This window comes from Excalfactoria chinensis, chromosome 1, assembly GCF_039878825.1.
Source record: "Excalfactoria chinensis isolate bCotChi1 chromosome 1, bCotChi1.hap2, whole genome shotgun sequence".
Classification (NCBI taxonomy): Eukaryota; Metazoa; Chordata; class Aves; order Galliformes; family Phasianidae; genus Excalfactoria; species Excalfactoria chinensis.
Window position 1 is genome coordinate 104,581,239 of NC_092825.1, and position 142,801 is coordinate 104,724,039.

General features: G+C 40.6%; 5 protein-coding genes across 5 annotated transcripts; 3 read left to right on the forward strand and 2 right to left on the reverse strand.

Moving 5' to 3' along the window:
• Positions 1–8,564: 8,564 nt before the first annotated feature.
• On the forward strand, positions 8,565–47,478 carry TRAPPC10 (trafficking protein particle complex subunit 10). Its single transcript, XM_072356254.1, has 23 exons — positions 8,565–8,781; positions 16,246–16,327; positions 16,976–17,111; positions 18,488–18,684; positions 20,537–20,732; positions 21,791–21,902; positions 22,915–23,162; positions 25,391–25,537; positions 27,485–27,599; positions 28,865–28,941; positions 31,123–31,214; positions 31,945–32,085; positions 33,440–33,552; positions 34,543–35,057; positions 36,751–36,892; positions 37,924–38,082; positions 39,762–39,991; positions 40,917–41,017; positions 41,878–42,004; positions 42,370–42,540; positions 43,832–44,009; positions 44,861–45,055; positions 45,871–47,478. Exons 1-23 carry the CDS (start codon positions 8,691–8,693, stop codon positions 46,107–46,109), a joined length of 3,804 nt encoding a protein of 1,267 aa, XP_072212355.1. The 5' UTR covers positions 8,565–8,690; the 3' UTR covers positions 46,110–47,478.
• An 842-nt stretch (positions 47,479–48,320) lies between these two features.
• Positions 48,321–66,798, forward strand: PWP2 (PWP2 small subunit processome component). The gene is made up of 21 exons (XM_072335868.1): positions 48,321–48,458; positions 48,534–48,646; positions 49,428–49,522; positions 49,823–49,922; positions 50,859–51,002; positions 51,475–51,610; positions 52,031–52,248; positions 53,369–53,512; positions 54,755–54,825; positions 55,761–55,897; positions 56,626–56,774; positions 57,421–57,568; positions 58,468–58,618; positions 58,946–59,126; positions 60,405–60,552; positions 62,047–62,155; positions 62,570–62,635; positions 63,023–63,241; positions 64,561–64,711; positions 65,477–65,551; positions 65,723–66,798. Exons 1-21 carry the CDS (start codon positions 48,441–48,443, stop codon positions 65,877–65,879), a joined length of 2,730 nt encoding a protein of 909 aa, XP_072191969.1. The 5' UTR covers positions 48,321–48,440; the 3' UTR covers positions 65,880–66,798.
• A 1,080-nt stretch (positions 66,799–67,878) lies between these two features.
• GATD3 (glutamine amidotransferase class 1 domain containing 3) lies at positions 67,879–74,192 on the forward strand. The gene is made up of 7 exons (XM_072360381.1): positions 67,879–68,079; positions 70,070–70,122; positions 70,803–70,916; positions 71,259–71,378; positions 72,132–72,224; positions 72,556–72,712; positions 73,171–74,192. The coding sequence occupies exons 1-7, from the start codon at positions 67,966–67,968 to the stop codon at positions 73,297–73,299; spliced, it is 780 nt and encodes a 259-aa protein (XP_072216482.1). The 5' UTR covers positions 67,879–67,965; the 3' UTR covers positions 73,300–74,192.
• Positions 74,193–78,111: 3,919 nt separating this feature from the next.
• Positions 78,112–108,209, reverse strand: LOC140260514 (V-set domain-containing T-cell activation inhibitor 1-like). The gene is made up of 6 exons (XM_072352944.1): positions 108,100–108,209; positions 88,645–88,718; positions 88,204–88,253; positions 83,633–83,968; positions 82,448–82,483; positions 78,112–79,759 (listed from the first exon to the last, which is right to left on the reverse strand). The coding sequence occupies exons 2-6, from the start codon at positions 88,650–88,652 to the stop codon at positions 79,581–79,583; spliced, it is 609 nt and encodes a 202-aa protein (XP_072209045.1). The 5' UTR covers positions 88,653–88,718; positions 108,100–108,209; the 3' UTR covers positions 78,112–79,580.
• A 10,646-nt stretch (positions 108,210–118,855) lies between these two features.
• On the reverse strand, positions 118,856–130,371 carry ICOSLG (inducible T cell costimulator ligand). Its single transcript, XM_072343971.1, has 6 exons — positions 130,139–130,371; positions 128,081–128,121; positions 126,334–126,696; positions 125,466–125,750; positions 124,265–124,441; positions 118,856–121,369 (listed from the first exon to the last, which is right to left on the reverse strand). Exons 1-6 carry the CDS (start codon positions 130,150–130,152, stop codon positions 121,359–121,361), a joined length of 891 nt encoding a protein of 296 aa, XP_072200072.1. The 5' UTR covers positions 130,153–130,371; the 3' UTR covers positions 118,856–121,358.
• Positions 130,372–142,801: the final 12,430 nt, after the last annotated feature.

The following is a 142,801-nucleotide window of genomic DNA, read 5'->3' on the forward strand; positions in this document are numbered from 1 at the left end:
CGAAAAAGGAAACTAAGGGAATACATTCAGAGGCAAGTGATGCAGAGAAATGGCATCCACAAAATGCTGGTGAGAGTAACAGGTGCAAATGGTTTGGATCTCTGTTTAAGACCAGCTAATTGGCCTTGGTGCCTCCCTGGTAACAATAGAAATGTTTCTGTTATGCAGTCTGGGCCCAAGAAGGACATCACAGTATCACAGTATCGTGCGAGTTGGAAGGGACCTTAGAGATCATCAAGTCCAACTCCAGGGATTCGAGCCTTTCTGTGTAGCAAAGCAGTATTTCTGCCACTTGCGCCACAGGGGGGATTTGAACCCTGGGCCTCTGGTGTTGCAAGCAGCACCTTATACCACTGCGCCACCGGAGGCAGTGAAATCAGTCCACACCAGTAGAAACTGGTGAGATTTGAGGGTATTTGTACTGGTAGGTGACTTGATTTCTGTGTGTGGAGGAAGATTGCTGACTGAAATGCTTGGACTTCAAAAGAGCTGCAAAAGGCTGTAAGATCACTGCAGTGTTGCTAGTTAGTTTCTAAACGGTGAGAAATGCACAAACACCCCAGTGAGGTGATGAAAAGGAGGCAAGTACAATGATGGCTCAACTGCAAAAGTGATTGGGCCGAATTCCTCTGATCTTCAGAATTAGTTTAGAGCAAAAGGTGTCCTGTCTCCCCTTTTCTTTCATCTCATGGGATACAGAGAGAGAGGTACAGCTGTTTGGATCACTGGGCGCCTGTCACTACCATCCTGAACATACTTAAAGTTTGTTCTTCTTTACTAAGGTGGATAGAAGGACTTACAACATCTTCAGCATTTGGTCTGTGAACTTAAATGTTGTTCTTTTTGTGCTTGCAAGGGGAAACTGCCTCTGACAACTCAGGTAAGCTGCTTAATTGTAGTATCTTCTGCTGACTAAACTGAGAGCTATTGAATGCAAATGGCTTGGGAGAGGGGGAAGGTTTGTCATAGAATTCCTCAAGTTGGAAAAGACCTTAAAGGTCATTGAGTCCAACTACAGCTCTAACCATACTACCCTAACTCCAACAACCCTCCACTAAATCATGTCCCTGAGCACCACACCCAAATGGTTTTTAAACACATCCAGGGATGGTGACTCAACCACTTCCCTGGGGAGCCTATTCCAGAGCGTAACAACCCTTTCTGTAAAGAAGTTTTTCCTGATATCCAACCTAAACTTACCCTGGCACAACTTGAGGCTGTTTTCCCTCATCCTGTCACCTATGAGAAGAGACCAACCCTGCTCTCACTGTAAGAACCTTTCAGATACTGGAAGAGAGTAACGAGGTCTCCCCTCAGCCTCCCCTTCCCCAGACTAAACAGCCCCAGATCCCTCAGTCTCTTCTCATAGGGCTGATTCTCCAAGCCTTTCGCAAGCCTTGTTGCCTTCTTTGGACCTGCTCCAGTACCTCCATGTCCTTTCTGTACTGAGGTGCCCAAAACTGAACGCAGTACTTGAGGTGAGGCCTCACTAAAGCCAAGTACAGGGGCAGGATGACTTCCTTAGTCCTGTTCCCCACGCCATTCCTGACATAAGCCAGGATGCCACTGACCTTCTTGGCCACCTGGGAACACTGCTGGCTCATATTCAGCCAACTGTCCACCAGTACTCTCAAGTCCCTTTCCATCAGGCAGATTTCCAGTCATACGGAGTGCTAGAGAGAGACACTGCCAGGAAAGATCCACTTTTTTTTTTTTCCCCTTCCTCCCTCCCCTCCCCCCCCCCTTTCTAAGTCCCACAAGGTAATACTAATATTGACAAATGGCAATGATTACAGCAGAGAAATAGTATGCTACTGATCCTCCTTTCCGAGTTAGACAGCATTTCCTTTTCCTTGCTCCAGGTGTTCTGCCCCAGCTTGCTGGCCATTTTATAGAACTCCATACATACACTTTCTCTTTCCTTTTCTCTTGACTATTCCTGAACCTTCTCAGAAGTCTGTCATCTCACACTTTGGTCCCACCTTGTCCCTCTGATTTGTCTTGGAGGCCATTTAGGAGCTCAACAAGGACAGATGCGGCTATTGGCTAGTTGTTACTGCATCACCGTGTGTTTGTTGCTCTCTGGTGAAGTACAGACAGTTTGCACAACATGTTTTTTGCCATTGAAACTCAGACATCCAATGAATGAAATGAAAATGCTCTCAAATTAAGCTGGTACAGAAATGAAGTCCTCATACTGTTTTGTTGCTGGTACATTTCAGTCAACATCTCCTTCCTCATAACGTGAAATAAAAAGCTGATGTTTTGATTCTTGTGTATCGCTACTGTTCTGTGGCTAACACGCCAATGGAAAACAATGAGGTGCTTTTGAAACTGCTCATTTTGAGAATAATAATTCACTTGATGATATTACAACAGGATTTTCCCAAGTGCCAACATCTTTTCTGCTCCTGTGGGTGGCAGTGAATTGGTGAAATTAGTTAATTTGAAACAGAATTTTCTATGGCAAATTTGTTCGTCAACCTGCTGACTGCATGTGGGAAAGCTTTATCGGTTATGGCCCAGAGATGAAAAAAGTTAATCACAGAATGACCTGGGTTGGAAGGGACCTCAAGGATCATGAAGTTCCAACCCCCCTGCCTAACAGGGCCACCAAACTTACACATTTACTAGATCAGGTTGCCCAGGGCCCCATCCAACCTGGCCTTGAACACCTCCAGGGACGGGGCATCCGCAACCTCCCTGGGCAGCCTGTTCCAGGACCTCACCGCTCTCCTAGTGAAGAACTTCCCCCTAACATCCAACCGAAATCTTCCCTCTTTCAACTTAAATCCATTTCCCCTTGTCCTGCTATTATCAGCCCTCTCGAAGAGTTTACTCCCCTCCTGGATATAGGATGCTTCCAGTGTTAATTCTTAATTGAATTCTTTATACTGAAAGAAAAAGCATTAGTATAGAGTGAGCCCAGCGTATTTTTTTTTCCTCTTGTGGTACAGTAATAGGAAAAAAAAAAAGTTGTTACTAAACTAATATCAAATGGATTTATCAGCAATTTCTGCTTTCAATAAAATCTCAAAGTCTTGGCAAAGAAACGGAACTATATCAAGTGTAGAAGTATGACATCTATTTTATGGGGCAAATGCATTTTGTCTAATTTTTACAGTAGTAACAGCAGGAATTATGAAAAACTGCATCTAAATATGATGCCTGTTGACAGGGTTTGTGTCTTGTGTCTTGCAAGAGATGTTCACAGATGGGCTACAACAGGTGGCACCAGACTAGGTGCTATATTGCCAGTGCTTTGACTGCTGCCCACAAGCTGAAGTGATAGCATAAAACTAGACATTTGCTTTTATGTCTGACTCTTTGACTAGCTCTTCAAGATGGGGCTTCCTTTAGTATTCATTTAAAACTTATTTACATTTAATAGATAGGTCTTCTAATTCATTCTGCACAATATTTGGGATTAGAAGAGCAAGTATGTAGAAGTGGATGCTCAACTTGAAGCTTTTTATCAGAACACCTTGTTCTTTTCTTTCTGAACATTATTATTGTCCCAGACAATGACAAATTTGGACTTGGGCACATTCTGCCTATGAGATGTTTCTTCTGTAACCAGTTTCAGGCCAGAAAGCTTTTGAAATTGTGGTGCATACCAGATGGATAAGCATCTCCTCCTCCTACTTCATGGATATTCTAGAACACTGCAATGCCTACAAGCTTTTAAACAACAGTGATAGGTAAAAGCCAAGGTATCCTTATTATGAATATCCCTGCTATAATCTTACACTAAGAAGTCCCAGGAAAACCAGTACAACCTGTTAAATGGCTAGCTGTTGTAAAAACAAGAGAAGTTGGACACAGTTTAACTGGTACAAATTCTTGTGCCTACAGTGAAAAACTCTGAGTAGACACTTTCAAGACCTTCCATGCAATTTAAAGTTGGCATCACAATAATCTGAACTACTCAGATACTATTTTGGGTCTTGCTGGGATGGAGTTGACTTCATAGCAGCTGTAGGGTTACCATGTTTTGGATTTATTGACTAAAATGGTGTTGCTAACATGCTAATATTTTGATTACTTCTGTGTTTGTACAGCATCAAGACCACTTCTGTTTCTTGCTCATCTCTTGTAGGGAACAGGCTGGTGATGGGCAAGAGACTGAGGAGGGGGACACAGGTGGGACAACTTAAACTGAACCAAGGGGCTATTTCACACCATACAACATTGTGATCAGCAGTGAAAGCCTGGGCAGAGAAATAGGATGGGGGAGGAAAGAAGGTGTTTTTGACTGCCACAGTGGTTGCTGAGACAGGCTCAGCATTGCGTTGCCAGTAGGAGGTGGTGAGTGATTCCCTTTGCTTTGTTCCTTTTCTCTTTCCTTAATCTACTAAACTTATTTTTGATCCATGATTTTTCTCAGCTTTATTAATCTTATTTTCTTCTTCCATCCTGCTGTGGGTGGAGCTGTGAGATAGCAGATGAATGGCTGCTTTGCTGCTGGCCAGGGTCAACCCACCACAAGAAATGGAAAGAAGTGTTAGGTTCTGATAAATGCAGAGAATAAAGGTATATTTACTTGGAAGTGATCAAATGGGAGCAGTTAGATATGTGGATTTCACATCTGTAGATCACCGCTAGAAAATCCTGTATCTACCATGGTACTCCTGGACCTTCATGACCTTAAAGGCAAACTGACAGAACTAGAGAACAGGAATCTAATTACACTACTGCTTTGTCTCCAGCCTGGCCAAATTCCAGCAAAATTTCACTTCCTCTTGTCACACTCTTGTCAGCTGTGGATCATTTCCCTTCCTCAACACCATTCTCTTTCTATTTGTCTCCTTCCCTTTCTCTGCTCCTCCCAGATAGGACAGTTGGTATAATCTCCACACACACAGCAGGAAGATTATCAAATGCGGATTTCCTCCTGTAATGGATTTTTGTCCTTGTTTCAGGTGAGACAAAGTTGATCTTTTCCCTTCTTAGTGTCTGGTATAATGCTGTGTTTTGGCTTCAGGAGAAAAAACGATGTTAATAACACACTCATGTCTTAGCTGTTGCTCAGCAGTGCTGTATGGAGCCAAGGACCTCTCTGGTTTTCAGTTTTTTGAACTATACTGCCAGCAAGGAGGGCTGAGGGGACACAAGGGACCAGGAGGGGGCAGAATCCAAACAGCTGACCTAACCTGGCCAAATAGGTATTCTATATCATATGACATGGGGGAGAACCAAAAGAAACACCCTTGAAAAACAGCAGAGAGTTGGCTGCATGACCTGCTGCTGCCTGGGGACTAGCTGCGCATTGGTCAACAGGTGGTGAGGAGCTCCTTATGTACCACTTGTTCTGTGTATATATCATTATCTCTTTTTCATCTTCCTTTTCTATCTTAGTCAGTAGTTTTGATCTCGACACATGAGTTTTAAGCTTTCTTATTCGCTTTGTTTTTTTTCCTGACTCCTTTTCCCATCCCACCAGGGCAGTGGGGTTTGAGCAAACAACTGTGTGGCGCCTAGCTACCTGCTGGGTTAAACCACAACTACACATTAAAACAGAAGGTGATTAGGGATACAAATTAACTGCTTTCCTTCCTTATTTTTTCTTTCCTTTTTTCCTCTCCTGTGTCTTAAGTATTTGAAGAACATCCAACAAGAATTGTCCCAGTAGAGACACAAAGATTGACATCATACGTTAGGATTTAGTGCTATAACAATGAGCCAGGGCTTAATTAACCTTCTAGCCCTTTGGGAGACCTGAGTCAGAGGATCCAGTTCCTCGCAAAACTACTGCTGCTTCTCTTGCAGTTATTGAGCTCATTAATCTCTCTGGTACTGTACTTGGGCCTAAAGCTATGTCTTATTTTCGACAACTTAAAAGTGCTAAATATTTTACAGAGATAATGAAATTCTTTGTCCTGCCTTGCAAAGAACATCACTTAAACAAACCAGCAAGAGAAAAAGAGCTGAGGGGAGAAAAAGGAAATGGAAATTCAGGAGCAGGAAGGGGGGAGGTTAGATATGCAGGCTTCCTGTGTTTGACACCTGTGCCATGTGGGTATGCACTTAAAAGCATATGGGACAGAAGGGGATGAGGAAATTTAACTCTTTAATTGCTTACATTAATCACTGTGCAACATATATATATATACATATACATATATATATACAGAAAATATTAAGCTAGCTCCTTTCTCTGATACAGTCCTCACCTTTCAAGTCAGCCTTCATTCCTCCTCCTGGAGAAAGTGTTTCCAAAAGCCATAGAAATGACTCAAAACACACCTAACTAGAAATTAGCCACATAGCATGACTCATCTTATACTGGTGGGACTGTCTGATGGCTGTGAGTACTGGACGCATAAGTCTTTGAGTCATCAATAAGAGCAAATACTAACAGGACTAACACTAGCAATTACAGCCATATGAAATTTTTATGAAGACAACTTTAAATTCTGTTTGATGCTACTGCAGAGAGAAGTGAAATCAGTGGAAAGTGAGCTGGCTTGAAAGCTCAGTGTAGAGAAACAACGTGAAATTAGGAAGAATAAACATCAGCCATTGCTACTAATAACAGTTAACGCTTGAAGCACAGTTAGAAAGTTAGCGGCAAGAGCACGGCCTACATTTTCAACTGAAAAGTGAGTTTGTGTCCCTTGTTTTCAGAGAGAGTTCATTTTTTCCAATGTTTTTTTCCTTGCTGCTAGTAGATTCACATGCACCCAGAGCCCTGTTTGTGTAAACATCCATCTCAAGAGTCAGTAGAGCATGCTGTGGCTCCTGTTCACAACACAGCTGCCTATGTGGAGAAACCAGACAGCTTAGTAAGGAGGAAAGGCTTGTGCATGTTTCTGTTTCAGCAGTCTCAACTTCAGAAGCTGAGATGCACACAGGCTCAGAAACCAGAAGTCTCTTCTTGGTCAGGTAGCATATAGGGCTTTCCATTCACTCATACAGATGCCTCCTAGGTTAATCTATTCCATTACAGTGCACCTCAAAGTCAATATCCATCACAGGGGTGACCTACTTGGGTACTGAGCTCATTGCTGTAATAAAAATGATAATGCTGATGCTTAGGAGAAGTGCTTAGAAGCGCTTGCACAAGCAGCAGCTCGCTACAAGTAGCCCCAAGTTCAGCTCCTAGCATGATTCTGCTCTGCTAACGTGATTAGGAAGAAGTTTTATGCCCAAAATCTGGCTAGGGCTGTTGTTTTAGTTTCAGGGAAATACCTACTAAATCCAAAGAGACTCAAATTCTGTAGTGACTAAAACCTTAATCCCCCTGAACTACTGACCTTAGCTCTAATCTCTGAGAAAAGGGGACAAGCACTGTATGCTAACAGGAGATTTGCTATAAGAGATTGACACGTATTTAACCCACATTTGCCTGCTTTCACACCTGTGTTGGTTCGGTCTTTGCAGGATGGCCAATTTGATGAATGTATGGAATATATTCACGTTGGATCTGACAAGAAGCAATTCACTATTTTCCACACGTGTAACTATTTTTTTTTTGTTTGTTTGTTTCAGGAAACCATGTATATGCCATAAACTTATTAGTGATACTGCAAACAGCGGCTGCAGTAAGATGAGCCAATTTTATGACTACTTTAGTCTAATGCAAGATATTCAGATATAAAAGAAGTGCAATACTGTATTATATCTATGTATTAAAAGACATTATAAATCATGAAGCTTTGTGGGCCGTATTTGCTGGTACGTTCCAGCTGCTCTTTGTGGCTCTGAAACCAAGATGTACCTGCGCGTAGGCTGGCTTTGCCCCAGCACCTCACTCACCTCCCTGTGCTCACCAGCCCGTGCCACGTGCTCTGCTGCCTGCAATCCTCACGCTGGCCTCACGCACTGCACAAGCTACCTTTCTTCCAGCCGAATTATAAACCAGCCATCTGCCACCTTACTGGCTGCGACCTGTAAAGCCCATCTTCCAGATGGCTTGCAACAGTGCTGACCGGCGTGCCTGAGGTCAGTGGAAAGACAATGCAGGTGCACATGCTCCCACCCGAGCGCCTCGGAGCACTGTGGGAATGTTTTAGGCTCCTCAGCATTATTATTCTGTGCTTCAGAGCCCTATAGTTATTACTGAACCAAGGATGGCTTGGGCTCGATGGGGCCTTAAAGATTATTCAGCCCCAACCCTTGCCGTGGGCAGGGCTGCCCCGGGCCCCATCCAACCTGGCCTTGAGCGCCTCCAGGGATGGGGCACCACAGCTTCTCTGGGCAGCTGTGCCAGCGCCTCACCGCCCTCTGAGGAAAGAATTTTCCCCTGTCGCCTCACCTACATCAGGCCCCCGCCACGAGAGGCTCCGAGCTCTCACTCCGGTACCCCGCAGCGCCCTGCCCCGACCTGCCTTCCCTCAACGTCCGGTCCGCCCCGCGCAGGCGCACCGCTCTCCGGCCCTCCGCTGCCCTGCCCCGCTCCCCTTTCCCTCCGCCCGTCGGTAGCCGCGCCCGGCCCGGACGGCGTCGCCTCTCGCTGGCCGTTCGCTGCGCTCCCCGGAAGCGGTAATGCTCCGCCGGTGATCCAGGAAGCGGATGAGCCCGCACGCCTTCCCCTCCGGAGCGGAGCGGCGCGGCGGGGAAGGGGCGCGGGGGCCGCGAGCAGGCCCGGCGGAGGCGCGGCCCGTGGCAGCCCCCCCGGCGGCGGCGGCAGCGGCGTTTCCATGGCGCCGGGCGGGCGGGGGAGTCGGGGCTGAGGGCCCCGCCCGCTCATGGACCCCGCCGCGGCGGCGGCCGGCGAGGAGGAGGGCGGGGAGAAGCCGCCGGTGATCTACACCATGGAGAACAAGCCCATCGTCACCTGTGAGTGCGGCCGGGCGGGGAGGGCAGAGGGGCGGCGGCCTCCCGACGGAGGCACCCCGCAGCTTTGTGTGCGGAAAACGGCACTGGGGAGCGGGTCGGTGGCCGCTCTGCCGCCCCTCGTCGTGGCCCTGCGTTCCTTGGGTGTGTTATGGGGTAGCGGTGAATAAGGAACGTGGCTCGAGGGGCAGCAGGTGCTTAGGGTGCAAACGTGGCAATAAAACTTATGCCCCGAACTTCTTGTCGGTGTAGTGCTGCTGAGGGTGAGGCGGAAGGCGTGCCTCTGTGGTGAGGAGGGGTCGCTGCTGGTGGGTTCCCGCTGACGTTATAATTGAATCCCTAACTATTGTGCTTTAGCTCTGTCTCTAAAAGGCAGTGTGTGTGTTTAACGAGCCACGTCCTGCGGTTCCAGTGATGGATTAGTTCCCTCAGGTGTAAGGCGTGACGTGTGGACGCTGGCCCTGATGGCAAACAGGAGCTCTTGTGTTCTTGCAGGTGTAGAGCATGGCACACAGAGTTTGCTTAAACACGTGAACTATAGCTGTAGTGCTGCTTATGGGTGGGGGTCAGCCACAGAGTTCTGTGTGCTTTAACACACAGATTCATCTGTGATATCAAAAAACAACAATTAGAGTCACAGAATATCCTGAGTTGGAAGGGACCTATAAGGACCATCAAGTCCAACTCAGGGTTCCATATGGGGCCACCCCAAATCCAAACCCTATGCCTGATAGCACTGTCCAAATGCTCCCAGAACTCCAGCACTGGGGGCCGTGCCCACAGCCCTGTGCATCCCGTTCCATGCCCACCGCCCTGTGGTGCAGCCCCTTTCCCTGCCCCCCAGCTGCCCCTCCCCTGGCACAGCTCCATGCCGTTCCCTCGGGCCCTGTCGCTGTCACACAGAGCAGAGCTCAGCGCTGCCCCTCCGCTCCCTGTGAGGAGCTGCAGCCACCATCAGGCCTCCCCTCAGCTCCTCTGCTCTGGGCTGAGCACACCGAGGGGCCCCAGCTGCTTTGCATGTGACTATTTGCACTTTATCAGTAAAGCCGTGGTCATACTTTATGTGCTTGCAGAATAAAAACTGTTCCACGTTTGTGTATTGTCTTAGTACAGAGTCAGCATCTGTTGTATTTCCTGACTAATGATTTATGTCTTAGACTGATATTGATATTCAAATGTAAACTCCTAACTACATAATTACAGAATAATGTTTGTAAATATATATATAATTATCTCCAGACTCTTTTATAACTATACTCTTCTTAAACTTTTTAATTGATCTCAGATGCAGCTCCTAAACAGAAATCAGTGATATCTTTATTGAATATTCTATCCTTGCCTATTTCAAGACACCTTTGAAATCCATTTTGGGTCTAAAGACAGAAAAATGAACATACTAGAAACACATGAGGGATATCATTGACTGTGCAGTCTACTGTAGGGCTTCTGTTTTTGCAGGGGTTGTTGTAGTCAGTCTCCAGAGGCCCCTTCCAACCCATATGGTTCTGTGATCCCCATTGGTGTCACAGTACTATTCAGGATGAGGTGAAGCGTTCTTTAGGTTTGCTGGTTTTGTATTGTATCCAGAACTGGCGTGTGTATATATGAGGGAGAGGAGGTGGGATACGTATCAGTCTTTACTGTTCGTGTATGATTGGGATATGTAAAGTAGCTTTCAGTTTGCTTAAGTACGTGCAGCTTTACCTCAGGCTCTCTGGTCTCTTTGTACAAGGAAACTCAAAATTCCAAATGATAGTTTGGAATCAGTTTTCAATCAATCCCAGGTACCTGATTTTAAAAATAATTACTTCATATAGCGAGTGTATTTTGTATTTGCAAAATGTTTTAGACTCATCACCATGCAGCATGATGGCAGCATATCTACAAGTGAGATACAAGGTAAACACTAAGCATCATTTGTGTGCTTTGCTGCTGGACTACAGGAGCTGTGAGCAACCACGACAGCAGTATGGCACTAAAACTTTTCTGATGTGAATTGGAATTGGCTATCCGAGAAAACTGAATTCAAAAGATAAAGCTAGTTGAGTAAAAGCACTTAGAGATGACGTCTCTGGTGAAGTTGTCTGGGATAAATGTCCTACCCAGCAGATGTATGTGAAGGGGAACGGAACTGCAAGGAGATACAAGGACAGGCGGTGGAGTCTCCTCTGGAGACTATTCAAGGTCTTCCTGGATGCTGTCCCATGTGGCATACTGTAGGGAACCTACTTTCAGAGAGGAGTGGACCTGATGGTCTCCAGAGGTCCCTTCCAACCCCTTTGATTCGGTGATTCTGTGACCAGCTTTTGTTTATGTGAAGATAATAGAGGCTGCGTGTCAGAACCTAAATATTTATTTCCCTTTGCTACAAGATTGTGAAATGCTCCTGTTGACTTTCAGAGTTTATTTCTGGTAATTAAGAACGGAGGAGAAAAGTTTGGTTCTTTTGGTACGAACCCTGTTTTCCCAACGCAGTACATGTAGTATTTTGCAAACAAGCGTTTTTACCTACTTGAAATACATTTGAGCATATTTTCAAAGGAGTGCTTCTGTGGAGAAAAGAAATGGGAGAGTTGTTCTTCCAAAGCTATGTGTTTGTCTCTGTTGTGCAAGTAATCAGTTTCCAATTTGATCCAATCCTGAATGTAGCACTGTGGTTATGTACGCTTCGGCCTATCGAATAAAAATGGCAGCTCCTATGTGGCTTGTATAATTGCTGTCTATGGCAAATGCAGTTTTTAACACTGCTCTTGTCATGTAGCTAACTACAACTCTGAAGAGAGTTTCTGTAGGCGAGCAGATAACCGTATTATGTAAGAATGGAAAAGGTAGTATATTCACAGACTGATGCTGGTCCTCTCTTGTTTGTTTGGTTTATTCCACCTTTCCTCAAAATGGCAGCATCCCATGTAGTATGAAGTCATTCTCCTCAGTTAGGCCTGAGTGCCATGATGATTCCTTTCCGGAGTAGTTTGAAGCATGTTTGTGTACTGTCAGTCTTAAACCCAGTGGGGACTTTCGCATATCCAGCTGTGGATATTCTCACTGTGATACGTCACATTGCAAGCCCTCACCAGTCAGCCTCTAGCTTTTCCTCACTGCTGAGATACTATTTTTAGCATTGTCAATTGTTTTTTATTCGAAGAGGCAGGTTGAGCCTCAGACATCTTGGACTTCGGTATCTTCCTCGCAGTGCTGACTTGGCATAATCTTTAAGCAAAGTAGATTGCTTTCTTAGCAAACCTGAACAATGCTGCTTGCGTTTCTTGGGTCGTATTTTAAATTTAATTTGAGAAGGTCTTTGGAACAGTAATATAATGTTCATTCAAATGCATGCCAAGTGTTCTGATTAAAGAACTTGTCCTTATGTAGCTGGTTTATACTTTGTGTTGTTATCCACATAAAGAGCAAGTTGAAGGCTGTAGACCATCTTGCTGAATGAAGTAATGTAATAGTTTTCTCAGAGCTTTTCTGCCAAGCTGTTCTTTTGCAGCTATTGTCAAGTAGTTGTTGAATGCTCCTTATCAACGTGTAGTATCTGTTTATGTATAAAACTGTGTATAATTTGTTCTCGCTGTCACTGCTTGTAATAGAAAGAACTTCCTATCTCTCTTGGGAGAATAGGTTGCATCGCTTTCATCTGATCTGTGTTCAGTATGTGCTGTGGTACAGCAAGAGGAAGAGTATTGTAGGCCTGAGAATGGGAAATGTCTGCAAATATCTACTGGAACAGCAAAAATAGAAAGGAATAATGAAAGCAAAAGGGATGTTTGGAGGGTTGTAATTCTTTTATGTGTGAGAAGGAGTGTTTGCAGTTAAGGATACTATCGTGGAATTGGAAGAGCTTGATTCAAACGATCTTGTATCACTAGTAGGTAGAGGTCTTAAAATGTGCCAAACAAGAAGTGGCATGTAGCCTAATTGATCAGTGATTTGCTGCTGGGGAGACCCTTTAAACAATTACATCCTGCAGAAGCGTGTTCTGTCTGTTTGCAAACAGGCTTCCTGTCTGCTCTGTAAGTTGTTACCATTGAGGAGGTGGTCTGATATTATTCTGTACTTATATCTAATGACCTTTATAATGAGAAGAGGCAGCATTTTCTTGTTAGTGTTAACTCCTATCTTATAAACATAGCGGTGCAGCACTAAGATGGAAAAACTTACTACAAGAGATTTCTTCTACGAGTTACAAGTGAATTAGGTTCGGTTTTTATATAGCAAATAAGATGTCTTGTGTTTTAGCTTTCAGTTCTCTTTGGGAAATGAATCCAGGTTGGGAGCAGGAGGACCTTCTTAAAAACAAAAGCAAAACAACAAAACCCCCAAACAAACAACAGACAGAACCTTCCACGACTTTAGATTGATACGTTTATAACAGGCCGGTGAACTGTGGAAAAAAAAAAACCATAGCAGGACATTTTACCAATTTAATAATAAATGAGATCAGAAAGATTAGTGTGGAACAATATTGGAGAATAAAAGCTAAACAAACCCACTAAAGCATAGTCCTGACCCTAATAGAATGTTTTGGGTTGGAAGGGACCTTTAAGACCATCCAGTTCCAACCCCCTGCTGTAGGCAGGGACACCTCCCTCTAGATCCAAAGCCCCATTCAGCCTTGCCTTGAGTGCTTCCAGGGAGGGGGCATCTACAACTCATCTGATGTTCGTCCTGTGTCAGTTTTGTGCTAGTGTTGCCTGCTGATAGCTTCATTTTCAGTGTTTGATGAAATGGCTCAAACTTGCTGATGACAGTAGATATAGGGTCTAGTTGAGCAGGACCTGAAATGCTGCAATCCTTTGGGTGTTTGTAATACTCAGTGGTTGTGTTTGGTCCGTGTTCAAAAGATAAGCTGATGTGGCTTGCATTGGAGATCTGTTCTCCTTTTTCCTCTGATCATTGAGGATAGTCTTGCATGGATCACAAATAAGGTCTTTCTTCAGCTGACAATGCGATGTGGTTGTCTGTAATAGGAGGGCACTTCAATACATATTACCATTTAGTACCTTTTCTGCATTATGGAAATGATCTTTTTACTCAAGATGTTGCATTCTCAGACATTCTGGGGTGCAAACTGGATTTTTAGGTGCAGTTCAGAAGAGCACTTTGCTGTGCTCCAGAGGCAATATCTGTCGTTCTCCTTTCTTTGTGTCAGGCTCCAAGCTTCCCAGGCTATCACTTTGATGTGGTCAGTGTGCTGTTGCTAAATCACTGAGCCGTATTTCACTTTCTATGGGCAGTAATGAGTTGCAAATCAATAAACAGTTTTTTATGGCCCTTCTTATGGTGATGTTGTAACTTAGTATGAGATAGCATTAAGCAGTATAGCCAACGCTTGTTTCAGTATTCATTTCACAATTTGTTTATAGTATTAAAGATTTCGTGTGCTACACTTAACTCAAACAGAGCAGGAGAAAGTGCAGAGTCAAGAGTGAAGTGCTTGTTCTGTAACTTTCTGGAGACTTCAGGCTAAAGCAGTAATCACAGAGTGACTATTGGTTTATTTTTAAGCAATTTTAGGTAATGGTGTCACTGAACACCAGCTGTTTTGGTCAGATGTTAGAGCACCTGGGTTTACTTGTTCTGGTGTTTAATCAAACTTGTTTGTTTAGTGTGTGATTATTGCACCATGCTGGTGGCTGATGGTCAAAGTGGTATATTTGAGAAAACTATGAAAAGATGGGTGGACTGTAAAAGGATTCCCAACCTAATTCCCAACCAAAGGAGGGCCACAAAGATGTTCAGAGGGCTGGAACATTTCCCCTGTCAAGACAGGCTGAGGGAGCTGGGCTTGTTCAGCTTGGAGAAGGCTGCAAGGTGACCTCATTGCAGCCTTCCAGTATTTAAAAGGGTATTAAAATGAAGAGGAATCAACTTTTTACAAAGGTAGGCAATGATAGGACAAGGGGCAGTGGTTTTAAGCTCAGAGAGCTAAGGTTTAGGTTGGATGCCAGGGGGAGGCTCGTTACTTTAATTGTGGTGAGATGCTGGTACAGGCTGCCCAGAGAGACTGTACGTGTCCCATCCCTGGAGGTGTTCAGGGCCATGTTGGATGGGACCATGGGCAACCTAGTCTAGTACCAGATCTGAAGGTTGGTGGCCCTGCCTGTGGCAGGGGGGTTGGAACTTGATCCTTGGGGTCCCCTCCAGCCCAAGCCATTCTTTGATTCTGTGATTCTAATTGAAGTTTAATAAGCTCCTATTAGAAGCAATTCCTTGTTACGTGCTTAATGGGAGGGAAAAGAGAGCATGTCAGGTTCTTCTCCAGCTTCAGCTCTCTCTTCTGCAGAAAGGCAAGAAAATCCTTTGTTCAGGTTGGTCTGTACAACAGCATGTGATTATAAAGAGGAAACAAGTGGAAAACTGCCAGGAAAGAGCCAACTTGCTGTATGCCTGTTTAACGTGGTAATTGGAAAGCATAACTCTTCAGCTCCAGGGATCCTGGGTAGGGCGTGGGGGAAGGAGAGTGAGAACGTGGAGCTTTTGGAGGAAGGAAAAAAGATTTTAAGAAAAAATTAATTTGCAGTCTCAAAAAAGGGAAGATAAAGCCAAAAGGAGCAGAAGAGAAGAGAAGCCACAGAGAAGAGAGCAATAGCTGAGATAAGTTCAGGGCAGGATGCATATGAGAGATAGCATAAACGATATCACAGCTAGTATGGGCCAGCTCATTTTCCCAACATCAGAATGCACGTGTGTCATAATAGGTAACTCTTATCAAATGCTATGAAATATATATTTATGGCCTTACTCCTTTTCTCATTGGAATGTGTTTATTTGACAGAAGTGACGTGTACTATTTTCTCTTTCATCGTGATGGACTGTTGAGGCATTATACCATGTCTAGTACGGTTGACTGCTCAGTTTGGTTTCAGGCATGTCTGACAAAGTACCCTGTTCCAGAGTTCACCATCTCTTTGCTCAAAAGTGCTGATGAGAGTCAGAATTTAAGAGAACTTAACATTAAAGCTGTTTCCTCCTTGTATCATCCCTGCAATTGAAGGAAATGAGCAGAATTTTAAAATCAGTGTTGGGTTGCTGATAGTATTTTTTCTTGCACAGTGGCCCTGTGTAGACTTACTTTGTATGTAAGCAGCTGCTCTAGTGGTGTTGGCAGTTAATGCAGTTGTTACAGCCAAAGTGATTCAAACATAACCTCAGGCCTGGGTATCCTTACAGGCCCAGCTCCAGGGGCCTGGCACTTGATCTTTCTGAAGTGGCAGTAAGTTGCCTTGTACTAGCAGTAGCCATGTGAAAAACTGCAGAAGGAAGGAAGTTATAATAGCGTACGCATTATGTGCCTTGTTGGGATGTTGTATTAGGTTGTTGTGCTAGACTCAAGTGTCCACACAGCAAATAAAAATACAACTTTTTAATTGAAGCAAACTGGAGTGTAGTTTCTTAATACGATTATTTATTTATTTACTTATTGTGATTTGCACATAATGAAGTATTTTCTTTCATGTTTAGGTGCTGGAGATCAGAACTTATTTACTTCCCTCTATCCTATACTTTCTCAGCAGCTTCCAAGAGAACCCATGGAATGGAGGAGGTAAATTTGCATTCGGTTCTGTAGTACTTTTTCAGTATGTTACTAAACTTGCACATAGTGCTGTGGGAAGCTTTTACCGTAAAGTGAGTCATATGTGGCACCTGCCTTAATTAATCAAGGTAAATGCTCAGAATGCTCATTTCTGCACTTCAGCTGTGTTGAAATTTACCTGGAGGAAAATAATAGTAGTGCTGTGTTTCTTATTGTTGTTACTGTTGCTTTGGTACGTGCCTTGATGTGCTTTGGCAGTTTTGAAAGGGATGTGCTTCTCTTATTCATGACAATATAGGTAGCATTTTAGATGAATCTTCCTGCAGAATCCTTGGTATGGCCCACTGTGTGTTCTGGTGGAGGAAAATATTTTGGGAATTTTCTTATTTAGAATTTTCTACTTTTGGAGGTCTTGGAAGTATAGAAAATCTTTTAACGAAAGCTGAAGAGCTTCTAGCTGCTGTTCTTGCAAAAAGGAGCATCTATAATAACACTTCAAGTGATACCATATTTTAGCTAACTGTATGTAAACTACTGCAAGCCTAGTTCTTGAGTTTCCAGTACCCAGAGCTTTTCAGTTTATTCAACAAAATCCATTTTCATTTTTGGGTTCTGCTACATGTCTCGGTTGCTAATTTCGGTTTTTGAATTTTTCAGGTCTTATGGCCGTGCTCCAAAGATGATTCATCTAGAATCAAACTTTGTTCAGTTTAAAGAGGAGCTGCTACCCAAAGAGGGGAATAAGGCTCTTCTGACTTTTCCCTTTCTTCATATTTATTGGACAGAATGTTGTGTAAGTATTAGGAAAACAAAATTGAATTGCTTTGACTTTCAACTTGCCTTCTCTGTTGTTGGTTTTTTTTTCCTTGCTTTTTGTGTTTGTTTGCTTGAACAGTTAAATTTGCAATGCATAAACATGTGTACCCAGTAAGTCAGAAACTTGTCAACTTAAGTATTATTATTGTTATAAGTGGTGTTTGTAATGTTGCTTGACACTAAGGACAGGCTTTTGAATAGATGCTTTTTAAGCATTCTGTCATTAAAAAACCCAAAGTCTAAAAGTGTTATTGCAGTAGCACAGTGCATTTGCTACATGATACAGAAATGTGACCAGATTATTTTGGTTATGATCTATTCATGAGGTTAAATCTTAAAAAGAATGCATATTTTTATTTCATCCTCTGCATATGTCAGCTGTTAGTATGCATCAGTGGTCTAAACTGGTGTATTGGGTTCAGATGGAAAAGTTTTAGTAGCAGTGGGCTGAAGTGAGCAGAGCCCAGCAGCTGCCCAGTGTCAGAGCAGAGCTAGCTCCAGCTGCTCTAAAAGGGAACATTGCTGGGTAGAGCTGAGCTGTGAGCATCACTGGGTGTGCTCTGGGAGAGTAGATGTAAGGAAGGGAAGAACTGCCCAACAGCAGCTGGGAGAGAGGGGTGAGAATTGTGAGAGCAGAGCCCTGCAGGCACCAAGTTCAGTGCAGAATGAGGGCAGGAGGTGCTCCAGGCATGAAGCAGAAGCTCCCTGCAGCCCAGGAGAGACCCATGGAGGAGCAGGCTGTAAAACCACCACAACTGGATAACATTTGGAAGGTCTTAATTCTGTTTCTCTGAAGTTCATTGCTTAGAGACTGCATTTCTAATTCATAATAGAGACCAATTGGAGGACAGAGGTAACTTCTGCTTTTTGACCTAACAGGTATAAGAGCTATCTAATGCATCTGTTTGGAAACAACCAAAAAAATGCCAAACAAGCTTCAGTGGTTTTGTTTAAGATTTGAGCAATGTTAGAAGGTGCAAATGCCACGCTTCTGTTATTATGCAAGAATATAACAGTTCAGCTTTTTGGTGTCAAGCATACTAATGTTGTAAAGTTTAAGAATATAATCTAGAGGATTAACTGAGGTCTGATTGGTACAGTGATTAGTACAAGGTTGCCAAGAATTATACCAAGTACTCTCGATCAATTACTAGAAACAAATGAAATTCAAAGACCAGAAGTCTTACCATTCCTTGGCTCATTTGGATTCTCCCAATGAGTAAATTTATTGTCACTAATTCTTTTTGTTAAGCCTTTATATTTTAGTTCTGTTGGAACAAAAGTACAAAAGTTGCCTTTTGAAATTGTTTAGAATGACTGTTTGCTTTGGTGATTCACCACTTCTCGCCTCAGGACACGGAAGTGTACAAAACTACAGTCAAGGATGACATCACCAAGTGGCAGAACGTTCTCAAGGCTCACAACTCGGTGGACTGGCTAATTGTGGTAGTTGAGAGTGATGCCAAGAAAAAGAATAAAACAAATATCCTTCCCCGAACTTCTATAGTAGATAAAATAAGAAATGACTTCTGTAATAAACAAAGCGACAGGTATGGTATCTTTTACTTGCAAACTTCTAAACCCTTGGCTAGTGCGTGCGGACTTATCTTACCTTCCCTATGTAACAGGTTCCTTGCTTTATATAGGATCTTCTCTGACATCCAGCATCCAAAACTATAAAAGGAGGAGTTTATTTTCAATTCCTCGTGGATTAGTGGTGTCTTTGAAATGTCTTGAGAGTATTTCAAGTACACCTAAATCTTGATTGAAGGGGAAAATTGCATGCTAATATCAGTTTTCTGAACTTAGGTGCAGAAATGTTATCAGAACTACAAGTGGTGCTAGTGTGGTGTGAGGGGAAGATGAAGCTGGTGTTTTTAACTTTTTTTTTTCCCCATTGAACTCTACTTTTCACTTAATAAATCACCTTTCCAGTATGAAATAATTGACGTAAAAACAGCTGAAGAAACTGAAGTTATTCCAAGGAAAATAACAATGAAAAAAGTTATGAAACTGTTTCTGCTGTCATTAAAGCCAACAAAATACAGGGATCTTAATTTGAAAGTAACTTCAAAAGTCTTCTTCCTTATTCTGCAGCATTGCATAGAATATATAATATATTTGCATTTTGTTTTAATCTCAAGAGTTAACTTTACATAGGAGATTACCCCCTAATGGGTGATAGTTTAAAGGCATAGATGAAAGCACTCATTGTACCTTAATGTGAGCTGCCAGTGACCAACTGACATGTCAGCATGTTATGACATTGGCAGCAATTTATTTGTACCCACTTAATGTTAGGGATATTGCAGGACTGTTTGGGCAAATAGTCTGGGCAACTCTTAAACATTTTGCTTTTATTATCTCATGGCAAACTGATTAAACTAGGAAGTTAGGAAACATTACTTTTCTAATAAGAAATGGTGTTCAGTTTAAATAAGAGATTTTTCTGCCTTTAAAGATGTCTGTACTTTTTTGACTCTTGTTAGATTATGGTATAAAAACTGAAGAAGTAAATAAGTAAGGCTTATTTATTTGTGAATTACTGTGATTTGCTAAATAGTTACTAAAAAACCACCACAACAACAACACAACAACCCCTTCCCCCCAAAAAAAAAACACAGCAGTGACAGTTCTAGAACATGACATTTGTAAAACAAATTGACATCGTGCAAGAACATACTTTTATGTCTAACAAATCTCTGTCCTGCAGAATATTTGTCAGGAGTTACTGTAATTGTTCTATCAATCATATTTGTAGGCAGGCTTTTTTCTTGGTTTGCTATAACATTATTACTCATCACAGAATCGTAGGGGTTGGAAGGGACCTCCAGAGATCAAGTCCAACTCCCCTGCCAAAGCAGGTTCCTTACACCAGGTTGCGCAGGTAGGCGTCCAGGCAGGTCTTGAATATCCCCAGAGAAGGACACTCCACCACCTCCCTGGGCAGCCTGTTCCAGTGCTCCGTCACCCTCACCGTCAAAAAGCTCTTGCGCACATTCGTGTGGAACTTCCTATGCTCCAGTTTCTGGATGCTCTAGTTTCTCATGTACAAGTAGTTGGAATAATGTACCCATTATTTGATTTTTATTGAAAAGAAAACAAAAAAACTAAAGCTTCAAATACGACTCGCTTTGTAAAAAACTCTTAAGCGTTTTCTGTAAACTATATAGCAGCCTTAAACATACATGGGAAAGTTTAAGAGACAAAGAAAAGACCAAACCATACTGCCCCCTTTCCTTCTCTCCCCCCAGACTTTTTTTCTTTGATGAGTGTTAAATTAAAAGCTAAATTTTATTCACTGTGAACATGTCAGATGTGCACTCTATTACAGCTATGCATGTATATGTGAAATATTTATTTTAATTTCCCCCAAAATAATTTTTATCTATCTTTTTGCAGATGTGTGGTACTTTCAGACCCTTTGAAAGACTCTTCCCGTTCTCAGGAATCTTGGAATGCCTTCCTGACCAAACTCAGGACATTGCTTCTCATGTCATTTACCAAGAACTTAGGCAAGTTTGAAGATGACATGAGAACATTGAGAGAAAAAAGGACTGAACCAGGATGGAGCTTTTGCGAGTATTTCATGGTCCAGGTAAGAATCTTTGTCCTTTTTTCTCCTTTTCTTTAATAGAAAAAAATTACTTTGAGTTTTAGTTCTAATAATGACTTGTCTTTCTGGTATTTTTAATCCTCTGTGTGTTCTTTGAGGCAGGAGGGGAAAGGGTAGATGAAGATTGATATAAAAGCAGTATTTTCACATTGGCAAGCCTGAAGAGGTTGTGCACGCAAGCCTACTGCAAAGTGTATGAATGTCAAGTGTAACAAACACCAAATCCATCTAGAAAATATTGTGAATTTTGGATAAATGTCCTATTACTGTGGTTGTACAAAGACATTCAAACTTGTAATTGGCATTTAATGCCAATATCACTATGATTGCTTTGCTTTGTTTATTAACAGTATGTGTGGAGAAGCATCTGTTTTGAGTAAGGCCCATTAGAGAATGCTCAATTCCAGTTTTTGTATTTCTAAGTATGTCTGCTTTAGCTGATATAGAGAAAAACAAAAATATCTTATTCAGTAGAACTAACGTCTTTATTCTTTTTAGTTCTCCAGTCATTGTATAATTCCCTTTTCTACATTAATTTCACATCATCCTCATGTCTCCTCTGAGTTTGTCTGCTACCACTTTGTTGTGATATATCTACTTCTCCGACTCTTTCTAACTATAGTTTTTGGTCTCTTCTATGTGTACTGAAGAACCGTTACTGATACTACGGTAGTGTTTTCATGGTGTAAATATGAGACATTATTACTGTTATGGGAGATGACTATTTAGTAGATTTTCTTTGAAACTTGAGCTTTCAGTAGATGGATGAACAGTATGTTACAGTGAATCAGAATTTGGATGCACAGTAGGATGAACTGGTGTAGCTGTATGTTTCTGGTTTTATTGTTAGCATCATTGTGCTATAAGGAAAGGGTGCAACCACTACAGTGGCAGATTTTCCTTCTGTATGTGATTACTGGAAGGAGAAAAATGTTGGAATTAGTACTTCCTGGAGCTCTGTGTGTGTGTAGAGGCAACTTATAATACCAAACATAAATAGTATCCATAATGTGCTCATTGTCTTGCTTGTGTGTCAAAAGGAAGAACTGGCCTTCGTCTTTGAGATGCTGCAGCAGTTTGAGGATGCACTAGTGCAGTATGATGAACTGGATGCCTTGTTTTCTCAGTATGTTGTGAACTTTGGGGCTGGTGGTAAGTGTCTTCAAATGGTAAATATTATCCTTATTCATTTATATGCTATGCTTCACCAAAAGACAATGATGCCTTGGGTACTATACGTGTACTTGGAAGAAAGAGATGGTACGTTGCAGTGGAGGTCTGCTAGGCAGTTGTGCCCTTGTCACAATCTCAGTGTATCCTCTTAGTTCTTGCCTTTAAGACTCAGAAATGAAAAACAGTTTTTAATGAAAACCTGCATTTTGCTTTTATCCAGTGATTGTTATAAACAGTGCTCCGAGCCTCTGTGATTACCTAAGTTTCAGTCTGGCTGGGATGCAGCTGCTGTTTTCACAGCTCATTTCTGAGTTAGTTATTAAAGAGCTTCTAGAACAATCGCATCCAGTTTTGTTTCAAATTACACAAGATATTTCCATTCACTTTTGTGGTGATTACCAAATATGCAGTTAACCTGCACTGCAGAAGATAAAACCTTCTTTTCAAAAACAATTACTGTAGAGGAAGTACCAGATAACTTGAAACTGTTCTATTGTGCTGAGTATGTGGTGTTACATAAGATCTTGCATTAGGTGCATGCTATGATTCTAGTGAAAATACAGGATAGTGAAATATATTTATCCTGACTGAACTTGATGCTAAACCTGAAACTATTACAGTCATACCTCTTAATATGGCTTGATGCCAGTGAACACACGCATCTGTGGTGGCTGAGTAAGAAATACGTAAGTGGATAAAACTGGTTTGTCTGGAACTCCATTTAGGAAGAATTACTCAGAAATACATTACAAACTCTACTTACTGATAGTAAGAAACATGCAATTAAGTCTAAATGCATGTGGCATTTGAATGTTCTGAAACTGTTGTTGTCTTAGTTATGGATTTTCTGCTGTTTAGTTTTTAAAGTTAAGACGTTAAGTTTATCAAGTAACATAAGAAGGAATAAGCAAGTTTGCAACCTAGAGGTGGGGAGGGCAGAAAAAGATGCTTTAAATAACAGTGATTGATTCTTGAATATTTATTTATTTAGATGGTGCAAACTGGCTGACTTTTTTTTGTCAGCCAGTGAGGAGCTGGAATGGTTTAATTCTTCGAAAGCCAATAGACATGGAGAAAAGAGAGCTAATTCAGAATCAAGAAGCTACTCTCCTGGACTTGCGTAGTTATTTATTTTCTCGCCAGTGCACGTTGTTAATCTTCCTGCAGAGGCCATGGGAGGTTTCCCAGCGAGCATTGGAACTTCTTCACAACTGTGTGCAAGAACTCAAGCTATTAGAAGTGAGTTTGTGTAATATATAATTTGATAATGCAAATGATTTTATCCAATAGTGACCACACAAGAATTCTGAAGTCTAGGTATTGGCCACCAAAATAAAGTAAGCACAGTCTGTTTAGTATTAACATGATGCAGTAATACCTGATGGTAACAGTGCTAGAATTGAGTGTTTCATCATGAGATGTTTTTGGAAAGAAATTGGAGATATCACATCTGATAAACCTGTGTTTAGGTGACTTTCTCGGTGAAGACTAGAATATATTAACTTGTTAAGCTGGTAGGTGTTTTCTCTTATTTGCTGGATTTATTACTGAGCTCTTGAACTACAGTTCCAGTAGACTGAAATCTTTGAACAGTGCTATGCTGAAGAAAATAGGGTGAGGTGGTTAATGTGCTGATAAGTTTTGCAACAAAGTACTGTTCTGAACGTTAATCTACAGTAGGGCTTCCTATTGCTGTGCAAGTAGATGTTATTCTAATCACGTTTTGTGGTTCTTGCTCTGTAATTCCTTCTGGTGCCCAGTAATGCTCTTTCTTGTTTTGCACGTCCCTGTTGCTATCACATCTAATGACAGAAGGAACAGACAAACGTTTGACTTCACTCAGAACTTTTTGTCATGCTGCATGCCTCAATGTTACCCCCCTGGCATTCACACAGCAGTTTGCACTAGTGTTTTTAATCCTCTAAAGGGACCGGATCAGGGATGTTCTACAACCAATCATACATAGTCTATCATCAAAGGTATTTTTAATTGACATGTATTGTCAAGAATAGTGTAGTGTGCATTAGGAGACTTGTAGACTACACTTTGTGACTCATGCATCAATTTAATCCCATAAGTATTAGGTTCTCTGCAAATTCTGTCTGTGCTTTTAAAACAGAACTGCTAAGTTTTGCCTACCTGACACTGGTTAGTAAGTTCCTTAAGATACTGTGCTGCATTTAAGAACAGAAAGTCTACTTCAGATGTGTTGCCCTTTTAAAAAGCTGCCTTCACATACTTAAAACTTGCTTAAAATTTCCATGTGAAGCATATTTTGCTTGTGTGTTTTGTGACATGGTTTGTTGTTCTTGATTTTTTTACTTGATCTTTCCAAAATAAATACAACCAGTGTTCTAAATCTCTTCTGAAGGAAGAGATTCCCCTCTTCCTTCTACAGCCCAAATCTGCCACTCTGGTGTCTGGGGTTCTTCTCTGCACCTTTTCTATGTGTGATGTTTCTCCCTTAATACATGGAGATCCAAACCAAACAAAGGTATTGAGGCTTTGAGATAGAAGTGTGTATTTGCAAGTGTAGTGCAGCTGTCCCTGTTGTCATACCTTTTACTATTACAGTCATACCTCTTAATATGGCTTGATGCCAGTGAACACACAGGTGAAATCTGAGCTGCTGAGCTGTTTTTATGGTCTTTCACTTTCTGAAGTTTCTTTCAGAATTCAATTATTGTTTCTAATGTGTTGTGCTTCTATGTTGAACTTTTCCTGTCACAGTCTGGAAATCCATAGTAGTCTTTCTGAAAGTGATGTTTTTGCATTGGTTATTAATAAGATTCCGAAATACCATTACCATGACTTTTATTCCAGTTGTGCTAATCTTTATCTTGATTGTTCTGTTATCAAACTCTCTTTCCCCATCACGTTATGACTGATAAATCCTTCCTGGTTTTGTTTTTTGGTTCTGTGTTGTGATTTTTATTTAATTAGTAGTCCAGGACAGATATCATTTGATTAACAAACTTACTTTGGCGAAGGAAATGTAGACTCACCTTTTTTTTTTCCTTCAGTTTTTTAGTCTACTTCTTTGTATACTTTTAACTTTAGTATTAGTTAGGTCTGATGTCTACTACGCAGCTACAGAAATAGTGGCATATCTATGGAACTTTCCTCCTAACTCTGTTTTCCTTAGACTTAAATTTTCAAGAAGCTGGAAACTTGTAAGTACTAGTACCTGTTCGGCTTCTTTTGCTTTTCTTTCATCCTGATGACTACATCAAATCTAATTCACATAATCATTATGAATTAATAGTTTAGTTAGTCATTATGGCTTTGGGATTTGGTTTTGCGTGTGTTATTTAGGAACTAGTAAAGAACTGGCCTCTTTGTGTGTTTTATGAGTTAGTTCTTCCAAGAGGTTTTGTTATGTGGTATCAAGAAAAGTAATTTTCTGAAGTATTGTGGCTTCCGACTAATGTTTATTTCCCAGTTAATTTTTTTCTGTTTATCTTCAGGTCTCTGTTCCTCCTGGAGCTTTGGATTGTTGGGTATTTTTGAGTTGTTTGGAGGTCTTACAAAGAATAGAAGGCTGCTGTGATAGGGCTCAAATAGATGCGAATGTTTCCCACACAGTTGGTTTATGGAGCTATGCTACTGAGAAGGTGAGTAAACAAAGTGTTGCACTTGTGGCATTACAGTTTTGGAGTAGGCTATTTGTTTTCTATGGAGCAGATTTTTTACGTTTTCTTGTGAAACTTATGACATTGTTCTGTCTGTCCTGAGTGAGATATGCAGGGTTGTTATCCAGTTGCTCCACAGATGTTTGAGACCTGGGGATTACCAGAATTATGTTCACTTCTGTGGAGGAGGGATGGAAACAAGGAAACACTTCATGTCATAACATTTTGTCTAACACTAACTCTTCCACCAACCTTTCCATTCCCCCCCCTGCCAGTAGTTTGATAATGATTGGCTAATTGAACTCCAAAATGAATTCAGTCTTTCTAAGAGAAGGAATGTTTATTTCAATTATAGCTGATGTTGACCAGATTTAGATGCCTGTAATATTCTTAATAGAGATTACAGCAGTCTGTTTACATAGTTCATTATTTCTGCAGCATGTTAGTATGCTAATAATACACCTTAAACTGTACTGAAGGTATTATCCTTGGAGGCTTGTGAAAAAGGCAAACAGTAACTTGGAACTTTTCAGTTGAGAAGCCCTTCCTCCCTTGTTCCTTGGGAGGAAGTCTGAAAGTTATCGAGTGTCCTTTTCAGTGTGGTTAAGCCCCTTTCCTAATTACATTAATGCCTTTTCAAGTTTCATGTTTTCAATTTCTCTATAAGAGTTAGTGTCTAAAGCTGCTGTAGTTTTTCACTGTTGAAAAACAGCATTGAAAGTTGACAAGGAGCTTCAGAAGCGAATGGAATACCATACTGTGATCTTGGTGGATGTTCTTGAGGATCACTGCAAGCTTATCCTCTTCTTTCTGTAGCCTGTAGAATATTTTCCATTTCTGTGACTGTAGTTTGTGTGTATTTCAGTAAAGCTAAGAATCTTTTGCTGATTGTAGGTCATCTTTGTCTGTAGTATTACAAAAGCAGAGAGAGACAATTTTGCCTTAGAAGACTTAGTGCTTGAAAAAAGAAAGTGGAGGGGAAGTTCAGAATAAAGAAAACAATTATTTAAACTGCTTCTGGTTGCATCAGATTTCATGTGTTGCTTATGTATTTCTAAAGAAGCTTTGTACCTGTATTGGAGATGTTCATGCCATTTGTAATTCTTCTGACCCAAGGAGTTAAAAAGGAGAAAAGATAGGATAATGAGTAGGGGTAAGGTGAAATAAAATGAATGAAATCTACCAACTAGTGAGAAATGTGGGATTTAATGTTTTTTTTGCGGATTTTTTTCCCTTTTATTGGCTACCCATGTTTCATATGGCTTGGAGCAAACAAGCTAAGACCTGACTTTCTTGGAGGAGTTACCGTTGGCAGTTGATTGAATTATGCTAAATGAGATAACATATGGCCAACAGTAAACTTGAAGGCAGGATCCTCTAGCGGCTTCTGGATATCAGGCATACCAGCTGCTGTCTAGAAGGAATTTTTATAGTAGTTGTGTGATGCTGTTTTAACACTGATTAGCGATGCTAATAATGTGAAAACATCTAATCATTGTGTGCATTTGTGTAGCTTTCAAACTTCTGTGCTGAAATACAGGTGCAGACAGAAATTGTTTTGCAGTTAGTGCCGAAAGACAGCTTTAGCTTTTTTCCCATTTATTGGGAAAAATAGAAGGGTTTATTTTAGTTTGGTTCTCTGCATGCATGGATTTGTGTGTATGCATGCTTGAGTCTTTAACTAACGTTATATGCGATTTAGAAATTACTTTTATTAAGAACTACGTGAAGTAAGAATCATGTAATTATATTTTGGAGTGTTCTCTATCCTCTTCCCACAAAGCAACTTTGAGACAGATTTTATAAGCAGTGTAACATGGCAGCAGTATTTTCCGTAGAAATATCTTGTGGTTTTAGAACAGTGTGATAAAATAAAAGCTTTGTTGTTGTTTTTGTAGCCTGTTGAAAACAAGCATCTTTTTCTTACAGTTAAAATCTCTGGGTTACCTGTGTGGGCTTGTGTCAGAGAATGGACCCAATTCAGAAGACCTTAACAGAACTGTTGATCTGTTGGCAGGGCTGGGGGCAGAACGTCCTGAAACAGGTAATACCAGGAATGTACACATGCTTTGTAATAACTGACTTTGTCTTAAATACATGGCATATAAATACAACAATAAGAATATTTTCCAGATAGCCACATGCATGTATAACCATTAGTACAACTATTATATCTTAAGAGGATTTTAACTTAGTCTCTCTAGAACTTGAAATGATCAGTGTATCTCCTTGCTTTCACAAGGATAAGGTTTTTCCATTAAAAGTGCATTTACCAGCATTTAGGTAAATATTCTTAAACAGTACTGGTTTGGAATGAAGTTTTTAATACTTTCAGATAAGTACTGAAAATAAAATTCATTGAAAATAAAATGGAGGCTCTTTGATGTCATTCAAAAAGATAATTGCAACAGGAGCTACAGAATGATATTATTCAATTGGCTGATTCAACCACCAAGGGATGGCGATTCAACCACCTCCCTGGGGAGCCCATTCCAGTACCTAACTACCCTTTCTGTAAAGAAGTTCTTCCTAATATCCAACCTAAACTTGCCCTGGCGCAACTTGAGGCCATTTCCCCTCGTCCTGTCACTTGTCAAATTCACTTCACAAAAGCCAATTCACTTGGTTGTGAATTTCTTGTCATTCACAAAACTATTTATGAAGAAAAGAAACTTTCAGTTCTTGAAAGTGTAAGAACAGTTAGTATTTGATAAGTATTTCTGACAGAGTGACAACTTGCTCCTGCAGTTATGATGATGTATAATTCTCAGTTCAGCGCTGTAGTACCCATTGTATTTCTTGAAAATGGGGCTTTTTTCTCTTCTGGGGATATTGGCACATATTTAGTCTGGCAAGAACTTTTCAGATGAGCAGGTTACCTCAAGAAAAAAAAATCGGTACTCTTTCCTTCGGTGTATGTTGTTTAAGGTGTAAAAATGTTTTTAGATTGCAGTATACTTCTGACATGCTGTTTCATAAATCCTACAGTAGGAAGTTGTGAAATATTTCTGGTGGGATAATGCAGTGGTATTTAAGTACAACTTCGGGTGTTGCTAGGTTGAATAAATGTCTTGAAGCGCTGTATGGAGTAGTTAGTATACTTAACTATATTGCTGCTTGTTTTTATCCTCCTCTGAATATGTCTCAGGTATGGGTGCATACACACAGTCACATTTGTTAAATAGGCTTTCTTGATTTTATTTTAGAGTTTGGGAAAGAAATGCATGATCTATTTTAAGTGTTTGAGGGGATGTATTAAAATAGGAATTTGTATTTGTAAGTGACGTTTCCTATTCTTTTTTTCTACAGCCAATGCATTACAGAGCCCATACAAGAAACTTAAAGAGGCCTTATCATCTGTAGAAGCTTTTGAAAAACACTACTTAGTAAGTATAGTCTTCTGTTATTTATATTAGTTTTGGGTGTTTACATTATAGATTGAACAGTGTCAAAATTTTCACACCTGATAAGATGACTGGGAACTTCAATCTGTATTTCTATATTTTGGTATTGAAAATCATTACTCTCATACTGGACACACCAAGGCTGATTGGTTTTACAACCAGAGGCTCTGTACTGGTCCTGGGTTTCAGGGATGGGATAAATGTTAACATTTATGGCTACAGTGCTGAAGCTTATCGGTAAGTAAATATACTTAAATATCCACAGAGCCTGTGTCGTGGCTATTTACTCAGCTGTCTAAAATTGAGTCTTCTTCAGAAGACTGTTAATGTGAATGCCTCCTTCTTTCAAATGATTTAGACTTGAATCTTGCAATGCTTATTACATGAATTAAGTTAGATTGTATAATTTCTTATATGAAGTGTGGGACGTGTGAATGTTGCAGCTAGAGCTGGCAGAGTCTGAAACATTACAGTTCTCATTGCATGTTAATTTATCTGTTTATTTCCTGGCAGCTCCCTTATTGAGGAGCTGTAGTAATGATATTGTGGTTATTTTTACGATAAATTGTTAAGTAAAACCCTTGTCACAAACATGATTTGTTCTATTTTTGCTTGTTTTCTTTGAATAATTTTCTGATAGTTCTTATAGTTGTAGAACTGCCTTTAAAGTTTTCTGGGGAAAAGTTAAATAAAAATTGAGCACTCTTGATATGTGAAAACTAAGTGGTTTCTTGTATTTACGAGATAGTTATTGAAGAAAGTCTCGAAAGATATGTTACGAAGATAGCAGATTTCACTTCCATGCTTTGCTTCTTATGAGAAGAGTTGGATAGCAGGCCAGAACTAAGATTTTTCAGAACGTCAAGTTATGCTTATATCTTCAGTTCTAAGTTGGCCCCTGAGACCTCCACAAAATTGAGCAATGTCTTCCTAAACTTAAGAAACTAAGTGGGTTCTGCAGAGGTTTTTATGTTTATGTCATTTGTATTGCTGACTGGTTTTATTCTGAAATTCAGATAGAAAACAATCTTTTATATATAGTTGTTGAATAAATATTTACTATATACGTGTAACTTCTATCCACCATATTCAGTGGAGAAGTACACGGAATTAGTTAAAAATTCTAGACGTGACTAAGATAATTTACTTAAATTTAAAAGTTAATGAGTGTGGAAAGTGAAATGCAGCTCTCTGGAAATAATGAAAGAGAGAAATGGGACTTTTATTACCATAAAAGGCTTCTTTATCTATAGTTTGATGGCTAGTCTTACCTGATGACTTCACAGTCTTTTGTAAGACTGTCAGATCCTCTACAAACACGTTGGCTCGTACCGTAGTTTTGGGGGAATATGGCTTTTCATTTGTACGTGTAGCTGGTGTCCCATATGTCTCTGTTTATGCTGATTGTCTAAGGAGTGAACCAGTCTAGTTTGTTGTTGATAACTGTTTTGAGTTGTTTAATGAGGGAGAATGCACAGGTGATTTCCTTTTTTTCCCCTAGGCTCTGTTTAAGAACATCAAGAAGTGGCTAAGAAAACCTTTGGAATATTGTTTTAGGTCACTTTCCTGCCTCACAGGAATAGATAATTTCTGACAAATACTCCACAAATCAAATTAGGGGTTTGAAAGTTTTCAGACAGTCTATTTTGTGCTAACAGAAAGACAATGAGCTGCTGAGGAAAGGGCTGGTGGTTTGTAAATGTGATTTGTGAATATGATATGAAATGTCTTTATGGCCAGAGATGGTTAGATGTTTGAGAACTAAGTTTGGCTGAGTACAGTGTGTAGTAGTGATATATCTTTCTTACTAAATATGCAGTTATTACAAGCTTTGTGTAAGTTTAGTGACCTGGAGACAGTAGAAATTGAGCTTAAAAATGACTGAGAAAACTCTAATCAAAATTGCATAGCTTCAAGCAATTGCATTAAGGCACAATTTGGAAAGTAATTCTCCCCAACTGCATCTTCACACTCTGCATGTTGATTGTATGCTTACATACTGCTTTTACTTAAGCATGTATTGGATGATATTATGCGCAGCCTAAGTGAAAGAGTCATGTACTCTATGCTGTTATTATTAATATTATTTTTAAATAGTAGTAGCATCTTCAGGGCAAGCTCTGATCTTTTGGTAAATATGTTACACTCTTTTCTTTCATACAGGATCTGTCCCATGCCACCATTGAAATGTACAAGAGTATTGGGAGAATTCGCTCAGCTAACCTTGTTGGAAAGGATTTGGCAGAGTTTTATATGTAAGCATTAAATGTGTTAAATACATTAACTTTGTACAGCTTGAATGTAATGCTTGAGGAAAACCGTATTTCAAAAGGAGTTTTTGAAAATATTTTCTATTGTAAACCTATGCTAATGTTCTGGCTGTATTTTGGGGGGGAGGGAGACATTAGACAGAAGTTGTTGATGCCCCATCCCTGGAGGCATTCAAGGCCATGCTGGATGTGACTTTGCGCAGCCTGGTCTGGTAGTTGGTGACCCTGCACATAGCAGGGGGGTTGAAACTGTTTGTGTAAACTATTGAATAAATTTTCACCTGAGGAAATAACATCAGGTTAAAAGACTACTGTGGAACTGCGTGTAATGTTAAAAATGGTACTTTAATTAAAGCGTTTTTCTGCACCGAAATTGTTAAGGTAGCATGTTTTTAGTTAACTGTCAGAAGTCTGAGATGACTTCATCATGAAAGTGCATTTGTGGGAGGTAGCTTTGCCTCTCTTGCTCTGACTTATGATAGATCTGTATAGGAAGTCTTGCTGACATGATATATTTAGACTAATTGCAATTCTGACAAATTGACTTGCAGAAGGATTGACCAATACATTGATCTGGCACCAGCACAATGGATAGAATCATGGCTGGTTGCTGCTTGTTCTGCATTCATATAAAATATTCCTCTCTCTTGACATGTAGAGAGAGTTTTCATGGCCATAAAGACTCTTCTGTCACTCTGTTCATTTGTTTTTAAAGGAGGAAGAAAGGTCCACAGAAGGCAGAAGCGTATCTTCAAGGAGCACTGAAAATTTACCTTGCTGAGGGCTGGGCATTGCTTGTCACGCATACAAGAAAACAGTTAGCAGAATGTCAGAAACACCTCGGGCAAATAGAAAAGTATCCTTTCGTAAGATGGAGCCAGAAAATCCAGACTGGATAAAACAATACTTGTACTTATTCTTCTACATAGCTCTATTTTTTTTTTAAGATTAGAGTCAGCCAAATATCCCAGATATCAGGCAGCTGTTTCTTATTTCCTTCGTTGCTTTTCATTTCAGGAGGGTTGGGTTATTTATTTTTTCATTCTTTTTTCTTTATTATTATTATTTCTCGTTCACTTAATACCTTTTGCATATGGTGCTACTCTTAGTTTGAGATTACGTCTACGCTCTAGAGATTCAGTGTGTATAGCATGAAGTTTGTCATTAGTTCAATGTATGCCACTGTAGGGTTCTGTTCAATTATTCTGTATGTACTTGATCATTGTGGTAGTTCTTATGCCACAGTGTTTTTTTCATTTGGTAAATACATCGTCAGAACTTTTGCCTATTTTAAGGGGCCTAATTTCTTGGTTTTCTTTACAGCTGTGCTGTTGCTACCTTTAGGGTACCAGGTGTGTGTAAGGAAAACAGTCTATTGACAGGCCCTGGTTGTTGTGCTTTTTTTTAGATTCATTTTGGCATTGGAGACACTTCAGTTTGAATACTACTTTTCATTTTAGCTCATGCAGTGTTGCCTAAATTTACTAGTCAGCTTAAGTAACATGATTCTAATTTAAACTGCTGCACTTTGTGTACGTTATAGGAAAAACTGGCAAAGTTTCATTATTTCTTGATATTTGGAGGGAAGAATACCACTTTCATAGCTTTGAATTGAATTTCTTTGGTTATAGACAACTATTACCTTTTTTAATATTGAAAATTCTTGAATGGCTTTTAAGCACTGCAGTTTTTTTTCTGCTTCATTGAGTATGTTCTTAAGAAAAAAAACAAAACACAACAAAACAACTCAATGGTAATGTTGCTGCCTTCACTAAATATACTTAGATGAGCATTTGTATCCTCAGCAATCAAAATATAAGGAGTGCCTTATAACTTAATTATGGTAAATGGTGCTGTAACAACTGGCATACTATCAGCTGAATAAATCAGAAAGTAATCAAATACTCAAGTTATTTAATTCTAAGTGTGCACTGTAATGTAACACACTGGGGCATTAACTTGCATACTGCATTTATCTTATGGAGTAATGAATTTTCTATCCTCACTAATATTTTTGGATGAGAGTTGGGGGGAAGACTGACTGAGTTAATAACAGATAATGTTTAGTAAGTCCAAGAAGTCTCAGACTTGATGTTGAAAGTAGGTCTTATATTAAAAGATTAGAAAGGCAGTACTGAAACCGTGTTGGTTTTGCTCAAATTTCAGAATATTCCGAAATTTGCTACCTCATGTTTCCTTAACGTTATTAGTTATCTTCAAATAAGTAGTATTTTAGCCGGTGATAATCACTTAATGGAAGATGAGCGTAAAAGCTTTTGCCAAGAAATACTAGATTTTGCCAATCAGCAAACAGAGAATCAAGGTAAGTCTGGTTTTCAAATTCATAAAGCGATAGCTGCTGCAATCTTTCCCTAAAGTAGACAGCCAAGTTTTTTTTCCTGTTTGGTTTCATTACCTTGTGTATGACTTCATGAGCCATCAGTGTGGCTCTTTGTGTTCAGAACATTTATGATGCTTCTGAAATAGTTGACTAGTCAATGATAAAAGAGTAATTAACATTTTCATCCTGAATACCAGGAGGTTTTAGCTTTACCTTGTCTATCAGTTTCTCTGCTTTTGTAGCTCATAGGTTCTCTTGTATTGTTTGGTGTTTTATTTTTCCAGTTCCTAACTTAATTTTGTCTCTGTGTTGCTGACATGCACGGGGCAGCTTTGTGATTGATAGTGCTTTTTCTAGTGTTAGATTTATTCTCATGCACTTTCACCTTATTATTTTGATCATCGAACCTTTTGTCTTTGTTCATCCCTCTGCTTCATTGATGTCTTGTCCTCAAAAAGTAGTTATTTTTATGTAGAAGTTTTTCTTGATGAGTGGATGTATCGTATGCAATTTTAGACTTAAGTTCTTGCTTTTTGTTTTTTGTTTGCTTGCTTTTGAATCCAAAAAAAGAGAGAAAATCCCTTATCTGGTAAAGTTGTTGGCTTGAGGCATCAAGCTTATATTTGCTGTTAGTTTACATGCTCTGAGAATTTTATCACCTTATTTCACTGTGCTCATCTGTGACAATTTATGCAATATTGGAATGTTAATTTTTTGCTTATATGTCACCTTTCCACTTAGTTGTCTTAATAGCCTAAGTACCTACACTTTCATAGGCGTATACTTAGAAAATAAATCCTAGCATCTTAAGTGTGATTTCTATGCAAGGTGAAACTAAACTATGGAAGTATTGTTTTGTTTTAAAAGGATTTATTGTGAGAAGCTGTTGATCTGTTTAATTCTAGGAATTAGGTTTTAAGGGGAAAATAGAAATTTGCTGATTTTTGTTTTGTTTTGTTATTATCTTTTCAGGTCAAAAAATTATATTGCCTATGCACTCCTTTGCACAGTTGAAAACTCTACATTTTGACCCTCCAAATGCTGTTGTCCACGTAGGTGGGAAGTTATCTATTGAGTTGACTTTGCTGAGCCAAATGCCCATTCCTGTCCAAGTGGATCAGATTGCTATTCATGTTCACTTCAGCATTGAGAAGAATAATTACAGAAAAACAGCAGAGTGGCTCACTAAGCACAAAATCTCCAATGGTGTCATCAGCTTTCCAAACGAGGTCGTAGGATTTCCTTGGTCAAAAAACAACTTGCCTGCGCTGGAGCTGTATGAAATGTATGAACGGAGTCCCTCAGATAACTCTTTGAACACAGCAGGAATTATCTGCAAAAACGTGCACATGCTACTACGAAGGCAAGAGAGCAGCAGTTCTCTGGACAAGCCCTCAGGGCTGACTTTAGAAGATGGGGCTCACGTGTTAAAATGTCACAACGTGATACTGGAACCAGGGGTCAATAAAATAACATTCAGTACTCAGGTATGTTTTTACAGTTGAGTGAACTAATACGTGGGAAAGCACTGAAAGCACTGGCTGAGGAAGAACATAGTTCTGGCGAGTGATATCTGGATTGCTTCCTGTTACAGTATGGGTTATGCTGTTCACATTGTGGATTTCTTCTTATTGTTCTAGACCATAATTTCCCTTCAAAGAGGGCTGTTGTGTTTGCTCTGGTTACTCTTTAATTGCCCTTATTATTAATCTTAATCACACAGTGAATGAGAAGGGATATGCCATAAAGAACATAAGGCGTCTCTGCTAAAGGAAACTGAATTTACATGAGTAAACACTTGTGGAAGTAGGAGGTCACCATCTAAATGTCACCCTCAGAAAATGCCTAAAGTCCTGCTTCTGCCACATAGTATTCTATATGAAACTCCTCAAGTCCTTATTTATATATACATTGTAAGTCAGATTCATACTTGGAGCCATCAATTTTTCCCCTGCTTTCTTTCCTCCAGCAAGTTAGGAATTCCCAGTAGATGCTGAGATGTTTAAGGGTAGCAGTCTTCATCGGTTATGCTCGCGTTATCTTACTACTAGTTCTAGGTGGTGTAGTAGCTAGAAATCAGCAGGCCCTGAGTACCAGTCCTAGGTGTTTTTGGTAGTGTGATTATTATTATTTTTTGGGCTGTTGTTGTTGTTTTCTGTTATAATTGTTAATGAACTGGTGAAAGGCATTTCCATCCTAGTTTAATTCCAGTAAGTAAAATGGCAAGCCTTTCCAAAGAGATACTTCACTATCTGTTTGGAGTTTCAGAAGTAGGAGGTTCTGGCCTCAGCGTATCATTCTGTTCTTTGGGTTTTCTTTAAGTACTGTCTCCCTCCTCTCTTCTGTAACCTTTCTTAGGAAAATACTTAGTAGATTTCAGTGCTGAGTAATGAACAACAGCCTAGTAAAAATTTGAGTGAGAAGACACTGATGTCTGAGTCGCTGATGTCTTGATGGCACAGCTTTTCTGCATAGCTTTTATTACTGCTCAGATTTAATTCTACCCGGCATCAATATGTTCTATGAATTCCACTTGGTAAGATGGCACATGGAAAAAGGATACCTCTTACATTCTGTAGTAGTAGTGGCTAATGTAAATAGAATCAAGAATAAATATATGATGGGATGATAGTGCATTGGATTTGCTTTTTATAATGTTATCGCAGAATATCTAGAATTTCATTATACAGGTCAAGGGAAGAGTCTGAGTATGTGAATTGAGTAGCTTGAGCTGAGGGCAGTGCCTGATATGAACATTATAGGGTTTTATGAATGTTAGCTAAATAAGTACTTTGCTACTTGCAAAATATAATTTTAGTACTTAACAAAGCTATATTTTAATTTTTGTGCACTTGAGGGAGGAGGGGGAACAATTTATTCGGGGATTCTTTTTTTTTGTCTTGAAAGAGTAGCTACTGTATTATTTACTCTGATTGCTGGTACATGTTAAATTCTTTCTTGACTTAGCATGCACTGTGGGGCTTATTTTAACGTGAGAAAAGATACATCTTTTGTGAGAATCTTGTCACTTATGGAATGACTCTTGATTTGTTTTCGTTTTGATTTGATTTACAAATACAAAAGGTCTGGTAAGAGAGCTGAGAAAATACTCGTCCTTAATAGGTTTGTTTTAGAAGTATTTTGTGAATTGAAAATGCCATTCCAATGTTTTCTTCAAAGGCCAAAGAACCTGGTACATACACCCTCAGGCAACTGTGCACTTCAGTGGGAAAAATACAGTTTGTCCTTCTTCATATTTATCCAATTGTGCAGTACGATGTCTATTCTCAGGAGCCCCAGCTAAAAGTAGAGCCGACGACTGGTAGGTACAACTGTTGCACTGAATTTGATGAATTCTGTTATGCTCTCCTTGGAACTAGATTGTTTTCTGCCTTGGATTTTACTTGGGATGTTGTCTTACTCTTAATTTTGAGCTAATTTTTTATTTTTTTCAGATTATTGATCAGGTATGGTGTCAGTTACAGCTTGTTTCTCAACAACTAATTTCAGAGCTTGGCTCAGACTTGAACGTGCAGTATCACTTATTAGATGTGATTTGAGTTCCTATGTGCACTAGGAAAACTTAGTAGTTAAATTTTTAATTGAACTGATTAGTTAGTTCGGTGATGCTGCAGTCTCTTTCATATCTAAGAAGTGCAAACTACCAACTGAGCTGCTCTGTTGGACATGGTAATATCAAGTTATTAGAATTCTGAGTGCATCCATTGGTTTCGTGGATGGCTGAGGATTACTTGTTGTAGAGTCTATTGTAGTTGATATACTGAAGTTCATAGTGATTTTGTTTTCAGGCTGGGACAGATGAGTTAATAAGCATTTGTGCTATCATACCAGTGAGAGGGACTGCAATGCAAAGGGTGGACGGGCATACTGGGGAGAGGGAAATTTATCCTATTAGCTACCCTAGGAAATTGATGGATGTGATTCAGACATTTGAGAATCTGTGTGCATACTTGCTTTCTTCTTGTCTTGTTTATGTAAATACACCATGTGGGTATGACAGGCACCATAGGTGCAAAAATATAAAGAGGTTTACAACATGGAGAATTCAGTAAAAAGCTTAGTAAATTCCTCAGGATTTTATCTTTCACTGAATTCTGTGCTGCCAGTGCTACACAGTGTATATAAACCACCTAGTTCAGATACGAAGCATGGAGAAACAGATCGTTTAAACTTCAGTGACCAAACCCATGATATCTTAACAGGATTTAATACCAAAAGCCCAAACTTGTAAGTCACCCTGAAATGTGTAACAAAGTGCTTGGAGGAATGGTAACAAACGTTAGCAGTGCTAAAGTACTGGAATCAGTTGACAGTTTCTGCTTTCTTCTTCAGATAGCCTTTTGGCTGGCATTCCACAGAAGGTGAAATTCACAGTGACTACAGGTCATTACAGCATGAAGAGTGGAGATACTTTGCAGCTCAGTAATGCTGATGCCATGCCTATTCTGTACAATCCGGAGAGCAAGGCAGTGATCTATTCCAACACCAGGGGTAAGCAATTAAAGTAAAATAATCTTTAGATACCAGAAAATTCAGTAATCCTGAAGTAAAATTTGTTAAGACAATTACACTTTTTCAGTAGCTGTTATTGAGAACAATTCTGGGGAACTCCATGTACTTCAGTGAAGAAGGGTCTTAGACTTCCACTTTCAGAGTAGTACTATGAACTTTTCAATAAGTATAGCTGGACAGCTTTTACTTGCATGGATGAAATTCCGTAGCTATGGAGAAATAGCTGCTGGATTAGTGATTTCCAAATGTATGGTGGCGAGCTTCTGTTACTATGCAGAGTGTGTCGTAACTAAGCAATGCAGTTCTGTTGTTAAGTAGTCTAAGTACATTTTTACTTAGTGCTCTTTACCCAGTGTTGCATTTAAACATGAGGTCAAAGGGTTTATTTTCCTTTCCTGAGTATGGATGCTTTAGTGTAACTTTACCTGTTCAAATACACTCAAGTTTTACAAAAATGAGGATAGTCTTAATGGACATAAGATAACTGAGATTGAAATATACCGTAAGTATTAAAGTTCTGTGATTCATCACAGAATATCTTGAGCTGCAAGGGGACCCACAAGGATCATCAGTGCTAACTGTCCTGACTCCACACAGGGCCACCAAAATTCCAAGCTCTATGCCTAATAGTACTGTCCAAATACTTCCTGAACTCCAGCACTGGGGGCCGTGCCCACAGCCCTGTGCATCCCGTTCCATGCCCACCGCCCTGTGGTGCAGCCCCTTTCCCTGCCCCCCAGCTGCCCCTCCCCTGGCACAGCTCCATGCCGTTCCCTCGGGCCCTGTCGCTGTCACACAGAGCAGAGCTCAGCGCTGCCCCTCTGCTCCCTCTGAGGAGCTGCAGCCGCCATCAGGCCTCCATCAGCTCCTCTGCTCTGCGCTGAGCACACCGAGGGGTCTCAGCTGCTCTGCACACACCTTGTCCTCAGAGCCTTCACATCTTTGGACACTCTCTAACAGCTTTATGTCCTTCTTACATCACGGCACCAAAACCCACACCCAGTGCTGCAGGTGAGGCCGTACAGTGCAGAGCAGAGGGGACAGCCCTTCTCCTCACCCAGAAGCAGTGCTGGGCCTGGTGCCTCCATGGGTACAGTTGGTCCTTTATGCTGCCAGGGCATGCTGCTGGCTCAGGCACAACTTGCTGCCAACTCGAACACCCTTTCTGTAGGGCTGCTCTCCGGCAATATTTATTTATGTTGTTTCAGTAAATTTTAAGTTTCTTTGAAATAAAGAATAAGGAGGTGAAGGATGTTGTGAAGAGTTCAGTGTGTGAATTAACTCTTAAGCTAATTTGAAGGCTGTTAGCTAGTTGTCCTCTTGGTTTTTCCATGAATGTGGAAAGGAATTCCTACGCTAAATGTGGTGGTTACCTTCCTAGAGTTTGAGAGGAATTATCAGTGTTGAGAAGCTGTATATAGCAGTGGTATTCAAGATGTGTGGATTGTAGTTAATATGAGAAGGTTACTGGGGAGCTATGAGACATAGTTTCTCATTTTTGTTTCTGAAAATACAAAGGTCTTGCTAGAAGATGGTTTTGTTACCATATATTCTCTACAACAGGTTTATAGGCTCATTTCTGTATTTAATTACAGGAATAAAAGCTATGAAGGGATAAATGTCTTCAAATAACTTTTCCCCTTTCTGCACAACCACAGAAAAGATCTCGGAATCATCACTAAAAATTCAGTCTTCTGAAAAGATTACAAGCATTAATTTGCCAGTGGCTCCTGCATATCACGTGATTGAATTTGAACTAGAAGTCATGTATTTACCATCAGCCACGCAATCTGCAGAGGAGAGAGAAAATACTACAAGTAAAGATGTTCAGAGAAAAAACAAAGAAAAACAAAAACTGGACGACTGTATGGCTACTGTTGATCAAAAAGTAAGATGACATTTAATATTTTTGTTACGAAATCTGTTTGATTATGGGAACATGGACTTCAGAAAATATTAAGTGGGGGCAGTGGTGAGAAAAACTGCTATCTTTCCCTTAAAGACGCAAATGCAAAAATCTTAATAAACAGTATCAATGTAAAGAATACATAAGCAGAGATCTACACTGTCTTCTATGTTGTCACCTGTTCTTCATGCTCATACTCAAGTATTCATGTTCTGATGCTCAGTTTTTATAGGATGAAGGATACTTGTGTCTTTATGAAAGGTAGCATGGTGGGTCTTTAAATCCTCCTTTTTGATTAATGAGAAAGGTATTTCTTCTACTTACAAAGCATGTATCCTTGTATGTGAATGTTAGGGTTAAAAGTAGGTATAGATTAGCATTGCCAAAATGGGGTGTGACAAATTATTATTTATTATATCAATTTCTCTCTGCAGGCATACCAAAAAATAATGCTTAATGTTACGTGCAAGAGAAATGTATTAGTAAAATGTGCTGCTTAAAGTTAACACAAACAGGCAGTATATTTTATGCTTTTATTTAATGAAGTGTTGCAAAGATATTTCAGTAATAGTTCTTACAGCAATGTATTTAATATTGACCTTTTATCAGATTATTTTGTTAAGCTGCTGTTGACAGCACTATTCACCTTCCTTTATTTCTGGTGTTCAGAACTGGATATATGAGTTTCCACAGGAAAAGCTTCTTTGGGATTTCATACCTTGCTCAGAAATAAACAAAACGCCGATATGTTTTCACATTAACTTCTGACATACTGTTTTGTTTTCTTTTTCATTGAATGCATTAGACATAGATGCTGAGCAAAGGTTTGTTTGGAAGTTGTGCGAAAAATAAAGACCTTAAATCAAAGCCTGTTACGAGCAAGAACTTTGTTCTCTTTCTCTTTTAGGTAACCATTGATTGTCCATGGTCGATTTATTCCACTATTATTGCATTAACGTTCTGCATACCTTTTAATGCCAAGCATTCCTTATTGTCAGCTGGCAAACGGTAAAGTACTCATTAAGCATTTCTTATTTCTTTCTTCTAGGAAAACGGGGATCTTGAGTTTCATAAATATTACCTATAGCTGACTTTAAATTATTACTATTTTTAAAATTGGACTTCTGCTGTCCTGCTCAGTTTCCTGCAGAAAGTTTGCATATTTTCTCTAGTGTACTTTCTTAACAAAATAAGCACATTTTCAACTTTTCTGGAAACATGATCACAAAATCATAGGATCATGGAATGGCTTGTGTTGAAAAGGACCACAATGCTCATCTAGTTTCAACCCCCCTGCTATATGCAGGGTCGCCAACCACCAGACCAGGCTGCTCAGAGCCACATCCAGCCTGGCCTTGAATGCCTCCAGGGATGGGGCATCCACAACCTCCTTGGGCAACCTGTTCCAGTGCATCACCACCCTCTGAGTGAAAAACTTCCTCCTAATATCTAACCTAAACCTCCCTGTCTCAGTTTAAGACCATTCCCCCTTGTCCTATCACTGTCCACCCTTGTAAACAGCTGTTCCCCCTCCTGTTCATATGCTCCCTTCAAGTATTGGAAGGCCACAGTGATGTCTCCCTGGAGCCTTCTCTTTTCCAAGCTAAACAAGCCCATGTAAAATATATAAAATAAGCCAAACCGATCTCTTCTTATATAGTTATTTGCTTCTGTTTTATATGAAAGAGTGTGTTTTACATCCCTGTTTCCACAGATTAATAAATATTGAGAAGCGATTGAAAGAAATACACCTGCTTTTATATTTTTTGCACAGGCTGTGCACTTTAGAACAAATTTATGGACCCTGTAATCTGTAAATGTAAAAATGGAACTTTGCTAGGAAATTCAACAAACTTCATGTTTTTCAGGAAGTATGTGCAAGTCTGCATACAGAATTTGTCAGAACTTTGCTTTCAGCTTTCAGACAATAACCTGAAAAATACTGCTGACTGTACAGATTTGCAGCTGGTACCTCTGAACCCTGAATCTCAACAGGTAAAAAGACTCTCTCGGTGTTTTGTGAGCCTGTTGAGAATAATACAGTAATACCGTTAGCACTTCTGTACGTAACGTTTGTAAGAGTGCTGATAATTGATGTTGTTGCATCTTTGTGGTCTTCTGAGAAACTTTGACTCTTAGAGATGTTTTAGAAGGCACTGCTGATATTAGATGAAATTCTAAAAGATGTGGAGATGATTAGGTACATTTTCAAACTTGTCCATTCACTTGTACCCTTGGTTTTTTTTTTTTAAGCTATTTTGATACCAGAGTGTACTAATATATGTAAGAGGATGTGATGTGCATTTCCATTTCTCCAGAAGAGGAAGGAAAACTAACGCTATAAACAATTTCTCTTTCAGGTCATATATAGTAAGCAATCAATATTCTTTGTGTGGGAATTGAAGTGGACAAAAGAGCTTCCTCTCTCCTTGCAGTGCCTGTTTTCAGTCAGCTTTTGCCCAGCTACCTCTGAAAAACAGTCTCTTACCCTGAAGCCGTTCACTTACGAGTTCCAAGTGGAAAATTTTTTTGTAAGTATTCTCAAGTATAATGTGCATTAACCGAATACGATTTCTTATCAGACACCACGCTAAGGGGAAGTCAAGAAATATATTTTAGAAGCTCTTTTTACGTAATGAAACTTCAAATCATTGGAAAGCTGTGTATTCTGTGTTGAACTGTAGAACTGAAGAAGAGGTGAATCACATGCTTACCTCAGAATAGGATAGGAGGAGAAGAACACTTGTCTGAGTTTCCTTGAATTTGACTTCTGTTTTTTGTTTTGGTTTTGCTCTGTTTTTGCCTCTGTGGGCTCATGCAGTGGAGAATGTCTGTAGATTACTCACTGAGCTGCTTTTTTTCTGGTGACTTCAGGCAGCCCTATCCAAAGCAAACTGTGCCATCTTTGCTGTTGTAAGCGTTTGAATTGTTTTTGTAGTGCTTTTGTATTGATGAGCTCCTCTAATGAAATATTTAGGATTTGCTAGGCCATTATCTTAAGTGTTTCTTCTTTCCCCTTATGGGCAAACTTATTTGATCGGCTAGGTATGACTTCCCATTAAAGGAATTTTATCAACATCTCATCTCTAAATTCAGTTATGTTAGCCTTTTTGATGCTTGGATAAAAGTAGCAGCATGAGAAATACTTCATTGGGTTAAATCTTTTTGCCCATTTTCAGTGTTGCTGTGTTTTCTCCCTGCTTATATCTTGTTGCTTAGAGCGCCACTTAGTAATCTTTTTGCCTACTGGCACATAACTAGTATTTTTGATACTTAGATCAGCATCCTTACGGATATATTTTTTTTAAAGGGAGCTAAATGTTTTCAGCACTGACATTTTAATTCTTTTTCTTTGGGGGGAGTAGAAAGTTTAATTTTGTAGTAATTACATTTGTTCTTTGATAATATGAACGCCTTTATTCTGCGGACTGTGATGGTATGAGTGATAAGTACTCAGAATCTTTGTGATGTGTCTGGGAAGAGAGGAGTCAGGAAGCTAATAAAAGTTTTTTCAGTTACGATAAGGCAGATATCCATTTAAAAGTACTGAAAGGCTGATGAGTTAAAAGCTTGGAAGTGGAAGGCAGAATTGTGTACTCTCTGCTGGTATCAAAAACAATTTAAATCAAATTTGGCTTAATTTTAGCAATAAGATGAAGAGAACATTACTTAACTGGATCTTGCATTAATAATTATTAAGAAGTGAGTGTTAAAAGTAAGTTTATAGTATATCAGTTGTCAGGTGTTGTTTAAACAGAACTAAATTCACTCCCCCCCCAGCTTTTTTTTTCTTGATAACAATACTCTTTTTCTTCCTTACAGACATTGTACCGTGTGAAAACTGAAATCTTTCCACCATTGGGGGCAGAGTATTGTAAAACTGGCTCACTGTGCTCCTTAGAGGTGTCCATCACCCGTCTCGTTGACCTCTCAGAGGTCGACAGAGATGAAGCGTTAACAGAATCAGATGGATATTGCACAACAAAACTTATGTATGAAGGTAATAATATTTCTCTTACTCATACTGACACGGTTCCCCGGTAGTTTAGTCTCAGTAACATCACTTGTCAGACTTCCTGTGAAATACATTCTTGTATTGTGTTTATGACTTCCCGGTGAAGTAGTTTTCATTTCATTAAGGCTGAGAGTTGTGATTTAACCATGGCAGGCAGGTAAGTACCACAGAGCTGGTCTCACACTTCTACTCAGGAGGCTCAGGGAAAAAGATAAAACTGAGAAAACTCATGGGTCAAGATCAAGACAGTTTAACAGTTAAAGTAGAACACCTAAAGTAGAAGGTGCATGCACAAGCAAAGATAGATGAGGAGTTTGTTCATTACTTGCTACCCACACACAAAAGTTCATCTGCTTCCAGGAAAACCCATCTTTATCATGTATAGCGGTTACTTGGGAATGTAAGCATCAGATGTTCCCCACCTCTATTTTCCCCTAGCTTTTATTGTTGAGCAGGACACTTCTGTGGTATGGAACATCCCTTTGTTCAGTCTGGGCCAGATGCCACGGCTGTCTCCCCTCTTAGCTCCTTGTGTGCTCCTAGCCTTTTGGTGACAGGGCAGCATAAGAGGCAGAAAAGCCCTTGATACTGTGCAAGCACTGCTCTGCAACAGCTAAAACATTAGTGTGTTACCAGTGCATAGCAAATCCACAACCAGCACCATACAAGCCACCCACTACATGAGATTTCCCAGGGCCCTGGCCAACTTCACACAGAAAATCCTGTGAGTTTTTAGATACTGCAAAAATACTGATTTTTAAAGTGCTCTGAAACTCTACTGGAAGTTCTTTTTCTCCAAGTAAGATTTTTGCAGTGTCTTCTCTTTGTTTTTGCAGTTGTTGACAACAGCAGTAACTGGGCAGTCTGTGGAAAAAGTTCTGGAGTGATATCTATGCCTGTAGCAGCTCAAGCAACTCACAAAGTCCACATGGAAGTGATGCCGCTGTTCGCTGGATATCTACCCTTTCCTGATGTCAGATTATTTAAATACCTCCCTCATCATTCTGCTCACTCCATGCAACTTGATGCTGGTAAAGCTATCTTAAATATGTGGCTTCTTAGAGAAAAGGTTCTGTTCCTTCCATGTTCTTGAGTAAAGGGAAAAGCAAGGCAAGGAAGTGTATTGACCAAGTACCCTTAGATGTTTTCTGTACTTATCTTCTTTTACAGTTCTAATTTGAAACGTTTAAGGTGCTGCTCTAGCAGGAAGTTTGATTTCAGGTTGCAGTCTTAACATGTGAGGGGAAATAATAAAGACATTCTTCTTTTACTTCTGTCCTTACTTCCTTTAAAGATTCTGGTGCAGATTAATCATCACTTAATTTTTAATCAAGTGAGAATTGATTTGAAAATGAAACCTCAGGATTAGAAGATTGTCCCTTAACTGCACACCTCTCACATCTGTTAGTTTTGAAAACCCAGTTTTTGTAAGGACCAACTGGAAATAGAAGTACTGAGAACATGTGGCATATAAACCACAGCAGGGCTTAAATTACCTAGTGACTTTGAGGTTCTTATCTGCACTGTTGAGTAGCTCCAGAGTTCTAGTGAGAATTCACTCGTGCAAGCAACTTACCATTTATCAGCGGCACACCAGGAACTGCCAGTGTGCAGTCTTCTAGTTTATGGCAAATATGAGGTAACACTGCTCAAATTTTCTACATAAACCAATATAATTTACACTGTTGAATCTGCTGCTTGCCAAACTTGTGCAGACTGCTACCTCAGCAGAGATGTTCAGTAACTGTTAACGTGTGGTAAGTTGACTGCGTTTCTGAGTTCTGAAATAATTTTGAGTTACTTGATCACTTCATCGAATGAAATTGTGGGTTTTTGTTTTGAACAGATAGCTGGATTGAAAATGACAACCTATCTGTGGACAAGAATGTGGATGATCAAGCTGACAGCAGCAGCATAAGGAGCAGAGGTAGCCTGCATTCTGCAGCTAGTGGGGAACACAAAGGTTTGCCAATGCCCCGTCTGCAATCCTTTTCATCTGGTCAGGTCTTCAACTGCAGCACGGGTATGCAAATACTTGTCATTCCCAGCAAGGACGACCATGTTCTCGAAGTCAATATCACGTGACAACTCGGTATAAGAACAAGGAAAAAACAAACAAACAAAAAACACATTAAAAACTGGATATGAAAGCACTTTAAAGGATTATGACCTGATTAGTCTTTGTTGCAACATTTTAACGCTAAGGAAACCTATGGCACTCAACATTTGCTGGCCATGGAAGCACCAGACAATTGTATCAATTTAAATGTACAGTGAAGCTTGTGTCAGCTGGTTTATATTGCCACTTTAATATGTTTTGTGTGAGCTATTGGGTTTTCTCCCTTCAGTCACATTCTGCATCTCAACACAGAGCAACAAAAACAAAAAAATAATCCAAATATTTGGACCACTTTTTTTTTATGTTTGTCTGGCAGTTGATAGCTTAGTTTAACGCTTCCTACCTATTTTAGAGTTAAGATTTGGATGACACAATTATCCAAATCTTGGATTTTTATGTAATTTACAGGCTTTTCCACACGTGCCACAAGTACAGCAAAGCATACAACAACTCGTTCATTGACTTAATAGTTGCTTTCCTGATTTTTGTTGTTTTTTTTTTTTCTTTTTAGCACTGTTAATTCCCGTCATTGCGATCTTATATTAAACTTCCATCGTTTGCATACTTACATGCATGGAAGCACTACTGCTATAAACAATCTTAACTGAACAAAATTCCTTAATTTTCTTGAGGCTTTCTCCTTCACAGAGTATACACTGTGATGTCACATATTATATGGTTTTATTTTTTTGGGGAGGGTGGGATATGGGTGGGACATCCTCTTGCATAGTTCTTACCAAAGAAAGATACTGATAGAATTTAATAATAAATTATTTGGCATATTGAGTTCCCAGATTCATTTCTTTTATTAGCATTTCTAAGTGGCTTGGTTTTCTGCTCCAGTTTTGAAACTGGGGCAAAAATTTCAGTATGAGATAATACTTGAACAGTCAACCTTTCATCACGAAGGCTTAGTGTAATTATTACTGATTAGAGGCCAGACTTCCGCATTCACGGGGGAAGAAAGGGGTTGGTTTGATATAGGAAAGCTTGCAGATGTAGTATAATTGTGAAGCAAAGTTAAGACATGTAACTTAAAAGAATTTCATTATTTATATCTTGAAATGTAAATACAAAAAAAGAAGAAGTGTTTAAAAGAGAAAGTGTAATTTTTGTGAATGTTGCAAATTCACCTGTGACTGGAAAAATTACAGCTCCTGACGTCCTGCTTCTGGTATTGAAACTTGTGCGTTTAATGTGAGAATGACCTTTTTCTACTTGCAGTTCTATAATGGTGCATTGTGAACAGACTCCACAGAGGAAAACTCTCCCATATCAGATATTTGTCAGTAAAGCTAAACATATTAGGCAAGAAAAAAGAGGAGAAAAATAAAAGGCTCATTAGGCAAATCATTTGTTTTGTTTGTTTTCCTTTTACTAAACTCAGGTTTTGCTGAATTACAAAGGGGAAGGGGAAAAAAAAACAAACCTCTTTCCAAACTGAATTGCGGTTAAAGAGTGGAAAAATACATTGTTTTTGTTTTTTGTTTTTTTTTTTTTTTTTACTTTATTTTTTTTAAGCAATGTCTAAATAGATGTAAAAAAAAGTAGACCTGCTAGCTGAAAACGTTACTGTTAACGCATCTTCTTTCTGTGAAGGAATGCCCTTTCTCTGTGGAAATCATACCATTTTGTTCTGGATAAAACCCAAAGCATCATTTAGTGTGAGTGAATGGCTGCTGGGATTCTTTGACTGGAAAAGGTAACGAGTTTGTGACTTTGACACTGCAGGTATTCTAATTGATTCCATTTTCATGGTTTGCTATTAAATCATTTTTCACATCGTTCTGTAATATACTGTTAGATTCAACACATTGTACTAAGATTGTTTAATGAAATTGTAAGCGTTACAGTTCTAAATATACATGTTTTAAAAAGAAACACTAGTTCTCTATTGCTGCGTGACTTTTTATTTAAAGAAGCAATGATTTCCATCTCCCTTCTGGCCCAAGCTGCTTTCCTTCAGAAAGGCGGCTCGGTAGGGAGAGGCAGCGGCTTTGTGTCCTGCTGCAGGTCCGCTGTGTCGGGCCGGGCTCTCGACCCACACAGTTCCGATGTGTCCCCTGAGCCCGGCTCGGATTACGTCTGCTGGGCTCTTAAGGTGCTCTTAGGGCGAGCCCCGATGCAAGCAGCACAGCTGCAGCCATATATACGAAGGAGTAGAGGCGGGGAGGAGGCTCCTCTGTCAGTCTGCGATTCCCGCCCTCAGCACGGAGCTGTCGGCGCATGCGCTGTGCTCTCCCGCTGCGTAGCTGGGTGCGCCGGTGGCGTAAGATCCACGCGCTTTGCATGCCGCCATGAAGTTCGCCTACCGGGTGAGTGAGCGAGCACTACTCGGCGGCCCCTTCTTCTCCCCTTCCCGTCTAACCGTCCCCCTCCTCTCCTCGCAGTTCTCCGGCCTGTTGGGCACCGTGTACCGCCGCGGGAACCTCAACTTCACCCGCGATGGCAGCTGCCTCATTAGCCCCGTCGGGAACAGGATCTCTCTCTTCGATCTGAAGAAGTGAGTGAGATCCGGCGACCGCCCCTTTCCCCTCGGGGACAGCGTACGGGGTTGCGGCCCGGCCCTCCGGCACAGCGTGGGCATGAAACAGGCGTGAGCCAGCAGCCTGCGCTTGCAGCCCGGAAGGCCAGCGGCATCCTTGGCTGCATCCCGAGAGGTGGCCGGCAGGGAAGGGGATGGGATTGTCCCCTCTGCTTTGCCCTCACCAGGCCCCATCTGGAGTGCAGTGTCCAGGCCCGGGGTCCGCAGCACGAGAAGGGTGGGAGCTTTTTGGAGAGGGTCCAGAGGAGGGCATGAAGATGCTCAGAGCTGGAACACCTCTCCTGTGGAGACAGGCTGAGGGAACTGGGCTTGAGCTGCCTGGAGAAGAGAGGGCTCTGAGGAGACCTCATTGTGTTTTCTAGTACTTGAAAGGAGCCTGTAAGCAGGAGGAAATCAACATATTATGTGAACTGATAGTTATAGGATAAGGGGGAATGATTTTAAGTGAAAATAGAAGAGGTTTATGATGTCAAGGGGAAATTTTTCACTCAGAGGGCGGTGAGGTGCTGGTACAGCTGCTCAGAGAAGCTGTGGTGCCCCATCCCTGGAGGTGCTCAAGGCCAGGTTGGATGGGGCCCTGGGCAGCCTGAGCTGGTTGGGGCTGGATAATCTTTAAGGGCCCTTCCTATCCAAACCATTCTATGATTCCAGGCATCAGGCCATATTATGTTGATGCCAGACGTAGCACTCAGTTCTGTGTTCTTGTACTCGATTTTATTTTCTTGTCATCTTCTTGCAGTAACAAATGTGAAACATTCCCACTGGCCACACGGCTCAACATTGTGTGTGTGGCGCTCTCTCCAGATGGAAGCCTTGCCATCCTTGTTGATGAAGGTACTTGCCCCAAATACCATATCTGTTTTATAAAGGTATGAAGCATAAGTACAGCGTGAAAGCAGGTGTTCAACCTTAGAACAATTCAGAAGTGCTCTGTTTTAGCAATTAATCTGGATTTTCTGGAGGAGGTTTTAAAAAGCAACTGGTAACTTTGCTTTTTTTCTTTACATTGTTAAGCATGCTATCTTAAGAAGTTTCTGAGGAGGTGCTTTATAATTATTTTAACAGGGCAAAGCTAAGCTTTGTAGGATTATGTTTTTTGTGGGCTCTGAGTAATTTCCTTATTCTCCAATGCAGAGGGAGCTGCCTTGCTTGTCAGTTTGATCGGTAAATCTGTGATACATCAGTTTCATTTCCACAAGCCAGTGCACAGTGTCTCCTTTTCCCCTGATGGCAAGTAAGTGAAATGTGTGTGCTTTAGAACAAAAGAAGTGAAATTACCTCATAAACTGGTTGTAATTATTAAAAACATTCTGACCAACCAGGGAATTTTATTTACAAATTTGGGGCTGGACCAGGGCTTCTTCATCAGTAAAGCTGAGAGAAGAAAAGGAAGAATAAAGCTTGGCAACAGTCTGGGAAGGTGGCTGTCATGTGTGTTGTCTACAGTAGAACTTCTAGAAACATAGAACACTTGCTATGAATTTTGACTGTTCTCCCATGTTATGAGGAAGGTGGAAAAATGTGGGGGACTATCAGTTCATAGTGGAGCAGTGCTGCTGGCTTGGTTTAGTTTTAGACAACTGTGTTACTAAAAGGAACAGTTCTTTGAACTGACTGCTTCTTTTCATGTCCCTTATACTTTAAGTCCGTGGTCACCGAGCCAAAGTGTAGTGATATGAGATTGTGGGGAGCATCAAAGAGTAAGAGGAAAAGGTGCAGACTTCCCTTTTGGAAATACTGCTCAGTTAAAGTGACTTGAGATGATTGTAAATGAATTTTTCGCTTGGAAGTTGGAATCGCAGTTCTGTATTAAGGAACAGAAGTGCTCCTGCTTTGTACAAGTGGCTAATATAAGGAGAAGAGAGGTTAAAATAGAATAACTGATTTTAGATGTTTGTACTTTACCTTCCTTTACAAGAATTATTGAATAAATATTTCATTATTCAACTTAATTGATTTTTCCAAAGGTTTTCTGTATTCTTCAAGTTGAGGAATAGTAGCTGTCTGTAAATAAGTTTTGGCTTTAATTCTGGAGTATTTTGTATTTACCACTTTTTAACACAGAAACCTTTCAAATGTTATGTCGTTCTGTTTTACTGCAGGCAGTAGTGGAAAAATAGCTTACTTTAACAGCTTTGCCTGCAATTCTGCTTTTTTTCCTTTATGGCAGGAGGTTCGTGATTACAAAAGACAATGTTGCTCTTATGTACCATGCTCCTGGGAAGAAACGAGAATTCAATGCATTTGTTCTGGACAAAACTTACTTTGGTCCATATGATGAAACAACTTGTATTGACTGGACTGATGATTCCAAGTGAGTTGTTAAACAGAAACGCTGTCTACCTGCTCACTTTGTTAACGCTATTTGCATGTATGCATGTATTTTCTTTGCTGTAAAGTGATTCTAGCTTTAATATTTGGATTATACTTTAATGAAATACTGTGTTATATGTCTCACATACATACTATATATATGGTGTATAAAGTATGTAAATACTGTAGCTAGGCAGACTAGAAGAAATTAAATAAGTTTGTGTTAGGGACATTGTTTGACGTTGTCCAGTCATTCATGAAAGAAGCATATTTCAGGTATGAACATGGCTGACCCTTTGAATGTATATAATCCTATGTATCTTTGCAAGAGTAAATTAGTACTCAGTTTACAAACCTCACGTGTAAAATTACTCTTAAAGTGCTGACTTGTCTTCCCATGTAGAATGTTGTGCGGCCAGTGATAGTCTTAAAAGAGAGCGTTCTAACTCAGATAGCCTTTTTTTTTTTTTAAGGTGTTTTGCAATTGGAAGCAAGGACATGTCTACGTGGGTGTTTGGAGCAGAGCGATGGGCAAACTTGATCTATTACTCACTTGGTGGGCATAAGGATGTAATAGTAGCCTGCTTTTTTGAAGAGGACAGTCTGGATGTATGTACACAATGATTCTATGTTTCTCAATTTTTATATGAAATTAGCTGAAGTACAGCCTTACCATTACAAAAAGGATGTGACCGTGTTGCTATCACAGAATCTCAACTCATCTGCAGTGATCATGAGTTTAAAATTTCTTGAGTGTTACAAGAAGTAAATGTTAAAGCGAGAGTCATTTAAAGGCCCTCCGCCTCAAAAAAAAGAACAAAACCAAAAGTTACAGCTTTAATTATGAAAGGATGAATTAGTTGTAATTCTAACTGGTAATAAAATTGCTTAAGTAAAATATAATCCCAGTGTTAGATTATAGGCTCCCTATCCTTTCTGTAGTTATCCCTTGTGTAGTAATTAAAACAGGACATGAGCTTTCAAAGAAGTCTGTTACACAGTAATCATAGGTTTTTGTTTCTGTTGTAGCTATACACAGTTAGCCGGGATGGAGCTCTGTGTGTGTGGCAGTGTGACACAGAGCTTGATGGTCTGAAGCCCATGCCCCCTAAAGAAGCTAGGCAAAAGAACAGAGTAAAAGATGATGATGGATTTCTTGAAGAACCCAAGGGTGAAGAAATTCATGGAAAAGCCAATCCAAATGAGCAGGAGATGAGAGAGAAGGTTAAATATACACGTGTGGCAAAGTAAGTGATTTTCTTTTATCCAAAGGCAGAGTTTTTGTGGAAGTTTACTATGTTGAGCTTTTTTCACCATTTACTACTCAGAGTAATGTAAAACTGCCCAAAGGTTTAGAAATTGATTATAAATCCCATAGTAAATAGCTTTCAGTACAGCACTTGTTTGTCTCACCTCGACTGTATCAAAGGTGGTACCTTCACGTTCAGAATAAGTCAGCATGAGATTGTCAGTACAGTGTCCCTTAGTTTATTTTAGAGGCTGTGAGGTATTGCAAGATTGCTTGACTTGAAGAGGTGATGCGATAGCAATGTTAAGTAAAGATAGCTCATCAACCTCTTTGTTACGCTACTTGGAGATGCCTTTCTAAACTATCTCCCTGTCTGTCCATATCAAATCAGGTAATCTGGTCTTAAGATAGTTGTTGTGTTTAGCTTTGCTGAAAAGAGCACAGTGTTTATAAGGAAACCAGTCAGTAAGTGAGGGAGAAATGGGATTTCAGAAGGGGTAACTAGGAGTGCTGGACATCTCAGTTTCTCTGATTGTAAAGGAAGTGTATGGAAAGTGCCCTACTCCAGACTGTTGAATGCTCTGTGGAGCATCGTTTCCAGGCAACAAAGGAATTTGGAATATATAACTGTTGAATAATGTTCAGCACCATCATGCTTATGTGTTTAGTTCTAGGAGGAGTTATGCCTGCAAAGAAATAGAGAAAAACTTCTTCACTAGACGTATGGTGTTCACAACTGTTGTCTCTGTAGGAGGCTCACACATATTAGGATAATCAGTGAATTTGTGAAAATCACCTGTGATGATCAGAGGTAAAAGCACAGTGCAATTCCTCTGAGCTTAACTTTAGTCCCTTTTGTTGCTTATGGTCAGGTGTCACTTCTGATAGTAAGACTACGTTAGCAGCTATAAACATTCTGGAAGAGAAAAGGGAAGAGAAGAGAGTTAGCTTTTCAAGAACTATGGGGGAGTATACATATAATAAGTTTCCACAACTTTTTTTCCAGTGCTTTTGAGATCTGTCATAGGATACTGTTGAAAGACTTGACCTGTATAGAATTGGAACTATGAGAGTATTCTTTTCTTTTACACTGTTTCTCTTATTTCTTTGATGCTCAGGTATTTTTTCAATAAGGAAGGAGATTTTAATAACCTGACATCCGCAGCTTATCACAAGAAAACACACCTGCTGGTCACTGGTTTTGCTTCTGGAATCTTTCACCTCCACGAGCTTCCGGATTTCAATCTGATACATTCCTTGAGGTGAAATAGGGGTAAATGGTTGTTTGATTTGGGAGTGGGGGCTGTTTGTATTTTGGTTTGTTTTGTTGCTTGAGAAGACACCATATTTACTAGTGATGGATTAGTATTGGGAGCACAAAAATCTTACACAGGAGCATCGATTTAGTATTGTAATTTCTGAAAAGGCAGAATCATTGGTAAACTTGTGTTCAGTTTTGGACCCCTCACTAGAAGAACAGTACTGAATTGCTGAAAAATGCTCAAAGAAAAGCAGCAAAGCTGGTAAGGGGATTAGAAGATGATATTTGAGAAGTGGCTGGAGGAACTGGCAGTGTTTAGTCTAGAGAAATAGAGGCTGAGAGGAACCTTATTAGTCTCTACAACCACCTGAAAGGTAGCAGTGAGGAAAAAGTTGGTCTCTTTGGTGACAAGTGATAGGATGTGAGGAGGTGGCCTCAATTGTTCCATGGGAGATTTAGATTGGATACCAGGAGGAGTTTCTTCACAGAAAAGGTGGTTAGGCATTGGAATGAGCTGCCCAGGAATGTGGCGGAGTTACCATCCCTGGAAGTAATGATGTGAAGATAAGATGTGTGGACGTTATGCTTACGGGTGTGCTTTAGTGATGGAATTGGTAGTGCTGGTGTTTACTAAAAGTTCATTTCCAGTCTAAATGATACTATGATAATAAATACTAAACAATTCTATTAACATGCTTCATTACAGAAAAGTGAGGTCTGAATAAGAAAATCCTGAATAGTAGTTGTTGGCCATATATTCCGACAATTCTTTGGATTTTCTGTTGTCAATTGCTTTGGAGCAAATAAAACTAATAGAAAAAAAAAGAAAATTAAAAAAATCAGTGTATTGAAAATAACCTTTAAGTTGTACCTAGGTTGGAGAAGAGCATGTTTTCTTTTCCTATTGCTGTATGAGCCTAGCTAAAGAATGCATAAATTCTTCATACAACCCAGAAGAATCTGCAGTATTTTGTTTTCTTGAATTTGGGAAGTTCTGCTCTGCTACTGATAAGTGTGACTTTGTTTGGGATATGGGTGCTCTTGTTTTCATTGTGAATAAAGCAGCATCTGTTTGATGTTTCTGGGTATAGTAAAGGAAGGTTTGAATGCTGCTTTTGATGTTACAGTAATCTTGTTCATGCTTGGACAGAGGAAATAAACTCTGGTTTCTCAGAAGTTTCCAGTTTTATCACACAAGGCTTGAAAATGTAAGTTTGTTTATTGGGTAATTTTCTTTCTTTAGTATTTCAGACCAACGGATCGCTTCTATTTCTATCAACTCTACCGGTGACTGGATTGCTTTTGGATGTTCAGGTTTGTGAACTGTTTGATCTGTATTCGTGGAAAGATGGGGAATGCTATGGCAAACAAATCCAAATTCCTCCTGCCATTCCTGATTCCAGATGTTGAAATGATAATAATGTACCGACTCATCTCCATAGTGTCTGTATGTGTCCCTAAACAGTTTGTCCTCACAGAGTTCTTGTGATTCATGGAACTAGAATAAAAACAAATGAAGCCTCTATCCTTGGAATTACAACTCTTCATTAGTAACGTACTTCATAGTACGTTCTTTTTTGGGGCTTTCATCTCTCATCCATAGCCACTTCTTCTGACACATGGCATTATACAAAGTAAGATGAATGTTCATATGTCTGTTTCCGCCCAGTCCATAATGGTTAGCATGGTTACTAAGTTTATATCTTCACGCAGCCCTGCTTTTCTTTCCAGTTCATCTAGTCAAAAAATTAGAAGGAAAAAGTGGCCATCTCCTTCATAGCCCTTGATGCTGAGAAGTGGAGGACTGAAAAGCCCCAAGCTACCTTGGTTATTCATTGTGGTGACCAGTTAATATGGTCAATTGCCAGTCAGATGACAAGAGTATCTTGAAGATGAAATTGCAAAATGAACAAATGAATTGACATAAACAGGAAAATAAGAGTTCCTTCCTAGCATATTTTTGATTTTTGGCTGTTTATCAACATCCACCCATTTGTTACAAAAACCTTTAATAGCACTGTTGTAGAACTAGGGATATTAGGCCAAGTAGCAGACCCTGGTTGTTACGGAAATTGAACTTGTGAAATGAAAATGACTTGTATTAAAAGTAATATAGAGACGTAATACAACCTTTTTGCATCAACTTTTTTTATTCTTTGATTGTTAGGTGCAAGTATGTGTTTTTTGGTGTGCGTTAGTAGGTTCCATCATTGGATTCCTAATTCCTGTCAGTCCTTGTGTGTTCGCAGGTTTGGGTCAGCTCCTGGTGTGGGAATGGCAGAGCGAGTCCTATGTGCTGAAACAGCAGGGCCATTTCAACAGCATGGTTTCATTGGCTTATTCTCCAGATGGGCAATACATAGTAACCGGAGGAGAGGATGGGAAAGTGAGTGACACAGTATTACTGAATTACAAAATCAAATTGTAAAAAGATAGTAAACACCTTTGAATTTCCATTGTATGTAGAAAGCTGTGTTACTGCAATTGATACGTGTATTTTTTTGTCCTTGGTTTTCTTAGATGTTTTGATTTGTCTGCACAATGTATGCTTTGATTTGCTGTTGTTATCCTCTGCAAATTATAATCTCTTGGTTCTCGAGTGTGGTGAAGATGGCATCTGTCCATCAGAAGTTTTGATGGGGTAAAAGACCTGCCACTCCATGGTTTCTACCATTCATATTTAAAATCAACCAAAACCCCTAAATCTCAAACTGTAGATAGTTGAACTTCTAACCTTTTTTGTTTGGGGGAAATCTGAAATAACATTCAGTTGTAGCTTTTTGAAAGGGCTCACAGTTGGTTTTGAATTTGGTGCTTGAAGTTGGCAGGTCAGAGTTGAAGAGGCTGAAATGTTGATCGAGTTTTCCTTGAAATTTTAGCTTTATTTCAAAAGTGTTTTGTCTCCACTTAATTTCCATGTCTGTTTGCCTGTAGAGGTCTAATGACAAGTTTTAGCTCTGCCTCTGTTGCGCAGTTTTCTTCAACTGTATTGAAAGTTCCTTATGCTGTTAAAGAGTTCTAGACCTAGTTTTTCTTTACTCTTCTGCTTGCTTATATGTTCCTTCTGAACTGCTGGTGAAGATTCCAGGAAGGCTTTTCTGATCTCTTTTGCAGGTGAAAGTGTGGAACACTTCAAGCAGTTTTTGTTTTGTCACTTTTACAGAACACAGCAGTGGTGTAACTGCTGTAACTTTTACTTCCAGTGGTTATGTAATTTTGAGTGCTTCCCTGGATGGTACAGTGCGAGCCTTTGATCTGCACAGGTAACTTTTCCTAAAGCTTTTGTGTATCATTTAGTTGTCTTTTTTCACCCAAAATGCAACAATCTGATGATTGATGGTTTCAAGAATAAGGTGCAAAACTGTGAGTACTGCTTTATTGGTGTAAGTGATTTCATTAGTACAGCTTTTGATTCAAACAGTAATTGGGAATCCTGTCACTCTATCCAATTTCTGTGAACAAAATTCTGGAGGAACTTTGTTCAGAGAAGCTGAAAGTCCAGTAAGGCCATTTTCTGCTTCTACAATAGTCAGTACACCCCTATATAACAGAATGTTTGCTGTAATTACGGTGATTGAGTCATTAAAGTACAGCTGTACAAAACTGGATATGTAAGCAAACCTGTGTTGTCTAGAGAATGGACATACGCTGTGTTAGAGAAGAAAGCTCTTCTATTTGAGTATTTTGGGCTATTTTTATTACAAAATTAGGAATATTTTTTGAGTCTTGGTATCATACCAAGGCGTTGTATCTCGTTTTATGCAAAGAATAATTTCTTCTGTAAATAGCTTAAGAGACCTGAGGAGGAATTCATTTTATTTAATAAATAAATTAAAATTAAAAAAATAGCAAGTAAAATGTACTTTCAGATCTCTTCATAATGTTTTCTCTTTTCCACATTTACAACAGGTACCGCAATTTCCGTACCTTTACTTCTCCACGACCAAGTCAGTTCTCTTGTTTGGCTGTAGACTCCAGTGGTGAGATTGTGTCAGCTGGTTCCCAGGATTCCTTTGAGATATTCATCTGGTCAATGCAGAGTGGGAGGCTGTTGGATGTAAGGATGAATTTTTGAGTAATGAGCTCCTTTTAGCTGCTGAAGAAACATAAATATTGCTGAAGTATTACTGTGTTACCATGTTGGGAAGAAGAGTTTTCACTCAACTAGTTGTTCAGAATTGTTCTTTTCTACATATTTTCTCAAGGAAATAAAGAAAGTGTAGGTGCTGTTATAAGATCAGTACAGACTGCGTGAATGGTTTTGTTGGTGTGGAGTAGGGGCATGATTTTTTTGGTATGGTTATTTAATATAGAGGGAGGTAAAACTATCAGTTTCAGTCTCCAGTGTCTTGTTGCTAGTTTGAAGTTTCTCTCCTCAGGGTACAGTTAATTATGGAGAGACACTGTCATTTGCTATTTTCAGTTCTTAAACATTGTACATTTGATGGTGAGTCAGATAAATTCAACAATTCATATATTTATTTTTGTGTAGATGTTGAATACAGAGCGTTAGTAATATCTCAGCATGTACTTGAGTGGATTTTCAGAGTTTTGGGTACAGTTCCTCTCTGTTATTTCTGTTGAGAGGAGTGGGAGCTCCATGCTTGAAAAATACTTACTACTCTTGGTTCCCAGTTCTTCTTCAGTGTTTCTCTCCTGATAATAAGGCAGGGAAAGAAGACTATTCCTAATTCTTCATCTCTGTAAGGACTATATGCCTATGTGCATGCATGAGAGTGGTTATAGATACCTGTACAGTGGTAGCACTTCAGCAATTTTCAGTTTATTTAAGTAAAAAGTTGAGAATCAGTGTTATGTCATCCCTCATATCCAGAAGTTACCTCTAGTGTGCATGGACAAGTTAGGTGTAGTTTTATTGCTGTATTGAAAGTTTATTGAATGTGTACTGTATGAACTTCAGTTTCTCTTACCTACTTCCATGTGATCTTTTATTAGGTCTTATCAGGACACGAGGGCCCCATCAGCAGTTTGTCTTTTAACCCAATGAAGTGTGTTCTTGCTAGTGGCTCTTGGGATAAAACTGTCAAGTTATGGGATATGTTAGACAGCTGGAGAACTAAGGAGACACTACTGTTGAACTCTGATGGTAATGTCTGTTTCATATTATACAACTGTCTAATACAAATGTATTTTTTTCTTAATACTGGAAACAAAAGGTTGAGTAGTTCTCTGTAGTACTTAATTAGCAGTGCAAGAAAGCCTTTTTATATACGTCTAGCTCAAGCTATATAATTAGCTGAACGTGTATGTTGTCTGGAGAAGAAATACTATGAGACTTGTTAATCATTAGCTGCTTGTGGTAGCTGAGGTGACATGCTTGAAAAATAGGGGTATTTTTTTCTTAGATAAACATACAGTCTTTTCCTAGAAAAAGTTAAGGCTGCATTTTAACTGTTCATTAAATTCTTTGCAGTACTTGTTGTCGCTTTCCGCCCTGATGGCAAGGAGCTTGCAGTTGCATCTCTGAATGGACAGATAACATTTTGGGATCATGAAAATGCGGTCCAAGTTGGCTCAATTGAGGGAAGACATGACCTTCAAATGGGAAGGAAGGAGCTCGATAAAATAACAGCCAAACAATCAGCCAAAGGAAAGTAAGTGAACAAGATAGCCATTGAAAAGAGGGTGCCATGCTGGCATTTGCTTTAGACAGTGAGAGTGGGGCAGGTCTCTTCTCACTACTGACTTGTGACAGGACGAGGGGAAATGGCCTCAAGTTGCGCCAGGGCAAGTTTAGGTTGGATATTAGGAAGAACTTCTTTACAGAAAGGGTAGTTAGGTACTGGAATGGGCTCCCCAAGGAGGTGGTTGAATCGCCATCCCTGGATGTGTTTAAGAGCCGCTTGGATGTGGTACTCAGGGATATGATTTAGCAGAGGTTTGTTGTTGTGGTGTTGTTTTGTGGTTGTTTTTTAAGAGATAGGCTACTGGTTAGGCTGCGGTTGGACTTGATGATCTTCAAGGTCTTTTCCAACCTGAGTAATTCTATGATTCTATGAATTGGGTTTTTCTGCTTGTTTTTTACATGAAGATTTCAGAGCGCGTCTGCCGCTCAACTGTTTTGATTCTGACTCTGGATTTTAAAAGATTTCTGGTGTTGACATCTGGATGTATCTTTCTCTGCTGTGTTGACCACCCAATCAGCGTCAGGCTGATCATCTGTTCTCTTTCACAAGCTTGTGTTTCCGGCATAATATTGGATTGTCTTAAGGTTTTCATTTAACAAATGTGATGGGTCTTTCAAGTACATATGTTGTTATGTAAACATTATCTATCTATGACTGTGTAGGAAGTTTTTTTAAATAAATGTAAATATGCAGTGGGATTCTTACATGTTAAGCTGTATGTGAAATAATTTTTAAAGGCAACTCGAATTTATTTGCTTTCAAATAGTCTAATACAGGCGTCTTGTGTTCCATTCCTCTCTTTTTCCATTGCAGCCCAAACCTCCCTTTTCCTTCCTATTGCTTCCCCTCAAAACTAAATAACGTTTCTTAAAAGTGGATTTTTTTGGTGTTGAACTCAACCACCTTCTTCCTTTACATACCTTGGTGTTTTTTTTCTCTCTTCTCACCATTCTTAATGTTTCACAAAGTACAATTGAAAGCTCATTTGCAGGGTTGCAGCAGGGCGTCAGGCGTCAGAAGTATTGACGTACCTGAAAAAGCTTTGAAGTTTTAGTTTGCTTGTGATTCATACATAGTAAAGCACCGAAAGTATTTGATTGTAGTAAAACGTGTTAACGTGTGAATGACAACCTCTACTACTTTCACAATTGAATGATTTCTCTTACGTATCTTCACACTGCACTTAGAGTCTTTTGGCTCGAAGTGGCAGTGAAATTAACAATTTTTTTTCTTTTTATTTACCAGATCTTTTACCACTCTGTGCTACTCAGCAGATGGGCAGTCCATTTTGGCAGGTGGATTGTCAAAATTTGTCTGTATTTATAATGTCAGAGAACAGATTCTTATGAAAAAATTTGAGATCTCCTGCAACTTTTCTTTAGATGCAATGGAGGTATGTGGCCATAGTGGTCGGTTTCACCCCTTACTGCACCAAAGCTTTGACTTTGGATGTAACCTCTAATTTAAATAGGATTCCTGGATATTTTGATGCGTGGATTTGTTTTCTATGTTTTGTGCAGGAGAGATATAAAGGGAAGTTATTTCTTAGAAAACAAAATTGTTACCTGAAATGTAACTCACTAGAATCTGTCTAGATTACAATGTGTCTGTGTTAACAAGCAAAATCCTTTTAAGCGCAGTCAGCAAGTTAGCTTAAAATTAATGAAAATCTTAAAGACTAATGTTTTGTACTGAGCTGATTTTCTTGTGTCGGTTTCTTGTCTTAGCAAAGAAATGAAGGAATTTAAGGTGGATGCAGGAAAATATCACTGAATTTTACACACTCTGTTTCTGAATAGTGCCAAATGTAAAGTTCACAGAATCACAGAATGACCTGGGTTGGAAGGGACCTCAAGGATCATGTAGTTCCAACCCCCCTGCCTAGCAGGGCCACCAAACATACGCCTTTACTAGATCAGGTTGCCCAGAGCCCTGTCCAACCTGGTCTTGAACACCTCCAAGGACGGGGCATCCACAACCTCCCTGGGCAGCCTGTTCCAGGACCTAACCACTCTCCTAGTAAAGAACTTCCCCCTAACATCCAACCTAAATCTTCCCTCTTTTAACTTAAAACCATTTCCCCTAGTCCTGCTATTATCAGCCCTTTCGAAGAGTTTACTCCTCTCCTGGGAGTAAGTTCCCTTCAGGTATTGAAAGGCTGCAATGAGGTCACCCCGCAACCTTCTCTTCTCCAGGCTGAACAAACCCAACTCCCTCAGAGTTCCTTTCAAGTTCCTTTGAAAGTAAAGTAAATGATGAAAACTATTGAAAAAATGCCAACAAGACTTCTTAATATCCCTTTACCAGGAGAAATAATGATTGCTCGAGTGGTTATGTAAAGCTCTGTTTGACTGTGGTTCCAAATGTGTTTTCTGACAATAATGGTTTGTGAAGCAGTTTTCATTTCTGCTCTGCCCTTTATTGTGCCAGCATGGCTTTACACACAGTGTAAAAAAATAAATACCAGGAATGAGCCAACTGGAAAAGAATCAAGGAGGAGGTATGCAAAAACTGGGGGAGAGGAGCATCCTAAAGCAGAACTTGAGGAACTGACTATAGAGCCATTATGTTTAGCACAGTGAGACTGTGGAAGGGAAAAGCAAGACTTCCTTTGAGGAAATTGTGTACCATTGGGTATAATAGCATTGTAACCACAGTCTGAGGTTTCATACTCTGTGGCTGTGAGAATGAAGCATCTTGATTCTGATACATGGTTGGATACAATTGCCCACTATTCTTAGCTAGCCAGTTTTCTCCATTATTTTGGAAGAATTTTATTCCAAAAGTACAAATAAATAATCACTAAGTTCTTGAATGTTGTGGGATGTTTTCAGTTGATCGAGGTGTTAGAGACTGTGCAGTGAATGGAACTTGTGTGTTTTTGTAGGAATACTTAGATCGGAGAAAAATGACTGAATTTGGCAGCATGGCTCTGATAGATGAAGGCACTGGAGATGATGATGGTGTTGCTATTCCTCTTCCAGGAGTAAAAACAGGTGTGGCCTTTGACTTTATTGTCTTGTCTTCTCGAGGATCCAAGTCTTTATTCTTAAAGTAGATGCCAGATATGAAGGCTTTGAATTGTCCAGCTTAGTTTTTGTAGTAGACTTGAATTGTCTGTGGCTTCAAAGGTTTATTACACATGTACCACATTCAGAGCTATCTGAAAATACTTGTGAGACCCATTTTTGTTTTCCAGTTCTGTGCTTTGCCTCTGATCTTTCAAATGACACCTTAAATTTAGTCCCGACATTTTGTTTAGCTTATTTTATGATCTCCTGTGCATGTCTTTTAACTGCCAAGTTTTGTTTCACACTGTTCAGCATAACTCTAACTACGCTGTTATCATTGATAGGTACACTATGAACTTTTGGAGGATGTATTAAATCACTTTTCAACTTCTCTTTTAGGTGACATGAGTTCTCGACACTTCAAACCAGAAATAAGAGTAACTTGCCTGCGATTCTCTCCAACAGGCAAGTGTTGATAAGTTATGATTTCTTTTTTTCTTTCCATATGAAACAAATAGACAAGTAGAAGAGCAAAGGAGTACAAATGCCTTTGGAGATGGTCTTTCTAGATGTTATGCAGAGCTGCTAGGTTATAAGTCCCCTCTCTTACTTATTAGATAATTAGGAAGCTGAAGCATGTATTGCATTCAGCTGGTATTCTTCACAAGCAATGTCGTTGCTGATGGGTCTGTCAGTGATGCAGTGTTCTCTGTCATGCATGCTATAAGCAGCAGAGCATCATAGAACCATAGAATCTTAGAACCATAGAATTATAGGATTTGTTATTACTGTTGTGCTTGCATCCTAGAAAACTTTACCTTTGTACCTAAGCAGTCTTGCTTCCTTTTCTAGGACGAAGCTGGGCAGCTACCACCACTGAAGGTCTTCTTATCTATTCACTGGATGCTGGGCTAATTTTTGACCCTTTTGAGCTGGATATTGATGTCACACCCAGCAATATACGCAAAAAGCTGTATCAGAAAGAATACACTGTGGCTATTGTCATGGCCCTTAAGCTAAATGAAAAGAAGTTAATTCAGGAGGTTATAGAAGCCATACCTGGTAATGAAGGTGAGTGGATCTTCTGTGAAATGTGACTGAGCTAATTGTAAGCAGAGATGTTTTAGCCAAATAAAGTGTAGCATAAAGGGTAAAGTTTCCCTCTATGGAAAGGGGAGGGGAAAAAAAACCAGAGAGAGCATTCAAAGACTTCAGTCTTTTTACAGTTGCTAAAGACTGGGAAAGAAAGGATGGTCTGCTTAGCAAAAAAACAATTAAACAAGTTGACCTCCTCAGGTTAGATTGGTAAAATTATAACAAGTTACTGTGTTGTCATCTAGTGACTTTACAACACAGACTTTGATCGGGTCCAGATTTATGCCAAGTTTTGCATTCGTGAAGATAAAGCAACTGATGTTAGAAGGACTCACTAAATTTAACATGACTTAGCAATGTGCCTGTGTGATGAAGAGAATCAGCTGATACCTGGGCTATACTGTCAAGAATATAGTCAGCAGCTTGAGGGAAGTGATGAATCTCTTCTGTTCAGAGCTTGTGAGATTGTATTAGGAGCACAGTGTCCAGTTCTGTACTATCGCATACAAGAGATATTGTTGTTCTGGAGCCTCCAGGAGGAGGAACTGGAAAACTATTAGATGGCCAGAGTACACAACAACTGAGGAGGTACTGAGAGGATGAGGTGTGGAAATTCAGGTTGTTGAAATCCACTGTTAACAGAAGGAATATGGGACTGTTTCTTTAACAGAGAAAGGTAGATTGATTTGAATATTATGTTAAACTGTTGGAGTGGCTGCACAGAGTAAGAGTTTGTTACTTAGAGGAATAATTGTATATAATGTCGTTGTCAATGTTCTGAACAGTTATAAGTTGTGCTGCTTCATAGTGGCCAATTGCTATCAGCATTCAGGTACTTCCTCTGTGAGCAGGCAGCTCTGGATCTTTTTAAGAATCCTTTATTGCCTCTTGCTATTACACCTTCCTTAACTCTACAAGAACGATAAAATCAGGAGCAACAAGACTGTGGTTAAGATCACTTAAGGAGGGCAGGAGACAGGTAAAAGTTCTGGAGGTGAGATGGTGGGAGAGTATCCTGTTAGAGGGAGAAAAATATTATTGCACATCTTGGGTAGGAAGAGTTTTTTTTTCTTGCTTTTAAATCCAGTACTGATTGGGAGGCTCAAAAGGAAAGGCTTGCTGAGAAGTTTTGGTACTGTGCCCTAAAGTAGAATATTGAACACTGAACAGTTGCCAAGATCATGTTATGCTTCTCCACATCCCTTCCTATGGTCTCTTTCTTGCTATTCCAAAGAATTATTCAACACTAATGTCTGTGTTTTTTTTTTTGTTCTGTTTGTTTCCTCTTTACACAGTTGATGTTGTCTGCTCATCACTCCCAGATCTGTATGTGGAAAAGGTGTTGGAGTTCCTGGCCTCTGCCTTTGAGATATCTCATCATTTAGAGTTCTACCTTATTTGGGCTCATAAGTTGCTCATGCTGCATGGACAGAAATTAAAAACCAGGTGAGCTGCTGTGAAAGTGAAAAAACCAAAAAGCATTTTAAAGCTCCTTTCAGTTTAGGACTGAACTGGTAGATGCATATGTAGGAATTGAAACGACTTGATTTTTACAGCTTCTTTACTATCAAGTGTGTATGAGAACTGGGTTGCATAGCAGCATTTATAGGGAATAAAAGCATTTTTCAAATACTGCAGGTAAAACTTTCCATAGCGTGCTTAGTCTATAAATGCATAAAGGTTTCAAAAGCTACTAGGATTTTGGGGTTTTTTGTTTTTAATGATGGTGTACTTTGTGTACAGATAAAGGATAACAATCTTGTATTGGCTGCACTTCATAGAGTTACCTTGTGATTACAGCGTGCACTGTTGGCTTCTTAGCAAGTGCGCTGACTTCTTACCAAGTTCTTCACAGGGCAAGCCTGCATAGTTTTGAATTGTCTTCTCTTACTATAAGTGAAATATATAGAGAAAAGGCTTCTCTTAGTATTTGTTGTTTGGAAAGTAAGTTAGTACTTGAAAGAAATTGTTGTCATTACTGCAAGGAGAATTTAATTCTTCATGCCATGGCTTGACATTAATAAAATGTTTGGCAGTAGGTTATTTGTATCGAATATAATCATTTTGGGCACAATCAAAAGCAACATGCTTTTAATGTTAAGTTAGACAATGACGTGTATGTTTGTTAAACTTTTGAGAATATAGGGAAGTTCTTTATTTTTACATATAAATACAAATTACAGCTCAAGTTGTATATTTTCTCCGTTTAAGGTCACAGAAGCTGCTCCCCATGATTCAGTTTCTTCAGAAGAGCATCCAGCGTCACTTTGAAGATGTTTCCAAGCTGTACGTATTGCTATATTTTAAAGTTTAAATCAAACCCCTTCACTGCAGTGTAGAGTAATTTCAATGATCATAGTGTAGCATTAGACGTTTCAAGACCTTCTTCTTTAAGAGGTGTTCACGCTTTAGGAGAAAAGACGTGATCTTGTTTCTAACATGTTCTTATTTTTACAGCTGTGAATGGAATATCTACAATATCAAATATGCATTGGCCATTTCACAGCAGCGGGGCATGAAGCGTGTGGCTGAAACATCAGTAGATGAAGAAGACTTGGAGTCTGACAGTGATTATCTTATGCAAGAAGTTCATAATGACAATTTCAGTTCCTAGTTATTCTTCATGGGAGAAAACCTAAGGCAACGTAAATTTATGCAGTGGTATTCACTGGGACTGAGTGGCCCTCATAGTGGCATAATTTAGCTCTTTTTAACAGCATGGAGTGGACTTGCATGTGGGTTACAAAAGTGGGAGATGTTTAGGATAGACAGTGCCATCTGTGCTTTGTGTAGCCTCTGTCCGTAACACCACTGACTTACTGCTTGACAGCGCTGATTTCTTAGCTTTTTTATTGTTTTCAATTTCAGGTAAGATAAAAACATGTTTTTATCTGTGAAGTTAGAAGTGTGATTGGAAGAAATGCATTCTTTATTAAAAACACATTGTGTATAGATTAAATATTGGGAATTAATTTTAATGTGGACTTGTCATACTTTGTGATGGACTCTTCTGTTTTTATGTCATTCTTAGTGGGAGGGCTGCTTATTGCTCTCAATTTGTTTTGTTGTTGTTATAACACATGCATATTATTGGAGCACTGTTAGGAATAGGAGGACCTGGTTTTCTTGGTTATGTAACTTCCATACATTTTCATTGTTTATTAACATGAAAATTGGAAACTTCTGGTTTCCTTGCGTATGGGAATTGGCTAATAATGACATTGAGGTTCTGAATGCAAAGAACTATATCCATGTTTCTGTTGTTTTCAAGCCGTATGTTGAAAGGGCTTTGATTTAAAGTGCTGCAAATAATAACAATGAGCCAGGACTGATTTTTGTTTTCAGTCTATTCTGTTCTTCTGGATTAATTTTCTGGTCTCTTTCTACTCTTGGAAAAGAGGTGTGAATATAGAAAACTATTGCAGAGAAAAATAAGTCTAAAATATACACCAGGCATGTGTAGTAGTCAGTTCTAAGATTGCAATATGTAACATTAATATGCACTTGCTACTTAAATGAAGCTTACCAAATGTTTTGATTTTTTTTTTTAATTACTTCTTTCTGTCTTTGTAGTAAAATGTTCAGGTTTTTTTTAGACCCATAGCTCTAATTACGTCGGGACTGTCATGGCACTGGCTTTGTGTAGTGTAGAAGAGGAGTTTGCTGTTCATTGAGCAGGCCAGCTTTATCCCTAAATTTTTAATAATCTTTTGCGTTGGCGTTGTTATGTTTGTAATACACAAACCTGGAGAAGATCTGGCCTTTCAGAACAACTTAGAGATGTGGCTTGGGGTATGCTCTTCATGTTCTTTACAAAATGCAAGAGCCTTGAGAGGAAGCGGGAGAGGTGGGATAGCATCTGTTCTCATGCAAAAGGACGTGTTCCATTCACATTTGTCACTTTGCTTGAGCTGCAATAAGTTGTTAGGTTATCAAGATGGATTCCATGATGCACGTGATAGATAAAAATGTTCCAGTGTGTCTTTCCTTATCAAGAGGGAGAATACTAGAAACTGAAATTTAAGTTTGTTTGGTCCAAGTTTGGCCTAATACTTGTGCCTGTTAGCAAAACATGCAAGCTGGACACAAGCACTCTGTGGAGTGGGCTCGGCCTTGGAGCAGTGTCATTTCTTTACCCTCTTTTGCCACTTGAAACTGCACCTGTGGTCTTGCATCTCGGTTTAATTTGATCTGATCCCGTATAGATGTCTACTTCAACAGGAATATTGTGAGAAACGCTTTATGGCATCAAAACTGATTGTAATATACCATGGGAAGAAACGGGAAAAGGATACAGCAATGCTCATTGAATCATTACCTCTAAGACCGTCTAACCCAACCAGCAGCCCATCACACCACGCCTATGTCCCTCAGTGCTACATCCACACAGCTCTTGAACACCTACAAGGATGGTGACTCTACCACCTTCCTGGGCAGCCAGCCCAATGATCTGCGATAGATACATCTCAGTCAGTCCTATGTATATATACATGTATATCCATCTCTGTAATGGAACTGTGTGCTGGCACTTCACCTGCCAGACGAATACTTAGCGATGGTCCTCCTCGCCTCCAGAGGGCGCCCCCAACACCCCAGCCAAGGGCGCAGCGGCCTCCGGGCGTGGCCCACCTCCCGCGGCCTGCCCAACTCCGGCTCCGCGCTCCGCCAGCTCTCCGGCCTCGCTCCGAGCGCCCGCGGCTATGTTGCCCGCCCGCGGGCCGGCCCTGTGCTCCGCGTTGCGGCGGGCGGCGCCCTGCGGCTTCGCCTCTTTCCACTGCACCGCCCGCCGCCCCCGCGGCGCCCGCGTCGCTGTGGTGAGTTAGGTGGGGGAAAGGCACAGCGCAGCAGGGGGAGGAAGTTGGGTTTGCGCTCTGGCAGCGCTTATCCGGCTCCGTTCCCGTGCTGGTGAAAGGGTAACAGAGCTCGGTGCGGGGGTGGTAGTGGGAGGGCCTGGCTGGGAGGAGCCGAGTTGAACTGTAAAGCGATAAAGCTGCTTGGAACCGGGCAACTCGGAGAGAGCCAGGTCATGGTGGGTATTTATGTAAAACTGGGCTTCTGTGCTGCCTGTAGTTAAGTTCTTTGTGTAGAAAAAGGTATTGGCATAGCAGAAGAGACCGGTGCTTTAGTATAGAATCATAGTATTGTTAGTATTGAAAGACCACTAAGACCATCTATTCCAACCCATCACACCATGCCCACTGCCCATGCCCCTCAGTGCCACATCTACACAGTTCTTGAGAGCCTATATCGATGGTGACTAACATGTCCCTGGGCAGCCTGTGCCACTGCCTCACTGCTCCTGAGAAGAAGCAGTGCCTAATATCCAACCTGATACTCCATTCCCTCTCTTCGTATTGCTGTTACCAGGGAGTAGAGGTCAACCCCCATCTCACCACAACCTGCTTTCAGGTGTTTAGAGAGAGCAAAAAGGTCTCTGAGCCTCATCTCCAGAATGAACAATCCCAGCTCCTTCACCCACTCCCCGTAAGTTCTGTGCTCTTCTCTGGACACACTGCAGGGCCTCGCTGTCTTTCTTGTAGTGATGAGCCCAGAATTTTGAACACAGCACTGAAGGCACAGCCTCTCCAGTGCCGAATATAGAGGGATGATCACCTCCCTAGTCCTGCTGGCAACACTATTTTTTTTATACAAGCCAGGATTTTAAGGAGTTTCAGGGGCATTTATCAAGTGTTGCGTACAGAAGATAAGCACAGGACAGTGGCTTTTGTATGTATTCATTCTGTGCTTACCAAAAGATGAAATGAAAACATAAGAAGTAAAGATCACTTGTAAATATCAGGGCAATGAAACAGGGACAACAAAACAATGCTGGTCTGATCTAGTGAAGTGGTGGTGGGACATCAAGTCTGATAGCAGAGAACTGGAAGTGGTGAGCTGAAAGCCCCTCCAAATCCCATGTTTCTAACTAAGACGGTTACGGTTGAGTTTCTGTTCATGTATCTGTGATAAGTAAGCTTTCATGTTGCAAAAAGACCAGGGTAAAGCCAGGAGGGAAGGGGGGAAAATAGACACTCTTCAACTGGATTTTTTCCTTGGAGAAAACAGAATCAAAACTCATAAGTGTTCATTTATATACTTTCAAGAGCCCTTTGGATTTTTGTTTGTTTGTTCTTACAACCTTTTTTAATTTTTTTTTTATTTTTTTATTTTTTTTCCTCTTTTCTTTGTGAAAGATTCCCTCCAGCCATACAAGAACAGCTTATTGCTTTGTGCTTTTTTAATCTCCTTTGTGTATAAGCAAACTTAAAGTAGTATTGCCATGGTAATAAAATGTAGTCAGTGTTTCATAATTGTTTTGAGAGTGATTTAACTATTAATCTGTGATTTGGATCCTCAGACAAAATGCAGTGGCAGGTAATATAGCTGGTCCTAAGTGCCATAAGTGCGCTTCTAACTCGCTTGGGTTTGATGTACATCTAGGTAAGAAAGTGTTTCGCACCTTAACGACACTTGATACATTGGATGAATGGCACTCAAAATAACCCACTGCATTCATGATAATACTGTGCCAGTTTATAAACTCCAAGGAACAAGTACAGGAGCAAATAAATAGACTCTGGTTCTCTTCGAGTCCTGGGTGTCTGGGGTGGGTAGCTAAAAATAGGGAATGCCAGTTCTGCTGTATGTCAGATGGCGGTGCTGGGATTAATAGTGTGATGTTGGCTGGCTTGGCAAAGAGTTTGTCCTGAAGTTATTTCAATCCTCCTATTTATTTCATTTAAAACCTAAGAAGAACCGTAGAAACTTTTGTATCACTTGAAGTGCTTAATTTTCCTACTGCAGGTCTTGTCTGGCTGCGGTGTCTACGATGGCACAGAAATCCACGAGGCTTCTGCGTAAGTTACCTGGTGAAACTGTGGGCTCAAAAGAAGTCTGCTTGACATTAGAGCACCCCACTGAATTCGTTTCTGCAATCTGTGGCGTTGAACTTTCTCTGAAAGACGTAGAGTGGTTTTCCTTCAGAGTTTTGTCATGGTTTGTGAAGCTTTTGTCAGAGCATTCTTGCTGCATGATCCCTGTCCAAAGATGCAGAGCACTGCAGGTGGTGCCAGAGCTACGAGTTAGAGACTGTTTTTCCTTCAGAAACAGAAATTCAGATTCCCAGAATCAATTTCAGCGGAGATAAATAGGGACTTAGTTTTGTAATTGTCTGGAGTTTTCATTCCTGGGGCTAAATTCTTCACTGTTAAATGTTAATTCACAAGTTGAGTTGTTAACTATTTGTTAATAAGAGATCTTTCACCTAGATTGAGTGTGTTCTCAGTGTTGTCTGGAGGGGAGCACTGAGCAAAGAAACTTGTCTCTAGCTTTCCTGACCCATCCTCTAGCCTGACTTTCTGTTCTACTCTGAACCTTGGTGTTACATGGAGGGATTTTGCTCCCTCTTTTGCTCCTACTTTGGTAGGATGTGTTTCTCTTTTTTTCAAAGTCAGGTGGGATATTTCTAGGAAGACCTACAGGATAGATAAAGCCTCTCTCCTAAGGTTTTCAGCGTATTTTGTTTCTGTTTTCCTAGCGTACTGGTACACCTCAGTCGTGGGGGAGCTGAGGTTCAGATGTATGCTCCAGATGTTCCTCAGATGCATGTTGTTGACCACAGTAAAGGACAACCAGCTGAAGCTGAATCAAGGTAAAGCCATGCTGATGTGATTTCTGTGACCCCTGGGTCTCCACCTGAGGTGTTTTTCAGAGGCAGCAGCCTGTGACTGAACTGGGAGCGTCTTGCTGGCTGGCTTTAACAGCTTAATGCTAGCCGGTGCTTTGTTGGGTATTAAAAAGTAATAATTCTGGAGGTGATTATACATGGCCTCTTAATACCAGTGTTTCCTGGTGGTATTTCAAAAGCATCTATAACTTTGGTTATTAAGTGGCACATTTCTCGCTTCCTCCCTTCCCCTGCCCAAACTTTCCTTATGCTCTTTTGTGTGCAAATGTTTCATTCATGTCATTGTGTTATTTTTGGTCCTTCAAGGAATGTTTTAGTGGAATCTGCAAGGATCGCTCGTGGCAAAATCAATAACCTGGCTAAACTTACGACAGTGGACCATGATGCTGTGATATTTCCTGGTGGATTCGGGGCTGCTAAAAACTTGTGAGTGCCAATTAAATATTAGATTCCTTCTTTGTAATTCACACGGTAAAATCAAGGAGTAATAAATGGCCTTTTTTAACACACAAGCAACTGCTACTTAATAAGGAAAACTCTATTCTCATGTTGAAGTGAGTGCTGTTTGTGATGGTTTCCAGTTATAATTCTTAATGGCGCTAGCAATATCGGTGAGAATTGTAGGATGATGCACAAAAAGTACTTTTCCCCCTGCCTTTGTGATAATTCTTTTTGAGGTTGACTGAGGCAAGTGAAGGTAAAGCTTCATTAGCTACAGATGCTGGTAGTGTCATCCTTCTTTTCCTTCATGGCAAAACATACTTGCATTGGTAACTATAAAACAATAACTAGTTAAAAAATAAAGTAAAAAATGAACTAAAAAATAATGATGTGTGAACCACATGGAATTCTAATTGTTATTTTGTTGGCTTTGAGAAATTTGACTCTTATTTTCTTTATGGATTTTTCTGTGTCAACATTGCTGTTCTTCTCAGTAATCCTAGAAAGCTAATCTAATACTCCTTTTATCTAGGTGCTTACTTTAAATAAGTAGCTGTATGGCATACTAAAACCTTAGAAGTGAATCATTTGGACTAACCTGTTACTGATTAACTGCAGCATTGATCAGCTTTTTCAGGAAGTATGATGTTTGTACCATCCTCAAGAGGCAGGAGTCAGATAGATATCCTGAACTGTAGATTTATGGTATGGTGTGCATAAAGTTTCTTACTGTGGCAGATCTACGTTTGCTGTTGATGGGAAGGATTGCAAGGTGAACAGAGAAGTTGAACGTGTCCTGAAAGACTTCCACAAAGCGGGCAAACCTATTGGGTATGTATGTTGATCAGATAGGGGCATTTGTTTGTGCATGGAGACCAAGTGTGCTTTGTGGAAATGTGCGTCTCTTATGCTGGAGCTAGGAAAACAAAACAGCTTTTTTTATTTTATCAGTTGTATCTTGTTTTTAAGATGCTTTTTTTTTCAAGGTGTGTGTGTGGGGGGGCTTGTTTGTGAAAGAAGAGACTAAGAAAATGTTGAGTGGACATTGCTTTGCTATAGCTTTCAGATGTGTAAGACTGCATCCATTTGAATATTTCCAGTCATGACCAAGTTTTGAAAGGCTGCCATCACAAAATTGTTTTTGTAATTCCCTTTGTTGTAGTCTTTGCTGCATTTCACCTGTGTTGGCAGCCAAAGTTCTTTCTGGTGCTGAAGTAACTGTGGGCCATGAAGAGGAGGAAGGTGGCAAGTGGCCTTATGCTGGAACGGCAGGTGCCATTAAAGAGCTGGGAGGAAAGCACTGTGTGAAGGAAGTAACTATATCCTTTCCTGTTAATTGCTACACAAAGAGTTTAGTGATGTGTCACTATGGTAATGAATATGTGCAGGATCTGTGCTTTTCCGCTAGCACTGTAGTTTAGCGGGAATGTATGGTTTGTTGTTAGTTACCTTTGAGATACGTATTTTTGCTTTTCCTGAAGGCTAAACCTCTGTTAAAACTGTACTCAGAGAGAGGCATTTTATTGCAGTCAGTTAAGTTCCATGCGCTTTCTTATGCTTCTTGGTGATGTCATTCCTACAGATTGCTGTTGTGGTGTTTGCGTTTCTGACAATATAGTTTCTACTCAGGTTATAGGTTGCAGCTGAACAGTATCAAGTACTTGAAGGTGTCCATTTATGGGATAGTAGAGCTCTAAGGTTATGTCAGTGATGATTTACTTTGCAGGTAGCATCTGCAAGTGAGTTGCAGGCTGTGTTTTCCTTAACTTCTTTTTACGAAGCTCACGTGGATACAAAAAACAAAGTGGTGACTACCCCAGCATTTATGTGTGAAACAGAATTACATAACATCTTTGATGGCATTGGGGCCATGGTGAAGAACGTGCTAAAATTAACTGGCAAATAAAACGTCTACTTCTGATGTAAAAACCAGAAATGTTTAAGTTTAGGGTATAGAACTAACAGCAGTATGGACCAATGGAAGTATTTTTATCTGCTTTTCCTGTTCACAGTCTGATAATCTCTTTTATGAAGCTGATTGACTCCCAGCTGTGCTGTAGGGTTTTTGTGAAAGGGCTGCCTGTGGAAAGGCTTACGCTATGCAAACAATCCGGCCTGAGACACTGAGCATTTTCTTGAGCTTTTTCAGCTGGAGGGAGCTGTGCAGATGTGTTTGGCAGCAGTCATCACAGTGCACCAGTATCGAGTCATTTCCTTGAGGACAAAAAGCAACTGAAGTTGCTTTCAGAAATGGAAGGAGGATGTGTTGTAGAGACACAGCAGATGCAGTGCCACTGTATCCATCCAGTGGATGAAGAATGGTAGTAGAGGGGAGTTAGAGCGTAATTCATTGTTGATGTGCTCAGATCTCTGTCTGTGAACTATAAGCCAGGGCCAGCTGTCAAGGGAATAGATAACTTCCACATCCTACTGTTGGCTTAAAGTTAATTAAGAGATTTCCTGTTCCACGTTGAAGAATCCTGTTTTCACCAAGGAGCCATTCTGGATATCAGCACCTTAGCTGTCACAGTACTAGCACTTGGAGAAATTCATCCATTGGCCCATTATAGCTAAAACAAAAGGTCTCGAAAGGAAGGAAAAAATATCTGCAGATGCGACGCACAATTTTTTAAGGATAATATCCTGATTAAAGTAGTTGCATGGCTAGCAAACGGATAGAAGAAAAAAATCTGAAAATAGGCTCACTTTCCCTGCTTCAGGGTAATAAAGCTTTCTCCAAAGGAACACTGAATGTCTAAAATAATGATGTATAAATAAATTAATATCTGCCTTTATCTCGTCCTCGTCCTTCATTTTTGTTTCATAGCTGCCTCTGATAATTTGTTTATATATGCCAGCTATTTTTCTGCTTTTCAGTTCCCTTTATATATCTGTGATATTTTTAACGTGCAGAATCCAGCATCTCCTTCCTCACCTCCCAGTCTACTTGCCACCTATCTATTCACCGTGAAACAATGTTTCTCAAATGAACACAAACAGAAAGATACCCTTCCTTTTACCTGACAGACATGCTGAAGGAAACCCCTATCTTTCCGGGATAGTTGTTTCATAAATTAAATCTACAAGACTTAGACTGGATTGGAAATACTGCATATGGCTGAAGATACACTAAGGATGTGGAATGATAGGAAGAAAGGAGGAACGAAACTGAGAATGGATATTACCAGTTTGCTTGGTGAGTGGTCATGAAAAATGTGTTTTTGCTTCTCAAGCTTTGTAGCACATGATCTATTCTTTGTCATTAAAAATCACGTTAGGATTTAGAAGATCTGAAGTTGCCCTCCAAAGGCTTTGTTTCATGGGGTACAGCATAGACATCCTTGGTGCGGATCACAGACTCCAGTGCAGTTACTAAGAAATCATGCACTGTCGTCATGGTAGCAGACCTGCTTTTCAGAATGGATTTTGGACATATTCTGAAACAGCGATTGGAGTTTGGCTTCTGCTTCACATTCCATCAGAAACTGTCACAAATCAGAGATGGTATTCAAATCTCCAGAGTACAGGGAGACCAGCTGACTGTTCGCTGTCATCTTGTACAACTGATCTCAACTGAGCTCAACATTTCCTTTTGGGAACTACAAGTTAAGTTTTCATATGAGCAACACTTGCCATAGCAGGGCTGCATGTGTGAAGTTGGGGTTTCTCATATCAGTAGAACCTAACCCCCAACCTGACCATTCCCTGACACAGCTCCATGCCTTTCCTTTGGGACCTGTCACTGTCACCAGGGAGCAGAGATGGTCAAGATCTCTTCTGGCCTCTGAGATTCTTGAACAGAGATACTCAAATAAAATCTACTAATAATCCACTGTATGCCATTCTAAGCAGATACAGTTTTGGCCGTGTTAATCGCTGAGTTACTGACTTCCAAGTTGGAGTATCACAGAAAGTTATGCTTGGAATCAAGGTTGCAAATCTGAAAGGCACCTAATGTGCCATGTTATCTCACCTGCTGAATAGCAGTAAGACAAGAGCAGACAGTACTCTAAAGCGGTGTTTTCAGTACTGCTGCCTGTTTGAGTGCTACAATTGTAAGTTCTAATGAGAGCTCCAAAGGAAGCAGTTTCTACTCTGTGCCTGTAACGTTTTTCTAGATAATTACAAAAAAAGAGCTCCCCATATAGTACTGCCTGTGTTGGAAGCACCCATAAAAGACAAAACGCTATTTTCAGAAGTAATCTCATTTTGGAATATCTTTCTAGCTTTCTTTTACTAGGGAAAATATATTTAAGGATGAAAGAATTGCCTGCCTTCACTTCATCGGTGAGAGGCTGTGATTCCACAATGCTGTATGGAATACTGACTTTCAATACGAGTTTTTTTAAGGTTTTGTATTTTTAGCACGTTGGTTGGTTGACTTTGGTGGAAGACGTATGATTATCTTCTTGGCCTTCGGCCAGTGTAAATTTGGAGGGGAATTCCATTTGGAGATTAATAAAGACATTTGCCAAGCTGGGTTTTTCCTTTCATTCTCTAGGGATGTTTGGAGCTGCTTAGGGGGTTGCTAATTTCAACTGAGCGGATAGAGATTTCGGATCAATACGTTTAGTTAAGTGCTATCAGGAAATGAAAGTAAAAACGTGTGCATTCTCTGAGCCCCCACAAGGAGGCATGCAGTATCTGGCTTGTGGATCTTGTGATTTTTCATCTGCAAAAAAGGGTTTTTACTGCAGCGGAGTGGCAGGGTTTGAGAGACGCCCTTCGTTTTTCCCTTGTGGTTTGTGGTGACAAGAGAACGTTTGTCAAGCAAATGCCCAGCAGAGGGCACTTTGGGAACAGCGGTCAGTGCGGCTTTTCACCGAGCTGTTGAGCACAATATTCCAGCTGTACTTTTCTAATGGCATTTTTATATTAATATTTTGGATGCGTGGAGGGAGTCAAACAAGTACTGATCCCTACTTGTCTAATGAAAAGAAGTCCCATTCTGTCATAGTGAATGCACTTGTCCAGCTCTCTTCTTAAGCCCCGTTCCTTTTACATCGTGACTTTGTATTTATCCCCGTGAAAAGATACTATCAAATATGCTTGTACTAAGCTGTGGAAACTTCCCCATGATATGTTTAGCACTGAAAAATGAGATAAAAGTAAGTAAAATTGTAAAAGTACATGATGCTGCGGTTTAGGTTTTTAAAATAATGACACTTTTATAGAAAAGATGACCTAAAAACAAGATTTGTAGGGAGGGATTTTTGTCATGCCAAGTAATACTCTTGGGAGGAAACAAACTGTTTCTTCAAGGGTTTGTGGGTTTGCAAGCTAGCATTATCTTACAGGAGGCTGTGGCAAGATGGGGGTCAGTTCTTCCACATAACAGGAGGGACTGGCCACAGGTTGCAAAAGGGGAGGTTCATATTTGACATTAGGAAAAGTTTCTTCTCCATAGGAATGGTGAAGCAGTGGCACAGGCTGCCCAGGGAGTTGGTGAAGTCGCCGTTTCTGGAGGTGTTCAAGAACTGTGTAGATGTACTGTGGGATGTGGTCAGTGGGGAAATACCACAGATAGGTGGATGGTTGGACTGGATAATTCTGTGGGCCTCTTCCTCTATAATTCTATTAACCGTGTGTATACATTTATAAATGAATAAATAAATGTCAGCTTGGATAATCAAACATCTGCAAATAATTGGAAGGCAGGCGTTCCAAGCCTGCAGTTGTTGGTTCCAGCTGTCTTTTTTTCTCCTTGCCATGGCTTGCAGTGGCTGAGGGAAGGCTTTGCTTTGTTGTTGCGTAGGTCAGCCTTAGCCCTCAGAAGAATGAAAGAGCTGATAGTTGGGTATATTTTACAAGGTGATTTCAGTGGTGCTCAGAGCCTCTGGGAGAAGAGGGAGTGTGAGAGAGAAAGAGAAGGGACTAGGCTTGGGCAATCTCAGAAACTGAGAAAGCATTTGCAGCAAGGACTGCAGTATCCATAGTGATGTAATTTCCTGCTGTGTATTTAGAAAATGCCTATTTTCAGTATTGTTTTATTCAACTGCTGAGTAGCGTGCTATGCGAATGATGCTTTCAGACTTAGCTGAAATAACAGTGAGAATTCTACACCAATGTATCATATTCGTGCCTTGCTGATGATCTGTATGGGCCATTTATCTTGTGACATACAGAACTTAAAGGAGGTCAGTGACAAATCTGAGTAATAAAAAGTGTGGTTGCATCATCCAGGCTTCTTCCCCCACCATGCGTTCCTCCAGCCATCATCTGCCCCAGTGCTTACTGTGATTTATGCCAGCTTGCAAGGGGCAGGGAGAATCGCTTCTGAGGCTGAAGGAGGGCTTGAGGAACTTGGAGATTCCTCATAAGCGTCAGCCAGCCCAGTGCCAGCACCTGAGCATACAGCTGGGCTGTCTGCCCCCACAGCAGTGAGGCACTGTTCTAGCCCTGCATGCCTATGTTTATGTAAGTATTTGTCCAATAAACTTCTTTGCACCTGTATGGTCACACAGTGTCCACTTGTGATTGGTGGATCCCATATTGCCTCAGCGCCTTTAGGAAAGTAGATAGCTGCTTAAAGGGGCTGCTGGCTTTCAGAAGTCACACAGCCCTAGAGATGGCAGCAAGGAACTCAGATTTCTGGGACCTATGGACCCGCACAGGTCCCACCTTTCCAACTTTATGATAGAACAGGGAGATTAGCAAACCGTAAGTGCAACTGGAATACAAATAAAGAACTTCAGTATGACACCAAGCCATTGCTTTTAGCAGCTGGTGTTTTTTTTTTAGCACTTTTGTTTTTATTTTTAATAAGTTTTCGTTTTGAAAAATACATAGAATCTGAGGCAAGTCTCTGGAAGGTAGGACACCAAAGGGAAGATCACAGTATGTACAATTCTCATATTCAGATCTTTTCCTGAAGTGGAACCAGAGGTGACAGACGAAGCTGCTCTGTACTCAGGGCAGCTGAAATGCAAATGAGCCTTCCTGCTGCTGAGAGCAGGATTTTGTCTCCCTTCCCCACCGTAGACAGCCCTTTGCTAAAGAAGGTTAAAGCTAACAGTCTCCTTTACCTCAATGGATACCATTTAAAGCCCTATTTCATTCTGTTTCTTTTCTAGCAAAAACAATCCTATCTTTCCTTTGGAAAGAGGTTGAGCCAGTTCCAAATCCAGATGACTCAGTGTGCATTCTTCTCAGTCACTTTCCTCTGTCTTCCACGATGACTGCATTGCTCTCCCTGCAGGACTGGGTGAGTGGATACATCACCGGATACATCTCAGTCCTTCAATAGAGCTGTTGCTGCAATTCTGGCCTCAAACAAAGCTTATCCATTTCCTGATAATATTCCTATACAGAACCCTTTCAATCTTATTTTATGCAAGGTATCTTAAACTACCTGGATTGAACATTTTAAGAACTCATTTAGTTTGCACAGGTAACTGTTACAATCATTTTGACTGGATTCTAAATTTTCTTCCAAAAGGTACCATTTTTAAGCTAGGAACATTGTCACAGTAAGAATTTCTTTTTGCACAGTTCCGGGTTACAAATAGAGCTTTTATACAATGACCACATTTCTGCGCTTCGTGGCAAAAAGAAATTGCTGAGTTCGGCCTTCTAAAGCCTTTAGTTTATCAGGAAGCGATTTGTTATACTGTGTCACTTCCTTCTTCTGCACTGATAGCCTCTGAACTTTCACCATCATCTCTGTCAGCTTCACCCATCTGATGAAGAAATAGTCCACTTCTTCTGGAAAAAAAACACTTCTGATGACAGACCGTGACGCTTGGCAATGAAATAGAAACTCAAGTTCCACAGGCTCAAGTTTCACAAGATTTCCATCCTTCTGTTTCACAACGTGAGCCTCTTCCTACTTCCGCTTTTTATCTGACAGAGAGCAGTTGTCTCTTCTCCTGCTTTCAGTTCTCCTGAAGGACAGCGGGTGAGTTCTTAGGTGAAAGATCTCACAAGGGTCTGTTAACGTGTGACCTTGTAGCTTCACGAGCCTTTTATCGTGTCATTAAATCAGAGTCACACCATTCAGAATAAAAACAGCTTTGTACTAGCAACACTAACTCTGGGCTCCAGGAACAAACGAAAAGCAAGCTATGAGTTCAGCTGCATTTGGTTTTCTGGAACACCAAAATAGAAGACAGGGGCACCTAGTGCTGGGTCGATGTTCAGATGATGGTGTTTACTCCATGTGGCTCTGGAGTAATTGTCATGCTGACTTTACAGAGCTGGTCTCCCTAGCAAGGCTCTGTTATTGAGAACAGCTTCCAAGGAGAAGAAGGTCAGTTTCCCCAGGTGCAGGTGCCAAACCCCTAGTGCCACCAGGAGATGAAAAGAGAGGGGAAGTACATCCAGATGTGGTGCATCACCAGCGCTTTTCAAGGAAATCTGAGCGTGTCCTGGAAAGTTAAAAAAGAGAAGGTCTGCATGTAATCAGTGACTTGACAAGGAATGCTTTTGGAATTTGTGTGATATATTTTATACAAATGCCCTCCTGGAAAACTCAATAAATAAAATCCTGTGGATTTTGGCTTCAAAATTTTAATTTTCCATAGGATCATAGTATAACCAAGGTTGGAAAAGACCTCCAAGATCATCCACTTCGACCATCCACCTACCACTGTTATTTCCCCACTGCTCACGTCCCTCATTACAACGGCTCTGGAACACCTCCAGGGACAGTGACTGCATCACCTCCCTGGGCAGCCTGTGCCACTGCATCACCGCTCCTTCTGAGAAGAAATGTTTCCTAGCATCCAACCTGAACCTCCTCTGGCACAACTTGAGGTCATATGTGTGAGTGTTAGTACCATCTAGAAAAGCCTGCTTCAAGATACTGTGACAAATAATGTTTTGTCTTTCCTAAAAGTGCTACAGATACTCAGCATTGATCAATATAACTTCCATTTCTAGATGGCTGGGAATACTTGTTTAAAATCCTAATAGAACAGCAACAAAAAGGTTATTGAATAATTTATAATTCTTCAAAGTGAGAGCTGGAGATACGCATTTTGATTGAGAGTCCATGCATCAAGGCAGTGAATAATGGAAAGCCCAGGCCATGGATGTGCAGACAGCAGTATCACTGTGTCACACCATGTGTGCATAAGCAGTGATGTGGTTTGGCACATGATCCAGAGCAGCCCTGCCGCAGCTGGTACCTGCAGCCCATGCTAAAGGTAGTCCACATGCAAAGAGAATGGATTTTGAACCCCTGACTAAAGTAGAACATATCACAGCTCTTAGCTTGGATGTGATTTTCTTCCCTCCATTCTCTAGGAATATGGTGTATATAAAACAAATTGATGTCTGGAGCTGTCAGTAACATCTCGATGTAGATGTAAGGTTATAGCAAGTCTCACGGGTCTTGTGACCTCTGACAGGCTTTTGCACTTTCATTTATTTCTGAAACAAACTTTAAATCAGTTTTTTATTGAGCCAGAAGGGCTCTCTCAAGGAATGGTGGCAGTGAAGTGGCAGTAAAATCAGGCTCTTTAAAATAATTAGGAAAAAATAATCAACCCAGCAAACAGATGAAGGGAAATGAAGCAGGGGTGAAACAGATCAACAATGCTTTGTTAAAAGAAAATAATAATAAAAAACTCTGCTCATCTGGTTATAATGACTGCACAATGTGAAAGCTATTTCTGCATGCAGCCTCGTTGCTCTCAGCAGCTCATTTAACATTACTAAGTAAGTCCCTTCCAAAATAGCAACTGGTACAAAACAGAGCATTTCCCCCGTTTCTTAAGAAATAGCTAATGATAATAGTAATAATAATAATAAAGTGAAAACTGTGCCTGATATTTTTCTCTAAAAAATCATTGCCTAAAGGAAATATTTTCTCTTTTTTGAAATGCTACGTTTCAAAAGTTAGGCTTTTGTCCTTTCCCCAAACCCCTACAGCTTATCAGTATAGAAGTCTTCAGGTGGTTAAGGTGTGCGGTTTGGTTTGCCCTATAGCAAAGCTGAAACACTCTCCCTTCTCCCAGTCTCTTTTCTTCCCTCAATTGAAAATACCTTTTCATGGTAATGATTGTTTCTGGAAAAGTTGTCAGTTTTCAGCCAAACCAAACACACCACAATTATCTCATTTAAATGCAGCCATTTTCACATCCCCACTATTTACCTTTTGTTTTCAGAAAGTTCCCTTGCTGCAACATTAAACAATTTGACCCTTGGTGATACCATATTTCCTGGGGAAGGTGACAGCCAGAGATATTCAAGCTCCTGTTCTAGTTGCCTTTACAATGTTCTTCTGAAGTGTTGTGCCACTGAAGGTGTACGATGCCGTGTGAAATGTAACTTCATACTCTTTAAAGACCTCTAAGCACACAGGATGAGTTGTCTTAGGTCTAAAATCTCTGCCCAGAGAGGTTGTGGATGCCCCATTCCTGGAGGCATTCAGAGCCAGGCTGGATGTGGCTCTGGTTAGCTTGGTCTGCTGGTTGGCAACCCTGCATATAGCAGGGGGGTTGAAACTGGATGATCATTGTGGTCCTTTTCAACCCAGGCCATTCTTTGACTCTATGATAAAAAGAACACTGCCTTTAATTTTTAAAGGTTTTTTTTGCTGCCTAGGAAGTATAAATCTGAAGGTATCTACATGCTGGACAACCCTTCTTGATTGAATTTACAGAAATACACAGAACTTTAGCAGGGTCTGTGGTGATAGGACAAGGGAAAATGGTTTCAAACTAAAGGGGGGAATTTATATAAGGAAGGTCAGGCTGAACAGAGCTCAGAGCAACTTGATGTAGTTGTAGCTGCCACTGTTCATTGCAGTGGAGTTGGATTAAATAGCCTTTAAGGGTTCCTTCCAACTCAGTGTTATGACTTTATGGACTTGAGATCACTGGCACTTCACTATGCTTCTTTCTGTGGTCTCTCTGCCTGTTAGTGGTGAAGATGTTTCTCCCTGTACAAACATCTGTGCCTAAGTTTGTATTTTGCTAGATGTATCTTGGACTTTCTCTATTCAGCACAGCTTATCTATCTCTCAAATTCAAATAAAAATAATTTAATTCAATTATTTTGATTAAAGCTAATCGCTTATGCACCTAGAAGGTAAAGGATTACTGCCTTACCCGGATACTGATGTTTCTCCTCAGTTCTAGGTAAATCTGGGAAAACAATGCACAGTAAACAAAGTTATTTGTTTTAGCTTAGGAATTAGGTACCAATAATCAACTTAAGGGTTAGTATTTCTTCTGAAGGAGGAACGTCTGTCAAACAAAAGCTTAAATTTGGTCACAAAATTAAATCAGAGGAAAAGATGCTTTACAGCTCCCAGAAATGAGTTGAAGAAAACAGTTTGGTTCTGCATTTTCAAATAAATAAAGAAAATCGAATGAATAAATTAGATTGTTAATTTTGGAGGCTGCAGCACATTTAAGTTTGCTGAACATAAGCATTTCACTTTACGTTTCTAAAACGTTTGTCTCTTGAGAATTATGTGCTTTCAAACAAGGATATTAAAGGGCTCATGTTGCTTGAAACCAACTCTTTATTTTAAGCTGAATGAAATGTGTGGTTGACCACAATGAAAATTTCCAGCTGATCTCTGAACCTTAACAAACAAGGATTTGTTTTAATTTTTATCCCCTTTCTTAATTTGCGTTTTTAGTCAGTCGGCTGGTCAAACCAAATACTCCACCATTCCATTGGCCGCATTTGTAGGCAATGTAAGCATGTTAGCTCAGTTGCTTGTGTTGCTTGGCATTGTTCAAGCATGTGTTATGATTTGTTGCTTTCCTAGGAAAGAGAAATAATATTCTCATGGTATGAGTCCAGCCTTGAGATCAGATCCAGGCCTTCCAGACCAGGGAAAGGGTAATTAGCAACCATCTTGTCATCTGGAACCTGGACTTTGGATTGCCAGAGATCTGTTTCACAGATGCAAGAACTAATAATGAAATAAACTTTGCATTCCTCCGGGGACAACATGGATTCTGGGCAGTACAGTGCCTTCAGCAACCAAATGCTTTAAAAGTCTGGGAGAGCTCATTAATGATTAAAGAATCTAGGGAGGGGGAGGAGCCAGGCAGCGTGACCTTGGGAGTCCTGCTACTTCTGCAGGCATACTGTACCGATGCATATCAAAGGTGCTTTATTTAATTCCCTTTACACCAAATAAAAGCAAGGAATAGAGAGAAACTGAGTGAAGATTTGCTTTAAAAATTGAGCTTGGCCAGATGAATTGCTGTATGTGGCTTGTCAGCAAGAAATGCTGCCCTCAGCTCCTTCCCTCTGAACTAAGAAAAAATTCTCACCTGATACAATGAGCTTGATTTCAGATTTCTGTGTTTGATGCCCAGACTGGCTGTAGATGCAACTGTACACAGCTTCGTCCTGTAGTTGGACATTGGAGAGCTTTAAGGAAAAGTTGCCGTGCTTGACCTTGTTTAAAAAGAGACTGGTTCTGCCATGATATTGCTTATCCTGAAGACTCAGATCATCGTGCCCTTCTTTAAAGAAATGCACTATGTCATCCTCTTTCTGCCAGTAGAGCCTTGAGTAGGAAATGTTCAGCTCTTCAGGATAGGTGCTGGTGCAAGGCAGCACAACAGTTTCTCCCACAGATGTATGGCATGTCATGTCTGGGTGACCTGGAATACAAACAGACATCTTCCTCATCACAGACCAGTGCTAGGGACACTGGGTTTGCTATAACTTGGCTTCTTTGCATTGTTACTGCCTCTCTTTCCCCTTTCTGATACTGTCCTGCTCCCAGCCAGACAGGAGGGAACATGGGCTGTGTCAGGACTGAAGGCTCTGTATGCGCATAGCTCAGCTGGAGAGAGGTGCAGAGGAGCAGATGCTACTGCAAACAACTTGCATCTAGTCTGTCAATGTGGCTGCTGCCTCAGTCTGTCTGCTTAGCTGGTGATTTTTCTCTTGGCTTCTGGGAACAGTAATCTTTAAGTGTAAGACGGTTTAAATCAATCAGCTCAAAAGGGTAGAAAGTGGTGCAGGGAAGTGGAGAGAGGGTGAAGTGATTAAACAGCGATTGGGTAGGGAGGAAGTCTGGCTGAACAAAAAAGGAGAAGTGTGAAAAGGATGTTGCATTGTCAGTAGGAAAGTTCTGTAAGAGTCTGATCCTTCTTGCTGTCCTCACTGCATCTGATCATGGCTCTGGATTCATAAATAAGGTGTAGACTCTGCCTTGGAGGACCTGACATATTGAAGATAGCCTGACAGAACAAGACTGTTTTGTGTAAGTCTATGTGCAAGCACCCAAGGCTGCTACTAAAACTTGTGTTCTGGCTTCTACTACTCTTTGGTATATTTATTCTCCCAGCAGCCCTAAGAGATTCCCTCCATAGCTAAATGAATTTTGCAAGGACTCAGGGAGATGCAGCCTTAGGGCTGCTCTCAGTGAGTTCTCCCAGTGCATACACATTGTGTCCTGACAATCTTAAACTAAAATCTTAAAATCAAGATTTTCAAGGCATAGACAACAAGGTTTTTACAGCACAGAGCGAAATTATCGCTTTGACCAAGCATATTTCATAAAATGATGTTGTGAATTAAAATACAAATGAATTAATTTGAATGGGAAACTTCTATCCCCAGCAGGGAGCTAAAACAAAAACAGCATGAGTTTGGGATTGTGGCTGGAATAAAAGTTAAATCTCACTGTGAAACAGCTCAATCTGCTTTCATGGCCAAAATTCTGTGAAGCATAAAGGGTAATTAATCAGACTAAAAACAGAAATAAATGTTCTTGTTGGCATTGGTGCCATTCCTGTGTTCTAGACCTATAAACACACCAGACTGGTACACACATTTGAGCTCAAGACTAAAATGAGTCCCAGTTCCCTCTTCAAGTTGCTAATACCAGCCCAGGCTCTTCTATTTACATGCTTAGGCCTCTGTTCTGATGTTTATCTGTGTCTGTTTTGAGGCCTGCTTGTTTTTAGAGTATGTACATCGAGACAGATATAAAAGCAGAAGGAAAACTATAATTCAGATTGCTAAATGGCAAGGATAAGCGCCTTCCATTAAACCATTTCACTCAACATGTGCTTTACTTAGGTTTGCAGATTTTTCAGCTGAAAATCCCAGTCCTCTTTCACCCAACAATTTAAACCTCTAGCTGGTAAAAACTCATATCCCCAAAGCTACTTATCTTTGTTATTGCAAAGAGATTCCCCTTGTTGTGTGGAAAGCTCAATAGATTTCCGATTGCACCAAGTCATTGATGAGGTTCTCAATTGGGACCCAAATTACAGTAATATCATATCATCACAGAATGGCTCAGGTTGAAGGGACCTTAAAGGTCATCTAGTCTCAACCCTTTGCCACAGGCAGGGCTGCCCCCCACCAGTTCAGGCTGCTCAGGGCCCCATCCCACCTGGCCTTGAGCACCTCCAGGGATGGGGCACCACAGCTTCTCTGGGCAGCTGTGCCAGCACCTCACCGCCCTCTGAATGAAAAATTCCCTCCTAACATCCAATCTAAATCTTCCTTTTTTCAGTTTAAATACATCCCCCCTCATCCTATCACTATCTACCTGGGTAAAAGTCAATCCTCCAAATAATGGCCATAACAATTTACTTTTAATAAAGTCCAGCACCCACTGCATGCTTTCTGCTAGAGCAAACCTTACCCTGTACGCCCCAAGGAGGTTGCCTCAGCTCTATGACTAGCAGCTTCCCCCAGTGCTACATTGGCTGTACCCAGCACACCTGGAAGTGCTGAAGGAGGGAAAGGGTGAGAAAGAGAGCAGCCCCAGCTCTAGTAGAGCCTCTCCTATCTATCTCCAGACAGGAAATAGATACCAGCTTTGGTAAGTACACGAGCTTTCCTTTTGTCTCTTTGGCATCTTTTTGAATGTCAAGATCAACAGTGGTCATTCTAGTGTAATTCTTCCTTTCCTGTGTGATGCAGAGCGAACACCTCATAATGCTTCCAGAGAGTGTATGAACACATAATGGGCACCAACCCACCGTGTCCTGCTCTTCCAGCTGGTGCAATCAGGGCAGCAAGAAGCTGTAAAAGGTGACTCTGCTGGAATTGCTTGTGGGCAAGTACAGGTGGCTGAAATTTGGCTTTAATGAACTGATTAACGGAGCCTACAGGTCTGTGAGATCTTTGGTAGATGGGAAGGGCAGACCAAGATGTAAACTGAATGTGAAAGTCAGCCTTGAGAAGGAGGCAGATGTTACCGGTTAAATGGTGGTTTTTTTAAGCTTCTTGTCAAAGTCCTCATTACAGCAGAAGACAGGGGTGCAGGGAGTTCACCAGTCCAGAGGCTGAAGCTCTTTTCAGGTGAGTATCAATGGCTGCTGGAAGCCTGTTGCTGGGGTATGTGGAGTGTGGTGAGCAGTGCTCAGCTGATCTACCTGTGAAGCTTTGTGTGGGGTTTTAGGCAAAATTGCTTTCTGACGCAGAGCTTGTACCTGTAGGTAGAACGCTCAAGTGTAATTTGCAGCTTGAGTTTGTTTTATGTCTTTGTTCTTTTAAAAACAACTTGTTTTAAATGCTGGCAAAAACAAACAAGCAAACAAAAAACCATGACCAAAGTGCTGAGATGATCAAAGTGAGTTAGAGTGATAATCTAAGCAATTCCTGTGATTTCTGTAACAAATAACTACTGTTGCTTCCACAACAGTGTTGTGCAGGGATACTCTTAAGGGCTGAGCTTTCTTCTTGTTCTCTCCTCCAACTCTTGGGGATTATATGAGGTAGGTGGGTGTACTGAGGGAAGGTGTGACGCCAGCAGGAGATCCACAGTTTGCACCCCGTAGAAAAGGGCCTGGTGGATGGAAAGCTCTTGCATCACTCTCTCTTTCCTCCTCACTCTGATAATACTACTGTGTTTTTGATATTAAATGAAGGAAGCTTCAGAAGTAACTGGTTAAGCAGAGAAATGTTCTGATGGTGGGCATGTGGCCATGTGAAAGTTTTTGTGTTTCGGAGTGTCTATGTGTTCAAACTGAAATATTACCCCAGCAAGGTAATGTTGCTTGGTTTCTTATAGATCTTATCTCACGTGTGTGCTAAAACAATTGGAGGGGGCAGGAGGTTATTTGCAATCCCAGTTGCTCATTTGGAAATCTTGAACTTGAACTTCCTTATTTACAGGGGCAAAAATGAGTCAAAGCTTAAAATACTTGCAGGTGTGCTCATCTTTAGTTGCAATAGGCTTTTCATGAAATATTTGTTTTGCATGTAAGAATGAGGCAACTTCAGCTAAATGGGTAAATCTTGACTCCACATAAAGCTCTTAATATTGTTGAACTTCATCTTCAAAAGAAGAAATTATAGGTAGTTGCCCCTGCAGCTTGTGGAAAACTATTTTATCAGCACATACTTCTTTCATAGGGAAGACTGTGCTATCTAGTCTATGTAGTTCCAGAAGCCAAGCTGTGCTAGTACTTGGCAGCAAATATGCAAAGGCCCAGGGAACGAGAGGGATTTTGTGGTCTGTTTGCTTACCTGGTTACTCCTGTAGACTCGTTATATTCCTGAATTTCTAAGTTAATTTAAAAAGGGATCCAAGGTGGTCACAATTGCAAAGAATGAGATTCCAACCCATCCTTAATTTTATGGAAATGGTGGAGTGTTTTAAGGATATGGCCAGGATTATCTTTACAGGTGGAGATTTGTGAGCCGGAAACACCTAAACCTCAAAAACCCTTATATCAGACATGATTTATCTCAAAGTTATTGCCTGCACTTGTAGGCCTTGGACTGTGATGAAATAAATTCAAAGCAAAACACAGCACACACTTGTTTGTTTTGCTTGAAGTTTCTTGGTGAATCATTATCATAAGTGTTTGTGTATTCATGTGTAAATATTTCCACGACTCTTAGACATGTATTATGGGATATTTACCTCTGGGTAGAGATGCAATCAGCAAGCAAGCAAACATCCAGGCAGTCTCCCTAGTAAAGTGAGAGAAATAGAAATTCTGAGTACTTTGTCAGAATGCTAGAGCAGGGATCATAGATGTGAACTGGGGCGTAAGTTATGACAGAGAAAATAACTTCCTCATATTTGAAGAGAATTTAGATACACAATCGGATGGTTTATCATCTCTGGCTCGACTTGTCATCTTGTCTTGGTGTGGGCTGTAAGTCCTGCCTGTAGATCTAAGTTTTCTTGGTGGTCATGATGGGCAAGTTTCAGTCACAGGTTCAATACCCATACTCCCCTCTTGCGTTCTCATGTGGGCAAAGTTAATGGCAAATGTGTAGCCATAATTTGCTCCTGGGATTATTTTCTTATGGCAACAGACTTCAGCTGCTTTGCAACACAAGAAAAAATGTAGCTTACCGTTTCATTTTTAGGTTTGCTGGCCCTTAGGAATCCTTCCACCTCACTGACTTCATCAGATGCTCCTTTTGTCTCTACAAAAGCAAAAGAGTGGAAGGCATTCTATTATTTGTTGCCATAAGCATTTCTCCAGAGGGGAATAAGGTATTTTCTACTGTTTAGTTTTTGGTGGCTCAATCTTTCTTCTTATGATCTGTGTTATGGTAGCAGGGATTTATTTTCATGGGTGGGATGGGTGTGTGTAACAGCCATGCTGTTACAGTTCCTGAGCTTTTAGACTGCTGTTGGAAATTCTTGCTCTGTAGCCAGTGGAGATCAGAGAAGGTGATGAAACCTAGAGGGTGTTGTATTGATGAAGAAGTGTAAGCCTCATCTCAGTTCACCTCAGACACTACCAAACAGAATCCCACTGGCATATCTACTAGTAAAACACAGTTTTAAATAATAAGCTGTAGGAGAAATGTTGGTTAAAAGAGCTGCTTTGAGGAGGCTGATAAATCAGATACTTTCTCAGAGAGGTTAAAAATAAATAAATGGAGTAAGGATAAAACAAATGGGTTTTTGGGGCTTCCTCTCCCCATCCTCTCAGCACCTTGTAGCTTAGGGAATACAAACGTGTGAGCAGTGGCTTCTCCCTGTTGTGCTTCAGAGATGATGCTAGTGGTAAAAGTAGTGGTTTAGCCAAGGTAGTCATCTTTTCAGAGTCAGCTCTGTGTATTATTTTTGGTGAAATGGTGCTGCTTGGGGTAAGTGAGGCCACAAGTGTGAGGAACCCACTAGTCCCACAAGGGCTGAAGCTCGTGTGCTCGTTCTCTAAATGTAGCAAAACAGAGCTGAATTTCTGTGCTCTTCCCTTGTGACCAAGCCCTGCTTGATTTACTAGTCCCTTCCTGATGCTTAGTGCAAGTCTTTGGCTTCTTGCAGAGAGCAGGAAGTGAATGCCAGTTGGGATTCCTATCCTGCTCCTAGATTCTCCTCCTTGCTGCTATGGTGCTGTGGCTGGACTGTGGAAGGCTGGATTTGAGCTATAACATTGTGATGGATGTCTTCTGTGTTGGAAAGCTCAATCATCTTCCAGGCTGCTCACTATAAGCTGTGTGTAGTGCAAGAGATAAACTCAGCATGTGTGACCAGTGTTTGAGAGCTGGTGGAAGGCTGCTTGTGGGCTGTTCTGCAGTGGCTTGAGATGAGCAAGCAGGGGATGTGTTTTGGTTGATGTAACTGATGTAGGGGAGGATTTTGTTCAGAAATGAAACTATTATGAAATACTTGCCTGTTTGAGTTTTCTCATGGATCTTAACCAGAGTTGTCTGTGCATTTCTGATGAACTTCCACTGTGGTTGCCTTCGTCTCCTTTCTAATGATTATTATTTCAAACAAGGAAATGAACTTATGCAAAGCAAACTTATTCCATATTTTCCTTCCTTTAGATGACACTGATACGCTGACTCTATCCTCCCTCTCAGCTTTGCGTGAATGTTCTACTCTGCAGAAAACTGCTCTGCAAAAGTACCAGCTATCTTATCCTGTGCCCTGGCCTGGAGGACAGGATGAATCTGGAGGGACCAGGGCTCTGCACCTTTATGCTGCTAGGTAGCAGCAGGTCTTTTGTAGGGCCGAAAGAGGTTAGCATGCTGGCTGGTGCTCTGTGGTGTGCAAGGGTGTTTCTTGTGATATATCCTTGTTCAAAAAGAACTCAAAATTCACTATGCGAGACCAACTTATGGGCGCTGAGAAAGGTGTGATAGCGGCAAACAGGAGTGACTCTGATGTCAGATATCCAAGAAGTGTTGTTTTCGTTGTTTGCCCCTCCTTCCCCCCTCCCAAATCAATCATTTTCTACCAGTTGTGCTTCTGGCACAAGAGCCAGTTGAAGGTGGTTGTTCCTGCCAAGGCAGCTTGAATCTTTGGCTTTGTACGGTTTACTCCCACGGAGTCCCTGTGGGGTTTCTGATTCTGACAAATATCTGTACAAAAGTCAAGACTAGGGGAGAAGTCCTGAAATCAGACCCGAAATACCAAATTGCATCTGAATTGCATGAGAACATTGAGATTTCTTGCCACCCACATGATTTTGTTGGTTCCCCATTGAAGTTTAAACTTGTGAGTAAAGAATTAACAGGAAGGTATTGTTTGATTTAAATAATAAGACCCAAAGCTACAGGACTGTTCTAGCTGAAGCACCTGGCCCTTAATTTATCTTTACAGGATGAGATTATGCTTGAGTAGTGTTTCTTTATGAATTAAGCTGACGCCGCTTGAAATGTCAGTGTCTCTGCAGAACCTCCACCATGATTGTTCTTGGCACATTAAAGGAGATCTGTTTCAGTCTGTACAGTGCAGTCCACATGTTCCAGTCACCACACAGAAAAGCATTCAAAGCAATTACTTTGTCCAGTCTTTCACATCTTTATTCTATTTTAACCTTTTTTTAAGAGCTGGCTTAAATGAAATGGAAGCTGAGGATACTAATGTATTTCAAACTTAAATCAATCCACTATTCATTAGTCTGATGAAGTAATTACTTAGGCCTTGCTTTGAGATGCTAGAACTTTTTGATGAAGAATCATTTCCAGAAGAATTAAGGCACTAAGTATCGCTTCTTTTTAATAGACTAACTTGAAGTAGTCAAGGCACGCACAGTGATTAAAGCATATGATTAAATTGCAAAATATGAACTTCTTGGCAGTATCTTTGTCATGATGCAGACGTCAGATGGGTGTGAAGCCTCTTATTGAACATGTTCATTCAGCCTGCAACATAATGAAATCAACCACGAAGGAAAATAACCAAATGTTCCAGGCACATGCAGAGTAGGGGACTTTGTCACAGAGAAAACTGATCAAGTTCTTTCTTTCCATGGAATGAGGGTGTCACTGTTAATTTTGAAGGCTTTTACCCTTCGCAGCACTGAAATGCTTCCTGTAAAATGAGTTAGGAGGATGGTATTTTCCAAGAGTGATCTGTTAACCCTGGAGATAGTGTTGTTGCGGTGCATTAAGGATGCTGTTTGGGTCAGCAGGATGGGAAATTAATTATATTATAGTTGGAGGTGTCCCTACCTGCATAGCAGGGTTGGAAGTAGATGGTCTTTAAGGTCCCTTCCAATGCAAACTATGATTCTATAAAGCAGTAAGTCTATTAGGCAGCTCTTTCATTTGGCTTGCTAGCCTCCTGTGCTGGCTGACTAACGTGTAATGGGAATGGAATGAATGGTGGCACAGGCTGGAGAAGGCACCTGCAGTTCAAAAAGGGCTGGCCCAAAGCATTCAGCAGATGTATGAAGAACACTGTCAAAAAGGAAACCACCTGTTATGCACCTGGGAAAGCTTTGCAACTTAGTCACTGATTGCTTCTTCAAGTGTGTATCCGATGTGCCTTCTCTTTGCCTTATATGAACAAATGTGTGCTAACCAGCTCTTGTAAGTGAGAGGAGGGGTGGGGGAAGAAGAACTTTTCTCCCCAGTTCAGTGAAATCCCAACAGCATGTTCAGCAGAGAAATGTCACCTTTACTATTCCTTCTTCACACCATGTCAAACTTGTCATTTCTTTAGGTGCCCTCTGCTCATGTAACTACGTGGTCCTTTTACCTTTGCTAGTAGAAGGCTGATGAGTTTGCAAGTGGAAATCACTTCCAGCCTACCTGGAAAAAGTTTTTGTGGTGCAACAATCTGTATCAAAACTGGGTAATTAACTCCAATCCAAAAGAAAGCTGTGATCAAAGTCGGGTGTCACTTGGACAGCTGTCCCATGGTTAGTTTAAGAAAAGAGTTTTAATGACATCAAGTGAGAGACAAGGCTGTCATATACCCAGGTACAACCATTGCTTTCTCCTTTAAGGATTTAGCTGTTGAAGTAAGTTAACCTTACTTAGAAGCAATGTTCTGGGGATTTGTGAGCAATGACAACTGGTATTTACGTAGATGAACTGTTGGGTAATTCACTCACTCTGATCAAGACAGTTGGGGGGGGGGGGAAGCTGGAGAGTGCCCTTTGCTACCTGGGGGAGTGTCATCATAGTATCATAGTATTGTGCGAGTTGGAAGGGACCTTAGAGATCATCGAGTCCAACTCCCGGGATTCGAGCCCTCTGTGTAGCTGATCCTCAAGCTGCAAATTGTGTTATGTTGACAGCTAAGTTCTGAGTGAGACATCTTGCTAACTTCCAGCACTGGTTAGGAGGTCTGGAGGCTGCTCTGGTTTCAAGGATTGTTTGATTTAGTCATTTATAGCTGTTTGGAACTCCCTTACCTTGTCCTTGTCTCATTGTGTACACTTTGCACTTGTTCTTTTCCTTCCCACGCTTTGGTCACACCACCTATGTTGTGGAGGTCACGTGTAGGTAGAGTGTTGGATTTGGGCTTGCTCATGTTTTCCTATGCTGCTGGAATTTCCTGCTGCCTATATGAAGCATGTCAAGGTCTGGGGGCTGAATGTTTGTTATTGACTTCATTATCTGTTCTGCCAAATCATTGCTTCTTGAGGTTAAAGAATAAAGGGGTGGTGTGTGATCTGTTCCTAGAGGAAAGCTGTACCCAAAGTAGAATCCTACAGCAGAAAACTGCATCCATTTCCCCTGATTTTGTATAAGCAGTGCTGGTAAGAAGAAATTTATCTATATGCATGGAAATAAAACATGCATGAGAAACAGGAATTAAGGTTTATATCTAATCATAGTATGCAGGATTCAAACTCACATGCACCTTCCCAAAGGCTTGGAGGAAAATAGCTGAACTCTTGTTGTGCCTGGCCAAAAAGAGAACATATCCAAGTTAGCACTTTGAGTGTTCCAGTTTCTAGACTTAATTCTTGATTTCAGAATAACCTAATAACTCTCAGACTGAAGATGTTCTTGGCTTTGCAAAATGGGAACAGTTTGGTTGGCCCAGTGGGACTGATGCTAAATGTGGCAGATTTCATTTCAAGTTTCAGAAGGAAGGAAGCACGCTCTCAGTATGTGAGACAGTAGATCTCAACACTGATCAAATATTGCTCCTATCTTGTGGTTACTGGGCAGTTTCACTTTATGTTGGTTCTGAGTTAATTCTCAGGCAACAAAGATCCATATGATCCATGTTTCTAGCCCTCACCTGAGAGGAATTTCAATGTTTCCCTAAGCTGAAGGACTAATGCAGGGACTGGAAGGACCAGTACAAGGACCGGGAGGATGTCTAGAGATCTTTGAGGTATTTCAGGCTGCTGCCTGTGGGATCTGTCGGACAGATGAGTCAACTGTCAGTAATGTTTAATAGTGTGACTGTATCCCATTTCCTTGAAGTGTGTTTTGTCCTTTAAGTATCTTAACTTTCATTGCTAAATCTAGCACAAAGTTTGCAAGACAATGCAGCTGCCCTAGAGAGTGTCAAGGCAGGGCCTGTTGTTTGTTTTGTTTCCGAGGGCAAAGGCTTGATTTAGGGAGCCATTTCTGTGCTCTTGATCCTGAAGGAATCTTCCCAGCCCCACCTATCCCCATCTTGAACGTCCTAAATTCTGTTGGGTTTCTGAATGTTGTGGATTCAAATCTCTTTGGCTAGAAGCTCTGAAAGCGTAGCTGAAACAGCACTTGGAGTGTCCTAATCTTTGCCTGCCTTGTGTTCGCTGGGTGAAGCTTATTCCCTGTGACTGGTGATGCGTGGTGGTCTTGTGCCCTTTTATGAAACTTATGAAGAAGAACCAAGAAGTTGTTGTTCCTTTTTGTGAAGGAGCTGCCGGAGGGACACCACAAGTTCCTCTTTCTCCCAATTCTTTCGTGCTCTTCTGAGAGTTTCCGCTGCTCTTTGACAGATCCAACAAAATGTTTCTCTTTTGATGAATACGTTCTTCTTGAGAAGAATAAAGAACTGCTCTTCCAAGAGATTGCAGTTCCATGAGACAGGCTGATGCATGTGCTTCTATTTTCTGTTCTAGAAAACCTAAGCTTTAAAGAACTGGATCACAAGTGATGATGCAGAAAGAAGTGAAAGGATTCAGGGTTGTGTATTTTTTTTCTTCCCTTTTTTTTCTGTCTCTGAAGATAATTACTGTGTGAATAAATGATTCCAGTGCTCTCTGCCTGACAGCTTGTTTTACTGTTGTATAAACTTTGAAGATGGAGGTATTCTGAAGTAAAATGACATGGAATAAGGATCTTCATTTTTGATTATTTACTTGATTTTTTTTAATTTTTTTTTTAATATTATTATTATTTTTCTCTTCTGACATCTGCTCAAACTGATGGTGGAATCAGTGTTATTGTCTGATTATGGAACACTCTGTTTAATGGCAAACAGCTCAGCTGATGCTGAGGCACATCTGTGTGAGGAGTCCTGAAGGTGTTAAGCTAACTTAAGTCAGTAAAGCTATTTGTTGGATTCACACGGACCGACAATAACAGTACTAAACTGTATGAAGTTTTTTAGGAGAATGAGACTTGGTTTTGAAGAGAGATGATTTGATCTGCATTATTTCTACCTCTTAGGAGAGAAGAGCTCAACTTCTATGAAGGTGACTCTTACTGGGTGCCTAGTTATTACCACTATCTTTTTTTAATTATCTCTTACAGTTTAGTCAGCTCTCTTAGTGCCTGAGAGTGTGTATGAGTTCTCTGCTTGTGACCAGCAAAAACGTAGGGGAAACATCTGTAGGCTGTGTAGGGGGTGCAAAAGAAGAGGGAAATGAAGTTTTCTCACTGCCTTTCCTCCCAAGTATTTAAGCTTTTTTTTTTCCTTTAGGCTGTATGTCAAATGATATGAATTTCAATTCATAGCTTCTCATTAAACGGATGCAATCAAGGAGAAGTGAGATGGACTCTAATACGGGATGGTTCTTGCACGTTATGGGTGTGGCAGCCAGGTATTTCTCCTTGCTCTTTGATGTCACTCCTGTGTGGCCTTTTCCTCCCACTGTAGGTATAATTTATTTCACAGGAGTGAGCTGACGCAGGTATGTGGCCTGACCTCAGATTTGTCCTACCAGGCCGTGGTTTCACCACCTGCTTACTGCTGATAAGCCTCTTAAGAAGATCTGTGTTTATGAGCATTATCTTTATTCTCCATCTCACCTGTGTGATGTCTTGACAGAGTGCAACTGAAGGGCCGCAGATCTTAAAGGGATATAACAAGAATTGAATTGCTGAACCTGAAGAAAGAACCAAACTGAGCTTTTCATACTGTAAGGCACCTAAGAAGGAAGTAACAATTTTGTATGAGTTTGGGGTGATAGCCATGTCTTGTTCAACATATTATCTATTTACAAGGATTTTTATTCCTCTTCAGTCAGCAGTTCTCTCTCACACTAAGGTGGGATTATAAAAAACCCCCTTAGGAAATGTCATCGGTCTGAAGAAGGAAAGAGGAAAAATCCCTCCCTTTTGAACTTTAAGATTTGTAAAGTGAATAAAGCCCAGTCACAAGAGGTAGGGAGAAAGGGAAATTCTGAGGGACTTTCTTAGGAAGCAGAAGGGAAACTATTTCAGGCTCAGGAGGCTGCTTTGAGAGGATGGTTTACTCAATAAACCGTCCTTATTTTTGTTTGATGTCTTGGGTAGGAGGAAGTGCAACGCAGTATCTCTGGAGAATTTCCATTCTCCAAAGCTGCCCTGATTTTGGCACTGAGACAGCTTTGGAAAATCCTGCCCTTTAGATCTGTTGCTAGCAACCGGCTCATGGGGTTGTAGAGGCTGCCCATTGCTTTTCTTGGCATCAGTCCTCTGTATTTAATTCACATATCTTGAAGAAAGGTTGTTTCTATGATATGATAATGTTATTGGCGATATGAATACACAGTTTCACATAGGTATACCAGTTAGTCAGACCTGTTCCTTAAGTACACGTTTCCCTCCCAAGCGGTGACCCTACAGTCTGTTGAACCTATACTTCCCAATAGGTGAGATCAGGAGGGAAGCTGTAAAGCAGATGAAGTGTAGTAGATATTTACAGCAAACCTGTGAGCTTTAGAGGAAGAAGAGACCAATTGGTAGCTATTGTTTTCTATGTTGGGCATGTAGACACTGAGAATAGTGAGTCTGAAAATGAAAGCTCTGAATACCAGGATAAGGGGAGAAAATGAAACTGAGGTTAACCTAGGTTGGCATAGAGTGTTATGGCTCTTCCCGAGAGCATGGCACTGGTTTGACTGAACTGACCAGGCTTAGTGCTGGGCACCTCTCAGAGGCTTTGAATGCCCAGAGAATGAACTCTGTGGTAACAGCTCTTCCAAGTGAGAGGAACTGCTGAATCACATCCTGGGTTATTTTAAAGCTATAAAATGCAACACTGAACATGTTTAGAAGCAACTGTTCATCGTAAAGTTTTTATAGTGCCAGAACAAATCTGGAGATCAATAGAAGGTATTAACTCACTGATGTCTGTCGCTAATCCCAAAGGATTCAAAGGTGTCTGCCTGAGCTGCTGCCTTGTCTGCTAAGGAAAATGAAGTTTTGTGGGTTTCGTTTGATGATTCTTCAGTATATTTATTTATTTTCTTAATTGCTTGTGAGAACTCTTCTGGGGAGAGAGGAGTTGTTTACAGAACTAATTCCCTCAGAGTACTTCATGCCATGTGCACCTTTATCCCAACAAAGGGTATTCCTACAGGCTCTAGCAGCAGTTTTTCTTGCCCCAAAAGAAAATGGAGTGCAGTGAATGCGAATTACTAATAAAGGGAAAACCTTTTTACCTTTTGCAGGTGTCACTCCTGATCTTCATAGTTACCCAATAAAATGCACAGAGTACTTGTAAAGTGTAAACTTTATTCTAGTAAAAACCATTAAGATCTAGTTGTTCAAGGGCTCTTGAACCGGCGACAAAAATAAAGCTGGTGGTTGCCAAATACTGCAGGCGTAGAAATAAAAGCAGTTGCCTACCTAGAGCCTGGGTAGTATTTACAAGGGTGAAGTCTACAGCTTTCTACACTTTCTTTGGTATGGAAGCTGAGTATTTCTCTTTCAATATCGCTCAGTTACAAATGTAAGAATTCTGATATCTGATTAAATCCAGTCCATCATCCTTAAAGATCATCCAGTCCAGATATCAGAATTCTTATATTTGTAACTGAGCAATATTGGAATTGCACAGTTGAATCTGGACCAGATGATCTTTAAGGGTCTCTTCCAACTCAAGTCTATACAACATAAACACCTTTTTTCCCATTCATATAGTGGAGTCATAAGCACTTCCTGCAGGCCCTCTACTCTGGATTGTTTCTCAGTTTTCTTAAAGCTTTAAGATTTAGTTGTTAATGGTTAGTTCAAATCCAGTTCAACTGAATCATTTTACAACTGTCTTTCAAGTACTGTGAACATGATCAGATACCGCCTCTTTCCTATCCCCAAGTGCCTGTGTCTGTTATTAGTAATATTACTTTTTTTCCTATCTCTGGTCCTAATGATGCAATAAGTTGCTGGGATTCTTTTCAAAGAAGCAAGACTGGGGTTTGAAAGGAGAGAAAAGAGCTCCTTTCTCTTAAAGCACTATGAAAGACGGCTTAGGTTTAATTCCTGTAGAAGATTCTATCCAGATTTATGGCACAGGAAAGAGGTGACATCCTCCTCCTTGCCTTTTTCTAATAACGGAACCCTCTTCTTCCCGTAACTGTGTGGAAGTACCATTAATTTTCACATATTGCCTGGCCTCTTCTGTATATAGATATGGAAAATCTACTCCAAGTGTGTGTGTCTTGATGTGTGGAGGGCGTTGTTTTCCTTTTTCTGTGGTCATTCAGTGTCTTTAGGTGAGGACTGTTAGCTGCCTGGAGTGCCACTTTTCTAGAATTGGGAGAGATAACCCACTTCTCAGATAGAAATTATATTTTTAAAAGTAAAGAAAACGGTTCCAAACCATGAAAACAAACAACCCTTCCCCCTCTCCACCCCTCCACAATGGTTCCTTTGCAGTAGAAGAGCCTCTTCGTTTAGAGAAAGGAAAGGAACGGGGAAAGACTGGAGCTACGATTATGCTACCGTGTCTTCTTCTGCAGTGCCTTTCTGTGACTTCATTTTCACATTACAGATCTGTCCTGACAACAGTTCATGCCCTGATCATCACAGGGCACAATTGATCATCTTGAGTTTTTGGTTATTGATGTTTTTTTGTTTGTTTGTTTGTTTTTTCCCTCATTTAATTGTCTGCTCCATGAGTCATCTGGCTGTTGTGTACCAACACACAACAAGTTTTAGTTTTTTATGCATTCCTCTCTGCTACAGCAAAGGAGGTGAGATAGCAAGCTTAGTTTTTTGGGGCATTAGTGATGCCTCAGATGAGCTTGGAATTGTTAAAAGCCAGCAGGAACCACCCTGAGAGACTATGAAGCTCTGTAGAAGCAATTGCTCAATGGTTGGACCTCATAGTTTCTCTTCTCCCTGGTATCATGCAGTTGACTGAACAGACACAGGTGGTGGTGTAATTTAGCAATGTGTTGTGTTGCTGATACAGGAGAACAAAGAACTCAAGAAGCACCCAAGGTGTCTCTGATGATGATCTGGGCATGTCTGAAATGGCAGCCAAGTGGTAGAAAAGATCTGAAGTGATAGGAAGTGATTCTGAAACACAGACTTATTTACATTTTCTACTCTTCATGCCACTGATCCTAAGGGTTAGCAAATGCTGTTTCCTGTCTTGGGTGGCGTTTACTGTGGTTCTTGCACTGGCTTTGCTACTGATTAGAACACGTAGGCAGCAAAAGTTGACTTCATTTTGTGGTGGAGCACAAGCACAATGTAAGCCTGGCTGATGTCCAAGATATGTGCTGTCACTCTATAACATTTCCTATTGCTGAGCTGAAGCACTAGGCTAGACTTGTCTGATCCAGCAAAGCTTGTCTTACTTTGCAAGAGCTGCAGAATGCAGTTCACATTCATATTATACTTAAGGAAAGATAACTAGGACAGAGAGGCTAGGGAAATAAAGCTGGTGTTACTACAACATCACAGTACGGGTTACGGTACAGAAGTTGCCTGAGGAGAAGTTACCTGCAGTCAAGTTAGGAATACAACATCCAATGCAAATCATTTCCGAATGGCTATGTTGAGAGAAGGCTAATTTTTTTTGCTCAGTAATTTCTGTAAGAAAACTGCACAAAAGTACATGGGAGATGATAGGTGTGTAACCATGCAAGGGAAATTATATTCTATTTTGTTATCTTATTCTGCTATCATTGCTTTAGTGAACCTCTCTCATGATTTTTTTCTGGACTCTCATAAGAGTGAAATTCATAGGATTATTCTAGTTTTATGTCTTTCACCCTGAAATGATGCAAACAGAAATTCCTCTATGTTTTTTTTTTTTCCTTCCTAATTTTTCAAATGCACTTCTAAGGGTTACAAAGGATGCTGGGGAGGAGGAGGTGGAGTTTAGAAGGGTGCTTTGGTTGGTCATATAACCTTCATTTTTCTCAAAAAGCAGGCTGTAAAACATGAGTTGCATCTTTGAACGGGTAGTTGGTACTTACATCTCTGGGCCACGAGAGAAAAGATTAGCTAATTCTTTGAATTTATGAAATAGAAGTTGGGATCCTAATATGTAAAGTGAGGGTCCCAAGAACTGGGGGGGGGGGGTGGGCATTACCTGCATCAGGTTTAGGGTATATAATGGGATGGATTTCACTGATCAGTGTGCAGTTTCTCCCTTACCAACGGGGGGTGTGCTCCTGTTATTGCAATAACAAATGAACTTGGCTGCTATCACCAAAATCCTTGCCTTACCTGAAAATTTTGACTTTGAGTGTTTCTCACAATTATGATATACCTCAGTGATAATGGAGCTCTGTTAGTAAGTTGTTTCATTTCCTCAAGAGAGTCTTGCTCCATTTGTGGTGACAAAATCCTTTCACCAATTACTGTGTTTAATACAATGGAGCATGACATTTGTCATCTGAAAGCATGTCACAGATGAAAGCAACCCGTTGTTGTCAAGTGTGTGGATGCTACCCAGATGTCTTGTGTTGCAATGATGATCTAGTAGCAGATCAGGGGGTCAGCCTGATTATTTTAGTGGAGACTACGTCAGATGTGGCTCTGGGCCTAAAATGTCTTAGCAATGAATCATTGGATCAACATTGTACAATTCTGCTATAAAAGCAGCTTGCTGGTGAGGTAGGCAGATGTGACATATGCTAGTAGAGCAATTCACAGGTAGATGCTGCAATCTCTCGTCCATCAAGCTTAGCCCTTCTTGATGGCAGAGATGCAGAACAAAAGTTTAATAAGTTTATGCTGTTTTAAGCATGAAGGTAAACAGTGATTTGAAAAGAAAGAGGAGCAGCTTGCACCAAGCCACCAGCTTTCATGCTGTGAAAGGCCAACCTGACCTCTCTGTGGTTCTACACTTTCATTATGGGAAATCCCCTGTGAAAGTTAGGTAAACTTAATTTTATGGTGTCTTTCCAACCAGCCATAAACTGAAAATTGAGGATGTGAAAAGCAAGTCCTAAATAAAGCTTGCAAATTTAACAGTGTGTAACATGACCTACTGTTTGCTCTCTAGGCCTCACCTTTCTCCATTAGGTAAATTCTGTGGTTAAATTAGATTACCATCCTCAGCAGATGGGAATTACAGGTACTGTCAAATATGTTTGTAATCAGTGAGATGATTTAAAAGCAAAACCATCTCAAATGTCAAAGGGATATAGTTCGTATTCTTCTACGGTTCTGCCAACAGCAGCTTCCTTCCTACACAGGAGGACGGCACCCAGAGCACTGCTCTTTGAGAAGCAGCTGGAGTCCAAGGAAGGAGCTACCATGTCGTAATGATTGGCAACTGCTTTTCTGGGAGCTAAAGGCAGTTTCTCCAAGGTTTCTTTACCCTTTTTCATCTTTGCTTCATGGCAGCAGGAGTGACTGAGCCCCTCTTGTCTCAGATTACGTCACCTTGTAACTCTGGATCCTTGAATATCTTCTCTGATATTGTCAGCCAATATGTATCAACTGGGAGACTAACTCAAACCCAGGCTGATTTTGTAGTTCTAGGGCCAGCCATTTCAAATGTTTCTGTCTACATATCCTAAAGCCATGACTTAAAAAGATGTTGGGCGTCCCAGCTGTGGTTATTCTTAAAAACTGTTCGCACTCAGATCTTCTGACTGCATCTACTTTAGTGAATCCTCTGAAAACAGAATTGAATGTACAGCTGTTACCGCTAAAGTAAATGTTTTATTTTCTGTTTTGTCATCAGATTTTAAGGAGGTAGACCCTTCTAGAGAGATGACTAACAAAGCTGTATCCAGGAGTGCTTTTGTTATTTTAATAGACCACTCGGTTTGTGCTGACAGATGTAGCAGCTGAGCCTTCCTCCTGCTGTTGGCAAGAGATGCATGCCCTGGGTGCCCCCTGGACTACTGTCTGTCACACCTGGGCTGCTTGAATCCAATTCCTCTTTAACCAGTGATGATTTGTGAATACCCATTTTCTGCAGGTGGCCAGAACCTAAGTTCTGGGTATTTGTTGTAATGTGAGACACAACTGGAAGATTTACAGAAGTGACTGAACTTGCAGTCAGAACTTCACAGAAACTGATGTGGAAAGGCAGGATTCCTTCCCACATTTGTTTGTATCCTAGTAAAAAGGGACAACGTATTCAGTGAGAACTTCAGGTCAGATATAAGGACACATTTCTTCTCAGCCTGTTCCAGTGCCTCACCACTCTGTCCTGGGAGATGGTGGAGTTACTGTCCTTGGAGGTGTTTAAGGAAAGGGCATAGGTATAGTACTTATGGATATGGTTTAGTGGGCAACATTGGTGGCAGGTGAATGGATGGATTAGATGATCCTAGAGATCTTTTCCAACCTCAGTGATTCTATGAACTAGTTTGTGATGATGAGGATATGGAGATTGCCTACTGCTTATCCAAGGTGTGTCTTGTTATTTCAAGTGAGGAAGTGAGAAGTGTTTAATGGAACTGTGACAGATGCAACTTACTGCATGCCTATCTCTCACAGGAAAAGGTTATGATGGCCTTAGACATGAAAGTACTAAGTTTAAATAGTTATGACATTGTACTCAATTCACTGGCAGCTACTATCCATCTCTGAAGATCCAAATGAAATATTTCATCCTTGAGCACCTTTAATTATCATTAAACATAATTGTTGCCCTTTTTGCAGACACAAGTGTCTGTTACCTCTGAGAGTGTTACGGAACAAGTTCTTTTCCCATGCCCTTACTGACATGTTAGTAGAGAGCAAGCTAGCATTGACTGGTACTGTGCCCTCTATTTCAACTGAGTGCATGTTTATGAATTTAAACAGGAAAAATCACTCATAGAAAGCAGTAAAACTGTGTAAACTTCAGATGACTTAGTTCTGAAGACTTCCTCTGAGCACTTATGAAAATCTTCAGAAGTTCAATGCTGATCTCATGCTTCCATATCAAAGCTTTTGAATCCCTGTCTTCCTGCTGTTTAGGATTTGGAGAATCTCACCTTGTTGCTCATAAATCTTACAGTCTCCATATTTCTGGGGTCCTCAGAGCTGATCTTGGCACATCAGTGACTGTTTATTTAGAGGACTGGACTAAGAATGCTATTTGTTGGTTTTTCATAACCCTTAAGTTGAGCTGTAAACAGTCATTTAGGAGATTAAATTGAAATGGCAGCTGGAGAAGGATTGTGGGCTCTTTAGAGCCACTCTTTAAGTGGAAGCCAGAGGTCTTAGGAACTGAAGAAACCTTATTTGTAAACAGCAGTTCAGGGCAGGCAAAATGTCTGAGTACACCGTTTGCAATCTCTCAGACACCAGAGCCATCTGACCCTGGTCTGAATGGGGTAAATAAGCTGATGGTGGGCTTGGCTATGGCTTGTACTACTTCAGCCCATACAGCTGGTCCTCTTCCTCCTCCTGTACTTCAGGCTGCAAATGCAAGGGGGGCTGGAGCTGAAGTACTATGGTAACATCCACCAGAGATGACCCTTGACAGAAGGAATTGGTGGATAGACTCTGCTTTGTGCCTCTCAACATAGGAAAGAAGTAAGGGTGAGGGGAAATTATGATAAAACTGAAACTTGATCAAGGCTATCCTAACTTGAACCCTTCTCTGCCTAGGGTGAGGTAGAGCCATTTCAAGACAATAGAGCTCTATGTCACTTCTGAATCTGAAGCAAGATATTCAACTATAGCTGTGAAGCTATTCAGAAGATGCACATAAACTAGCATGATTTCATACCGTGGCTACCATGAAACATGCAGCTGTACCAAAGTCCTCAAAGGGTGAAATTAATTATATGGAGGTTGGGTGGAAGGTAATCTTTGAGGGCAGAAGTATTTTTCCTCTTTGAGGAAATTGGAATCCCCCAGGCCAAATGAGCCATGAAACCCTATTAGCTCTTTAATTAGGCGGTTTTACTTTTACTTTGAGAAGATTAGGCTTTCATCCAGGGTGTGGTTTAGCCAGATTCTGGTACTGTGAATTGACTGTGTTTACCAAGGCACTGCTGCACCTCTTGGTCTTAATATGTCTGCACCATGGGCCAAAGAGGTCTTTATGGAGTTAAGTTTCCCTGGATTATACTTGCTGGGTGGATGATGATATTCCACTGAAAATCAGTGTGCTCTTCTATGCTTTTTTCCTCAGTGAGGAGGAAGGAAATAGGGAAGATAGGAATAAACTGGGTGTTACAGTAAGAGGTTTTAATCATTTGAAGAAATGTTTAGCTCTCTAGCTTGACACAGCTATTGGACAGACTGTCTTATAGATGAGACTCTCTCAGAGAGACTTTTTACCTTCAAAATTATTATTATTATTTTTCTCTCTCCCAGCAGGAGACTGGGAAAATAAGAGTTGTGCATAACGCAGGTACCTCAAAGGGCTTTTATTCCAGTCCTCTCAACTGGATGCAGTGATCTTTGTCAAGCAAGAGTCTTTATTTGCCTCATTGGGGTGGGGGTAAGAAACAAACAGTGAAACAGAACAAACTCTGTGAAAGAATATTCTGCTATAGGAGCCAGTAGAAGCCATTAAAGGATATTCTAGATCCTGCTGGGTTATGTATTCATGACACAGTCTTCAAAAAACCTATCAGAAATGTAACTCCAGTGTAGTTCCTACAGGATGTACAGATGTCTGAGCCAGTGCTCTTGTCAGTGCTATGTGTTCTGCTAATGGACTGGTACTGTGTGGCTGTATGCTATGTGTGTGCTTATCCTGTGCCCAATGCTGAGCTGCCCCAGGCAGCAGCACTGCTAACTAGCTGTAACTGTGCCATCTGCAAGGAAAACATAGCTTGCAGCTCAGGCAGACAGGGAGCATTAATCTGAGTGTGAGGAGTGCATGGGAATGAATTAAGGTGACATTCTGGCTCTTGTGGGATGTGTGGTAGAGCTGGAAAAGTAGAGACGCTCTCTGTTGCAATTTCTTCTCATCTCTGGGCGCAGTCATCTAATCACAAATGCTTCTGGGCATCTTTACCCCTCCCTTCACTTCCATCCTGTGTTTGAACCCTTAAATGGGTATTTCTGGTGGAGGATGTGGAGGTGAGAACAGTGAAGGTTAGGCACTTTTCTAGGCCCTTCCTTGAACAGTGAAGTACATTTAGGTTATAGGAAAATATAATTTTCCAGGAAGTAGGAGTTCATGGTAACCACAAAATCCATGTGCTTTAGGTACAGATCAGTGCTGTTTGTCTGCTATAACGCAAAAGGTACTCAGCTTGGCCAGAGTTGACATTCTAAAACACACTGGTTCTGCTGATGTATACAATAGTCAGTCTGCATGCACACAAAGATACGGAAAGGAAAACACAGTCATTCCCTGCAGGCCCTGAAAATCCTCTTAAAGGAATAAAGGAAACAACCTTAGTTCAAGTTTGTCTGCTTCAGTGAGGGAAATCTAGAGAGTTTTGGACATTCTTCCCTTTCCTGAGATCAAGATAAAATAATCCTTTCTTCTCGAATGTGCTGGCAAGGATCAATTTGGCTCTGGCTCCAGTAGCTCTCTTACCACAGTGACAAATGACTTTGTCCTGGCAAGGGTGCTTGGATGGGAGCTTGAAAGCAAGCTTGCTGTTACAAACAGTTGTTGGCTCTGACATGGGAAACTCAGAAGTTGGGAAATAATATCTGGAAAGTAAAAGGTGGCGAGATTGTACTCTGCCTTCAAACATACTTAGCTGAGAAATAGTAAGTTGCAAAGTCCAACTCTAACTTGATTCATAAACTTGAGAAAGAAAGCAAAGAGCTGTCTCCTTGAACTCATTGTGCTTGGCACTTCTGGCAGGCTTGCAGGAAAATGGAATGTGGGGCAGGGGAAAATACAGAAAGCTGAAGCTTAATGTATGCACAAGGAGGCTTTTGTGGGCAAGGGGTAGGGTGGTGAGGTGGGAGGTAGAAATATCTGCATGCAAAATGAAGTTGTAGAAATAATTTAAAATGACTCAAAGACTAGTATCTTATGGGTGAAATAATTTCTGGTGTTAGATCTATAGCTGTAGGGATGGCTTCTCCCTACCATCTGCGAAGGAGATGTACATCATGGCAGTGGCTGAACTAAAGCAGCATCTATTGCTAGAGATGCTGTTAAGCTCCAGCTATGGTGGGTTGAGCTTTTCTGATTTGCATGTGGGGAATTTTTTTCTGTGGCCGCTTCAAAAGTAAAAACAAGCGGTAACCCACAGATGGGAATGAAAACCCTCTGGCTTGATGGTTAGATTTGGGATGCTGGGACTTCTTAGGAAGCCGTAATTGAACTTTGAATGCAGTCACATCCTAGTAAGAGCTTGTGTAATTCAACGTGCACCAAGCCAAAATTTCCATGCCTGGAGCTGGTGTAACTCAGAGTTCTTGAGCTCTCTATGATTATTGTTCTTAAACTGTTCGTGCTGGAGGAAGGCATGATTTTTCTGAGTAACCTGTATTCTTAAGGATCAATAGGTATGCTGACTTTTGCACTTAAGGGCTTGTGTTCTAGTCCGTCTAGAACAGACAGATAGTGACTGAGGAATACATGTTTCTTTCAGTCTTAACTAGGGCACACAGCCAGAGACCCTGTCTGGTGAGCAGCAATTTATTATATTTGACTTCAACAACTAGTGTGGGGACAGACTGTATAAGGACAAATCTGTGCTGATCTCTGCCTTTACGTTGCTTACGCCTCTGTTATCAAGTTAAACTGAAAACAGTAACAAGCTTTGAAGGCGCTAGATGATCTTAGAGCTCCTTTCTAATCTTAATTATTCTATATATCTTTTTGTTTTGATGAAGACCAAAATGTACAGTTGTATGGTCTGTGACCTCAGGATTCAGTTTCGGTCAGTTGGTGAAATACTTCTGTCATTTTAGTCTTCACAGATGCAAAATTGTTTGGTTCAATCTGGCTCTTAGGTTACCCTAGTTCCATGTTCATGCGGACTTGGGGGAAATTTGGCTTCATGGCATCAGTTGCTTTGTATTATTCCAGTATTTCTCTTCTACCTTATTCTCTCCCTGCATTACTTTTGGGGAGTGCTGTCCCTTCTGGAGAAAGAATAAGCTACCAAGAATACAAGTAGATTTTAGAGAGTAATGGTAGTTCTAAACGCCTCCCTCTGTGGAATTCTGTATGCATCTGTGGTTCCAGTTCTTTATATTAATTGAATTTTTAAAACTTTTCATCAAAATGAAATGGCAACAAGTTCTTCTGATTCCTGTATGTGGTGCAGTATCTTATCTTACTGTCCAAAGTTCATAAATGCTCACCATAAAAAACCATGGCCACTTATGGTGTGGTCAAAGCCTTGCCTGCTGTTTGTTTGACCTGTTTCTTGTACTTTTACTCTTGCATGTGATTTCTTTGGCAGCTGCAAACTGAGACGTCATGGTGCAGTTGCTGTGCATGTGTACATGCAGCTCAGTGCAATGGGACTTGTTTCGTTCCTTGAGTAATAGTACCTTAATAGTTCCATACGCTGCCAGCTTGTAAACAGAGTCTGTTCAGAACCTGAAAAGTTACAACGAATTTCAGTTTTGGTGTGACTAATATACTGAAAGTCTTGTTTAAGTCTTTTCTCTCTCGGCTGATGCCTTGAGGTATTGTGTGATTAGTTGCAGCCTAGCTTTCATTTTCCAAACCTCAATAGACTAGAACTGCTCAGTCACTCCTGCCTGTACATTGCTTTCTTGACTGCAGATAACAAAAGACAGAAAGCAGCAACAAGAGCAAAACTTTGCCAGTTGACTAAATTAGTTTGAAATGCTTTTTGGGGTGTTAGGTGACAGCTATGAAAGCTGCTGTTTGTTTTACCCATAGCATTAGGCGTGTTTTTCAACTTAGTGTAATGCACAAGAGCACTCCAGCCGCCAGCAGCTGAAGGGAGTGAAGCTGTACAGCAGGAAAGCTTAAACCAGAAACCATTCAAACAGTATTCTGTCTCTAGCAAGCCGATATTTTACAACAAGGAAAAAGGTGTTTTCTCCCTGCATCCACATTGTCTGAGGCAATTACAAAAGACATGACCCCAAAAGGCATAGCTAGTGCAATTCTAATACAAGTCAGAAAACCTGGTGTCTTACTTACGTGGGATTTCTTGCTGTCCTATTTGAAGTGGCTGGAAGTTCAATCTGCTGCTCTGAGGAGCCTCTGCTTTAGATAAGGAAGTGCTGAAGCAAGGCAGGATGTGAAGCAGTGACTCAGATATGTAGGCTGAGTCTCTTGGCTACTGAGGAAGGAAGGGAATTACTGAGGGTGCTCGCTATGGCAAGCTCAGCTGATGTCAGGTTTGTTAGCTACCATTGCACCGAAACAACCAAAGCTGTGGAATGTTGTTCCACCTTTCCTCTTTTCATTGCTTACCACAAGCCCTACACTGCCAGGGTAAGAAAGCATTCCTGAAGATCACAAGTCTTGAGATGCAGCATACAGAGAGAGAGAGGATCCATAAAATATGACATGGGTCTCAAACGTAGTGGTATCACTGCTGAAGATCAGTTTGCACCCTTTTAGTGGTGTGGAGTTGTCCTGAGCATTAATTCATTTAAAATACAGGATAAGGGAGTACATGATAGGAAAACACTGGGTGAGTTGTTCTTAGTGGTACACATTTCATGATTTCACTTAATGGACCCGAGTGTCAGCTGCCTGTGATAGTGCAACTTTGTGGTATTGCAGTATTAGCATTTTCTAGGACTGTCCACCTCTTATTTTCTGAAACATACATCTCTACCAAGAAGCATTTATTTCTGTGAACGTATCGCTAGATCATGCTTAGATAAGGATTTTGGTTATGCTTCTGAAAACAGCCCTTGCTACTTACAGTTCAGGTACTTAGGACTTTGGTTCTTTACATAAGGATAAGAAAATATGTTCTTGTTTGCTTGTTCTGGTTTTGAAAATAAATGAACAAAACAGTTATCTGGCAATTGGTTTTAAGTGATGTTAAATATATTTCATGTCCAGTACACTAGAACACAGAAACTCAGTTTCCAGGCATGCCTTTCAATCATAGTTTAAAATAAGTAAGATACACAACTAAAATAGTCCATCTCTTATTCCGAAGCTGAGCCCTGTTTTAACGGCTTTCAATTTTCAATGTGCAAGCTAGTGTTGAACTAAACATTGTGTAAATGTTCTCTAACAGACATACAAGCTGATTTGAAATGACCAGTATTCCAGTCAACGTTCTTTCATTTTAGATCCTTCTCTACTTAGACTAAGCAAACAGTTTACTGATGCTGGATGAAATTAAATATCCACATGCAACTCTCTGGCACTAAAGTTTAAGCAGTTGTTTTGTACATGTCTGACTTATTTTAGTACGGAGCCAGAAGTTAAATAACTGAAGAAACTGTAGGAAGTCATGTTTCCTTATGTAAGAAAGGAAAACAAACAAACAAACAAACAAAAAAAAAAAACAAAAAAACCAACCCACCACCAACAAAAAACCAACAACCCAAACCATGCCCTACTTAATGGTTTGGGAAATAGTAGTTGATAAATAAGTCAACTTCATGATAATATTTCAGCAATATCATGTTTCTCACACAAATTATGCTGTGATGGAATAACTTATTCTCTTCTATGTTGCTGATGATTGTGAGTGTTTCACTTTTGGAAGGTTTTGAATGACTGATAGATCTTGCATTAGCATAGTGCTAAGACACTCTGGAAAGTTCTTCCGAGTGCATACAAGTTTTGCAGTGAAGCACAGCACTAGAATACTTCTGAGAATAAAATCCTGATAAATCATGGAAGCATCTATGTTTGTGTTTATGTAAAGAAAATAATACTATTTTTTTTCTTGCTCTTATTTTGTTATGGAAAAATACTTTGAGAGCTCTTGTGAAACAAAGTGGAAGCGTTGTCCATCTTAACAAAACTGCTGAGAAATCAGTCTCTCAGGCAAGACTAGCTCCAAGTAGAAAAAAAAAAAAGTAATCATTCCATAACCAAGTTCAAGGTTTTGCAGTGTTTCATGTATTAATTCCTTCCTTATGTGCCTGGAACATTGCTGAGATATTATGCAATTGATCATAACCTTATAACATCAGCTGAACTAAGTCTTTATGTATTCATTGACTTCAGTAGCCATTTTTCAGTACATACTAAGTCAAGTCCTATTTCAGTAAACACTGTTTTTCTTGAATTTGGTCTCTGACGAAATGCACTAATGTTGTGATGTTAGATAAATACAAAAGTTTTCTAGCAAAAAAATCCTGAGAACTGAAATGCTGCTGTTCTAGCACTGTGTCTCAATATCCTGTGTCTTTTATTTCTTTGCTTGCTCACTTAATTGATGCACTCCTGTCTTGCGTAAATAGGCAGCAGATCATAGAATAGGAATGGCTTGGGTTGGAACGTACCTTAAGGATCACTCAGTTCCAATCCCTCTGTCATGGGAGGAATTGCCAACTACTAAATCTGGTGATAGGTTAGGCTGTTCAGATCTGGATTATCAGTGCGTTCTCTCTCAAAACTGTTCAATATATGAAAGCACAGGTGTCCTAGATGTGTCTTCTGATGATCTGAAATGCAGGCTATGTGGCTAGAGGACATGGACACATGCCTATTACTTGTTTATTTTTCAGTGGTTAAGTTGAAGTGCTTACAAGGATAAGCCACGCTGGTATGCACGTTTTTTGAAGCTCATTAATTCCTGTTAAAAAAGTTGTATTTCAATTGTTCACTGTTGCACAGTGCTACAGTGAGTGTAGTTAAGTATGAAATAAAAAGGTTAGCTGGCAAGAATGTAGCATTGACTTAAAATGGTTTTTTATAGAGCCCTCAGATAGAGGACTGAAATACTGAGTGAGGATGATTTTTCTTAATATGTTTTTAACTTTTGATTCTCTTTCTTCAGTATAGTCATGTATAGTCATGATTAGCATGAATCGAGTTTCTTGAAGGAGATGGTTATGGTTAAATAATTTAGTAAAGTTCTCTAAAAATCCAGCTATTACTTTTCCAGAATCATGGGATAGTTGATATTGAAAATCTCTGATGCAAATTCTCTGTTCTGGAAAGAGCACCTACAACCTGTAGTTCAGGTGACTTTTGAATACCCCCAAGGAAGAAGACTCCACAGCCTCTCCAGGAAACTTGTGCCAGTGTTTGATTATCTGTGCAGGAAATAAGTGTTTCTTTGTATTCACATGGAACCTTGTGTTCCCATTTGTCTTGTTTTTGAGCATCCATGAAAAAAAGCCTGACTCCAGCCTCTTTGCTACCTTCCTTTAGATACTTATAGACTCTGATATAATTCTTCCTTAAATTCTTCTTCTCCAGCCTGAACAGCTCCCTTCTTTTTCTCATAGAAGAGGTGTTCCAGTTCATTAATCACTCTACTGGCCAATCACTGGGTTCTCCAGTATGTCTGTGTCTGTCTTCCTCTGGGAAGCACAGAACTGGACCTAGTATTCAGAGTGTGGCCTCACCAGTGCTAAGTAGAAGGGAAGGATCAGATCCCTCATCATGTTGGCAACGTGTGTACAGGTATCTGGGATTGCAAGAATCTCCACACTTTGAACTTTGAGATTCCTGTCAGCCTTCTTCTGTCATGTTCTTTATAGATGTAAGCATGTCCCTCTGAATGTGTATCAACTGTTCCTGTTGGTTCTTTTCCTTCAACCAATATGCTGAAGACATACTCTTCCCTATTATCCAGATCATTAATGTAGACGTTGAAAAGGACTGGGCCTACTATTGACTCCGGGGGTACTGACTGACTTATTCCTTAATCCTCTAGCCCCGACCTCAACAGCCTGTCTATGAGATGATGGGCAATTATGTTTCGTCTCACTCTAGTTATGGCAGACGCTATCCACTTGTCTCCTTTTGTTTACCAGATCACTCCATTTTAGAAGGCTAACAGGTTAGTCAAGTATGACTTCCCTTTGGTTAATCCACACTGATTACTGCTAATGACTCTTGTCCTTCATGTACCTGGAAATGGTTTCCAGAACTGGCTGCTCTGTTATATTTCCAGGGATGGAGGTGAAACTGGCTGGCCTATAGTTCCCTGGGCCCTGTTTCTTGCCCTTCTTGAAGACAGTAACGCCACTTTTTTTTTTCCCTTCAGTCACCAGATACTTTTCACAATAACTATGACTGTTTAAGGCTGACCTCAAAGAGATATCAGCCAGCTCTCTCAGTGCTTGTAAGTGAATCCAATCAGATCCTATGGACTTATAAAACTCCAGTTTGCATAGGTATTCCTTGACCTAATACTCTTCTTCCTTAGTCTTGATTTTTCTTCTGATCTCTGGGGCCTAGAATTCCTGAAAGCTGGCCTTGCTGGTACAAGCTGAAGCAAAGAAGGCATATTTAGTACCTCAACCTTTTCCATGTCCCTTATAACCAGATCTTTTGTCTACTTTGGCAGTGGGCCCACATTTTTCTTTTCCTTGCTTTTTTTTTTTGTTTTTTTTTTTTTTTTTAAACCAGTGTACTTAAGGAAGTCATCGTTGTCTTTGTTATCTGTGGCTATATTTAATTCCATATGGCATTTGGCTTTTCTAATTTAATCCTTACATGTTTGAACAATGTCTCCTGTCTTCCTCTCAGGTGATTCATCTTCCTTTCTGCCCTCTATAATGTTTCCTTTTTTGTTTTGAGTTTTGATGTAAGCTTCTTGTTCATGCATGTAGGTCTCTTGGCCCCATTGTCCGACTTTGTGCTTGTTGAGGTAGACGGAACACAGAACACAAATATGATGAGATAAGCTGTGAGTCTGACATCGAATACTTAAGCAGATTAATGCACTGAAGATCATTGCCCCTAATGTCTTGGTCTTTAGTCCCTGGGAATACTCAGTTCATTGTTTGGAGACATTCAACTGGACAGTAGCTTTTTTGTGTGTTGCTTTTTAGTTGTATAAACTTCTTGATTTTCTCCTTTTTTGCCTCTTCCCTAGTTGAGGTATTCTTTGTGTTTACTAGAAGTCTCCCAGTGGAAGAGAAACATGCTCTCATTTTCCAAAGAATGCAAAAGCCTACTTTAGAAAATGCTTAGCTTTGTTGCGAAATGTAGTTAGTACACATCTGCTTGAACACTATGAATCAAATACTTTTCCAAACTGAACAAGACCTTTTTGACCATGTATGGAGGGATGAGCGGGGGGAATGGAAAGTGGGAGTTTGTTAATCCCCAGTGCTTGAAATCTAAACTTAAATTTAATAGAATTATAGAATCATAGAATTACCCAGGTTGGAAAAGACCTTGAGGATCATCAAGTCCAACCGCAGCCTAACCATAGTACCCTAACTCTAAAACCTTGTAACATTACCTGACGTTATCAATGAAACGGAATTTTTTTCCCTTTCCTCCCTTTTGTTATCAGATAAGCTAAGTGACGCAATCAAATTCATGTCAGAAGGAAAGTGGGAACTCCAAGCAAAAGACAGGAAAGTTAGTTTTTTGAATGAAGCAGCAATTCTCATAATCTCTGATTTCATTTTGCTAAACTTATTCCTTCTTCAGTCCAGGTGGAAACAAAGACTATGCTGGGTTGGTGAGCATTCAGGTCTTTATAATTTATCTGATGTTTTGGGTTCAGCTGTAGAGCAAAGCTTTCCATCCTGTGAAAAGCATTCTCAGTTGCGATTAATTTCAGTAGTTTCCACTAGTTAGAGGTAATGTGGTCCATTTGTGTCACATGGCCAGGACTCTTAACTAAGGGTGAGAGAAGATACAGGTATGAAGAAAGAAGAGCTTGTGTTGGCTTTTGAATCATTTGTTCAACTTTGTAGCCTTTTCATGGTGCAGCTAGAGCAGTGAAAATGAAGCGTGATCATCTGCAGATGAGGATGACAATAACAAACGCTTAGCAAGAACACATCTGTGGCTGAGGCCTAATGACCTGAATGTGTGATTCAAGCAAAAACGGGAACAAAAATTGAACCCGACTGTGAGAAAAGAACGAGAGCACAGTTGATCTCTTGCGACTTATGTCAGTCTGATCTCCTAAGGGACAACATTTCCAGGCTGACTGATGAGCTGCTTGTACTTCTGATGTCACTTCTGGTCTTGTATCAGAAGACGTGGTCTGGATGTGTTCAGGATGCCAAATGCTCAGCAGTTCTTTCTATTTCTACAACTGTGTTCATGATTTCATTTGCTTCTGGGGTTTACTAGGGAAGAGTAGGGAGCACTGGGAAGTTGAAAGTGTATAGTGCTGCAGGCATCTCTGTTTTTCTCCCTGCTGAAGAGGGATGCAGCTTTGGTTGCTTGATTAGCTAGGCAGGGGCTGAGTGGGCAGAGGGTTACAACCTACCTGCTGTCATGTGTGTTACCTTCCAACTTTATTTATGTCTGTAATGAAATATTTGGGAATGTAACTGGATTTTTCTCTGGCTTGATAACTGTGCAAGCTCTGAGTGCCTGCCCTGTGCTCCCTCTCAGGGGGAAAGAAGTATGTTGGAATTTCATTACAGCCATTGTACTGCTATCAACAGTCAGAATAACTGGAGAAACATGTCTGTCATTCTGACATGGCAGAGAAACAGTGAAATCTGACAGCAACCTGCTTAAAACTTGGTCTGTGCAACACTAAGTAAGCTGTGTTGTGTCTTGTGTGACTGTTACTAAATCTGACACATGCACTTCTAAGCACAAGCAATGAAATGGTTGCATACAAAAGAACAACTCTCAATGCATGATGCTCTTCCTATAGACTTCTTTTCTGGGCTTGCAATGTGCATGCGTTCAGTATGCCACTAAGCAGACTGTAACAAAAGAATCCTGAAGAAATACTTCTCCAGAGCACAACTGGCCTCTGCCTATGAGAAGCACCAATTTTAGCTACATTTGACAAGAGGAGTCACAGTTTTTTGTTAGTGTGAATGTTCAAGCAGGCTCTGATATCTTCTTGTTTAACGTGCTGCTGTTTTGCCAACTCACAGGGAGCGTCATCCCAAGAGACACAAGGAGAACATGTTTTGACGATGAATAGCAGTGCTGGCTTTGACTTGTCTTGGGGAAGGTGTGTGGAATGGGAATATTGTTCAGCTCTGTCCTCCCTTGAAATTAAAATGTCTGAACAAAGCAGTGGCATTGGGGTAGTGTTTGTGCTTGGTCTGTGCCACTTCTGTTGCTCAGATGAGGGCAGATGTTTGTTGCAGGAGCCGTATTGTTCATCTTTCCAAATCTGACCTTCATTTGGTATGTTGCTCCATTGCACTTACCTTTCCCAGTCTCCTATAAGAAAAGCAAGCATGACAAGAAGGAAAACAAAAACAAACTGTCTCAGCTCTGCAAGGAGCATTTTACTAAGAGGTAAATGTGTTTCCCTATAATGGAATCAAATGCAACATAAGTTTGTTTGATTGCAGAAATATAAAAGTGTGTGTATATGGAGTATTCATATATGTATTTGCAAAGAGCAAAAGTAGCAAATTACAATATTTCCTTACTACTGAGTGTAGGAATGTGCCTCATCTCTAATCAAAATCCCTGATTATGTAATCATCATAATATGGATGTTCTGAAAGGCTTTGGTTTGAACTCATCTGTATAAGCCAAAAGGAAATGAAGTTGAAACTAGGATCCTGAGGAGGGAATCTTATCTCACAGACTAGGAATATAGAAAATAATGTTAAGTGCTGGCTGTGGGACATCAAATTGCCCGCCAGTCAGAAGAGTTAATTCTCCCACTTTGTTTAGCATTGATGTGACCTCACTTGGAGTATTGTTAAGATCCCTGAATGCTTCCAGATAAGGGTAGCAGGACTGGTAAGAAGGGCTGGAAGTTGTTTCTTGTGAGAATAGGCTGAGGTGTCCCATCTGGAGAAAAGGAGGCCTCATTGCCTTCTGCAGCTCCCTTAGGAGGGGAAGCAAAGGGAGATGTTAGACACTGCCTTCCTTGCAAGCAGTGATAAAACACGTGGAAATGGCACTGAGCTGCACCAGTTCAAACTGAACACTGGGAGAAACACCTTCTCCCTGACGGTGATCAAACACTGGAACAGGCTTCCTAGCAGGGTAGTTGATGTCCCCGTGAAGTCAGTTTTCAAGGGGCACCTGAGTAATGCCTTTAATAATATGCTTTAACTCTTGGTTAGCCCTAAAGTGGTCAGGCAGCTGGATTTGATCTCTGAAGATCCTTTCCAGCTTTACTTTTTTTTTTTTCTTTTTTTTCTCTTTTTTTTTTTTTTCCCTGCTCTTATCCTGTTCTTACCTCTGTGCAATTATGCTGACTGCTTGCTTGTTCTTACCTCTGTGCAATTATGCTGACTGCTTGCTTGGGGTTTCCAGCCAATAGGTAAATGTTATGGTTATTTGACAGGCTGACTGCTTTATCCCTTCCCAGCATCTGCGTGTGCAGTGATTAAGACTTTATTACACAGTGTAAAACATTGTAGGAAGCGCATAACTGTGCTGGGCTTTAGAGCTAGACCTTCATAAGAGGGGTTAAGGATTCATTTCCAGCTTCACAGCAAAATTCTTTCCTGGAATCATTGGAATCTGGATACACAACCATAGAAGGCTTGAAAAGACCTCTAAAATCACCCCCTCCAACCCATCCCCACCATTCTCACTGCCCGTGTCCTTGATTGCCACATCCACACAGCTCTGGAACACCTCCAGGGATGGTGACTCCACCACCTCCCTGGGCAGCCTGTGCCACTGCCTCTCGCCACTCTTTCTGAGAAGAATTTTTTGTCCAACTGAAACCCCCTCTGGTGCACTTTGAGACCATCACCTCTCATTCTCACTGATCTTCTCCTGCCTGGAGGCTACTTTTTAACAAATAAATTCCTTCCTTCCATGTCTACCCCAAGGGATACTGGGAAGCATGTGGGTAGGGACACACCTCTATGCCTAGGATTCTGTGGGGCTGCTGGGAGCTCAGCATGCAGGCATGCAAGTTTAAATGCAAAAACTGGGTCTTCCCAGGAGAAGTAGGTAAAGCTTGAATGATCTCTTCTTTCCCAGGGCAGAAGGCCTACTGACACAGTAAACATAGCCTTGGGGCTTAGTGGTCAGTCACCTTTTCTTTTGCTGGATTATTCTGTTTCTGAGGAACTGTTTGTTTGAATGTTTGTTCCTTTAGAAATAACTTTCCAGATATGCTATGGCTTGATAGGAACTGCTCAAAAGTGAAGCTAAAACACATTGTCTGAATCTTGTCAGCAGTTGCTACTTTGCCAAAAACACTCACAAAAGGCACTGGCTTGCTTTCTTTGTGCCTGATGGTTCTTGTGGTTGATGACTGTGTCCAGACGGATTATATGCTTGTTCTTAAGAGCTCTGCTGAAGGCCTACTTTGTTCTAAAAAGTAAACATTCCCACACTGCACGGTAGAGTTTTCACTGGGCCGGTGCAGACGACAACGTTTTCACCCTCTCTTTATTCTTCCAGCTCTCAGCTGGATAAAGCTGTTTCATGAGCATGAGCAGCAACTTAGCAGGCAGCTCTGCCTCATGAATGGGCTGAAAATTTATATCCACCAAACACAAACAAAACCCTGAAGTTTAACAGTTGTGTGGGACGATGCCAGGAGTCCATGAGACCTTCCTGGGGTGCTGGCTCCTGGACATTCTGTACAGAAAGAATGAATAAATTTCACCAGAAGGGACTGTAAGTTTCTGGCCAGTGCCCGGATCTCTTGACTGGATTGAAAGATTGGCAACAATGACAGGGATGGATTTTCCTCATAGTTCTGATAAGAGTATTCAGTAATGTATTTCTAATTGGAGAGCAACCTCCTGAGCTGCAATTAGTGCCAGGTGGATAGAAGTCCTTTTGGTAATTTGCTAATACAGAGCCTCACAAGGCCAGGTTGGATGGGGCCCTGCCCAGTCTGACGCGGTGAATGGCAGCCCTGCCCATGGCAAGGGTTGGGGTTGGGTGGGCTTTGGGGTCCCTTCCACCCTAACTGTCTGATTCCAGTGTGTCGCTGATCTGAGCTGCCTGTCTAATGATGTGTCCAATATAAAGTGATAAAGGTGCTTTGAGTTTGTCTTGTTGTAAAGGGAACTACACTGCTCTGGGAGAAGTTCCGGCTTTTTGTTTCTCTCTCTTCATGTCTTTTTAATTAACTAATAGCCACAGATATGAGAAGAATCATCTTGGCATTTTGCAGAAGCAGTTTGTACTAAGGTTTTCTGATGTAATGTGAGCAGTGAGTAAATGTGGCTGGAGACAGTTGTTGAAGTGCAAAAAAGGAAAGTATTTTTCAGTTTTCAGCTCTCACAGATTAAAAGACTTAAATAAAAAAAAAGAATCTGACTACCCTAAGGATGGATTCAGATCGCTAAGTAGCAACGTATGTGTTCTCTCAGGGCTTTCCATCTGTGGTTTACCAGCCATCCCACAATGAAAGCCTTTCGCTTTTCTGTGAAAGTCCGTTTCTTTGAGTCTTCCCACAGCACAACGAAAGTGATGCTTTTCTGTGTAAGGTGTTTAAGTCGCTTGGGAGGTACGGGTCATGTGTGCCGATATCTTTAATGGAAGGAAACAAAATGATGCTGATGTTCAAGTGCAACACCTGCTTGGGACAGTGCAGTGAGGGTTTTGGTTCTGGAAGTGGGAGGGAACATTGTACCTTTGCTCTGTTAGGGATTCCTAAGGTGGCTGAGCAAAGGATGTGTTAGCCCAGGCTTTGTGCTATATTTGAGCTACTGCCCATCTTTCATTCCATTTGTTCAAGGTGTAGAGCAAGTTGTAGCAAGAGCTAGTAGAGCTTCTGTGTTTCATCAGTCCCTTCTCATCTGAGGGCTTTGGAAAGGACCACTTGCATGCCCAGAGGAGTCTGGTTGACAGTAAAACTGTTACCTTAGCTGAGGCATGATTCTGTTGTGGCTTGTCTTGATTGTGCTGATAGACTTAGTCAAACATAAAGAAGTATTAATAGGTTTTTATTTAAAATATAAACATAGTATGTGATGACAAATTGTTATTACAGGATTTCCAAGTAACAAACAGCTGTCGTCTAGGATTTTCTTGCCTTCAAAAACAGCTGGAAACTTAAAGCAGTTGAAAGTATGAATTTTGCAAGAGCAAGCTGTTGCGTTTAGATGTATTCACTATGTATCATGAAGTAAAGCCAGAAGTAAGAACTTCTCTGGTATAAATTTTCTCAACAGCATACTGTGGAGCAATTGCTAGGTCACCCCTTACATCTCCAAAGCACGGCAGTTTTTTGTACTGGTAGAATACAAAGGAGGAAAGCTGTTTTTATAGAAGGCTTCTGTCAGTTACGGTGGCATTAAGCAGCTTACACAAAACAACTTCACAGGACAGAGAGTGAGAAAATGGCTCACTGAACCACCAGGAAATGGTTGCCCTTCACATCTGTGCAGATGGCAGTGACGTTTCAAAGGTGTCTGTGAGCTTGCATTCTCTCTTCAGCAAACACTGAAGAGATTTTTGCCTGAAGACTAGATATGGGCTCAGAAGAAAGTGTACACTTAGATTAATGGACAAGAGATAAGATGAGGAAAAGTGGACACTTAAGATTACAGACATGCTTTAAGTTATTGACACTTATTGTGGGCTAAATGTCCTACCTGATAGGATATGTTACAGTTGTAAATTGGAAGGCAAAGTGGCAAAAGTGGAATTAATAAATAAAAGAACAGCTTTCACAGACATTAAAAGTTAAAAAAATATGCAATGCTTTTCATAGATATTCATAGATAAAATGTCTTTAAAACACTATCGTACACAGTTACTTGCAGCCAAAACAGGAGACATGAGCTTAATTATTTAGTTGTAGCGTGGATTTTTTTAATTATTATTTTTTTTAATTTTTCTATCCTACTCAAACTGGGGAGTGAGTCCAGATTGCATCAAGGGAGAGCTGTACTTTTCCTTCCCTTGAACGTCATAAAGGTTGAGCCCGTGGGACTCCCACATACATTGACTGTGGTGGCACACAGCCAACTCTGAGCTCACATAGGGGTATTGCTTCAACAGAAGTGTCACCAAATAAATGGGTCTGGGTTTTGCACAAAGGGAGAAAAAGATATATATATATATATATATATATATATATATATATATTTGCTTCACTAGGATTAAAAACAAACAAAAACTTCCTAACTCATGGTTGACACTGGGCAGTCTTCTCTACATTGAACTGGGACAAACAAGGCCATCTTACAGAAATGGTAGAATTTTAGCCTAGCAACTGCTGCAGGAGATATTAAAATCATTACCATCATCCACCCCAACAGAAAAGAACTAATACTGATTTGTTCTCTTCCAAAATCTTAGGCTACCCATCACATTTGCTGTTTGTTATCTTCATCTATTTGCTGGCTCAATCAGGGCTGAACCAGTAAGGCAAGGATGATGGCACATGGAAGAAAATGAAGTTCTTCCCTTTAGCCATCAACACGTCAAGAACATTCATAGTTAACATACTGATTGCTTCACACTCTTTTCCTTGGTGAAAGGATGAGGCAAGAAGAGGCATTTGAAAAAAAAAAATAAATCAGTTCAAAATTCTCCCTGGGTGCTGCTAGTCTTAAATAAAGACGAGCTGAATTGAACAGAACCTGAATATGGATTTTTGTTGCATCCAGACAGAGATAATGTCAAGGTAACCTGAAATCAACATAGGAGAGAGCACTGTTTTTAATCTGTTTTCCACAGGTTGTTCTTTCATACAGTAAGCACCAGCTTCTGTAGAAAGTTGAAGTCTCCTTTTTGGTAGAATATTCTGTAAGGAATAATTTTTTTCATATCAAGTGCCTTTAAAGGAGATATATTTTTGTTCACACATCCAGTGCTTAACCTGGCCATGACAAAACCTGTTTCATTAGGTCCAGGTCAAGACAGTCTAGCTCATTCTGTACATAACAACATGTAGCTGGTAAAACCAGACAGTGACAGAATGTACTGTATATAGAGAAAGGTGGAAAAAGTTACAAATCTCACTTCATAGAGAGTCCGGTTCTTTTCTTCCTCATTTTTAGCTGCCTCTTCACATTCAGTAGTCACTGCCAGCATAAGGAGGAAACAGAACTTCCCATGCTCCTGAAACATGGCTACTCGTACCCAGATTCCTCAGTGGTGATGATGAGAGACTCTAGAACAGAGCAGCTAAGTGCCAGGCTCACTGCTCTTCGCCATTGTAAGAGCTCAAGACACTGGCAGGCTATCAACGAAAGCCATCTGAAGAAGTGAGCAGGTGTTGAGATGCAGCTCCTGGTCAGAAGAGAAATCCAATGGATTTTGTTTTTTCTTCTGTTGGAGGAGCTTTTTTTTTGCCATCAATCTTGGCACACCCTGCAGAAACCTGTCGCTTGTATTACAAGCAATGCTGCTGCTGAGACAAGGGGTGATGCTCCTCTTGATGCACCTCCAGCTGCCCGAGTTGTTGTCAGACATTCCCTTTAGATAGGTGCTGTGAAAACAAAATGACTGATTTTTAGAAAAAAAAGAAGTTTAAAAAACAACAAAAGCCCACATAAATAATCATCTCCTAGTATTATTTTTTCTTTGCAGCCAGTGGAATGAGCTGCTAAGCTATAAGAAAGAGATATCAGTGGCACTTTTGGTTTCTTCTAAGATGATCTCAGAGAAAGAGATCATGGAATATCCCTTGCTGTTAGGGACCCATAAGAATCATTAAGTCCTACTCCTGGTTGCACACAGGACCACCTGAAAATCAGATGCATAAAGCCTATATGTAGTCAAAAGAAACCAGTTTCCTGAGGCTCCTCTATAGGCAGTGGAGGGATCTCTTTGGACAGCAGTCCAGAACAGGAGTTTTGGATCAGGCACTGAGTTTCTCCTCAGTGGAGCATCTTGCCTTGCCAACTGCAATGGCTGGAGAGACTAAATCCTATGGAGATGAAGCTACACTTCTTTGCATCCTGTCTTCCTGCCATTTCCAAAATCTTTTTCTTTCTAACAGCAACTAGTCTCAGTAGGTAATTCTCATTTTTTCAGTATTCACAGTTCCACCCCTCAAAACAATCTGATCTTCACAGTCAAACCACTAGATGCAGAAACGCATCAGTGTTGAAAAGCAGAATGCCATGGCAGAGCTTCCTGGTGGGTGCAACCTCTGCAGTGCCTTACTCCCTATCACACAACACACTTGAAAATCTCTAATGACAGTTGAATTGAGATAGAATTTCTCTCAGAGACCATCTTCTTGCCCCAGGGATGCACCAGCTACTCCTAGGCTATTTATCAGGCTTTCATCAACGTTTTTCAAAACCAAACAAAAACAACAGAAAAGCCACTAAAAAAAAAAACATCAAAAACAAAAAACAGGCCGACAGCATGCCTGGGCCGATGGAGACTTGACAGCCTGCAGAGATTCCCTGTTGTAGCAATCAACTATTACCTTTAGAAAAACTGTTTTCCTAACACGCAGTTTAAATCTTCCCTGTTTAAATCCACTGTGCCTTAGAGCATGTTGTCCATGGGGTTAGGGCAATAAATATTGTGTCCTCTGTGGGGACTCTCCAAAGAAGATTGTTATTTTGTCTCTGTATGTTTTTGTTTAGACTGGAAAAGCCAACGACAATCAATTTTTTGTCCGCAATCGTATTCCCTGGATCATCCTCATTTCTCTAGTTTAGGTCTAAGTTGCCCCCAGACGGGGATGACCAAAAGATTTAGGACCCCTTTCCTTCAGTGTCTTCCACAGCTCTGTTGCCAGAAAATTTCCCTTGGAGGTGAGACAGATTCTGATAATAAGATAAGATAAAAGCTGCTGTCCCACCTCCTCTTCTACAAATGGTGCAGAGATGTGCCAAGGAAAATACAGCGTCTGCAAGGCAAGTGTCTTTGTTTTGTTTTGAATAAACAAATTTTGCTATAGCAGCCTTCAACATAAAATAAATATTTACTTTTATTTATGTCACAGAGGTTTTTCTACTCAAGGGCTAAGCCCAGAGATCTAATCACATAGGGCCTGGTATAAGTCAGGGGAGCAAAAGGTTGACGTTTAACGAACAGCAAGGATTTATGTTAATGCAACACACAGGAATGAAGAAGAAATTGTGTCCTTATCTGAAGGGATAAAAGTCATCCTTTCCACATTACCCTCTGTGGGAAATAGTGCAGTGTCTGTTGATAATTAGCAAACCCAGCTTTTATGGATCAGATTGTGATTACATGATGGGTCTGGAAAACAACTGACCACTGATCCAGTTTGCATGACTACAATGTTAGTTCTTGGCATTCTTCTTTTTAAGGATTATTTTCCTTCTGCTTGGTATTATAAATTGGTGCATTCACCGCATCTGCTAATGCAGGCTATGCTTTCTATTGTTTCAGATATTACGAGCTTTGGTAGAACCATGGTGTTTTGTGTCTGTTCTGTAAAGAGTGCCAGCAGTCATTTGCTTCAGCAAAAATCACCAAAGTACTAGGCAGATATTTCATGCCCTTTGTGCATTCGCAAGTTGGATGTGCTGGGTTTGTTTTTCTAAATGTCTTGGATTTTTCATTCTGTTCCTCCACTTCCCCCCCTTTAAATAACGAATCATTAAACATGCTGTCCTGTTGATTATGCAAATGTGGAAGGTCTGAACCTTGGTTTTCCTTGGAAATGAGTGAGTGCTTAGTATTTTTTTTTATTTTTATTTTTTATTATTTTTTTTTCAATTGTCTGTGTACAGGCTCACGTTCATAGACATAAAATAAATTATCTGTCTGTGTAGCTAAGCTAAAGTCTTTCTAGGATGTGATACCTAAGAAAGCACGGAACATCCATTTTATCATGGGTATTGATATGATCAATGGTCATTGTTGTCTAGGCTAGAAGATCAGCATTTAAAACAATTTGTCAAGTTTTGCCACAGTATCTGCACAGGAGTTACAAAGTTGAGGGGGGAGTTGGCTCCAGCCAGCGTGCTCTATGTCCTCACTGATTCCTTGTGCCTTTGGACCAAAACCTTGAAGAACCATGTTACTGGAAGTGAAACTCTCAGGCCACTGTATTAAGTGTGTAGGATAATCAAAATCTTTATACTGTCAAGATTAATATTAAACAACATCCACCAAAGTTGAGGGTTCAATCTGCTAAATGCTTTTTGGACAGCTAAATGGGCTCCATACTCTTCCTTACAGCCTAGGTCATTGTTTTAGCAAGGATAAATTTCTGGGCTTAAACTTTGCTTCTCCATGTTTTGGAAAAGAGTTGCCCAGCTCAACTCATAGGCTGTTTCTGAAGGAAGAACGTGGCCTCTACCAGCTCCTGCAGGGGCTGGGCAAGAATTTTACCCCACTTTACCCAGGTCTTCCCTGGAGATTTAGTCACACAAATGAAGGGTCTCGTTACCTGTGTATGACACTAGTTGAGAGGACTTCCGTCTCCATAGCCAGCAGATTAACACAGTCAGAAGAGCCATCAGAATAACAACTGACAAAATTGCAGCTGCTTGAGCAACTTGTCCGCTTTTTGCCGTGTCTTTATGACTTCCTGTGTTAGTACCATTGCTTTGCAACTCCTCTGAGTCTAGAATAAAATAGAAAAAGGATGTAATAAGTTGTAAATGTGCTCACATCATATTAGGTAATGATGTGACTATGTCTTACACACTAACACAGGGACTAATTATTTGTTTTATTCCTTTCACTGTGGTTACGATGGTATTCCTTCTGAGTAAGGCCTACCTCTAGCTTAGGCAGTTTGTTAATAGAACCGTACAGTGCAACTTCATCCCTCCTTGTCATCATACTGCATGCATGACCTTCATTTTCATTCTTCCTTCCTGCCAATCTTTGGACACTGCATGTTTCAGCTGGGAAAGAAGGTGGTGGGAGCCAGGACCAAGAACTGCAAGGAAACTAAACAGCCAGCTCAGGAGAAGCTCTTCCACTCCAAATAGCTTCTCTCCATTGCTTCTTAGGGACTGTGACATTCACTATTGGTCTTATACCTGTAAGTCTCTTAAAGCTTTTATTTTTTAACAACTTTCAATTTTTATGAAGAACAGCGGCTAAATATTTGTGTTCTTACTATCGGTCACTTATACTGATCGTAAATAGCTTATTACACTTGTGATATTAGGACTGGTGTTCTATTGTGCTAATACTAAGTGTTTGCTACAGGCCTACTTTAAGAAACACACAAGTTGAGTTTTGGTGACTGAAAGCAGAACTTCAAAACTAGACAAAGCACTAAGCAAATATGAGCGCTGCAAAGCCATTAGACAGAGAGTTCAGGTATTGCAGATCAATTGCATGGTACCATCTGAAGAATAATCTAATGCAAGGAACCAGAAGGTAGAGTCTAGTGACTTCCTTGAAAACGGGCTGCTCGGTGCTACTGTCATGACATGCTCAACGGGGTGCTATATTTATTTAGGAAGAATAAATTCTACAGCTAAGAAGACTTGGGCCAAAACTGAGCTTTCTTAGTGCTTTTTGGAACTACTGCATTTTTTTCATGCCCCTTGTTAGTGCATCTCTACAGACAGAGCCACACTGGTTGATATATCTGCTATCCAGAAAACAGAAGGTATTACAAAGGAACTTACAGTTGGCTGATGTGTTTTCCTGCAGTATTTTATTTTCTATGAAGCACTCTATTTGCATATCAGAAGTTGCATTAACCTTCAATGTGCTCAAAACACTGTAAGTGCCGTCGGGATGTTGGGTGATATTAAAATATGACTCAGACAGGAGTGTGTTGTCTGTTCTATTTATCCAATAAACATTTGGTTCAGGATACCCATTGTCAGATCTGCAGCTGAAAGTCACCTCTTCTCCAGTGCTGTAACTGTTTCTTATCGGCCCGCTGAGTATTGGTTGGCTGTAACTAGCTGGAGGGAAAGGGGAAAGGAAATGGTTGTCAAAACTTTGAGATGTATTGGAAAGATAGAATCTTGGCATGGATTCTGAATCAGAAGCTCTGGGTTACACGAGACCCGCACAACCTGAAAGGAAAACATTTGTAGGCTTAGTACATAAGCCAAAGGTCTGTGAGAACTGCTGGGAGGGCAGAAAGCTGATGCCAATTTCAAAGGAAAAAAGCAAGTTTCTAAGCTGCTGTGGCCCAATCATCTGCGAGAGCAGATATCAATGATATATTCACTATTTTCATAAAAATGAAAGTATGCCATATTAATGACAGACAAGTCGAGAAGAATAAAACAAATAAACACTGGATAAATGGTTCTTACAGCTGTAGATTCTCTATCTGTAACGTTCAAAATAAGTAGATTTAATTCCTGCAAAGTAATGCAGTAGAATACAGAATATCCCAAGGTGGAAGGGATCCATAAAGAGTCACTGAGTCCAAGTTATGTTTCCAACATTAGTACATGCTCAAAGATGCTATGAAAATGGCACTAAGACCACTAGAATTAGAATGTGGGCAAACGTGCAAGCAGTAACAGTTCTTACCTGCTAGGCTTAGAACCACTTGCTCCTGGTGAATCACTCTGGTATATTCAATTGTCTGCATCACTACACATTGGTACGTATGCACATCGCTTTGTCTGACATTAAATAGTAGTAGAGAAAAATTGCCATCTTCTAGTTTATCCCATAATAGCTGAGTCCTGTTTTTAAACTGATTGCACTGAAGACTTTCATTGTCTTGACCAGAGATCAGTGCATGCACTACTGAACACAACTCTGTATCTTCATCACCATCTATTTGCCAGTATATTCGCAGACTGTCTAAGCTGAATTCTCTTCCAGGATAAATGCAACTCAGTGTAACATTGTCCCCAGGTTTACTGACGATCTCCTCCAGTGCAGTAACTACAAAAATAAAAAGAGAGGGAGAATGAGGGGAAGTTGCATGAAAAAAAAGTTGAATTTTTTCAGGTACATTCTACCACAATTGGACTCAAAAGGGAATGGTCTCAAGTTACACCAGGGCAGGTTCAGGTTGGATATGAGGAAACATTTTTTCTCTGCAAGAGCAGTGTTGCAGTGGCACAGGCTGCCCAGGAAGGTGGTGCAGTCACTATCCCTGGAGGTGTTCCAGAGCCGTGTGGATGTGACACTGAGGGATGTGGAATATGGGATGATGAAAATATAGGTAAGAGAGTGCTACTGCTATTTTTATAGCAAAAGAAAAAAGGCGGGTAAAAAGCAACAACAACCTGGTGTGTCTCAAAGTGGGCATGTCCATAGTGTTAACCTTTTTTATTACTTACATGCGTCACCCTCTGAACAAATAAACCAGAATGCCCATATACAGCTAGTGACATGTCTTTTAGACACTTATAGCCCCTGAGAGCCACCTGAATTAGGCCATATTTGGCTCTCAGTACACTTTTCCAGGCCTCTGGTAGGACAGATGCAGTCTCTTCTCCTGATGAGCAAATGGTTTCAGTATGAGCTCACCCACATCTGAAGGGTTGGGCATCTGGCTTTAAAAACAGCGCAGGGAGGAAAGCTGTGTCTGCTCCCTGGCCTATGACCTTTCCTGGGCACAAGAAGAAGCAACAGGGTTGAATAGCAGAGGGTTGTTCCTCAGACCTGGGGAAACTCCTTGATGCTGTGGGAAAAGTGATGCTGCATAATGCATTGCCTGGGGGCACCTCCTTCACTGGTCTCCTATAGGATGGGCCAGCCAGCATCCACTGTGACAAACTGGTACAGTTTGTCCTGTGTTTGGGGACACAGAGTTTCCTTCATGACATTAGGTGCTTCCCAGTTATTAAGGAAGAATGGAGAAACTTCTCTAGAAATATTTAAGTATCACCAGGTGATGTCCTTTAACTTTACCTTTATTTTGAAAGAGACGTGTGGGAGTGTAGTAGATGATGTGCTAATACTGGCCGCTTGACACAGTAGTGGATAATTAAGGCATATTACAAGTGCTGACTTGGTGCAAGCACATTAGATTGGTTATTAACATCCACTTCTAAGGGCTTCTGTTGGTGCTTAGAGAAAAATAAATGGGGATGTCTGTGAAGCAAGAAGAGCAATCGTATGAGTGAAACTGCTACGATTCCTTGCTAGTCTGTATATGGAAACAGGCAGAAACTGATCTTCATTCCCTGATGAGAGAGATCAGTGAGGAATTGTCATGAGTTTGCTGAGAACATACAAGTGTTTAAATTGTAACCCGCTTATTTGGCCAAAAACTTCCAAGTAGGGCAAATTCATTTTAACTGAAGGGTTCTCTACTTACCAGCTCCCAGGATGTGAAGGAACAGTAACAGAAATCCGGAACTAAAAGAAAAAGCAAACAGAAATGTTACAAAATAGGTCTTAATTTCTGGATTGTTTACACAAAAGATAAGCACAATATCGATTATTTCAGTGCTGTAGAAGTGGATAAATAAAGTACCAATGACAAATATGCAAATCCCCCCTTAAATCATTTGCATTTTTGACACTTGACAAACTTCTTGTGCAAACAACGTAACCGGGGGTGGGTGGCTGAGGCCACAAATAGAAGCAAAGTGCACTGATATTGGAATCCAGAGCAGAATAGCTGGTGTTGTGCCCATCTTTCCTGCTAACAGCACAGCACCCAGATGGATGGGAGGCCCCACTATCCCTGCCCTGTACCCAGCTCACTGGAAAGCAAGTAGCTGTGCAGGCTGAGGTTTGGGTCAGAGCTCCGTGTCCCGCTGTTTGGATTTATGACCCTGCAAGCAGTGGTGTGTTTCCCGCCCTCAATAAAACATGTAAACAGGAAACAGTGATAGTGTGTTGTCATTCAAAAGTTTCGATGGAGAGTGCTTGGTGTGTTCTATTCCTTTGGAGAAGTAATCGATGAGGGACCTCCCCAGCAGAGTTACACCTGATAGCTGATATAAGAAAACCCAGTTCGACTTACCTATAAAGCCTGACTAATCTAATGCTCCTTTATAGGGCTCTGAGAAAGATAGAAGCGTAGCACTCAGCTTAGCAAATCTGCAGTCAGTCATGAAGTGCAAGTCTCCCACGTGTGTGTAACTAAATACTCCAAGGAGGCGGCTTTGCTTGTGATCCCGGCAGCAACTTTGGGTGCGTGTGGTTTCATACTTTGGGTGCGTGTGGTTTCATACTGTATTTCTGCTGTATTCACCCTCTGCAGGCGTATCTGTGCATCCTGTGCCAAACTCATAACTGCCTGCCTCAAAGCTCACCTGAATGTATTTCTTAATCCCAGGTTGCATTTGTTTTGCTGTTCCCCACCCAAGTCAGAAATTCTGAATATAGGAAGTCATTTGCATTAAACGGAGAACGAGAATTGATCACTCGTTGTGGGACTCCACAGGGAATGTCCCATTGAAGGCATTCGCTGATATCAGTGAATTCTTAATCAGCCAGAATCCGCTTTTTAATACATACGAGCAAACTTGATTTGTTATTTCAGTAGATTATGCCACATGTACACTTGGACAGACCTACAGATACTCGTTCTCTGAGGACTTTGCAGATGTGGTTGTGTGGGCTGACTCAGCCCAAATCTTCCCCTTAATGCCAAGCTCCTGTTGGAACAGGGAGGTGCTCTTGCCTGCAGAGAGCAGTGAAACCCCTCTTTGCCCTGTATGTATGTGCAGATCATGAGTCCAACACACTGGCCCCCCAGTATAGCTCTTTTAAAATAAGACGTTATTACTTTAAGGGTAGTGAAAGGTTTTTCTCCTTTTCTTCCCACACCTTCTTCTTCTACTACTCTCTTTTTTAATAGCATGTGAAATGGGAGAAAGTCGTACTTCCTCTTTCGTACATTCTTGCTCAGTGAGTTAAATCTTTCTACCAGCATCTCAGCTTTTTCGGGCACTACTTATTCTACAGTCACAGGACGATGCTGTTCTGGCACAAAATAGCCCGATAAAAGCCGACTTCATGCTTACAATAAGGACTTCGAGCTTTTGTTCCATCTGTGCGCTTTACAGCTTTATTCGCGGTGTTGCAGCAACATCTTTATTTCCATTGCTTTCATTGATAAACGCGACTGACTGTCCGTGACGCTTTGCTACCACCCGCTGTTCAGACAGCACCAATCCGTGCCATCGAAACCAGTGGCCCCTCTCCCATTCATCCGTCACCCGAACCCGAGCGAAAAAGACTCCGTAAAACTCAACGCATCGTAGGCACAGGTTGGGCTGACAGCCCGCACACCGCTCTCCCAGACGGGCTGCGGGGCGGCTCGGAGGCACCCCGCTCCCCTATATCCCCGAACCCCTCCAGTCACTCCCACCTTGCTGAGGACCCCCGCCGCCGCTGCCCGGCCGCCCGCTCGCTTACTCACCCGCGTCGATTCATCGCTGCAGCTGGCTGAGCCGCGCTATGTCTCGCAAGCTAGCCCGGGTCAGGCCATTCCGCTTCCCCCTCCTCCGACGGGGATTTCCGCCTTCCGAGGGGCTGGGACTAGCTGAGTCCAGCCCAGGGCTCGGGGCATTGCCCTCCCGCCGCTTCGGGAATGGGGGGGTGGGAAGGGAGCCGAGGGAGCCCCGTCCGGGTGGAGCTGGGACAGGGTTGTGCAATCTTGCCGGCCGAAAGAAAGCCGCCCCGGGTCGCTGGGGCTCGGCTGCCAAACGACATTTCAAATCGAGTTTCAAGAGAGATTAGGTTTATTGTTGGTAGGGTTGGACTGGTGATCTTAGAGGTCTTTAACAACCCTGACGATTCTATGATTATTGTCTAATTAGTAAATGACCCTAAGCAGTACTTGAAGTGGCACGTGATCATGCTTAGAAGGTAGAAGGTCTAAGTTGACTTTAAAAACACCTTGATAAAGGTGTTGTAGCTGAAGTCAGATGTTTGAAAGCCACGGTTCCCATTCAATCCATTTGGCATCTGTCTCTTTCTCAGTGCCAGTGTTTGGTGCGTTTGCTGTCAGCCCCCCACCAACTGGAATGCCTCTGCACCCTCCTGTCACCCTTGTGATGCATGGCACAATGCTCCATGCTGCAAATGCATGCTTCAGTGGTGGTCACTAAAAATGACCTCTGCATTAATGTTTGGTTGGTTTTGGTTTTTGAGTCGCCCTGGGAACACCAAATATTTTGTCCATGAGGAGCAAGAAGCTCCAGTATTAAGCAAGACTGTAGGCCTAGTGGTTGGTAACTGTCCACAGCAGGGGATTGGACCTAGATGATCTTTAAGTATCATTCAAACCCAAACCATTTCTTGATTCTGTGATTCTAAATGCTATTTCCATTGCTAGCCATGGGCAAGGAGGAAGAATCTCAGCTTCAAGTGTTTGAGCCAACACCCCTTCAGCCTATCTGCACACCACTGATATACTGCACATCATTGACCTGGTTCTGGTGGAGATGACTTACATTTACATTGTACTTAAAGACAGTCAAGAATTACAGTTGATACAGAACATGTTGCTAGCAGTCAATTTATGTCTCGTACTGAGATGTCATAGAATCACAGAACAGTTTGGGTCGGAAGAGATCCATTCTGACCCAACCCCTGTTGTAGGCAGGGCAGCCCCCACCAGCTCAGGTTGCCCAGGGCCCCATTCAACCTGGCCTTGAGTGTCTTCAGGGATGGGGCATCCATCACAACTGATGGGTAACCAGCTCAACTCATCATCCTTGTTCTTCCTCACTAGCCATGTGGGGAAAAAACCCCACAAGAGTCAGAAAAGGGTTGCAAAGGAGAGCAGAGCTTGCAAGAGAAGGCAAGAGTTTTCCTGAAAAGGTGTTTTGGGGATTCCTTACTCTGATCACAAGTAAAAAGCTGATTTACTAGCACATGAGGTAACGCATCAAAGATACTGTGGTAGAAGTGGAATGAGTTCACGTGCTTCAGAGTGAAAATTGCTTTTTGGACAGTTTTTCTTTTTTGCTATGTTTTAATGTATTAACAGTAAGAACTGCAAGAGAGTAGCCACAGCTGAAAACCAAACTGAAAGCTAAATGCAGAGGCCTTTAGGTAAGGAACAGGAAAAGGCATGTTTATTTCAGACCATGCAGCTGAAGTTTGCCTTCTCCAGTAGGTAGATGTTGGTTTCTAGGACAACTTTTTCAGAATGCCATTTCTTACCTCTCATAGAACACATTAGGAATGAAGAAATCCATTAGTGCTCAGCCTAGATAACAGTGACTGGCAGAATCTTGACTGAGATGCACAAAGTGACCCATTTCTTGTTAGAACTAAAATATTAGGGTATATAGGTTCTACCAAAACTAACTTCAAGCCTCAGCCTTCCTAGAAGGTAGTAAGATTAGATTCATTTGTACAAATAAAATCTCTGTTTCCAATTGTTACCATTTTCTGGGAAGAGAGCTAACAAAATACTAATAATTAATAGTAATGCTTAAAAGTCATCTTTGTAATAGCTAAACAGTTGAGGTATTTTCAAACACAAATATATTTATGTAAAAAATCAAGATTTAAATATACTCTATGAAAGTAGGTATAAAGTGCAATGGAGAAATTTGATCTTCAAATTAAAAAAAATATATGTATTGATCTCATTGATTATCAGTAAGGATTTTAAAAAGAAGGTTACAAGAATAAATACTGTTGGTCATTCTGTGGATCTAAGAGTAACTTATGTATGCTTTTGTGTCATAATTATGTTGTCAATGAGCTCTGAATTGAGATACTCAGTGTTGAGTACTCAGTGTACAGGGGGTACTTTTGTTTACGAGGGTGAATAGTGATAGGACAAGGGAGAATGGTTTTAAAGTAAAACCCCTAAGACTAAGGGAGATTTATGTTTGATATTAGGAGGAGATTTTTTACTCAAAGGGTGGTGATGCACTGGAACAGGTTGCCCAGAGAGGTTGTGGATACCCCATCCCTGGAGGCATTCAAGGCCAGGCTGGATGTGGCTCTGGGCAGCCTGGTCTGGCGGTTGGTGACCCTGCACATAGCAGGAGGGTTAAAACTGGATGATCTTTGAGGTCCTTTTCAACCCAGACCATTCTGATGATTCTGATACGAAAGTACATTAGGCATAAATTTGGAAACTGATAGTGTTTTGAACAAGCAACTAAAATGGATCATATAGAAAACTGTATTTAAAGCAGATGATATGGGAAGCAGTATTTTTCATGATACAGTAGGAAGCAAAAAATGTTTTTCTTGCTGTAAACATCTGCAATGAACTGAAGGATCAACAGTAGTATCCCGAAATTATCCAGAGATTTGTCCAGGCCAAAACTATTCCTATCACATAACTAAAGAATCTTGCAGATTTTGCAATACGGTATGAAAATATTTTCTCCTTGAAGAAAAACAATATTATCTGGAAATTTTGTCAAACCAAAACAATGCCCATCACATAACTAATACAAAAATGGAATGTTGTCTTCAGAATTGGGAAATACAACATTTAGAAAAAGGTTCATACCTCCTCATAGCACAGTACAGTAGGAAACCGCGTAATGCAACAGGATGTGCTTTGAATGCCAAGTAGTGAGGAACAGGAACTGAAATCTCTCCGTTTTATGTTGTTTATTTATTATTTTACTGAAAATGTTACCACTGCTTGGAGGTTTGATAAGAACTATAGTTCCATTTTATTTAAAAAAATTGGTCTGCTTAAATGGCTCAAAATTTCCCTTGGATATCACCTGCAATAGAGTGTAGAAAGCACACAGTACGGCATACAGCTTTTGCTAGTGTGTTCATAGGGCAGTTGAGTGGTTTGGCTGAATTCCCCTAAAAGCCCAATCTTGTAGGAGATGTGGTCAGAATATTAAGACAAAATCTATAATTGGCGCCTTAGAGTGAACAGTGTTGCAATTAGAGACACATCGTTAGCTGTCTTTCAATGAGTACAGGTGGTGGATCAACCTGTGGGTACTGTCTAGTTCCGTATGTGTTATCATGTCAAGAAATACAGTTGTGGTTGTGCAGCCCTTTCTTCCATTCACACCAGCACAACTCTTGCCCCAGAAAACTGAAAAGAAGCAATACTACAATAGCTCATTAAATGATGATCAGTTACCCCAACATCACTCTTTGCATAACTGTTTACAGACAGGCAATAAATCTTTCATAAAATCTTAATTTCAGCACTCCTGACCACTTTATTTTATTTTATTTTATTTTATTTTATTTTATTTTATTTTATTTTATTTTATTTTATTTTATTTTATTTTATTTTATTTTTCCCCTTGCACTTGTGCCTAACTAATATTTTGATACGGTCTCTTTGGTCTCTTCCCATTGCTAGTATTGGTATGTTGTAATGTATGCAAGCTTTGATGAAGTAATGTGCGCTGTCATTACTGTTGCAGCTGAGATGAGACAAGTGATGTCTTACTTCTCAGTTTTGCTTTGCAGCTTACTGATTGTAACTTTATTTTTCCCGCTGAAGTCAAGAGTTCAGATGTACAAGTAGAGCGTCATCTGATGTATTGCTTAATAGTGGAGGTTTAGAAGGAAAAAACTGAGAAAGTATTAAAAAGAGGTCAAGACAATAACATGATCTTGTCTGGACAAATTTCAGAGATAGCTCTTCCAGACTTTTATTTCTGAAGAAGAGATTTTGAAGATCTTACTCTTTTCTATTAAAAGGAATCACGATCTGCCACAGCGTAGTGATATTTAAGATGTTTTCTTTTCTGTAATAACACAGAAATAATCTATCCGGTCTAAAGCAGGATGTGAACAGTGTCAGCTGCTGAGTGTGCACTGTCCATGCTCATGCTACTTCCCTGAAGTTCCCAGGAAAGCAGTGAGAAAGCAATGAGATCTGGCCCATGATGACACACTGCCAGGCAATTCTCATCAAGCAGCTGGAGCACTGCAAGTTCCTATGCTAACCTACCCCAGGGTCTTTCCCATTTGTCAAGACCATGAGGGGAGCAGAGGAGAGCAGTTGCTCTGGGGCCTGGGGCTGAATGCTGGGCTGGGGGAGCCAAGGGTTCAAGGGCATGGACTTCTGCAGGACTGTTCCTCCAAAAGCTTACAGGGCCCTAATAAGCTCTCAAGGAGCTGTGGCCTCTGGATATGAGCAGTTATGAGCCTGGGAACTCTATGTAAACTTGGTCATGAAATTATCTTGGTCATGTACTAAATCTTTTTTCAGAGGAGAATGGGACGCCACTGTTTCGAGCAATGCAGAAACATGGAATACATGCTTGCCCATGTTAAGAGTCAAAGAGCTGACACAGAAACACTTGGTTCGTCTTGCTGCACAGTCAGCATTGCAAAGTAAGCATCGATTCCTGACTTTATGACAGTCATGGAGACTCAACTCTGTACAAGACGACTAGTTTCAGAGCTTCACCTTCCCCAAACATCAGTGCCTCTGGGACCTGACCCAACCACACCTCCCATAGCATTTCATTTCAGACAAAAATCTCTTCGTGCTGAAAAAAAAAAAAAAAAAAAAAAAAAGGAAAAGGAAAAAACAAACAAACAAACAAACAAAAAACCTATGAAACACACACACACACAAAAACACCCAGAAAAAAACACCCTGAATTTGCTTTTTGAATACCCTATACCTGAATAATAAGGAAACCAGCTAGCATTCAGGGCCCACATATTTCCCTGCTGTCTCCCTCCAGGCTTCTTCAGATGCTGTCACTCTGATCCTAAAGATGATAGCAGATGCAACAGCCACTAGGGAGTATCCGGTGTATTTACCCCCATGGATATTCCACTTATTCCCTGCAAATCATTCGCACTATTCAGAAATCCTTCCTCACTCTCCCTAGATTTGCTTCCAGGATTTGATTGTTTTTATTTTTATTTTTTGATTGCACGTGTGCTGGTTTGTAGCACAGTTAATGTTAGCACAGAAAATATTGCCTCTGAAAGACAAAAATGTATTTAATTATTTAAAGTGTTGTGCAGTCATTCAGCCATTGAGTTCTGAGGATGCAAACATGAGCACATTTGTGTGAATATGCCCAGGGCCATAGAGGCCACATTGAATTACAGGCAGGCTATTGACTGGATAATTTTTAGAGATAACTGCATTAAATACTCGAAGAAAAGGCTATTCAGGCAATGGAGACATAATATTTCATAGAGAAAGAAAATCACAAAGCCAACCTTTATCAAAGTACTTAAGTTTGCAGTCTAAATATTTGAGATATCTTAGTCTTAGTTTTCTGTAGCACTTGTTAAGAGCTATTTCTCCCTAATGTACATGAATACCCACGTATTTATGTTCGTGTGTCTTTGGCCCACAGGAAGACTGCAAGGAGAGGGCTGCTGGTGTGTTTATAACTGTGTCCTTCTTCTGTTCTCCATCTGAAAACCTTAGGAAACAAGAGCCTCAGAGCAATGTTTGGACCGTCTCTGACCATTTAAGGGACTGACACATCTCCTGTCATCAGTTGTGATTTCCCTTGTCTCACTTACTTTCTAAAATGAAGTAGAACTAAGTTCAGTTCTGCACTGTTGTATGTCTTCCTGAAGCCTTGCATCAGTTTCAGATAAGTTGCTAGAATTTAGCGTGCTTTGGCTATGGAAGAGAAGACAACTGATGATCACAGAGCTCCTGATAGAAGCTTGCTAGGCAGTTTTTCTGTAGTCTAAATGAATGATTGTGGCTATTTTTCTTACCTTAGTAGCTTGTGTCTCTCCTTCGGATATAATACATCATCTTTGGTATAAAGAAACATTGCCCTTACAGCTCATCAGCTGATAGATTTATTTACTGTTGCTCTTAATGGGTGCTCAGTTGCGTCTTGATTTTAGAGAGCTGAAGGAATCCCATTTCTCCTGCACATCATTCACATATCTGTACAGCACAGGCAAACCTAACTGGTCTCCACTTTCAAATTATCAGGCCTACATCAGGGGAAATACACAATGCACACCTATTTGAGACCAGCATGAGTCCAAAAGAAAGGTAAGCTGATCTATTGTTATTGTGATCCAGCTTTCCTATAATCATTCCTTTATGAGAACCTTCCACATTGTTGCTGGATGTTAGAAAACAAAGTGTTGGTAACAAAAACTATTGGAACTCATTGGTAGCACAACATGCATCGCTCAGGCAACACAAAATTTGGTAGAAATTTGTCTATTACTTTGTTCTCTGCATGCTGCACAGAGATTTTCAGCCAGACTTTAATTTGCTCGAATAAAAAGTGTGAGAGAATATGCAGTAAGAGTGTTTATTTACTCTACCCATATTAATTTTACCATGTAGCCACCTGTGCTCCCACTTAGGACCATACAAGATTTTCCTGGAATTACAGTTGGAAGGGTCTCAGTCAAGCATGTGTGCGCAGTAACTTCCTCTCCTGTGCTCACATGCATGCGAGTTCGTCACTACGACTTGCATGTACAGCCCATGCTTGTCCACCCACACAACCACAAAGCAGAAGAGGCAGTGACAAACAAAGACAAAGATGGTGTCGTATCTTCTCTGTGACACAATGGAAAATATCATGCAGAATATTGTGTATTTCTGAAAAAATTAGAGCCACTAGTTGAAAGTATCCAAGGTAGTACCGAACTGCATGGGGTGTTCGCTTAGTGTCACTCACAGATAGCATCTGTTCCTGCCTGGAATGTTACTAGGCTTGCCAACAGTGGAAATCATTGAGCAATAGTTGGGTTACTCCTGTCTCTGAAAGTTCTACTACTTGGATCACAGAATAAAGTACACATCTGTTGTGTGTTACAAACCTTTACAAGTGTGCTACCTCCTTGCAGTTGTTCAAGGCACTATTATCTTCATCTCTGAATTAGAATCCATGCTACTAACTTATTTTTTTCAGCCAACTACAAACCTCAGCAATTTATATGGACTGAGAATATCCCCATGCAGAGGTCCTGTGGCTGTTGAATGTATTTGTTCTTGTAATATCCCCTAACAGCATGATTTAATTTTCAGTATGAACCTTATCCATGTTTCCATCTGTAATTTGTTGTGGAGCCAGCCCTGGAGGAACATATCCGTAGAGCATTCTTATTGTTCCTATTGCAAAAAAGTATTTGGAAAGTCATTAAAGGGAAAACGAATCCTGCAAGGGAAGATATCTGTCTCAAAGCATTATTATTTTTATTTTTTATTTTTGTCTAGTAGTCATATTTCATAGAAAGGATTAGCTTTCTTTTGACCCATGGTAGATTGAGAAAACATATAAGAAGCTTTTTATGAGGATGCTATAGGAATTGATTGTGTCGCTCTGTGTTCAGCATGGTGAAGCCTGGATTTCGGAGTATGATGGTGTCCAGATGTTGAATATGTAATGAGCTATATGGTTGGCAGAACATTACTCCACTGAGGGGTTGTGCCATGCTATGAAGAGTGAGGTCTGGTGAGGGTGGTCGCACACTCTACCCATCCCTCAGCAAATGACTTCATCAATAAGATGAGGGTCTTGGAGCCTGGGCTGAGGCTATAAGATAAATTAGTCTGGGGGTCTCATATCTAGAAGTTGCCTACCAGCTCACTCTGCATAGATGACAATGGTATTTGCTTTTACAGTGGTCTGTATGGCTTTTCCTCTGGGGCTGAATGTTAAACAGTAAACTAATAGTGTAGCTGTGGTCTGCCTCTCATCTGTTGCCAGATTGGAAGTGAATTGACTTTACTAGAAGAAAACAGTAACCTACCCGTGGGATTCCACTGGTTAGTTTGCTCTAGTTTCTGTTTTCATGTCATCACTCAAGAGAGTCTGTTTTCTGATAATTGCCCTGTTTCTGTTTGTATGTGAATAACCTTTCCAATACACTGTTAGAAATAAAATGTTCTCAAGTATGTCCACAAAATGTTTTTTTCCCCATTAATTCACTAAAGACAGATCAACGCTTGACAACTGTTGAATGAAAAATCTTGCTTCATTTTCAGATTCACAGTGCTGTATGGTATTTTTGAAATGACAAACGTTCCTCTTTTCTTAGTTAGAAGTAACCATTACTTAATTGTTTGAAAACATTCAGAAGAAAAAGCATCTTGATATGCTAACGTTTATATAAAAGACACAATATGTACTGCTGTAGGTTTCTGTCCTCCAAGTGAGTAGGTCATACAACTGAGTAAATGCAGGGTTCAGTATGTAAGCACCCAAATCCTGCCTTATACAAAAAACAAAAACAAAAACAAAAACAAACAAACCAAAACAAAACAAACGAACAAAAAAAGACAGTAATATGGTTGTGGGAGAAATTCTCTTTATTTTTTTCTTCTTATTATTTATTTATTTATTTATTTATTTTATTTTACATCACCTTGAGAAGAATGTGAATAGACAAAATTGCAGTCTAGTTCTGCAACAAGGACACTGAGAATCAATGAGATGGTCCTGTTTACTTCAGTGAGCTCTGGACCATTCTTTATTGTTGAGATGCCTCTGAAATCTGGCAAGTTTGGGATATTCAAGATCCCTCATCTGAAAGGCAGTCTTTACTAGCCAGCAGTGGCTACAGCTCTTATCTGCTCTGTATAGCTGTGCTTGCAAATGTTTACTGAGCAGTTCCCTTAGTGCTGAGTGAAGGCTATGAGTGTGTATTTTAGGCACGTCAGTAGACATTGCTAGCAAATGCTGCTATTGTGTTAAGCATTTTTACCATGTTCCTGAAAGTTGCAAGGATGTTTGAACAGTGATTGTGGTAGATACTGAAAATACTGAATCTTTGTTATGACTGCACCCAAACAGCTGCTCGTGATTTAGCTAAACAAAAAATGTGACCTTATTGTCTTTTGTCAGCTTTCAAGAAGGAAAACAAGCATATTTTGTTTGTTGAGGAAAGAGTTCAAAAAGTTTCAACAGGATTTTCATTGTATGCATGTGGGACAGTAACGATGAAGTCATTTACAGTTTATCTGTTAATTTAATTTATTTAATTAACACATATTCTCTTAAAAAAGACGTTCTGGGAAGATAATAGTTCTCAAGAATAATTTTAAAATTCCAGGAAAGCAGGAAATATGAAGAAATCCTGTCTAGTTGCTGCCTTACTCCTAGAAGGATTATGTGCAATTGGAAATTATATATGTTTAAAATGGCCGCCCTGTATGTGTCAGGGGGACTGGGACTTCATGATCATTGAGGTCTCTTCTAATCCAAGCCATTCTATGATTCTATGAAAATAGCTGACATCTTATTATTGAATGTAAATAGCAGAGAGATCTTTGGCACTTTCACCCTGAGAACAATGCTGTGGTGTTTCAGGTGAGGTGACAAAAATGTTAAAAGCCCCAAACCAAGGAAGTCAGTGGATACGATTTACCAGAGGATCAGATCCTAACATGGTTTTAATGAACACACGCATGAGAGCGTATGCATTGCTTTTCAGTAGTAAAACTAAGAGGATGATAGGAATAGCTGAGTGTTTAATTAGAGAAACTGGGGACAGTGTGAGACATACTCCATATTGGTGGCTCTAGACTCATATGGTTGCCTTACAGGAGAGGTTTCAAACTAAGCTACCAAAGTCACAGGAAGTCGTTTTATCCATCTCTGAACATTTCCTAGGAGATTCTGAATTTCCAGCTCAGCTTCACCCTCAAATATAGGACAACTATAGCAACACAATAATCAGGTTTTTGTAGCTGGAGAACTCTTAAAAGAAAAAGCATACATAACTCCACTTGCTGGTCACCTCTGATTTGTCGCTTCCCACACTTATTACATCATGGATGCTGTCTTTCTCTCAATTTGGGAAGTGGAGATGGGTCAGCATTCTTGGCACGTTTTCAGCGTTTCTGGAACATTAATAGTTTGAAGAAAAAATTACAACTCAAATATGTATGAAGTTGATGAAGAAGACAGTGTTCCTGATGTTACTGAATTGACCATGAACTTTAAAAAGAAAAAAAGTTTTTTAAACGTTGTCCTGAGCTCTCTCTTTTTGGTGAATTCTACAGAGTAACTGCTCTTTCAGGGGTCATTTCCCTTCTTGTCTAGCCCTCTTCCTCCCACAGTTCTTTATAAAGAGACAAAGATTTTGTAATCAGGTTCTCTAAGCACATTCCTAGCATGATAAGAAACAGAGAAACAGAGAAATCTTTGCCATTGCTTCATAAAAAGGAATGACTCACATAAACTGGACTCTTTTCACCCTAGATACAGGGAGAGAAAGAGAATGTGGCAATGGTTCTTTAGGAATACATGCTTAAATAATTAACTCCTAAAAAACTGTATTATAATAATTGGAAAAACTTGTTGTTTTCCCCTTGGGAATCTCAGACTCAAGAGGTAAGAGAGAGGCTGGGGATGGAAGGCTTCCCTAGAACTGAGGAGATGATCAGAACCGCTCTCTATAATCTTTGAAAGGTCCTGGCAAATGGGAGAGGTGCCTGAAGACTGGAGGATAGCCAATGTCACTCCAGTCTTCAGAAAGGCTTCATAATGTATCTCAAAGATGCTGGGGGTGACATTAAAGCTCAGTACAAGGTAACAGATTTCAGGAAGCAGACACTATGAGATCACTTTCAATCCCAAGGCCAGTGCTAGATTAGAGGAGAATCTAAGATGAATTTTGTGTTTTCTCGGTATTTGCAAGTGACACAGTCCTCTGTGACTCTCTGAGGTAGTAGAGCATATGACACGGCATTTATTGATATCTGGTAGTGTCCATAGGCTCACAAAAATGAACTAATAAAAATGCAAGTGCAAAAGAAAGTGTAAGATAAATTTTGCACAGGATTAGTCAGTTGTACATAAGTCCTTCTAAAGAAACCCTGCAAAATAACATGTATTGAGAGGGGTTGTATGCTGTGATTCTGGTGCAATTCCCACGTTTACCAATCTCAAACCAGATTGTCAGCAGACAAGACTGCCTGCAGTACTTAAGACTCCACAGATGATATATCTATATACATATGACCCTTGCGTATATGTATAAAGAGTTGATATGTTGTTGTCATAGAAACAGTCCTTTCTTAATGCCATGACCATGAAAGGCACAGACCATTAGAAAGATCATTTTGGCATGAAAAGCTTCTTATTAGGAAATATTTTATGTTTTTAACTGTATAGTTCTGTGTTAACAAACATTTTTTATTTTGAGTGAAGGTATTTAGGCTGGCTGTGATGCATTAGGTTTGTATGCGTATTATAGCTCATTAGCAGTAGCATACATTCTACCACATGTTCTGTTTCCTCTGTAAAACCAGTGACAATGAATTTGCCCATGGTTTCATACCACACTTGCTTGCTAACTCTAAGGTTTGTTAGAAATGTGAACACCCTGGAGGCATTCAAGGCCAGGTTGGGTGGGGCCCTGTGCAGCCTGAGCTAGTGAGGGGCAGCCCTGCCCTTGGCAGGGGTTGGCGCTGGGTGGGCTTTTAAGTCCCTTCCAATCTAGACCATATTATGATTCTATGAAATGCTCACCTTTTGCAGTATTTTCAGAAAGGGAGAGGACACTGTTTTTGCCCTCATGTGGATGAGGCAGATAAATCCCAAGATGATTCCGCTGTGAGCTGATAAATGGCTTTGCATAATTGTCTGAGTGCTTCAAGTAGTCCTTTGAGGATAATGATACATACTTGGTTGGAGTTATTTAGCATTAGCTGTTGATTTAGAGTTCCCAGGAGGCCAGGTTTGAAGTGATACTGGCTGTGGATTGCATACTGCTGTTAGCTCCTCTGCCTGGGGACATGGCTGCCTGTCTGTAGGCAGCCTGTTCTCTGTTAGCTAATCCATTCACACAGCACACGCTCTCCTGTGCAACCTTGTGCTCCTGAGGACCTGCGCTGCCTGTAAAACAGTTGCAAGTACTTTGCATGATCAGAGCAGCCGAGTTGTTAGGTAACAATTTCAGGAGTCACGATTTTACGTGTGGGAGATAAGGACGTAGCCACCACTTAAGAGAGATCTGTGGTTACTGTACTTCATAAGCAGGTTTCATTTTCTAAACCCAATTTCATGTGCTGGCTTGCACCTTGGGTGCTGCATGATTTCCACCTTCCTGTGGACTGAACCCTGTTGCATGTGGTAGAAAGGCAGCAGATCCAAACCCAACCTCCATACCAGCCCGGCACAAAAGGAACAGTCGCACATGGTATTAATTTGAGTGAATG

Excerpts from the sequence above, each read along its gene's own strand:
- TRAPPC10 (XM_072356254.1), top strand. The coding sequence starts at position 8,691 with ATGGACCCCGCCGCGGCGGCGGCCGGCGAGGAGGAGGGCGGGGAGAAG. Across the intron at positions 18,685-20,536 it reads TGTAATAAACAAAGCGACAG|ATGTGTGGTACTTTCAGACC; the intron begins GTATGGTATCTT and ends ATCTTTTTGCAG. Across the intron at positions 44,010-44,860 it reads AACAAAACTTATGTATGAAG|TTGTTGACAACAGCAGTAAC; the intron begins GTAATAATATTT and ends TTGTTTTTGCAG.
- PWP2 (XM_072335868.1), top strand. Across the intron at positions 51,611-52,030 it reads TTGAAGAGGACAGTCTGGAT|CTATACACAGTTAGCCGGGA; the intron begins GTATGTACACAA and ends TTTCTGTTGTAG. Across the intron at positions 52,249-53,368 it reads AAATATACACGTGTGGCAAA|GTATTTTTTCAATAAGGAAG; the intron begins GTAAGTGATTTT and ends TTTGATGCTCAG.
- GATD3 (XM_072360381.1), top strand. The coding sequence starts at position 67,966 with ATGTTGCCCGCCCGCGGGCCGGCCCTGTGCTCCGCGTTGCGGCGGGCG. Across the intron at positions 70,917-71,258 it reads CCAGCTGAAGCTGAATCAAG|GAATGTTTTAGTGGAATCTG; the intron begins GTAAAGCCATGC and ends TGGTCCTTCAAG. Across the intron at positions 71,379-72,131 it reads TTCGGGGCTGCTAAAAACTT|ATCTACGTTTGCTGTTGATG; the intron begins GTGAGTGCCAAT and ends TTACTGTGGCAG.
- LOC140260514 (XM_072352944.1), bottom strand. Across the intron at positions 83,969-88,203 it reads GATTGCATCTCTACCCAGAG|GTCACCCAGACATGACATGC; the intron begins GTAAATATCCCA and ends TTTGTATTCCAG. Across the intron at positions 82,484-83,632 it reads AATCAAGCTCATTGTATCAG|ATTTACCTAGAACTGAGGAG; the intron begins GTGAGAATTTTT and ends TTGTTTTCCCAG.
- ICOSLG (XM_072343971.1), bottom strand. Across the intron at positions 126,697-128,080 it reads CCTTCACATCCTGGGAGCTG|TTACTGCACTGGAGGAGATC; the intron begins GTAAGTAGAGAA and ends TTATTTTTGTAG. Across the intron at positions 124,442-125,465 it reads GGAAAACACATCAGCCAACT|ACTCAGAGGAGTTGCAAAGC; the intron begins GTAAGTTCCTTT and ends ATTTTATTCTAG.